Here is a 108641-nt window from a genome sequence, read left to right as displayed (position 1 = left end):
ACTAGACTCTGAATATGCAAGGTCTATTCCTGAATCCACTCCGGGTTCAATAAGATAATATTCGTCCGTGACATTATCTATCCACCTTGGCATATATCATCTAGAGTCTAATATATCTACCCAGCTGCTGATCAATCCATGAGGATGAGTTACAATATGACAAGAGTATTCTCTGCGCCTAAACCGGTGAACTGCCCATAGATACTTTTCACACAGCATGTGGTACGCACATGGGAAGCATTTGTCTGATTTTTCAATCCTATCCATATTTCAGTACTTTCTCGCTCCTCACATTTTATCAAAATGCTCTAGTGCCAATGGACAAAAACATAAATCACATCTATTTATGGAATCTCTTACTTGGTTCACTATATCCTCTAATTCATTTCCTATCTGAGTACGGGATTGTATACAAAAATGAGCATTTATGTTCACATAGATTGTCTTCACGTGCTCTTTCCCACTTCACTACAAACTCCCACCTCGGACCTTCCTGTAAGTTTTTTCAAGTAGCAACTAACTGGAGAGTTTTATCTTACTGCTTTTAATAAGAAGGCTATTTATATACTGAGCACACATCATTTAGTCTCCATACATCATATCATGAGCGCTGCTCTGTACCCCACAACATAGATTCAGCAATATATCAGAAACACAGTATAATCAGAACAGTTCAGCACAGAACTATCAGTACTACTTATCAATTATCAACTGACAAGGCACCAATAAACTCAACTAATATAATTAACTACCGTATATACTCGAGTATAAGCCGAGATTTTCAGCCCAAATTTTTGGGCTGAAAGTGCCCCCCTCGGCTTATACTCGAGTCACGGTAGCGGTGGGGTCGGCAGGTGAGGGGGTGAGGGCGCTGAGGTATACTTACCTAGTCCCAGCGATCCTCGCGCTGTCCCTGCAGTCCCACGGGCTTCGGCGCTGCAGTTTCTTCCTCTCTTCAGCGGTCACGTGGGACCGCTCATTACAGAAATGAATAAGCGGCTCCACCTCCCATAGGGGCGGAGCCGCTTATTCATTTCTCTAATCAGCGGTGCCGGTGACCGCTGATAGAGAAAGAAGCTGCGGCACCGAAGACAGGAGGGGACAGCGCGAGGATCGCCAGGACTAGGTGAGTATGTTATATTCACCTGTCCTCGTTCCAGCCGCCGGGCGCCGATCCATCTTCCCGGCCGGCGCCTCCATCTTCCCGGCGTCTCTGCTCTCTGACTGATCAGGCAGAGGGCGCGATGACGCATACAGTGTGCGCGGCGCCCTCTGCCTGATCAGTCAGAGCAGAGACGCCGGGAAGATGGAGGCGCCGGAACGAGACGCCGGGAGCTGCAATCAAGGGAGGTGAGTATGTGTTTTTTTTTCTTTATTGCGGCAGTAGCAGCGGCAGCACAAATTTATGTGGAACATCTATGGGGCACAGTGAACGGTGCAGAGCACCGTATATGGCACAGCACAGCTATGGGGCACAGTGAACGGTGCAGAGCACCGTATATGGCACAGCACAGCTATGGGGCACAGTGAACGGTGCAGAGCACCGTATATGGCACAGCACAGCTATGGGGCACAGTGAACGGTGCAGAGCACCGTATATGGCACAGCACAGCTATGGGGCACAGTGAACGGTGCAGAGCACCGTATATGGCACAGCACAGCTATGGGGCACAGTGAACGGTGCAGAGCACCGTATATGGCACAGCACAGCTATGGGGCACAGTGAACGGTGCAGAGCACCGTATATGGCACAGCACAGCTATGGGGCACAGTGAACGGTGCAGAGCACCGTATATGGCACAGCACAGCTATGGGGCACAGTGAACGGTGCAGAGCACCGTATATGGCACAGCACAGCTATGGGGCACAGTGAACGGTGCAGAGCACCGTATATGGCACAGCTATGGGGCACAGTGAACGGTGCAGAGCACTGTATATGGCACAGCACAGCTATGGGGCACAGTGAACGGTGCAGAGCACCGTATATGGCACAGCACAGCTATGGGGCACAGTGAACGGTGCAGAGCACCGTATATGGCACAGCTATGGGGCACAGTGAACGGTGCAGAGCACTGTATATGGCACAGCACAGCTATGGGGCACAGTGAACGGTGCAGAGCACCGTATATGGCACAGCTATGGGGCACAGTGAACGGTGCAGAGCACCGTATATGGCACATCTATGGGGCACAATGAACGGTGCAGAGCACCGTATATGGCACAGCTAGGGGGCACAATGAACGGTGCAGAGCACTATATGGTTCACACCTATGGGGAAATATGAACGGTGCAGAGCACTATATGGCACAGCTATGGGGAAATAATGATCTATTTTTATTTTTGAAATTCACCGGTAAATGCTGCATTTCCACCCTAGGCTTATACTCGAGTCAATAAGTTTTCCCAGTTTTTTGTGGCAAAATTAGGGGGGTCGGCTTATACTCGGGTCGGCTTATACTCGAGTATATACGGTAACCAAAAGCAGAATAAGAGTAATAAAGAAGGAAAGAAACAATAGAAAAACATAGTACAAATATAGCATAGCAGAGCAGGATCAAGACACTTCACTTACAATCTTTACAGTATTAACAAACATTGACATCGTTACAAACAGACAGACAGGAACCATTATTATAGGTACAGACAAAACAAATGATGGAAAATCATCGTACTTCATAATGAAACAAAAACAATTGTTAACAGCACTTAAACAAACAACATACAAAACAGACAAACACAAGTTAGAGACAAAAAAAATAAATAACAGATACTTTCTTTTACCTGAGGGCTTTCCCGTTAGAAATCCCCAAAGACTGACTCTAGAAAGCCTCCTTTCCCGGAGAGAAAACTGTGTGAGTAATAAATCTACTCACTTACCCGGGATTTGGTTTTCTGTTCAGGACAGAGGCAGTCAATTGTTCAGTCTAAGATGAATGTTGAAGGAGAAATTATATTATCTCGCTGGGGTCTCCAAGTTGTTAGAGAAGGGATTTCCAACCTACTCAGGTGTTCTGTCTTTAGGTACATACGCAATGAAGCTTGTTGTCTGTCCAAATAGTCTCTGCTCCTTATTTTTAGGGCTGGGCTTTTAAAGGCCCAAGATCAAAAGGAAATGTAGAGTTACATAATAAATTGGCACATACACATCCTGGGATACAAGATAGATTAGGTGAAAGAATGCGGGGAGCCGTTGCACATGTCTGCGGTTTTATGGGATGCTGGCTGGAACTAAGCATTTTTGGGTGTTTTAAGACAAATACAGATGTCCTTGACATTTTCTGGGAATTATTGACCACTGTTATGTAAGATATCCGGGAAATCGTACTAAATCAGACTCAGATGATAACATTGTGCAAGACTTGTTTTTCAGCTATTTTTCAGATATTAAAAAGATGAAGATTAACCATTTCTTTAATAAATGGAACTGCTATAATTTCTTTAACAGCAGAGACTCTGGTTAGTGAGTGACTGAGTTATTCTGAGGATTTTGGCTAATACATCTGTTCTCTGTCAGAACTATAGGGCTTTGGTCAGAACTTTCAATATGTGGCTATTTGGAGACAGTGAATGGTTCCCAAAGGTCATAGGCCATAGGCTTAAGTATTTCAAAATGATGTAATGTACAAATAACTAATAAGCATATTCCATAAGTTACTAGTGTTTTTCTAATATGGTAGAGAATACAAATATAGTGGCAGATCACCATATGTGGTTTTGAGACAGGAAAAATAGAAACCAATGTAAGTCTATGGGTCAAAATACAGACCCAGACCACGTCAACCTCAAGACCATATGTGAGAACCAAACAATGCTTGTTTTCTCTTCCATAATGTAATACATATTTTTGTGAACTCACTTTTCTTCATTTTTCTAATCAACTTCTTGAATGAACTTTAAACAAGATTTGTTTTATCCACACAATTGAATATTGCTTTCATTTCTATGCTCACTGTGTTCTTACTTAAAAAAGTAAAAAAGTGTTATTTTTTTCTAACAGGTGCCTATCAATGGTGCTGCTATTATGGCGAAACTCGGAATGAATAGCAGATAGTGCCCCACAATTCCAAGAAACGCCCTCACTTGCTTCTTGGGAAGTGGTTGCAGCCACTCTTGAATCGCCTCGATCTTGTTTATTTGTAGCTTAATTTCACCCCTCCCAATGACATAGCCTAGGTACTTGGCATATTTTTTTGGAATTATGGTGAACCCCGCATTTCTTAAAGCATCCAGAACCATCTGTACTTTTGGCAGATGACTAGCCCAGTAAGGGCTAAAGACAACAATGTCATCGACGTACGCTGCGGCATACTTCTTATGCAGAGTCAGGATCCGATCCATCGCCCTCTGGAAGATTACCGGGGCTCTCTGCAGACCGAAGGGCATTCTGGTGTATTGAAAACACCCATCAGGCATTGAGAAGGCCATCTTCTTCTTGACACTATGGGACATGGGATTTACCAATAGCCCTTCGTCAGGTCTAGGGTTGTAATGTACCTCGCTGGACCAAGTCTCTCAATGAGCTCGTCCACATAAGAAATCGGGTGTTAGGTGTCGACTTCCCGCCGCTGCACAGGGGGAATCTCAAACCATGTCTGCTGCGGTCTCCCATTCTCCTCCTGCCGCAGTGGAGCCTGCTCAGTGGAGCATCTGGCTCAGCCTGATACTGTGCGGATGGTTACTGCTGCCTTTCCAGGCTCTGCTTCTGTAACCAGCACAGGTCAGCGGCGCGCAGGCTTTTCTGGGACTAAGTCCTGCTTTTCATACACTGAGCATGCCCATGGGAGGACCTCTCATTGGAGGTCGGGGATCACATGCTCAGGTCCTGTAGCAGCACCTATTGGTCCACCAGGAAGGTCCGGAAGAGCTGCAACTATAAAAGGATTGCATGGCCACACGGGCATGCGCTAGTATCAAATATGTTTGGCTAATGCCAGTGAATACTCTACTCTACCACTCAGTCATATGTGGTGTGAGTCTGTTTAGTTCTGGGGCTGTACACTCAGGCAGGCAGCTAGCATCAGTGGGGGCAATTAACCATTGGCTTTGCATCTGGTCTTAGAGCAAGCACAACCCTAGTTAGGGTAATAGTTTGTGTACAGTGCGTCTCTGTGAGGTAACAGAGATCGCTTCCAGTTCACACGGGGTGAAGCTTAACCCAAGTGTGAGCTTATAGTCTATCCGCCATTACTTTGCAGCAGGTGTCCCTGCATGGTGGACCCCGGGCTACGAACGCACCTACCTATACTGTATATACTCGGTGCGTTCCACTAGCCCTAACACTATACTAGCACCAGAGTCTGGTTAGGTAATGGCGGACGAACAGCGACTGCAGCAGTACATCCAACAGCTGGAGGGCAGGATGGCGGCTCTCGAGCGTGCAACCTCAGCTGTAAATGTTACCGCAATAGCTGTTCAGGCTGCTAGAGTGGCTGCAGCAGCTTTACCCACTGCCACCTCTGCTGTTCTGACCTTATCCCACCTCCCGCTGCCAGAGAGATACTCTGGTGACAGTACATCCTGTAGGGGTTTCGTGAGCCAGTGCGGTATACACCTCGAGTTGCTGGCTACATGTTTTCCCACAGAGCGGGCAAAGGTGGGATTCATAATTTCTCTTATGTGGTGCAGAGTACTCCTCAGTTTTTGAGCACTCTGAAACAGGTCTTTTTGGGACCTTGAGTCACCCATGATACGGCGCTCCAACTGCTGGCATTGACTTAGGGTTCGTCCATGGTCAGCCATTTTGCCATCCATTTCCGGACTTTAGCCTCTGAGCTGGAGTGGCCGGATAAAGCCCTCATCCCGGTATTTTGGAGGGGGCTGGCTGACCATGTGAAGGACGCTTTGGCCACTAGGGAGATTCCCGCCACACTGGGGGAGCTAATAGCTGTATCAACTCGCATCGACCTTCGTTTTGCCGAGCCAAGGTTGGAGCGATCCCAGTGTAGGCAGAGGTTTCGGCTGGCTCCCACCTTCGCCAAACCTATGGAATCTCTGATCCAGGCGTCCGAGTCACATGAGGCCATGGAGGTGTCATGAGCGGGATCTAAGTCCCGGACTGCTCGTGCACTTAAGGTCTGTCATGTTTGCTGGCAGTCAGGACACCTTGCCTCCAAGTGTTCTCAGCGGTCGGGAAAACGTCAGCATCCAGTGGTAGCTGGAGGAGGTACACTAGACACGGTGACATTTTCCTCCAAATTGTCCTTCAAGGGGACAATTACCTTAGGCCCATACACTCTTATGGTAGAGCTTTGCGTGGATTCCGGGGCGGAGGGCAATTTTATGTCTTCTGCGTTTGCCCAACGGCATGCAATACTCCTAGTGATGCTCGCCAAGCCTGTGACCATTCGAGTTGTAAATGGGTCAATACTACCCTCACAGATTACACACCAAACCATTCCATTCACTCTTTCCATGTCTCCATCTCATCAGGAGATTATTTCCCTATTAGTCATTCCTGAGGGAATTGATGAGGTTCTGTTGGGGATACCTTGATTACGCCACCACTCTCCTCATATAGAGTGGTCCTCAGGGAGAATTCTGGGATGGAGTAAATCCTGTGAGGGTAGATGTCAGAGGGAGTGCATTCAGGTTGCTACAACTGAGGTACCCTCAGATCTTTCCTCTCTCCCCAAGCACTATTGGCCCTATGTGGACGTGTTCTCCAAAAGGGCTGCGGAGACCCTTCCACCTCACCATCCCTATGACTGTCCTATAGACCTCTTGCATGGTGCAGAGCCTCCCCGGGGTCGAGTCTCTCCGTTGTTTCTTCCGGAGACAGAGGCAATGTCCCAGTATATCCGAGAGAATCTGCCAAGATGATTCATTAGGAAGTCAGTGTCACCTGCAGGGGCTGGGTTCTTCTCCGTGCAGAAGAAGAGTGGAGAACTACGTCCATGCATAGACTACAGGGGTCTTAACACCATTACCGTTAAGAATAAGTACCCACTACGCCTGATATCTGAGCTCTTTGATAGGCTACAGGGAGAAAGGGTGTTTACTAAATTAGATCTGCGGGGTGCTTACAACCTGATTCGCATCCGTGAGGGGGACAAATGGAAGATGGCTTTTACCAACAGGGATGGGCACTATGAATATCTGGTGATGGCCTTCGGGCTCTGTAATGCCCCAGCCGTTTTCCAAGACTTTGTGAATGACATCTTCCGGGATATGCTCACCACCTCGGTCGTAGGCTATCTGGATGATATTCTCATCTACTCTCCAGATATTGACTCCCACCGGAGAGATGTTAGCAGAGTCTTCGACCTCTTACGGGCAAACTCCCTCTACGCCAAGTTGGAGAAGTGTGTGTTTGAGCGGAGTCCTTGCCTTTCCTTGGTTATATCATCTCTGCCCAGGGATTGGCTATGGATCCTGCCAAACTGGAAAAACAAAATCCAGCTCACCATACCGACATTCCCAGGAGCTCGGAGCACGGAACCGCTGTGTCAGGGCGTGGACGAACAGGAAAGAGAAGGAGATCCAGCTCAACGAAATAGTGAAAAATCCATATTTTATTTCACTTAAAATATAGTGAAAGGACAAAACATCAGCATACAGAAAAAATTATAAAAAGGGGAAACAGAAGGGCAAATTGATAGCTATTAGCCTCACAAAAGAGTCATTAATTATACGGGAAATATGAACTACAAATTTAGTTACTAGATGTCAGAAAAGCAGCTTCATTGTTTGTAAACCCTCAGAATACTAATAGAAGAGCATGAGATCTTTCCTTTTGTTTAAACCATGTGGAATTCTTGTTCCGAGTTTAAAGATCCACCATGATTCCCTGTTTCTCAGGGTCACCTCGATGTCTCCTCCTCTAAATGGTTTATGAATTTTTTCAATCGCATAAATTTTGAGTGACTCAATGTTAGATTGATGATAATTAATAAAATGTTGTGAAGCTTGTGAAGTATTCCTATTAGCACTAATATTTTCAACATCGTAAATATGTTCACGAATACGTGTTTTTAAAGACCGTATGGTACTCCCCACGTATTTAAGATGGCATGCCATGCATTCCATAATGTATACCACATTTTTGGTGTTACAGTTCATGAAAGTCTTGATGGGATAAACATTTTGATTACTGGCATCAGTGAAATTGTAGCATTTGCTCGAAAATTTGCAAGTTTTACAAGCCATCGCACCACATTTGAAAAAGCCTTTTGTGCTGAGCCAATGAGAAGGTTGTGCAGAGTGGGCATGAAGAGAACTCGGAGATAAACTAGAGCCTAAAGAGGGGGCTCTTCTAGACACAATTCTGTAGCCATTACTCAAAATTTGAGCTATGTCAGCATCTTCCTTAAGAATAGTCAAATTATTAGTCAATATTTTTCTAATTGCATTAAATTGATTACTGTACTGGAAGACCACAGTGATTGGATTTTGAGGAGATAAACTTTGGTTTTGTTTACTATGAAAATGAGGTCGTCGAGCGACAATTTTTTCTGCTCTTTTTAAATGCCAGTCACTGTAGCCTCTCTGCACAAGTCTGTCCTTTATACCCTCAATCTCTTGGGAATAATCTTCCAATGTGCTACAATTACGTTTAGCTCTTACCATCTCCCCTATAGGGATACTTTTGATAGTATGTTTAGGATGGTGACTATTTGCACGCAAAATTGTATTCCCTGCTGTGGTTTTCCGGAAAGTGGAGGTAACAATCGGGGTATTAGGTATCCCCTTTAATTTTAAATCTAGAAACTCTATACACGTGTGGTCTTGGCGTGAAATAAATTTGAGATTGAATGGATTATAATTTAAATAGTTTGTTAAATCCTGTACGGTAGATACATCAGAACTCCAGATAAATATCAGGTCATCAATGTATCTACCGTACCATCGTATACAGTCTTTAAATGGATTCTCATCATTATATATGTAAGATTCTTCCCACCAACTCATAACCAGATTAGCAATGGAAGGTGAATATTTGGCACCCATTGAGACACCACTGGTTTGCATGAAATATACTTGGTTAAAGCAGAAAAAATTTGTAGTCATGAGAAAAGAAGTGACCTCTATGACATAAGACTGTAAATCTACGGAAAAATCACTATACTTCTGCATGTGAAATTTAAGAGCAAATATCGCCACTTCATGTGGTATAGAGGTATATAACGAGGTGACATCTGAAGTGATCCAAGAGAAATTAGACTGCCATATAAACCCCTCCATGAAATTCAGGACATCAGTACTATCCCTAAGGTGCCCAGGTGTTCTCTGGACGAGAGGCTGGAGGAGCAGATCTAACCACTCTCCCAGCCTCTCACCCAGAGACCCAATACCCGACACGATCGGCCTCATGGGTGGTGGGTATAAGTTTTTGTGGGTCTTAGGTAAGGCATACAGAATTGGAGTTACTGGATTAGCTACCCTGAGATAGTCACTTTCTTTTTTGTTAAAAAAAACCAAACTGAACCCTTCATCTATAAGATTGAAAATTCTGTTCTGTATTAGTGCAGTGGGGTTAGTAGACAGGCGCTTGTACACAGTCAGATCTGTAAGCATATCATTGACCCAGGTGATGTAATTAGCCTTATCCATTACAACAACTGACCCACCCTTGTCAGAGTTTTTAATGACAAGGTCATCATTATTTTGTAGTTCCTGTAGTGCCTTCTGTAACCTAGGTTTAAGATTACTACTGTGCAAGCGTTTATTCCGCACACTTTCAGAAAGGCTCCTCAACTGAGACTATATCACATTTTGGAATCTGTCCATGGCAGGTTTACGTGCCTGAACAGGATAATAGTTAGGATTAGGCACTTTAATTATATTTTTGGGAATGAATGAATCTACATTAGCCTCTAAACTTTCTTCCTGTAAATCTGATAGACACATGAGTGACAGTTGGTCTGAAAAATCGAGAGACCTAAAATCATTACATTGGGGGTTGATGTTACATTTTTTCTCTGTTGAATCATCCTTGAAATGCAATTTGAGAGCAATATTTCTAATGAATCTGTTCACATCACAAATTGTAGAAAAAAGATCAAAATTGCAACTTGGTACAAAGTTAAGACCATGTGATAAGAGTTCTAGTTGGTCATCTGTAAGGCAAAAGGAAGACATGTTAACAACAACATTAAAATGTCCTAACGTTGGCGTCTGAGATAATATCTCGAAGGATTTCTGTTTACTTCGGTGTTTCCTTCCTTTTCTTCGATAGACCTTCTTCTGTTGATAAATGGAGGTTTGCTTTTCTTGAAATAGGAGTTCTTTGCACTCTGTGCAGGTTCAGAATCTGAGTCTTCTGTGACTCCAGTTGAAGTGTCCAGATCAGACGAACTAAAGGTGACCTGTCTCCGCATGCGATTTCTGTAGGTGCGGTTTCTGTGGGGTTTTAAGATAGATTTATGCGGTTGATTCATTTTGTCCCACCTCCCCCACTCATAAACCTGATCATTGGCATAGTCATAAAGGTCCCGATCCAGCTTGCGTTTCTTCATATCCATGATGGTTTTTTATAATTTTTTCTGTATGCTGATGTTTTGTCCTTTCACTATATTTTAAGTGAAATAAATTATGGATTTTTCACTATTTCGTTGAGCTGGATCTCCTTCTCTATCCTGCCAAACTACAGGCTGTGATGGACTGGCAGGAACCCCATTCTCTTAAAGTAGTGCAGCGCTTTATGGGGTTCATTAATTACTATCGCCAGTTCATTCCACACTTCTCAACTTTGGTAGCTCCCTTGGTTGCTCTCACCAAGAAGGGAGCCAATCCCAAATTATAGTCGGAGGAGGTCTCCAAGGCCTTTCACTCCATTAAGTCACACTTCGCTAGCGCTCCCATCCTACATCGCCCGGATGTAGATAAGCCATTTATAAGGGAGGTGGATGCTTCATCCATTCGTGCTGGAGCAGTCGTTTTCCAAAAGGATTCTCAAGGTCGGAAGCATCCTTGCTTCTTTTCCAAGACCTTCTCACCAGCGGAGAGGAATTATTCCATTGGGGACAGGGAGTTGCTAGCCATGAAGTTGGCTTTCTCACAGTGGAGACACCTCTTGGAGGGTGCTCGCGTTCCTTTCCAAGTTTTCAAAGACCACAAGAATTTGGTATAATTACAGACAGCCCAGCGGCTAAATTCTCGCCAGGCCAGATGGTCCCTGTTCTTCTCCCAGTTCCATTTCACCCTCCATTTTCGTTCCGACGCTCTCTCCCGCTCCGTAGTGTCATCACAGGAGGAGGAGCCTTGGCTTATTGTCCTTTCTGTGAGCCTGAGAACCGTGGCTCTGGTTTCACTAGAGTCTGTGCCCCCGGGCAAGACTTTTGTACCATCAAATTTGTGACCGGAGGTTCTCTCTTGGGCTCATTCGTCCAGGGTGGGTGGTCATTTTGGGACCAAGAGGACATTAGAGCTTCTGGCGAGGTCAAACTGGTGGCCGCATATGGCTCGTGATGTTGGGGATTATATTCAGGCGTGTGTCTCCTGTGCCATGAATCGGTCTCCTCGGCAACGGCCTGCTGGGCTACTTTACCCCCTGCCTGTGGCAGATAGGCCCTGGGAGATGATCGGGATGGATTTTGTGGTGGCCTTACCTAAGTCTCGTAGCTGCACCGTTATCTGGGTAGTCACCGATCATTTTTCTAAAATGGTGCACTTGGTGCCGCTTCCACGGTTACCTTCTGCATGGGCCTTGGCGGCGTTGTTCATTAAGCATATTTTCCGTCTACATGGCATGCCTGACAAAATTGTCAGTGACCGGGGTCCCCAGTTCGCGTCTCGGTTTTGGAGAGAGCTCTGTCGTTTACTCAGCATCACTGTTCCGCATACCATCCCGAGATGAATGGGTTGGTAGAAAGGGCCAACCAGACTCTGGTGACATACCTGTGGCATTTTGTCTCTGCTAGGCATCTTTGCTACCTTGGGTGGAATTTGTTTTGAACAACGCTGTAGCCGATTCCACTGGGCAGACTCCATTTCTACTTAAATACGGCCAGCATCCGGGTGTCCCTGTGCCCATGCCCGTGTCATCCACTGATCCTAGGGTGGCAGACTGGACAGTGGGGGCATGTGACATTTGGGACCGCACACAGGATGCCATTTGGGCTTCCAAGGAGAGAATGAGGGTTTCTGCCGATGCACACCGGCGCCCCCTCCAACCTTCGCTCCTGGCGACTTAATGTGGCTCTCCGCCCGTAACATCAGGCTGCGAGTTGAGTCCACTAAGTTTGCACCTCACTACATTGGTCCTTTCAAGGTTCTGGAACAGGTTAACCCTGTGGTCTACCGTTTGGCTATTCCTCCGCGCCTTGGTATCACCGACACTTTCCACGTTTCCCTCTTAAAGCCCTTCTATATGTCCCGGTTTTCCGAGTCATCTGCCGGGACATCAGGTTCATCCACGGATGAGTATGAGGTGAACTCTATCTCGGGGTGCAAGGTTGTACGTGGCAAAAAATACTATCTAGTGGACTGGAAGGGTCACGGTCCAGAGGACAGAACCTGGGAACCTGTGGAGCACATTCGGGCTCCGCTGCTCATTGCAGGTTTTGAGCGCAGCGAGGCTCAAGGAGGGGGCCCTAGGTGGGGGTAATGTTAGGTGTCGAGTTCCCGCCACTGCACAGAGGGAATCTTGAACCATGTCTGCTGTGGTCTCCCATTCTCCTTCAGCCACAGTGGAGCCTGCTCAGCGGAGACGTCGGTCCTAGCATCTGGCTCAGCCTGATACTGTGAGGATGGTTACTGCTGCCTTTCCAGGCTCTGCATTTGTAGCCAGCACAGGTCAGTGGCGCGCAGGCTTTTCTGGGACTAAGTCCTGCTTTTCACACACTGAGCATGCCCATGGGATGACCTCTTATTGGAGGTCGGGCGTCACATGCTCAGGTCCTGTAGCAGCTCCTATTGGTCCACCAGGAAGGTCCTGAAGAGCTGCAACTATAAAAAGATCGCCTGGCTGCACAGGCATGTGCTAGTATCAAATATGTTTGGTTAATGCCAGTGGATACTCTACCACTCAATTATATGTGGTGTGAGTCTGTTTAGTTCTGAGGCTGTACACTCAGGCAGGCAGCTAGTGTCAGTGGGGGCAATTAGCCATTGGCTTTGCATCTAGTCTTAGAGCAAGCACAACCCTAGTTAGGGTAATAGATGTGTACAGTGCTTCTCTGTGAGCTAACAGAGATCGCTTCCAGTTCACACGGGGTGAAGCTTAACCCATGTGTGAGCTTATAGTCTATCCGCCATTACTTTGCAGCAGGTGTCCCTGCACGATGGACCCCGGGCTGCGAACGCACCTTGTAGCTACCTATATATACTCAGTGCGTTCCGCTAGCCCTAACATTGGGTATGCATCAAATCTTTAGACTTCATTCAGCTTACGGTAGTCGTTGCAGAACCGCCACTCACCATCAGGCTTTGGCACGAGGACGACTGGACTCGATCATCCACTTTTTGACTCCTCTATCTCCTCGAGATCTAGCATACTTTTCACCTCATTTGAAGTCACTTCCTGACATGCTTCCAGAATTCTATAGGGCTTGAGGTTCACCCTGACATGCGGTTCTGTTAACAAAACATGCTCTACCACCTGAGTATGCGCTGATAGCTCCGAGAACAGGTCATGGTTCTTCTGCAACAGCAACCGACACCCTTGCCTTTGGGGGACGTTAGAGTCTATGCAACAATGACATTGTAAACTGTGGCTTTGGGACTGGCTCCCAGGCAAGGGGCGTCCAGCAATTCTCCTTCTTGCCAAGGTTTTAGCAAGTTCACATGATAAGACTTGGTGTGGCATTCTTCGGCCCAGCTGTGTACCTTGTAATTAACTTCACCCAGTGTTTCCACCACCTCATATGGGCCTTGCCACTTAGGTAGGAACTTGCTCTCCGCCATACAGAAAAGCACTATTATTATTTTATTATTATTATACATTTTTATAGCGCCATTTATTCCATGGCGCTTTACATGTGAAAGCACTAGCACGGGGTTCCCGGGCAGGAACTGCCTCAGTCTCGCTGATTGGTAATAGACCCTTGCCTGTGCCTGGAGAAGATCCTACTTCATGATAGTCATTACTTTTGCCATTTTCTCCTGCAGCTGCGGAACACAGAATAATATTAAGAAGAAGGAAAAAGATGCAAGACGATAATACACAGATAGGAATGATAGAGGGGAAATATTGGAGAACAATGCATGTAATATTGAGATGGATCCAATCATTGTTTTATAAAAAAAATCTACTTGTAAAACAAACAAAGCTCAGCTCCATACACACACAGCACGTTGTACACACACGGCTCTGCTCAGTACATGTTGTAGACACATGGCTCCACTCGGTACAAACATGGCTCCTGTCCATACGCAAACAACTCTGCTCTGTACATATTGTACACACACGGCTCAGCACCGTACACCCTGTACACACACAGCTCCACTCAACACACCCTGTACACAGGCGGCTTCACTCCATATATGACACATGGCTCCGCTCCGTACACCTCGTACACACACGGCTCTGCTCCGTACACCTCATACACACACGGCTCCGCTCCGTACACCTCGTACACACACGGCTCTGCTCCGTACACCTCATACACACACGGCTCCGCTCCGTACACCTTGTACACACACGGCTCCTCTCCGTACACCTCGTACACACACGGCTCTGCTCCGTACACCTGGTACACACACGGCTCCGCTCCGTACACCTTGTACACACACGGCTCCTCTCCGTACACCTCGTACACACACGGCTCCGCTCCGTACACCTCGTACACACACGGCTCCGCTCCGTACACCTGGTACACACACAGCTCCGCTCCGTACACCTCGTACACACACGGCTCCGCTCCGTACACCTCGTACACACGCGGCTCCTCTCCGTACACCTGGTACACACACAGCTCCGCTCCGTACACCTCGTACACACACGGCTCCGCTCCGTACACCTCGTACACACAACTCCGCTCCGTCCACCTCGTACACACACGGCTCTGCTCCGTACACCTCGTACACACACGGCTCTGCTACATCCACACTGTAAACCCCTCCTAACAACACACATAAACTTCCCCTCATCCAGCACCATGACAACCAGCACAGTAGGGTCCTGCATACACTGAAGCCCCCAATCATGTGATCCCCTGACTCCTCCCCTCATGTGACCTCATCACAGGTCCTGTGCGCACAGAGCAGCCGTATATGTGGTGTGCGGCTCTGCAAGTGAAGGTATGTGGAGATTCCCCATTACTGGCGCATTAATATTAGAAATATATTGCTTGGTCTTCCAGACCTTATCTTGACCTCTATTGTTCCTGGTAACTGCTATTTCTTAAGTACATTTCAACCTGAGGAAAGGGCAACTTGAAAACACTTCACTATCTTCTTATATCCTCCTCCTGCTTTGTGGACCTCCACCCTGCTCGGCAGCTGCTTATTACCCATGACTGCTGTTTTTTGGCACAAGGAGGCTGGGTTTTTAGAAAGCTGGGAAATTTGCATCACCTGACCTTTCCTAACAATGATACAGTGAACAAGTCGTAACCCTAAAGGTACCTTCACACTGAGCAACTTTAGAACGAGAACGAGAACGATCCGTGACGTTGCAGCGTCCTGGATAGCGATCTCGTTGTGTTTGACACGCAGCAGCGATCAGGATCCCGCTGTGACATCGCTGGTCGGAGCTAGAAGTCCGGAACTTTATTTGGTCGTCAGGTCGGCGTGATTCGTCATGTTTGACAGCAAAAGCAACGATGCCTGCAATGTTTTTTCATGGAGCGACAACCAGCGAGAACGATAAGTACGTCACTGGATCGCTCCTGCATCGTTCTACTGTTGCCGTGTTTGACGTCTCCTAGCGACCTAAACAGCGACGCTGCAGTGATCGGCTCGTTGTCTATATCGCTGCAGCATCACTTAGTGTAACGGTACCTTAACAGGTTAACCCCTTCCCGACCTTTGACGCATACGCCTCGTCATGAAAGTCGGTGCCATTCCGACCCATGACGCAGCATATGCGTCATGGAAAGATCGCGTCCCTGCAGGCCGGGTGAAAGGGTTAACTCCCATTTCACCCGATCTGCAGGGACAGGGGGAGTGGTAGTTTAGCCCAGGGGGGGTGGCTTCACCCCCTCGTGGCTACGATCGCTCTGATTGGCTGTTGAAAGTGAAACTGCCAATCAGCGATTTGTAATATTTCACCTAAAAAACTGGTGAAATATTACAATCCAGCCATGGCCGATGCTGCAATATCATCGGCCATGGCTGGAAACACTTATGTGCACCCACCCCACCCCTCCGATCGCCCCCCCTCAGCCCCCCGATCTGTGGTCCGCTCCCCTCCGTCCTGTGCTCCGCTCCCCCGTCCTCCTGTCCGCTTCCCCCGTGCACCAATCACACCCCCCGCGCTCCAATCAAACCCCCCCGCACTCCGATCCCCCCTCGCACACAGCGACCCCCCCCCGTGCTCCGATCCACCCCCCCCGCACAGCGATCCCTCACCCCGTGCTCCAATCCTCCCCCGTGCTCCAATCCTCCCTCCCGTGTTCCGATCCACCCCCCCATGCTCCGATCCACCCCCCGTGCTCCGACGCCCCCCCGTGCCCTGATCTCCCCCCCCTTATACTTACCTGGCCGCCCGAGGTCCGTCCGTCTTCTTTCCTGGGCGCCGCCATCTTCCAAAATGGCGGGCGCATGTGCAGTGCGCCCGCCGAATCTGCCGGCCGGCAGATTCGTTCCAGAGTGAATTTTGATCACTGAGATATAACCTATCTCAGTGATCAAAATAAAAAAAATAGTAAATGACCCCCCCCTTTGTCACCCCCATAGATAGGGACAATAAAAAAATAAAGAATTTTTTTTTTTTCACTAAGGTTGGGGTAAGAACTAGGGTTAGGGGTAGGGGTAGGGGTAGGGTTAGGGGTAGGGTTAGGGGTAGGGTTAGGGGTAGGGTTAGGGTTTCGGTATGTGCACACATATTCTGGTCCTATGCGGATTTTTCCGCAGCGGATTTGAAAAATCCACAGTGCTAAACCGCTGCCGATTTATCGTGGATTTACCGCGGTTTTTCTGCGCATTTCACTGCGGTTTTACAACTGCGATTTTCTATTAGAGCAGTTGTAAAACCGCTGCGGAATCCGCAGAAAGAAGTGACATGCTTCGGAATGTAAACCGCTGCGTTTCCGTGCAGTTTTTCCGCAGCATGTGTACAGCGATTTTTGGTTCCCATAGGTTCACATTGAACTGTAAACTCATGGGAAACTGCTGCGGATCCGCAGCATTTTCTGCAGCGTGTGCACATACCTTTAGAATTAGGCTATGTGCACACGGTGCGGATTTGGCTGAGGATCCGCAGCAGTGTTCCATCAGGTTTACAGTACCATGTAAACATATGGAAAACCAAATCCGCTGTGCCCATGGTGCGGAAAATACCGCGCGGGAACGCTGCGTTGTATTTTCCGCAGCATGCCAATTCTTTGTGCGGATTCCGCGGCGTTTTACACCTGTTGCTCAATAGGAATCCGCAGGTGAAATCCGCACAAAAAACACTGGAAATCCGCGGAAAATCCGCAGGTAAAACGTAGTGCCTTTTACCCGCGGATTTTTCAAAAATGGTGCTGAAAAATCTCATACGAATCCGCAACGTTGGCACATAGCCTTAGGGTTGGGTTGGAATTAGGGTTGTGGTTAGGGGTGTGTTGTGGTTAGGGTTGTGATTAGGGTTATGGCTACAGTTGGGATTAGGGTTGTGGTTAGGGTTAGGGGTGTGTTGGGGTTAGGGTTGTGGTTAGGGGTGTGTTGCGGTTAGGGCTGTGATTAGGGTTATGGCTACAGTTGGGATTAGGGTTAGGGGTGTGTTGGGGTTAGTGTTGGAGGTAGAATTGACGGGTTTCCACTGTTTAGGCACTTCAGGGGGTCTCCAAACGCAACATGGCGCCACCATTGATTCCAGCCAATCTTGTATTCAAAAATTCAAATGGTGCTCCCTCACTTCCGAACCCCGACGTGTGCCCAAACAGTGGTTTACCCCCACATATGGGGTACCAGCATACTCAGGACAAACTGCGCAACAATTACTGGGGTCCAATTTCTCCTGTTACCCTTGAGAAAATAAAAAATTGCTTGCTAAAACATCATTTTTGAGGAAAGAAAAATGATTTTTTATTTTCACGGCTCTGAGTTGTAAACGTCTGTGAAGCACTTGGGGGTTCAAAGTGCTCACCACATATCTAGATAAGTTCCTTGGGGGGTCTAGTTTCCAAAATGGGGTCACTTGTGGGGGGTTTCTACTGTTTAGGCACACCAGGGGCTCTGCAAACGCAACGTGACGCCCGCAGACCATTCCATCAAAGTCTGCATTTCAAAAGTCACTACTTCCCTTCTGAGCCCCCACGTGTGCCCAAACAGTGGTTTACCCCCACACATGGGGTATCAGCGTACTCAGGAGAAACTGGACAACAACTTTTGTGGTCCAATTTCTCCTGTAACCCTTGGGAAAATAAAAAATTCTGGGCTAAAAAATTATTTTTGAGGAAAGAAAACGTATTTATTATTTTCACGGCTCTGCGTTATAAACTTCTGTAAAGCACTTGGGGGTTGAAAGTGCTCACCACACATCTAGATAAGTTCCTTTGGGGGTCTAGTTTCCAAAATGGGGTCACTTGTGGGGGGTTTCTACTGTTTAGGCACACCAGGGGCTCTGCAAACGCAACGTGACGCCCGCAGACCATTCCATCAAAGTCTGCATTTCAAAAGTCACTACTTCCCTTCTGAGCCCCCACGTGTGCCCAAACAGTGGTTTACCCCCACACATGGGGTATCAGCGTACTCAGGAGAAACTGGACAACAACTTTTGTGGTCCAATTTCTCCTGTAACCCTTGGGAAAATAAAAAATTCTGGGCTAAAAAATTATTTTTGAGGAATGAAAACGTATTTATTATTTTCACGGCTCTGCATTATAAACTTCTGTAAAGCACTTGGGGGTTGAAAGTGCTCACCACACATCTAGATAAGTTCCTTTGGGGGTCTAGTTTCCAAAATGGGGTCGCTTGTGGGGGGTTTCTACTGTTTAGGCACACCAGGGGCTCTGCAAACGCAACGTGACGCCCGCAGACCATTCCATCAAAGTCTGCATTTCAAAAGTCACTACTTCCCTTCTGAGCCCCCACGTGTGCCCAAACAGTGGTTTACCCCCACACATGGGGTATCAGCGTACTCAGGAGAAACTGGACAACAACTTTTGTGGTCCAATTTCTCCTGTAACCCTTGGGAAAATAAAAAATTCTGGGCTAAAAAATTATTTTTGAGGAAAGAAAACGTATTTATTATTTTCACTGCTCTGTGTTATGAACTTCTGTGAAGCACTTGGGGGTTCAAAGTGCTCACCTCACATCTAGATAAGTTCCTTTCGGGGTCTAGTTTCCAAAATGGGGACACTTGTAGGGGGTTTCTACTGTTTAGCCACATCAGGGGCTCTGCAAACGCAACGTGACGCCCACAGAGCATTCCATCAAAGTCTGCATTTCAAAACGTCACTACTTCACTTCCGAGCCCCAGCATGTGCCTAAACAGTGGTTTACCCCCACATATGGGGTATCAGCGTACTCAGGAGAAACTGGACAACAACTTTTGGGGTCAAATTTCTCCTGTTACCCTTGGGAAAATAAAAAATTGCGGGCTAAAATTCATTTTTGAGAAAATAATTTTTTTATTTTATTTTCATGGCTCTGCGTTATAAACTTCTGTGAAGCACTTGAGGGTTCAAAGTGCTCACTACACATCTAGATTAGTTCCTTTGGGGGTCTAGTTTCCAAAATGGGGTAATTTGTGGGGGATCTCCAATGTTTAGGCACACAGGGGCTCTCCAAACGCGACATGGTGTCCGCTAATGATTGGAGATAATTTTCCATTTAAAAAGCCAAATGGCGTGCCTTCCCTTCTGAGCCCTGCCGTGCGCCCAAACAGTGGTTTACCCCCACATATGGGGTATCTGCATACTCAGGACAAACTGGACAACAACATTTGTGGTCCAATTTCTCCTATTACCATTGGCAAAATAGGAAATTCCAGGCTAAAAAATCATTTTTGAGAAAAGAAAAATTATTTTTTATTTTCATGGCTCTGCATTATAAACTTCTGTGAAGCACCTGGGGGTTTAAAGTGCTCAGTATGCATCTAGGTAAGTTCCTTGGGGGGTCTAGTTTCCAAAATGGGGTCACTTGTGGGGGAGCTCCATTGCATAGGCACACAGGGGCTCTCCAAATGCGACATGGTGTCCGCTAACAATTGGAGCTAATTTTCCATTCAAAAAGTTAAAAGGCGCGCCTTCCCTTCCGAGCCCTGCCGTGTGCCCAAACAGTGGTTTACCCCCACATATGAGGTATCGGCGTACTCGGGAGAAATTGCTCAACAAATTTTAGGATCCATTTTATCCTGTTGCCCATGTGAAAATGAAAAAATTGAGGCGAAAATAAATTTTTTGTGAAAAAAAAGTACTTTTTCATTTTTACGGATCAATTTGTGAAGCACCTGAGGGTTTAAAGTGCTCACTAGGCATCTAGATAAGTTCCTTGGGGGGTCCAGTTTCCAAAATGGGGTCACTTGTGGGGGAGCTCCAATGTTTAAGCACACAGGGTCTCTCCAAACGCGACATGGTGTCCGCTAACGATGGAGATAATTTTTCATTCAAAAAGTCAAATGGCGCTCCTTCCCTTCCGAGCCTTACCATGTGCCCAAACAGTGGTTTACCCCCACATGTGAAGTATCGGTGTACTCAGGAGAAATTGCCAAACAAATTTTAGGATCCATTTTATCCTGTTGTCCATGTGAAAATGAAAAAATTGAGGCTAAAAAACTTTTTTTGTGAAAAAAAAGTACTTTTTCATTTTTACGGATCAATTTGTGAAGAATCTGGGGGTTTAAAGGGCTCACTATGCATCTAGATAAGTTCCTTGGGGCGTCTAGTTTCCAAAATGGGGTCACTTGTGGGGGAGCTCCAATTTTTAGGCACACGGGGGCTCTCCAAATGTGACATGGTGTCCGCTAAAGAGTGCAGCCAATTTTTCATTCAAAAAGTCAAATGGCGCTCCTTCCCTTCCAAGCCCTGCTGTGCGCCCAAACAGTGGTTTACCCCCACATATGAGGTATCAGCGTACGCAGGACAAATTGGACAACAACTTACGTGGTTCAGTTTCTCCTTTTACCATTGGGAAAATAAAAAAATTGTTGCTGAAAAATCATTTTTGTGACTAAAAAGTTAAATGTTCATTTTTTCCTTCCATGTTGCTTCTGCTGCTGTGAAGCACCTGAAGGGTTAATAAACTTCTTGAATGTGGTTTTGTGCACCTTGAGGGGTGCAGTTTTTAGAATGGTGTCACTTTTGGGTATTTTCAGCCATATAGACCCCTCAAACTGACTTCAAATGTGAGGTGGTCCCTAAAAAAAATGGTTTTGTAAATTTCGTTGTAAAAATGAGAAATCGCTGGTCAAATTTTAACCCTTATAACTTCCTAGCAAAAAAAAATTTTGTTTCCAAAATTGTGCTGATGTAAAGTAGACGTGTGGGAAATGTTATTTATTAACTATTTTGTGTCACATAACTCTCTGGTTTAACAGAATAAAAATTCAAAATGTGAAAATTGCGAAATTTTCAAAATTTTCGCCAAATTTCCGTTTTTATCACAAATAAACACAGAATCTATTGACCTAAATTTACCACTAACATGAAGCCCAATATGTCACGAAAAAACATTCTCAGAACCGCTAGGATCCATTGAAGCGTTCCTGAGTTATTACCTCATGAAGGGACACTGGTCAGAATTGCAAAAAACGGCAAGGTCTTTAAGGTCAAAATAGGCTGGGTCATGAAGGGGTTAATTAAAGTGTGAAACCTGGGTCAAAGTTATCTGAGCAGACAAATCTCCAAGCGTGCCCAAACTTTTCATCACCGCCTTTTCCTTATGTATGTGTATATACATATATATATATATATATATTTGCCTAAATATGTGTCCATATTTTACAATTGGAATAATTTTCAGTTTAGTACTTAGCAGCACATCTGCACTTTTATTATTTCCCTTTTTGCACAGTAATATTGCATACACTAGTCCCATATTTTCATTTTTCTTTTTAAAATATTTTTATTAGCTTTTGTATTAAAAACCAAGATTAGGGAAATGAGGGAGGGGGAAGGGAAGGGTTAACAGTAGACAGAGGAAGGGATCAATAAAATTAGAGAACCCTAATAACAGTCTCTAACAAACAAATTCTGATTTGCAATGTGAAGAATGTTGTATGTAGATGTCATACTTAAATGTATACAATTCCGAGGAAAGAGGCACAAAATGGCAATTTTAAACCTTAAATTTGCTGTTCCAGATCTTCCATTTCTTAGAATATTTGTAAACACTGCTATTGTTAGCCGCAAATCTCCATTCCAGAGCGCTATGTTGGTGAATTTTGTCCAAAATATCTGAGAATTTGGGTGTTTGCATTTTTGACAACTAGGAGGATCTGTATGATGACATATCTAACCAAGGGGTCAAATTGCTCCATGTCAAGGGAAAGAAGCGCCCTTCGAGGGGTGATCACAAACTTTTCAGAAAAAGAGGTAATATTGCGCGATACCTGGAACCAGAGATTTTTTATTATCGGACGACCCCAAAATAAGTAAAAGAGATTTCCCCGTTGTCCGCAGTCTCTCCAACATAAGGGAGAGTGTTCCTGGTTTATATGTGACAATCTGATGGCCGTCAGATGCCATCTTGTCATTATTTTAAAGTAGGACTCATGGAACGCCACTGATATGTTTGACTGGTATGTGATTTTTATAGCGCTGTCCCATTGTTCAGTTTGCAAGTCTGTACCAAGGTCGGACTCCTACCTCTTCATGAATACGTTTTTAGAGCTAACATTGTCCTTGATAAAGTAACTATATAGGTTACTTCGGCTCCAAATGTTTTTATTGTTTAGGTTGCACAGCAGTGAAGAAAGGATTTCAAGATTCAAGGCTTTACCGTCAGGAGTTTTTGTATACTGTCCTTTAGGATAGTAAAAAGGACCAGTTCAGAAGAGAGTAAGTTGTATTTAGATTTTATCTCGCTGAATGTAAGGAATTTAATCCCATTGTGGATATTCCCAATTCTCCTAATGCCAGATTTGTTCCATGATTCGGTCAGAGGGAGGTTAAATATTAAAGCTAATGTGTAGAGGAAATTTCATAACTTGTTCAATTTTATGAAAGTCTTTGTTAGGTGAGTAATCGTCTGAAAGGCTGTCTGACTCCTTTGTAGACAGGTTAGCGTTATTCTCTTGGTCACTAAGACCCTTTCTTTTATACGATTTAGAGGTGTCCATTTCCTCTGTAGGTATCACAGATGGCGTCAGTGGTTTGGTGTCTCCTTTAGGGTATGTGCACACGTTCAGGTTTTTTTGCGATAAAAATGCTATAAAAAGGCATTAAAAATGCAGACATATGCATCCTATCATTTAGAATGCATCCTGCAATTTTTGTGCACATGATGCGTTTTTTTCCCGCGAAAAAAATGCATCACGGTAAAAAAAGCAGCTTGTTCATTAATTTTGCGGATTTTTCGCGTTTTTCCCGCTATTTAATGCATTGGGAAAGAACACACAAAAAAACGCACAAAAAAACGCATGTGGATTTCTGGCAGAAATGTCCGGTTTTTGTCAGAAAATTTCTGGAAGAAATCCTGACGTGTGCACATACCCTTAGTGTCACTTTTGAAAGAAAGTGAGCTGGGATTTATTTTAGTTGTGGGGTTTTTTGGGCCAACCCCTTCTTTTATTGTCTTATTATATGTCAGGATATATGATTGTTTTGGATAGGAAGGATTTGATTCATCTTCTTTTTGTGGAGACCTAGATTTAATAGGACTTAATAGGTTTGGGAAGTCCTCATATGATTTTGAGAGCGCTCCCAGGGAGGTCAGTCTGGTTTTTTTTTTAGATTTGTTTTTGAACTTCCCTCCAGCTGGCTCCATTTTAAGTCCACTGCCCTCAACAAGCCGTCAACCAGTAATTTTCACGAGAGCTGTATATGATAGTACAGTTCAGAGTAAAAAGAAACCAACAATATAATGAAAAAATACAACACTGTACATGGAGAATTTGGCATCATATGAGTCATGTCTTTGTGTTTTTACAAAAATCTCTTATAAAAGCCTCAAACTTCTGTGTGTGAATCAGACCTGAGATCTAACGTGATAGAAGATTACAGTGCGGGGAAGACGGGAAACCTTCATATAGACGGCCGGTGGTGATGGAGTCAGTGACCGACTCTGGACAAATATGTTTTTAGAACCGTAGTAGAAGATGAAGATGTCGTCCTCACCATGAAGTAGTTATTTCTCCTGTCACGTGTAATGAATATCTCCTGCAGTATTGCTAATGCCGATTCCAGTGTCGGTAAATGAGATGAGAATTAGCGTTATGGAAGATGAGTCTATGAGGAACGTATTCAGCTGCCGACTCCGAGGGAGAAAATGCTTGTTGTCTGTAGCCTAAATATATACAGCTCTGGCAAAATTAAGGGACCATCGCAAAATGTTCAGTTTGTCTGATTTTTCTCTTTGTAGGTATATTATGGAGTAAAATGTAAATTGTTCTTTTATTCTATAAACTACTGACAACATGTCTCTGAAGTTCCAAGCAATAAATTTTGTATTTATTTTCTGAAAATAAGAAAGGGTCAAAATAACAAAAAAATTCATTGCTTGCAGACCAAATAATGCAATCATTTAGAAACAACAATACTAATGTTTTAACTCAGTAAGAGTTCAGAAATCAATATTTTGTGGAATAACCATGATTTTTAATCATAGTTTTCATGCATCTTGGCATGCTTTCCACCAGTCTTTCACACTGCTTTTGGGTGAACTTATGCCACTCCTAGTACAAAATTGTAAGCAGTTCTTCTTTGATTGATATAAAGGCACAGATGATTGGCCTCGGGGAGACCAAAACATCCAACACCGCGGAGACACCATCACGTGTTTCTCAACACAGTGATTCCAGAACACTGCCCCCATCCCTTATGGGAAATATGCAGATGCATGAAATGAAGCTGCGGAGACACCATCACGTGTTTCTCGACGCAAGCAGTGAATAGCCAGGCCTTTCCCCGGGAAGGAACAACCACGGGAAAGGCAGCATCCTATGAAGGAAAGCCACCTATGCCAAGCAGGGTATCCATCCACAGACAGCTGTTTCGGGGTTTTTTGCCCCTCATCAGTGTGGAGTAGGAATCTGGCTATTAGGAGCAGTGCCTAGTAAAAAGGCTATAAAGGCACAGATGATTGGCCTCGGGGAGACCAAAACATCCAACACCGCGGAGACACCATCACGTGTTTCTCAACACCAGTGATTCCAGAACACTGCCCCCATCCCTTATGGGAAATATGCAGATGCATGAAAAGAAGCTGTGGAGACACCATCACGTGTTTCTCGACGCAAGCAGTGAATAGCCAGGCCTTTCCCCGGGAAGGAACAACCACGGGAAGGGCAGCATCCTATGAAGGAAAGCCACCTATGCCAAGCATGGTATCCATCCACAGACAGCTGTTTCGGGGTTTTTGCCCCTCATCAGTGTGGAGTAGGAATCTGGCTATTAGGAGCAGTGCCTAGTAAAAAGGCTATAAAGGCACAGATGATTGGAATAACCATGATTTTTAATCATAGTTTTCATGCATCTTGGCATGCTTTCCACCAGTCTTTCACACTGCTTTTGGGTGAACTTATGCCACTCCTAGTACAAAAATGTAAGCAGTTCTTCTTTGATTGATGGCTTGTGACTATCCATCTCACTCTTGATTACATTCCATAGGTTTTCAATGGGGTTCAGGTTTGGAGATTGGGCTGGCCATGACAGGGATTGCTGAGGCATCCCCAGATCAACACCTGGTTGTCTAATGGTTAGACAGAGACATGGAGAGGCGTACAAGCCACAGAGTCTTGCGCCCACTGTGAAATTTGGTGGAGGATCGGTGATGATCTGGGGATGCTTCAGCAAGGCTGGAATTGGGCAGGTTGTTCTTTGCGTAGGACATATGAATCAAGCCGCATACAAGGTTATCCTGGAAAGACAGTTAATTCCTTCTGCTCAGGCAATGTTCCCCAACTCTGAGGACTGGTCTTTCCAACAGGACAATGCACCATTCCACACAGCTAGGTCAATCAAGGTGTGGATGAAGGAGCACCACATCAAATTCCTGTCATGGCCAGCCCAATCTCCAGACTTGAACCCCATTGAAAACCTCTGGAATGTAATCAAGAGGAAGATGGATAGTCACAAGCCGTCAAACAAAGAAGAACTGCTTAAATGTTTGTGCCTGGAGTGGCATAAGGTCATCCAAAAGCAGTGTGAAAGACTGGTGGAAAGCATTGGGAGTAGCTATATTCATAAGGGGTTAACTTAGGGTGGGGGCTCATAATTAAGGGTTTATAAGGGGCAGCTGTTTGGGGCTCAAGTCCTTTTTAGAAGTGCATTTGAACAGCAAGGTGGATTGCTGTGAGGGGAACTAGAGAAAAAAAAATCTATAATTCTTCAGCATAGCGAGTGTGAGCGAGCTGAGTGTGAGCTGAGCGTAAAGGTACCTTCACACTAAACAACTTCACAACGATATCGCTAGCGATCCGTGACGTTGCAGCGTCCTGGCTAGCGATATCATTGTGTTTGACAGGCAGCAGCGATCAGGATCCTGCTGTGCCATCGTTGGTCACTGCAGAAAGTCCAGAACTTTATTTCGTCGCTGGACTCCCTGCAGACATCGCTGAATCGGCGTGTGTGGCGCCGATTCAGCGATGTCTTCACTGGTAACCAGGGTAAACATCGGGTTACTAAGCGCAGGGCCGCGCTTAGTAACCCGATGTTTACCCTGGTTACCATCGTAAAAGTAAAAAAAACAAACACTACATACTTACCTTCTGCTGTCTGTCCCCGGCGCTGTGCTTCTCTGCACTCCTCCTGCATCCTGTGTCAGCGTCGGCCAGCCAGAAAGCACAGCGGTGACGTCACCGCTCTGCTTTCCGGCCGCTGTGCTCACAGTCAGTGCAGGAAAGCAGAGCGCCGGGGACAGACAGCTGAAGGTAAGTATGTAGTGTTTGTTTTTTTTACTTTTACGATGGTAACCAGGGTAAACATCGGGTTACTAAGCGCGGCCCTGCGCTTAGTAACCCGATGTTTACCCTGGTTACCGGCATCGTTGATCGCTGGAGAGCTGTCTGTGTGACAGCTCTCCAGCGACCAAACAGCGACGCTGCAGCGATCGACATCGTTGTCGGTATCGCTGCAGCGTCGCTTAGTGTGAAGGTACCTTAAGTGTGAACGGCGGTAAGTGTGACTTGTGATTCAGTGACTTTGGAGTCAGGGAGTTTCCAAGGGAGGAATTACTGAATTGCTGTCTGTATTTTATTAATACTTTGTATTTTTTTATTTTTTTTTTATTTAACTTTTCTGTCTGGTGCAATCCCCATTAGGAAATGTGCTCCACTATTGTTAATGCCATCCAGTGCACATCTTGCCACATGAATGCAATCCTTGAGCAGCCGATCGAGGGTGCATACTGCTGTGCGAGATGTGAGCACGTGCATTTGGAAACCCAGATTCTGAATCTAAATATGCAGCTGGCGACACTGAGATCCATAGACAATATGGAAAGGAGTCTTCTGCTCACTGAGCAGACGCTCAATGGGATAGATGAGGGGGGGATGGTAGGATGGAGCTGCAGGACGATGAAGTAGCAAGCTGGGTGACAGTTAGGAAGCAGGGTAGAGGGAAGAGTGCCAGGGAGGCTAGTCCTGATCTGGAACACCCCAATAAGTTTGCTAAGTTGGTGGATGAGGGGGTGCCAGTACAGGGGTAGCACTGCTGCAGCCAGGCATGTCCTCTGAAAGCCGGAGGAGTGACTGCTCCAGTAAGGAGGGAAATAGGAGAGCAGGGCAGGCCAGACAGGTGCTGGTAGTGGGCGACTCAATTATTAGGGGAACAGATAGGGCAATCTGTCACAAAGACAGGGATCGTCGAAAGGTGTGCTGCCTACCTTGTGCTCGAGTCCGACACATCGCTGATCGGGTGGACAGATTACTGGGAGGGGCTGGTGAGGACCCAGCGGTCATGGTGCACATTGGCACAAATGGCAAAGTTAGAGGTAGGTGGAAGGTCCTTAAAGATGATTTCAGGGAATTAGGCTGCAAGCTTAAAGCAAGGACCTCCAATGTGGTATTTTCCGAAATACTGCCGGTACCACGTGCCACGCCAGAGAGGCAACGGGAGATTAGGGAGGTTAATAAGTGGCTCAAGAATTGGTGTAGGAAGGAGGGGTTTGGGTTCCTGCAGAACTGGGCCGACTTCTCAGTTGGCTACAGGCTCTACGCTAGGGACGGGCTGCACCTCCATGGCAAAGGTGCAGCTGTGCTGGGGGAGAAAATGGCTAGAAGGTTGGAGGAGTGTTTAAACTAGGGATTGGGGGAGGGTATTCAATTTATAGGAGGGGAAGATAGTGCAGACAGAGACCTGGGCACAAATAAGGAAGTTGGGGGTGGTGGCGGCATGGGGGGTGGGGTTAGAACAGTTAATAATTTAAGAAAGAATAGAGGTACAGACAGGAACATCAAGTGCATGTATAGTAATGCCAGAAGCCTCGCCAACAAAATGGACTAATGTTGTTGGAGCATAATTATGACATGTGTTGTGAGTTCTGTTTTTGGGCTCCCTCTGGTGGTTACTGATGGTACTGGGTGATTTGTGTTCTGCTGTCTCTGGTGTCCACCTGTTCTATTAGGATTTGGGAGTTTCCTATTTAACCGGGCTTTCTTGTCATTTCCCTGCCGGCTATCAAGGTTATCAGAGTGTTTTGTTACCTCAGCTTCTGGCTTCAGTAATCTTCAGGACAAGCTAAGTTTTTGATTTTCTTGTTCCACGTTTTGCTTTATTTTTGTCTTGTCCAGCTTGCATATAATTGTTTCTTTGCTGCTGGTTGCTCTAGCGGGCTGTAATTGCTCCTCATGTTCCATGAGTTGGAACATGAGTTCAAGTAATTACAGGATGGTTTTTTGAAGGGTTTTTTGCTGACCGCGCAGTTTACTTTTGTATCCTCTGCTATCTAGTTTTAGCGGGCCTCATTTTGCTGAATCTGTTTTCATACTGTGTATGTGCCTTCCTCTCATTTCACCGTCGTTATATGTGGGGGGCTGCTATTTCTGTGGGGTATTTCTCTGGAGGCAAGAGAGGTCTGTGTTTCTTCTAATAGGGGAAGATAGATCTTCGGCTGGTGCGAGACGTCTAGGATCAACGTAGGCACGTTCCCCGGCTATTGTTATTTGTGTGTTCGGGTTTAGGGTCGCGGTCAGCTCAGGTTCCATCACCCTAGAGCTCGTTGGTGCTTGTCCTTTTGTGATTCCCTGCCATTGGAATCATGACAGACATGGTGGGGATATCTGAAACATGGCTGGATGAGAGCCATGACTGGGCTGTTAACTTGCAGGGCTATAGCCTGTTCAGTAATGACCGTACAGATAAGCGAGGGGTGGGGTGTCTCTATATATAAAATCGTCCTTAAAACCCATCCTGCGTGATAATATAGGTGAATTTAATGAAAATGTAGAATCCCTGTGGGTGGAGATAAGGGGAGGGGGAAAAAATAATAAATTACTGATAGGGGTTTGTTATAAATCTCCAAAAATAATGGAAGCAATGGAGAATATCCTCGTAAAGCAAATAGATGAAGCTGCGACTCAAGGAGAAGTCATTATTATGGGGGACTTCAACTACCCTGAAATAGATTGGGGAACAGAAACCTGCAGTTCCAGCAAAGGTAATCGGTTTTTGACAACTATGAGAGACAATTACCTTTCATAACTGGTTCAGGACCCAACAAGAAGGGGGGCACTGCTAGACCTAATATTAACCAACAGGCCAGACCGCATAGCAAATATAAGGGTTGGGGGTCACTTGGGGAATAGCGATCACAAAATAATAAGTTTTCATGTATCCTTTAAAAAGATGTGTAATAGAGGGGTTACAAGGACACTAAACTTCAGGAGGGCAAATTTCCAACGGATGAGAGAGGATCTTGGTGCAATTAACTGGGACAATATCCTGAGACATAAAAATACACAAAGAAAATGGGAGACATTTATTAACATCCTGGATAGGACCTGTGCACAGTATATACCGTATGGGAATAAACATACTAGAAATAGGAGGAAACCAATATGGCTAAATAGAGCTGTAAGGGGCGCAATAAGTGACAAAAAGAATGCATTTAGAGAATTAAAGGAAGTAGGTAGTGAGGAGGCATTAAATAAATACAAAAAATTAAATAAATTCTGTAAAAACAAATCAAGGCAGCAAAGATTGAGACAGAGAGACTCATTGCCAGAGAGAGTGAAAATAATCCCACAATATTCTTTAACTACATAAATAGTAAGAAACTAAAAAATGATAGTGTTGGCCTCCTTAAAAATAGTCTGGGTGAAATGGTGGATGAGGATGAGGAAAAAGCCAATATGCTAAATGACTTTTTTTCATCAGTATTTACAAAGGAAACTCCCATGGCAGACAAAATGACTAGTGATAAAAATTCCCAATTAAATGTCACATGCTTAACCCAGCAGGAAGTGCGGCGGCGTCTAAAAATCACTAAAATTGACAAATCTCCGGGCCCGGATGGGATATACCCTCGAGTACTGCAGGAGTTAAGTACAGTCATTGATAGACCATTATTTTTAATCTTTAAAGACCCCATAATAACAGGGTCTGTACCACAGGACTGGCGTATAGCAAATGTGGTGCCAATATTCAAAAAGGGGACAAAAACTGAACTCGGAAATTATAGGCCAGTAAGCTTAACCTCTACTGTGGGTAAAATCCTGGAGGGCATTCTAAGGGATGCTATACTGGAGTATCTGAAGAGGAATAACCTCATGACCCAGTATCAGCACGGGTTTACTAGGGACCGTTCATGTCAGACTAATTTGATCAGTTTCTATGAAGAGGTAAGTTCCTGACTGGACCAAGGGACCCAGTGGATGTAGTGTATATGGACTTTTCAAAAGCTTTTGATATGGTGCCACACAAAAGGTTGATACATAAAATGAGAATAATGGGGATAGGGGAAAATATGTGTAAGTGGGTTGAGAGCTGGCTCAGGGATAGGAAATAAAGGGTGGTTATTAATGGAGTACACTCGTACTGGGTAGCCGTTAGCAGTGGGTTACCACAGGGGTCAGTATTGGGCCCTCTTCTTTTTAACATATTTATTAATGACCTTGTAGGGGGCATTCAGAGTAGAATTTCAATATTTGCAGATGACACTAAACTCTGCAGGGTAATCAATACAGGGGAGGACAATTTTATATTACAGGATGATTTATGTAAACTAGAAGAATGGGCTGATAAATGGCAAATGAGCTTTAATGGGGATAAATGTAAGGTCATGCACTTGGGTAGAAGTAATAAGATGTATAATTATGTGCTTAATTATAAAACTCTGGGCAAAACCGTCAATGAAAAAGACCTGGGTGTATGGGTGCATGACAAACTCATATTCAGTGGCCAGTGTCAGGCAGCTGCTACAAAGGCAAATAAAATAATGGGATGCATTAAAAGAGGCATAGATGCTCATGAGGAGAACATAATTTTACCTCTATACAAGTCACTAGTTCGACCACACTTAGAATACTGTGCACAGTTCTGGTCTCCGGTGTATAAGAAAGACATAGCTGAACTGGAGCGGGTGCAGAGAAGAGCGACCAAGGTTATTAGAGGACTGGGGGGTCTGCAATACCAAGATAGGTTATTACACTTGGGGCTATTTAGTTTGGAAAAACGAAGACTAAGGGGTGATCTTATTTTAATGTATAAATATATGAGGGGACAGTACAAAGACCTTTCTGATGATCTTTTTAATCATAGACCTGAAACAGGGACAAGGGAGCATCCTCTACGTTTGGAGGAAAAAAGGTTTAAGCATAATAACATACGCGGATTCTTTACTGTAAGAGCAGTGAGACTATGGAACTCTCTGCCGTATGATGTTGTAATGAGTGATTCATTACTTAAATTTAAGAGGGGACTGGATAGATTTCTGGAAAAGTATAATGTTATAGGGTACATACACTAGATTCCTTGATAGGGCGTTGATCCAGGTAACTAGTCTGATTGCCGTATGTGGAGTCGGGAAGGAATTTTTTTCCCCAAGGTGGAGCTTCCTCTTGCCACATGGGTTTTTTTTGCCTTCCTCTGGATCAACATGTTAGGGCATGTTAGGTTAGGCTATGGGTTGAACTAGATGGACTTATAGTCTTCCTTCAACCTTAATAACTATGTAACTATGTAACTATGCATGCCAAGACGCATCTATGATGTTACATCAGCACATCTTCTCATTCAGGTCTCTACAATATTGGATCCACTCAGTGAAGATCTTCTACGTAAATTTTCCTGATTTAGCCATCAAAGATGGATATGGTCAGAGACAAGATGGTGGAGAAGATATTACACCTCACCCTAGAGATCCTCTTCCGGCTTACTGGAGAGGTGAGAGATTCTGATGACGTCACATTACATCATTCTTATCTATGGGAATAACAGATGGACAGAACTGGAGAGGTGAGGACTCTGGAAATGTCTGTAGTGAGATTTATTAATGTGTCTCTCCATAACCAGGATTACACAGTAGTGAAGAAGACCTCTAGTGAGCGCTGTCAAGATCCTGTGTCTGAGGGAAGTGGAAGACTCCTGAGCCCAATCACGGGGCCTACACCTCACCCTCTGATACAAGAGGACATCAATGAGCAGAAGATCCTAGAACTCATCTACATGATGGTTGAGCTGCTGAATGGAGAGGTGACACTGCTGGGAATGCTGGGACATTGTACAATAATGCTATGAAGGGATCGGGGAATGACGGTGTCATTGTATGTGACAGGTTCCTATTAGATGTCAGGATGTCGCCGTCTATTTCTCCATGGAGGAGTGGGAGTATTTAGAAGAACACAAAGATCTGTACAATAACTTCATGATGGAGGCTCCCCAGCCTCTCACATTACCAGGTAATAGGACTAAATACACACGACAATAAATTATCTGTATTTAAAGAATGAATTCAGTTCCTGTATATATTTCCTCCAGATCTATCCAGTAAGAGGACAACATCAGAGAGATATCCCCATCCTCTTCTTCCACAGGACTATAAACAAGGAGATCCCAATGTTCCTCAGGATCATCAGGTAGATGGAGAGAAGGTGTCATGAAATCTCCCCTATGATGTGTAGACAGCTGTGAAGGTCTTGTGCTCAGTCTTGTTTTATCCACTAGTATTATTTGTTTTATACTTGTGTAATGAGAATGGTGGAGATGGCAGGATTAGAGCTGATCATAGGTGTGACTTCTCCATCTGTCTGTGACTTTTATAATATTTGTTTCAGAGTGAAGATCTGACCCATATTAATACTACAGAGACATATGTGAGGGGTGGTGAGCGGTGTAAAGAGGAGATTCCTACATATGACTACCCAGGTGAGTAATAACCACTAAATGCAGAGAAGTCACAGATTCTTCTCAGTCAACGGCTCTGGCTGCTTTATCGGTGGTGTAGTCCGGCCGTATCACAACATTCGTGTGATCACTATTTGGCCTCAAGACCACAACATTCTCCTCCTCCCAAAACTGTACTAATGACTCATTGAAAGCCCTTTTCTATAGAACTTACAACCTGGAGAATCCACCTACCCCCTGGGATCAGGAGATGCAGATTGTTACCTGCCCAGATCTGTAAACTTCAATGTCAAATGACAGTGTACGTAGAATGTGCTGACAAGTTCGAAAATCACTTGAAGAAAAGTATCATGATGAGTATCACGGTTCACACCGTGCTGCCAACACTATGTCACGGATCCGGCGCAGGCGTACTTTGCTCTGCCCTGTTGAGGGCAGACAAAGTACTGCAGTGCGCAGGCGCCGGGCCTCTGACCTTTTCGGCGCCTGCGCACTGCAGTACTATCCTCTGCCCTCAAGAGGGCAGAGCAAAGTACGCCTGCGCCGGAGCCGTGGCTGAAGATCAGAAGAGGACGTCATGGAAAGAAGATAGGAGGCGCCGCAGCGGACCGGAGACGCCCATCCGACCTGACCAGCAGCGGGACCGCCCCTGGGTGAGTATAATATAACGTCTTTTTCTCCTTTTTCAGGTAACATCAGGGGCTTATCTACAGCATTACAGAATGCTGTAGATAAGCCCCTGATGCCGGTGGGATTACCTCACCCGCGATTTTCGGGGTGACAGGTTCCCTTTAATATCTCCCCCCACATACAGCATGCACATGGGTTCCAGAAAAGAATTTGCACACTTTCCTACCTTTGTGAAGGAGGAGGGGGACAGAGTCCCACGCTGGAGTTTCAAGTTACACAGTGTCTCTGCCATAGGACTTTGTGTCAATACCAGCGAATGCAGTGGGGGTGAAAGGGAAGGGGGTTGAAGCTGCAGCATGTGCCTAGGACCATGGTCACATGCGCAAAAATCCCTCACACCATGGTATTTTACATTATTGTGACAATAGCCCTCTCAGAGAAAGTGGAGGGTAATGATGCTGTTGGCTTCCTAGATCCCTGATATCTTATTGGATGAATCTACCTTCTCCCTTCTGTGCTGCTGAATGCGCACATATGGTCCCTACAAGACCAGATCCAGTCTTTCTGGCCAAACTTTGCTTTTATGATCGACAACATTAAATGTGCATTGAGGCCAAGTGTGAATTTCTGTACAATAGCAACAGAGTTTCTCTTTATCTTGACTTTTCAATTTGTATTAAAAGTGAATAATTTCAAGGAGGATTGTGATAAACTACATAAAATACATTACGCCTGTGCCATGATATATCTCTAAGCCGTGCGCAGCTGATGGCTGCAATATACATGTTTTCCTATCGCCACGACAGCACCCCTACGAGAGAGGGGATCCGCCCACCTTCCGGACAGGAACCTACAGGATTTAAAGGGGTGGTCCCCCTCACCACTCCAGTTTGGGTTCCTGTCCAGACGGCGGGAGCCTGCAGACAGCAGCTTAACCGGGCCTCCATGCCTCTGCGCGGTATCTTGTAAGAACGGCAGAATCGGGGGCTCGGAAGCAGCGTCGGGGGTGTCCTGCGTGCAGACCCCCCCTCGTCTGGCCATGAGGAGCGCGTCCCAGGAGTCGGGCAGTGCCGTCCTGGTCCGCGGTTGAGCGCGGTGTGCAGCGTCCACACCGGCGCTGGTGAACCCGGAAGTAGTTGGTACACTTCTGGGGTAAGCCGGGGGAGGAGCGCTGCAGCGCTGTAAAAGAGCGGCGCCTATGGAATGATGCGTGCAGCCATGTCCTCAGTAGGGGACGCCGAGCACCCTCATGGAGAGGGAACGGAGCAGCGCAGTAAGAGCGGTAGCGGCCGCTCAAGGAGAAGCAGCAGCAGCGTGGTACGGGGGCAGTAGCGTGCGAGCGCCCCAGCGTCACATTTGGATCCTACTCCTCCAGAACCGGTATTCACAGAATCAGCCTTATGGTGAGTGTTAAATCAGACACCTGGTGCTGATATGGTCTGTTATTTGTGCTTTGTTTGAGGGGAAAAAAAACGCTAAATCTAAACACAAGCAATGTGCCCTATGCATGACTCCAATGCCTGACAGTTATACCAAAAGGCTGTGTCAGGCTTGCATCTGTCAGACCCTAGAAGAGGAAGCTCCCCTTCGGTCATCAGACCTTAGAGCGGTCATCAGGGAGGAAATTAGCTATTCCCTTAGAGGCAGCCGCCAGGAAAGGTCGGGCAGGGACATATCGCCAGGATCTAGTCTGTCCTTGCAAGAAGGGGAATGTTCCCGCTGCTCATCTCCATCCTCCTCAGATGAAGAGGGAAGGCCTTGTTTCTCGGTGGATAACATGGACATGTTAGTTAAAGGAGTCCGAGCTACCATGGGTGTTGCAGAGAGCAAGGAACCAAGGTCCGCACAGGACATAATGTTTGCCGGCTTGTGCCAGAGGAGTCGTAAGGCATTCCCGGTTGTGGATACGGTTAAGACTCTTATAAAGAGAGAATGGGATAAACAGGATAAAGGTTTCCTCCCATCGTCAGCCAAAAGAAGGTATCCCTTTGAAGACAATGATCTGGCGGAGTGGATGAAAGTCCCGAAAGTGGATGCAGCGGTGGCTTCCACGTCTAAAGCCGGTACTTTGCCGCTGGAGGACGTGGGCCTTCTGAAAGATCCGTCAGATAGGAAGGCGGATATGTTTTTGAGAAAAGTATGGGAATCAACTGCAGGGGCGTTCAAACCTGCCATCTCTAGCACGTGTACGGCTAGATCCGTCATGGTGTGGATATCCCAGCTGGAAGAACAGCTGAAGTCCAAGGTGCCCAGAGACAAGATGCTGAACTCCCTTTCGCAAATACATGAAGGGGTGGCGTATTTAGCGGACGCATCAGTGGATTCTTTAAAATTGGCAGCAAGATCAGCAGGTCTCTCAAACGCTGCTCGCCGAGCCCTATGGCTTAAGACCTGGAAAGGGGATGCCCAGGCGAAAGCTAAACTGTGTACAATACCGTGTAGGGGTGAGTACCTGTTTGGCCCAGTATTGGATGATATCCTAGCTAAGGCTGAGGATAGGAAGAAAGGTTTTCCTAAAGCTTTCAATCCTACCTTTAGGAATACCTTCAGGAGACGCTTCCAATACAGAAGACCTTACCACAACCGAGACTGGGAACCATCAGACCCGAAAAAGAAAGGTTCGGACTTTAATGCTTCATCATCTTCCTCAAGAAGAAGAAGGAATTATCGTTAATAAAGATCTTCCAGTAGGGGGCAGGTTAAAATACTTCTATGCTCAGTGGGCCAAAATAACTTCGAGCAATTGGGTTCTGGGTATAATTAATTCAGGGTTAAAATTAGAGTTCCGGGAAAGACCTTCTGAATTTTATATCTTGCCTGCCCCTGATTCCTTAGACCAACAAAAGGCCCTTGAAAAAGAGGTCCAAATGTTAAGACGGAAGAAAGTCATAGTGGAGGTTCCAAAACATCAGCAGGGGAAAGGGTTCTATTCCCCTTTATTTTTAATCTCCAAGCCAGATGGATCTTTTCGAACCATCATAAACTTACGGAGATTGAACAAATATCTAGAGTATCATGCCTTTAAGATGGAATCTATTAAAACGGCGACTAAACTTCTTTTTCCCAGATGTTATATGACAGTCCTGGATTTAAAAGATGCGTATTACCATCTGCCCATTCACCAGGATCATCAACAATTCCTCAGAATGGCGGTGCGCTTAAACGACCAGGTCAGACACTTTCAGTTTGCTGCAATGCCCTTTGGTCTATCTATGGCACCGAGGGTGTTTACTAAAGTCATGGCAGAAGTAATGGCCTATGTCAGAGAACAAGATACGTTAATTATACCCTACTTGGATGACTTCCTGGTAGTGGGGAATTCCTTTTGCCAGTGTAGTACTCGCCTAAATCATGTAATATCTTCCTTACAGGACTTGGGTTGGATAGTCAATATGGAGAAGTCAAGACTCGAACCATCAACAACTCAGACTTTCCTAGGTATTCTGCTAGATTCAGAAGAGCAACAATGTTTCCTTCCGGAAGAGAAAAAGCAGAGGATTATGCACAAAGTCAGTACGGTAACAAGGAAGCCAAATCTGACTTTAAGAGACGCTATATCCCTTCTGGGATCCCTAACGTCTTGCATACCAGCCGTCCAGTGGGCTCAATTCCACACTCGAGTGTTGCAGGCCCAAGTCTTGGATACAGAGAGGAGTCTTCAAGGGCAATTAGGCGGAAGACTCAGGCTGTCCACCGCCACTCTACACAGTCTGAGATGGTGGTTAAACAGAAGACATTTAGGGAAAGGAGTACGCTGGAGTGTAGTACCAGACAACACGGTCACAACCGATGCCAGTCCAATAGGTTGGGGAGCTCATATAGGAGATGTCTGGACTCAAGGGCAATGGTCTCTCTTAGAGGCTCAAGAGTCCTCAAATTGGAAAGAGCTCACGGCAGTAAAGAAGGCCTTACTCAGGTTGCTTCCATCTCTGCAGGATTCACATGTAAGAGTCCAAACAGACAACACAACAGTGGTGGCGTATCTCAACCATCAAGGGGGTACAAGGTCAAGATCCCTAATGAACACCGCCACAGACATACTCAAAGTAGCCGAAGCCCACTTTCGCTCTCTATCAGCTGTTCACATTCGGGGAGAGCTCAACACAGAGGCAGATTACCTCAGCCATCATTCTCTACGTCAGGGAGAATGGGTTCTAAATCGACGGGTGTTCAGACAGATAGTAGACTGTTGTGAATTCTGTGGCAGAGTTCACTCCTGTGGTCACAAGTGGTACTTCGGCTGATTCTCTCTGGGATCTTCCGTTTGTGGAGGAAAGTGGTACTGCAGCTTCTGAGTTTCCTCCCTCAGGTGATCTGGTGAGCTCGTTAGCTTCTTCTCTACTTAACTCCACCTGATGCTTTGATCTATGCTTCCTGTCAATGTTTCAGTGTGAGACTTGTTTTTTCCCTGGATCATTCCTGTGGCCTGCTGCTCTGCAAAGCTAAGTTTTGCTTATGTTATTTTGTTGCTATTTTTCTGTCCAGCTTGCTTTATTGGTTTTTCTCGCCTGCTGGAAGCTCTGAGACGCAGAGGGACCACCTCCGTACCGTTAGTCGGTGCGGAGGGTCTTTTTGTCCCCTCTGCGTGGTTTTTTATAGGTTTTTGTGCTGACCGCAAAGTTATCTTCCCTATCCTCGTTCTGTTCAGCTAGTCGGGCCTCACTTTGCTAAATCTGTTTCATCTCTATGTTTGTGTTTTCATCTTACTCACAGTCATTATATGTGGGGGGCTGCCTTTTCCTTTGGGGAATTTCTCTGAGGCAAGGTAGGCTTATTTTTCTATCTTCAGGATTAGCTAGTTTCTCAGGCTGTGACGAGGCGCCTAGGTTCTGGTCAGGAGCGCTCCACGGCTAACTTTAGTGTGGTTTGATAGGCTTAGGGATTGCGGTCTGCAGAGTTCCCACGTCTCAGAGCTCGTTCTATTATTTTGGGTTATTGTCAGTTCACTGTATGTGCTCTGACCTCCATGTCCATTGTGATTCTGAATTGCCTTTCATAACAGTACAGGAAGCCAAAAGTGCTAATGATTCTCAATAGAGGGAAAAAAGAAGTTCTGAGACCATTTTTTTTTCTTTGCACTGTGTTTTGTCTTTTTTTTCCCCTAGACATTTGGGTGGTTCAGGACACAGGTGTAGCAATGGACATTAAAGGTCTGTCTTCATGTGTGGATCAGCTCACGGCAAGAGTTCAAAATATTCAAGATTTTGTGGTCCAGAATTCTTTGCTTGAACCGAGAATTCCTATTCCAGATTTGTTTTTTGGAGATAGAACTAAATTTCTGAGTTTCAAAAATAATTGTAAACTATTTCTGGCTTTGAAACCTCGCTCTTCTGGTGACCCAATTCAACAGGTTAGGATCGTCATTTCTTTTTTGCGCGGCGACCCTCAGGACTGGGCGTTTTCTCTTGCATCAGGAGATCCTGCATTGAGTAATATCGATGCGTTTTTCCTGGCGCTTGGGTTGCTGTACGATGAGCCTAATTCAGTGGATCAGGCAGAAAAAAATTTGCTGGCTCTTTGTCAGGCTCAGGATGAGATAGAGGTATATTGTCAGAAATTTAGAAAGTGGTCAGTGCTCACTCAATGGAATGAATCTGCGCTGGCAGCAATATTCAGAAAGGGTCTCTCTGAAGCCCTTAAGGATGTCATGGTGGGATTTCCTATGCCTGCTGGTTTGAATGAGTCTATGTCTTTGGCCATTCAGATCGGTCGACGCTTGCGTGAGCGTAAACCTGTGCACCATTTGGCGGTATTACCTGAGCTTAAACCTGAGCCTATGCAGTGTGATAGGACCTTGACCTGAGTTGAACGGCAAGAACATAGACGTCTGAATGGTCTGTGTTTCTACTGTGGTGATTCCACTCATGCTATCTCTGATTGTCCTAAGCGCACTAAGCGGTTCGCTAGGTCTGCCACCATTGGTACTGTACAGTCAAAATTTCTTCTGTCCGTTACCTTGATCTGCTCTTTGTCATCATATTCTGTCATGGCATTTGTGGATTCAGGCGCTGCCCTGAATTTGATGGACTTGGAATATGCTAAGCGTTGTGGGTTTTTCTTGGAGCCCTTGCAGTGTCCTATTCCATTGAGAGGAATTGATGCTACGCCTTTGGCCAAGAATAAGCCTCAATACTGGACCCAGCTGACCATGTGCATGGCTCCTGCACATCAGGAGGTTATTCGCTTTCTGGTGTTGCATAATCTGCATGATGTGGTCGTGTTGGGGTTGCCATGGCTACAAGCCCATAATCCAGTATTAGATTGGAAATCCATGTCGGTGTCCAGCTGGGGTTGTCAGGGGGTACATGGTGATGTTCCACTTCTGTCAATTTCGTCATCCACTCCTTCTGAGGTCCCAGAGTTCTTGTCTGATTACCGGGATGTATTTGATGAGCCCAAGTCCAATACCCTACCTCCGCATAGGGATTGTGATTGTGCTATCAATTTGATTCCTGGTAGTAAATTCCCAAAGGGTCGATTGTTTAATTTGTCCGTGCCTGAGCACACCGCTATGCGCAGTTATGGGAAGGAATCCCTGGAGAAGGGGCATATTCGCCCGTCATCGTCGCCATTAGGAGCAGGGTTCTTTTTTGTAGCCAAGAAGGATGGTTCGCTGAGACCTTGTATAGATTACCGCCTTCTTAATAAGATCACGGTTAAATTTCAGTACCCCTTGCCATTGTTATCTGATCTGTTTGCTCGGATTAAGGGGGCTAGTTGGTTCACAAAGATAGATCTTCGTGGTGCGTATAATCTGGTGCGAATTAAGCAAGGTGATGAATGGAAAACTGCATTTAATACGCCCGAGGGTCATTTTGAGTATCTCGTGATGCCGTTCGGACTTGCCAATGCTCCATCAGTGTTTCAGTCCTTTATGCATGACATCTTCCGAGAGTACCTGGATAAATTCCTGACTGTGTACTTGGATGACATTTTGATCTTCTCGGATGATTGGGAGTCTCATGTGAAGCAGGTCAGAACAGTTTTTCAGGTCCTGCGTGCTAATTCTTTGTTTGTGAAGGGATCAAAGTGTCTCTTTGGTGTGCAGAAGGTTTCATTTTTGGGGTTCATCTTTTCCCCTTCTACTATCGAGATGGATCCTGTTAAGGTCCAAGCCATCCATGATTGGACTCAGCCGACATCTCTGAAAAGTCTGCAAAAGTTCCTGGGCTTTGCTAATTTTTATCGTCGCTTCATCTGCAATTTTTCTAGTATTGCTAAACCATTGACCGATTTGACCAAGAAGGGTGCTGATGTGGTCAATTGGTCTTCTGCTGCTGTGGAAGCTTTTCAAGAGTTGAAGCGTCGTTTTTCTTCTGCCCCTGTGTTGTGTCAACCAGATGTTTCTCTTCCGTTCCAGGTCGAGGTTGATGCTTCTGAGATTGGAGCAGGGGCTGTTTTGTCGCAGAGAGGTTCTGGTTGCTCAGTGATGAAACCATGCGCTTTCTTTTCCAGGAAGTTTTCGCCTGCTGAGCGTAATTATGATGTGGGCAACCGAGAGTTGCTGGCCATGAAGTGGGCATTCGAGGAGTGGCGTCATTGGCTTGAAGGAGCTAAGCATCGCGTGGTGGTATTGACTGATCATAAGAACCTGACTTATCTCGAGTCTGCCAAGCGCTTGAATCCTAGACAAGCTCGTTAGTCGTTGTTTTTTGCCCGTTTTGACTTTGTGATTTCGTACCTTCCGGGCTCTAAAAATGTGAAGGCGGATGCTCTGTCTAGGAGTTTTGTACCCGACTCTCCGGGTTTATCTGAGCCGGCGGGTATCCTCAAGGAAGGAGTAATTGTGTCTGCCATCTCCCCTGATTTGCGGCGGGTGCTGCAAAAATTTCAGGCTAATAAACCTGATCGTTGCCCAGCGGAGAAACTGTTTGTCCCTGATAGGTGGACGAATAGAGTTATCTCTGAACTTCATTGTTCGGTGTTGGCTGGTCATCCTGGAATCTTTGGTACCAGAGAGTTAGTGGCTAGATCCTTTTGGTGGCCCTCTCTGTCGCGGGATGTGCGTGCTTTTGTGCAGTCCTGTGGGATTTGTGCTCGGGCTAAGCCCTGCTGTTCTCGTGCCAGTGGGTTGCTTTTGCCCTTGCCGGTCCCGAAGAGGCCTTGGACACATATCTCTATGGATTTTATTTCTGACCTTCCCGTTTCTCAAAAGATGTCAGTCATTTGGGTGGTCTGTGATCGCTTTTCTAAGATGGTCCATCTGGTACCCTTGTCTAAATTGCCTTCCTCCTCTGATTTGGTGCCTTTGTTCTTCCAGCATGTGGTTCGTTTGCATGGCATTCCAGAGAATATTGTTTCTGACAGAGGTTCCCAGTTTGTTTCGAGGTTTTGGCGAGCCTTTTGTGGTAGGATGGGCATTGACTTGTCTTTTTCCTCGGCTTTCCATCCTCAGACTAATGGCCAGACCGAGCGAACCAATCAGACCTTGGAAACATATCTGAGGTGCTTTGTTTCTGCTGATGAGGATGACTGGGTGTTCTTTTTGCCTTTGGCTGAGTTCGCCCTTAATAATCGGGCCAGCTCGGCTACCTTGGTTTCACCGTTTTTCTGCAATTCTGGGTTCCATCCTCGTTTCTCTTCTGGACAGGTTGAGTCTTCGGACTGTCCTGGTGTGGATACTGTGGTGGACAGGTTGCAGCAGATTTGGACTCAGGTAGTGGACAATTTGACCTTGTCCCAGGAGAAGGCTCAACTTTTCGCTAATCGCAGACGCCGTGTGGGTCCCCGACTTCGTGTTGGGGATCTGGTTTGGTTATCTTCTCGTCATATTCCTATGAAGGTTTCCTCTCCTAAGTTTAAACCTCGTTTTATTGGTCCGTATAGGATTTCTGAGGTTCTTAATCCTGTGTCTTTTCGTCTGACCCTTCCAGATTCTTTTTCCATACATAACGTATTCCATAGGTCATTGTTGCGGAGATACGTGGCACCTATGGTTCCATCTGTTGAGCCTCCTGCCCCGGTTTTGGTGGAGGGGGAATTGGAGTATATTGTGGAGAAGATTTTGGATTCTCGTGTTTCTAGACGGAAACTCCAGTATCTGGTTAAATGGAAGGGTTATGCTCAGGAGGATAATTCCTGGGTTTTTGCCTCTGATGTCCATGCTCCCGATCTTGTTCGTGCCTTTCATGTGGCTCATCCTGGTCGGCCTGGGGGCTCTGGTGAGGGTTCGGTGACCCCTCCTCAAGGGGGGGGTACTGTTGTGAATTCTGTGGCAGAGTTCACTCCTGTGGTCACAAGTGGTACTTCGGCTGATTCTCTCTGGGATCTTCCGTTTGTGGAGGAAAGTGGTACTGCAGCTTCTGAGTTTCCTCCCTCAGGTGATCTGGTGAGCTCGTTAGCTTCTTCTCTACTTAACTCCACCTGATGCTTTGATCTATGCTTCCTGTCAATGTTTCAGTGTGAGACTTGTTTTTTCCCTGGATCATTCCTGTGGCCTGCTGCTCTGCAAAGCTAAGTTTTGCTTATGTTATTTTGTTGCTATTTTTCTGTCCAGCTTGCTTTATTGGTTTTTCTCGCCTGCTGGAAGCTCTGAGACGCAGAGGGACCACCTCCGTACCGTTAGTCGGTGCGGAGGGTCTTTTTGTCCCCTCTGCGTGGTTTTTTATAGGTTTTTGTGCTGACCGCAAAGTTATCTTCCCTATCCTCGTTCTGTTCAGCTAGTCGGGCCTCACTTTGCTAAATCTGTTTCATCTCTATGTTTGTGTTTTCATCTTACTCACAGTCATTATATGTGGGGGGCTGCCTTTTCCTTTGGGGAATTTCTCTGAGGCAAGGTAGGCTTATTTTTCTATCTTCAGGATTAGCTAGTTTCTCAGGCTGTGACGAGGCGCCTAGGTTCTGGTCAGGAGCGCTCCACGGCTACCTTTAGTGTGGTTTGATAGGCTTAGGGATTGCGGTCTGCAGAGTTCCCACATCTCAGAGCTCGTTCTATTATTTTGGGTTATTGTCAGTTCACTGTATGTGCTCTGACCTCCATGTCCATTGTGATTCTGAATTGCCTTTCATAACAGTAGACCTGTGGGGATTGCCCGTTATCGATCTATTCGCAATGAGAGAGAACAGGCAGACCAGGAAGTTCGCTTCTCTTCGGGTGGCGGACAAGCCCTGTATAATAGACTCCCTTCAAATACACTGGGATTTCCCTCTGGCTTATGCGTTTCCCCCAATGTGTCTGATCCCTATAGTCCTCAGGAAGATCAGGGAGGAGAGGGCGAGAGTGATCCTGATTGCCCCGTTTTGGCCCAGGAGGGCATGGTTCTCGTTACTCAGGGCAATGTCTGTGTCCGACCCCTGGGTACTGCCGACCAGCCCGGAGCTTCTTTCTCAGGGTCCATTCAGTTACCCCAATGTGGAATCCCTGCATCTGACGGCGGCGAATTTGAGAGGGAGTTATTAACCCCTTCCCGATCTTTGACGCCACGTAGGCGTCATGAAAGTCGGTGCCAATCCGACCCATGACGCCTATGTGGCGTCATGGAAAGATCGCGTCCCTGCAGATCGGGTGAAAGGGTTAACTCCCATTTCACCCGATCTGCAGGGACAGGGGGAGTGGTAGTTTAGCCCAGGGGGGGTGGCTTCACCCCCTCGTGGCTACGATCGCTCTGATTGGCTGTTGAAAGTGAAACTGACAATCAGAGCGATTTGTAATATTTCACCTATTATAACTGGTGAAATATTACAATCCAGCCATGGCTGATGCTGCAATATCATCGGCCATGGCTGTAAATACTAATGTGCCCCCACCCCACCCCACCGATCGCCCCCCCAGCCCCCCGATCTGTCCGGTACACTGCTCCGGCTCCCCTCTGTCCTGTGCTCCGCTCCCCCCCGTGCTCTTGTCCGCTCCCCCCGTGCTTCAATCACCCCCCCCGTGCTCCAATCACCCCCCCCTGCACTCCGATCCACCCCCCTCCGTGCTCCGTTCCACCCCCCCGTGCTCCGTTCCACCCCCCCGTGCTCCGTTCTACCCCCCCGTGCTCCGTTCCACCCCTCCCGCGCTCCGATTCACCCCCCCATGCTCCGATCCCCCCCCCCCGTGCTCCCCCATCCACCCCATCATACTTACCGATCCTGCCGGGGTCCGTCTGTCTTCTCCCCGGGCGCCGCCATCTTCCAAAATGGCGGGCGCATGCGTAGTGCGCCCGCCGAATCTGCCGGCTGGCAGATTCGTTCCAAAGTGCATTTTGATCACTGAGATATAATCTATCACAGTGATCAAAATAAAAAAAATAATAAATGACTCCCCCCCCCCTTTGTCACCCCCATAGGTAGGGACAATAAAAAAATAAAGAATTTTTTTTTTCCACTAATGTTAGAATAAGGTTAGGGGTAGGGTTAGGGTTAGGGCTAGGGGTAGGGTTAGGGGTAGGGTTTTGGTATGTGCACACGTATTCTGGTCCTCTGCGGATTTTTCCGCTGCGGATTTGATAAATCCGCAGTGCTAAACCGCTGCGGATTTATGGCGGATTTACCGCGTTTTTTCTGCGCATTTCACTGCAGTTTTACAACTGCGATTTTCTATTGGAGCAGTTGTAAAACCGCTGTGGAATCCGCACAAAGAAGTGACATGCTGCGGAATGTAAACCGCTACGTTTCCGTGCAGTTTTTCTGCAGCATGTGTACAGCGATTTTTGTTTCCCATATGTTTACATTGAACTGTAAACTCATGGGAAACTGCTGCGGATCCGCAGCGTTTTCCGCAGCGTGTGCACATACTTTTAGAATTAGGCCATGTGCACATGGTGCGGATTTGGCTGCGGATCCGCAGTGGATTGGCCGCTGCGGATTCGCAGCAGTGTTCCATCAGGTGTACAGTACCATGTAAACATATGGAAACCAAATCCGCTGTGCCCATGGTGCGGAAAATACCGCGCGGAAACGCTGCGTTGTATTTTCCGCAGCATGTCAATTCTTTGAAAATGATGCTGAAAAATCTCACACGAATCCGCAACGTGGGCACATAGCCTTAGGGTTAGGGTTGGAATTAGGGTTGTGGTTAGGGTTAGGGGTGTGTTGGGGTTAGGGTTGTGGTTAGGGGTGTGTTGTTGTTAGGGTTGTGATTAGGGTTATGGCTACACTTGGGATTAGGGTTAGGGGTGTGGGGGGGTTAGTGTTGGAGTTAGAATTGAGGGGTTACCACTGTTTAGGCACATCAGGGGTCTCCAAACGCAACATGGCGCCACCATTGATTCCAGCCAATCTCGTATTCAAAAGGTCAAATGGTGCTCCCTCAATTCTGAGCCCCGACGTGTGCCCAAACAGTGGTTTGCCCCCACATATGGGGTACCAGCATACTCAGGATAAACTGCGCAACAATTACTGGGGTCCAATTTCTCCTGTTACCCTTGTGAAAATAAAAAAATGCTTGCTAAAACATCATTTTTGAGGAAAGAAAAATGATTTATTATTTTCAAGGCTCTACGTTGTAAACGTCTGTAAAGCACTTGGGGGTTCAAAGTGCTCACCACACATCTAGATAAGTTCCTTTCGGGGTCTAGTTTCCAAAATGGGGTCACTTGTGGGGGGTTTCTACTGTTAAGCCACATCAGGGGCTCTGCAAACGCAACGTGACGCCCGCAGAGCATTCCATCAAAGTCTGCATTTCAAAACGTCACTACTTCACTTCCGAGCCCCGGCATGTGCCCAAACAGTGGTTTACCCCCACATATGGGGTATCAGCGTACTCAGGAGAAACTGGACAACAACTTTTGGGGTCAAATTTCTCCTGATACCCTTGGGAAAATCAAAAATTGCAGGCTAAAAGATCATTTTTGAGAAAATAATTTATTTTTTTTATTTTCATGGCTCTGCGTTATAAACTTCTGTGAAGCACTTGGGGGTTCAAAGTCCTCACCACACATCTAGATTAGTTCCTTTGGTGGACTAGTTTCCAAAATGGGGTCATTTCTGGGGGATCTCCAATGTTTAGGCACACAGGGGCTCTCCAAACGTGACATGGTGTCCGCTAATGATTGGAGCTAATTTTCCATTTAAAAAGCCAAATGGCGTGCCTTCCCTTCCGAGCCCTGCCGTGCGCCCAAACAGTGGTTTACCCCCACATATGGGGTATCAGCGTACTCAGGACAAACTGGACAACAACATTTGGGGTCCAATTTCTCCTATTACCCTTGGCAAAATAGGAAATTCCAGGCTAAAAAATCATTTTTGAGGAAAGAAAAATTATTTTTTATTTTCATGGCTTTGCGTTATAAACTTCTGTGAAGCACCTGGGGGTTTAAAGTGCTCACTAGGCATCTAAATAAGTTCCTTGGGGGGTCTAGTTTCCAAAATGGGGTCACTTGTGGGGGAGCTCCAATTTTTAGGCACACGGGGGCTCTCCAAACGTGACATGGTGTCCGCTAAAAAGTGGAGCCAATTTTTGATTCAAAAAGTCAAATGGCGCTCCTTCCCTTCCAAGCCCTGCCGTGCGCCCAAACAGTGGTTTACCCCCACATATGAGGTATCAGCGTACTCAGGACAAATTGGACAACAACTTACATGGTTCAGTTTCTCCTTTTACCATTGGGAAAATAAAAAAATTGTTGCTAAAAGATCATTTTTGTGACTAAAAAGTTAAATGTTCATTTTTTCCTTCCATGTTGCTTCTGCTGCTGTGAAGCACCTGAAGGGTTAATAAACTTCTTGATTGTGGTTTTGAGTACCTTGAGGGGTGCAGTTTTTAGAATGGTGTCACTATTGGGTATTTTCAGCCATATAGACCCCTCAAACTGACTTCAAATGTGAGGTGGTCCCTAAAAAAATGGTTTCGTAAATTTAGTTGTAAAAATGAGAAATCGCTGGTCAAATTTTAACCCTTATAACTTCCTAGGAAAAAAAAATTTGTTTCCAAAATTGTGCTGATGTAAAGTAAACATGTGGGAAATGTTATTTATTAACTATTTTGTGTCACATAACTCTCTGGTTTAACAGAATAAAAATTCAAAATGTGAAAATTGCGAAATTTTCAAAATTTTCGCCAAATTTCCGTTTTTATCACAAATAAACACAGAATTTATTGACCTAAATTTACCACTAACATGAAGCCCAATATGTCACGAAAAAACAATCTCAGAACCGCTAGGATCCGTTGAAGCGTTCCTAAGTTATTACCTCATAAAGGGACACTGGTCAGAATTGCAAAAAACGGCAAGGTCTTTAAGGTCAAAATAGGCTGGGTCATGAAGGGGTTAAGGAGAAGAGGGTTTTCAGAGGCTCTCATATCTACCCTTTTAAATAGCCGGAAAGAAGTCACCACTAAAATCTATGCTAAAACTTGGAAAAAGTTCCTTGCCTTCTACCAAAATCCCTTTTCTGGCAGGGTCCCAATTCCGGCTATTCTGGAGTTTTTACAGGAAGGCCGAGAATTGGGCTTGGCGGTAAATACCCTTAGAGTCCAAGTATCAGCTTTGGGAGCGTTATATAACAGCGATGTGGCGGGAAATAGATGGGTTTCCCGATTTATCAGGGCCACTGAACGTAGTAACCCAGTGTATATTCCTAGATTACCACCATGGGATTTAAATTTGGTTTTAGACGCCTTAACAGAACCCCCCTTTGAGCCATTAGATTCTGTCTCCATAAAAAATTTAACTTTAAAAACAGCCTTCCTAGTAGCCCTGACCTCTGCTAGGAGAGTGAGTGACTTACAAGCTTTGTCGATAGATCCTGCTTATTTAATGGTCTTTCAGGACAGGGTAGTGTTAAAACCGGATCCAGCATACCTACCAAAAGTAGCTTCCAAATTTCATAAAATTATTTCCTGACTTCTACCATCTTTCTGTGACAATCCGAATTCAGCTGACGAGCAGAAATATCACATGTTAGATGTCAGAAGAGCTCTATTAGAGTACCTACACAAAACAGAACCATGGAGGCAGAGTAGGGCTCTGTTTGTTTCCTTTCAGAATCCAAGGAAAGGGGCGAGTGTAACTAAAGCGTCTATCGCCAGATGGATAAGAGATGCCATATATCTTGCTTATACTGCTAAAGGCCAGACACCACCAGATGGCATCAGGGCCCACTCCACTCGAGCCATGGCCTCATCCTGGGCGGAAAGAGCGGACGTCTCCATAGACGTAATATGTAAGGCGGCAACGTGGTCATCTCCTTCCACCTTTTATAAACATTATCGCCTTGATTTATCTTCAGAGGCCAATTTAGTTTTTGGCCGTACAGTACTTAGTGCTGTAGTCCCTCCCAGGTGATTGATCTTTGAAAATCTCTCGTAGGGGTGCTGTCGTGGCGATAGGAAAACCGTTTTTTACGTACCGGTAATAGGATTTTACGGAGCCACGACAGCACCAGAACATTCCCCCCCGTAGTTATTCACTGGTTTCTGCACCCTTTGGGGAAAGTGTGCTTGTTAAAAAATCACTCTTTAGAAGATGATGGTATTTAGTAATGTTTAAGTATATATGTTTATGTACTAACTCAATGGCGGTGTCCCTTATACTCTGAAACACAAACTGGAGTGGTGAGGGGGACCGCCCCTTTAAATCCTGTAGGTTCCTGTCCGGAAGGTGGGCGGATCCCCTCTCTCGTAGGGGTGCTGTCGTGGCTCTGTAAAATCCTATTACCTGTACGTAAAAACCGGTATTCACACCTGCAGGAAATGTGTTGGCATGGCTCGAGCCCTGGTTTCATGAATTTCCTCCACGTCATAAATTACATTATGATTTCGATCCTAAGGAATTCAGATTACTGCACAATCTCTCCTGAAATGGGAGACCTAATACTTTTTCTATATACATATAGTAGCTTCAATGTTCCACCATAAATGAATGCAACTCCGGTTTACTATTGGAGTTCTCTCCTTGTACCATTTTGCTGCCCCAAAAATCTGTAGCTGTTCTAAAAATATTTACTTACAGTTCTTAGATCACTGTGAGTTGTGCACCACACGCGTCGCATATAATTGTGCCAAATATCTCAAAATTTTAGTACTCCTTTTCTTTATTTTTTGTGTCATAGCCAACTTGTTGACACAATTTTGTCGGGTTCAAAAAAATCAAGGCCACATTTAGATCAGTCTGTTATATCTGTGTTGGAAAAATCGTAGCTTCACAGGCATAAGTTGCAAAGTTCTGTCTGCTAGCCTTGTTCTACTCATTTTTTTTATTCATAAATTTACAACCCACCCCCCACCCCCGAAAATGTATACTGTCTGTTATCTCAGGCTGAGTCCTGGTGTATCTGTGGTGGAAAAATCGTAGCTTCGAAAGGCACACGTAGCATAGTTCTGTCTACTAGCTTTGTTCTAATCATTTTTTATTTTTTGCCAAATTAAAAAAAAAAATTATGCAGTCTGTTATCTGAGGCTGAGGCCTGGTGTATCTGTGGTGGAAAAATCTTCGCTTTGCAGGCATACCGATCACATATAATTTTTCACCAAAGAAATACATTTGTCTTGAGCTTTTGAAATAGTCCAGTAGTCCATTTAAAATGGGCAAGGCAAGGGATGAGGAAGTGGACGTGATGCTGATGGTGCATGCAGAGGACGAAGCTGAAAGTGGGCCACAAAAAAGACTCACATCTTTTCGCTCGAGCTTCCTGTCCCAGTTTCTAGGGTACCGCAGAACACCACTTTTGAAGCCAGAGCAGTGTGAAACGGTTGTTGGTTGGATAGCGGTTAATGCTTCCAGTCACTTAGCCACTACCATGTCTTCCACACGGTCAAGTCTCAGTAGCCGTGAGTTTGGACTGGATATTCCTCACCCTGATCTTCCTTCCTCTCACCATACTCAGTGCCCTGAGACAACTGACCCACACTTGGACATTCCGAAGAGCTGCTCAGTTTTCCCTTTAAAGATTCCGGACTCTCGGCCAGTCAACTTGGAGTGGGGCCAGATGAGATTGCATGTAGCAATGCCCAAATCATTGAACAGCCACGGTCAGACGAAGGCGATGGTGGGAAAATGTCAGAAGAGGTGGATGATGATGAGACACAATTGCCAGAAAGTTGGGAGGAGGAGCAGGGTGCGGATGTGGAAGACGAGGTAGTGGATGACATAGTGACTGACCCAACCTGGCAGGAGGACATGCAGAGCAAGGACAGCAACACACATGAGGAAGGAGGAATATCACCCCAACAGGCAAGAAGAAGCAGTGTGGTGGCCACAGACAGAAGCCGTACATCCGTTCTCCATAACACCAACATAAGGGAAGTGACCATTCCAACTGTTAGATCTTTTCAAGTCTGGTTGTTTTTTAAAAACTCTGCCGATAACCCCAAACAGGCCATTTGCAGCACATTTATGTCTCCATCAGCAGGGGTAGCAAAACTACCAGCCTGACCACCACCAGCGTGATCAGGCACATGGCAGCAAAGCACCTGACTTTGTGGGCTGAACGCCAAGTTCCAGGAACACTGTCTGCAAGTGACACCACTGCTTCTTCCACTGTTTTTCGTAGAAGCCAATTCCCAGTCCACCGTACATGTGATGCCTCTGGCCCTGCACCTGTTGTTGCCCACAGTCATCCAGCACCATCCTCAAACCTGTCCATGTCCTCGTCCTAGCACAGCCTTCAGTTGTCTATACCCCAGTCATTGGAACGCAAGCGTAAAAACCCAGCCAATGCCCCATAGGCCACAGTGCTAAATTCTAACATTTCTCATCTGCTTGTGCTTGAGATGTTGCCTTTTAGCCTCGTTGACATGGAAGTTTTACGCAACCTGATGGCGGCGGCCGTCCCAAGGTAATCTGTCTTCAGTTACCACTATTTCTCCCAGTGTGCCATACCGACATTACACCAGCATGTATCTCACAACATTACCCATGCCCTCAACAGTGCTGTTACTGGGAAAGTCTACCTAACCATGGACATGTGGACAAGTGCTTGTGGGCAGGGACGGTACATCTCACTGACAACACACTGGGTTAACATAGTGGAAGCTGGGACCCAGTCAGACCTTGGGATGGAACACATCCTCCCCACACCGAGGATTGCGGGCCCTACATCAATCAGGGTTACCCCCACAGTCTACAGCTAATGCACCTACTCCTCTTCAGCCTCCATCTCTGAAATGAACACATCAGTCAGAAGCTGGAAGCACTGCAGCACTGCCTCAGCCAAGCGGCAACAAGCTGTGCTGAAGCTAATCTGCTTAGATGACAAATTGCACAATGCAGAAGAGTTGTGGACAGCGCTGAAAGAGCAGTCAGATATTTGGATGACACCGCTGAACCTACAGCCAGGCATATTCATATGTGACAATGGTCGGAACCTGGTGGCGTCTCTGAGGCAAGGTGAGCTCACACACGCACCTTCCTGGCACATGTGATTAACCTTGTGGTTCAAAATTTTCTGAAAATTTACAAGCTACCTGATTTGCTAGTGAAAGTACGCCATCTGTCTGCCCATTTTAAAAAGTCAGCTACAGCTTCAGCCGCCCTTGCAGTGCTTCAGCAGCATTTGCAGCTTCCGGCTCACAGACTGGTGTGTGATGTTCCCACGCTTTGGAACTCTACACTGCATATGTTGGAAAATATTTGTGAGCAGCAGAGGGCAGTTGTTGACTACCAGCATCAACAAGGCCTTCGATATTCAGTTCAGACTCCACACATAAGACCTCAGGAGTGGACATGGATGTCAGACATATGTACCATCCTCCCAAATTTTGAGGACTGCACCAAGATGGTGAGCGGTGATGACGCCATAATTGACATCACCATCCCGCTTCTCTGCATTCTGAAAACCTCTCTGCTCACAATTAAAGAGGATGCATTGGAGGCAGAGCAAGAGGACATGGAGCAAGGACCCATACAAGGGGATTACACTCAGCCCAGCCTCATGTCTTCCCAACGTGGATTGGTAGACAATGAGGAGGAAGAACAGGAGCTACTTTCATGTGCTATAGATGGTGTTACAGAACCCCCAGCACCAAGAATATGTTATACTATATATATATTATGTATAATAGGTTCCATGTGAAATGCATCAGTCCACAGGCTGCATCCCTGGGCATAGAGAGGACAAGATATCCCCCTTCTGTCCTCCCCCACCTTTGTAATTCTCCCAGTAAATACCAGCAGGCTCCGGCCCCCTGCGGCTATTGTAATGTATGTCTGGCCTGTTTTTTCTATTGGCCTGCCCTGTGTATCTGTGTTATATATTCTGTGTGCTGTAAATAAAGTGGGTTCTTTTAGACTGGAAATACCTGGAGTAGCAGTCAGCTTTTATATGCTCCCATGTAATCAAGAAATCCTAGCCAGCGTCCTTCATTCAGAATCCAGCAAAAGCAGAATGGACCTCCTGAAACATGGGGGGTGCTGAAAGAGGTACTACAGCACAGTAGACCCCGTTACACTGGTGGCAGACAGCGGGATGTGATACCCCTTCTACAGGAGGAAAGGCATGAATGATAGACAACTACCAGAAGTTAAAGAGGACTACACTAAAAGATCTGGTGGAAGCCCAAGGGTTAATCGCCAGCAACAAAACAAAAGCGGATTTGATAGCAGCCATCATGGAACATGACAGTGCAGCGCCCCCCAATGTGAACGTGGAGGAGACTGAATTCCAGAGGGAGGTAAAGAACAGACTGGCGTTCTATGGCCCAAACCCTGCAGTAGAGGTCATACAAAAGGTGATGGCTGATGTGCGTACTGATCTGCTGAAGGAAGAGATGGCCGAGCGGACCAGGATAGAGCTAGCCAAGATGGAGATGGCAGAGCGGACCAAAGTGGAGCTGGCCAAGATGGAGATGGCAGAGCGAAGAGAGTCAGCGAGCAAGGGTAGCTCTGGCCTCCGACCAGGTACCTTCAACAGTAAGCCACAAAAAGATCCAGTATAATGCCTTCCGACAGTTGGGGGAGGCAGAGGAAGACATTGATGGCTTTCTGCAGGACTTTGAGCGGCAGTGTGCCCTTCATCAAGTGAAGCCGGAGGAACGGGTTCAAATTCTGGCAAGCAAGCTGACAGGCCGGGCAGCGGACACCTATCGTACGGTACCTGATGAGGACTGTATGGACTATGAGCGGATCAAAGAAGTGATCTTGGCCTGGTATGCGCTGACACCAGAGGCATACCGCCAAAAGTTCCGCGGACTTATAAAACGAGTAACCGATACCCACGCTGAATGGGCCTGTAAATTACGGTGGTCACTGCTACAGTGGGTACAAGGGAGCCAAGCAACCACTAAGGAGGACGTCCTCCATCTCTTCTTGTTAGAACGATTCTTTAATGGACTAAACCCCGAGACACAGGAATGGCTTCGGGACAGGCGGCCAATGACTCTTGAGGAAGCCGCTCGTCTGGCCGATGAACATCATGACGCCAGGAGGCCTCAGTTGTCAGGATCAAAGATGGTCACTAGGGGTCCGCCCATGGACCTGGAGGGCCCCAAACCACCAAAGATTGTAGGGGGACCAGCTAGAACCCGGCCTACCACAGTTCCCCTGGGGCGCGATGCCACACCTGCCGTCAGCTGGGCCACCTGCAAAGACAATGTCCCAACCGGACTCAGCATACCCAGTGGCCAAAGGCGGGAACAGCTACCTTCCACCGGGCCGCTGTACACTGCTACCAAGGCGAAGCTGACCCGGCATTGGGGGCTACAGCTAACCAAGGGGTGGAAGACAAGGAGGAAGTGCTGCATGAAGTAGACCCCGTGCAGGCAGCCCGGGCAGATAATCGACAACAGCATCGACAGGTCGTGTGGGTTAATGGGAAACGCATGCAGGGACTAAGAGATTCCGGAGCAACTTTGACCCTTGTGAAGCCTCATCTCGTCCGGGACCAAGAGAAGACGGACCGGACAGTGGCAGTCCGTGTAGCAGGGGGAGCCATACATCGACTGCCCACTGCCAGGATTCACCTGAACTGGGGAGTTGGGGATCGCCTTGTTGAGGTTGGCTTGATGGAGGATTTGCCTGCAGACGTTTTGCTGGGAAATGACTTGGGGCCCATGTTATCTGCCTTCTCGGTTGCCCCTCTGGCTGAGACATATCCTGTGACCACCCGGAGACAAGCTCGAGCTGCGGAGGCGGAATCACACTCAGAGGAGGCCCAGGTAAGACATCCAAGCCCTACACATATTCCCATAGCCAGACACATTTCTTGGGCCACCCCAGATGAATGTAAGAGGGAGTTACTTGAGGATCCTTCATTGGAGGGATATCGTGGGAAGGCACAGGAGGGGAGAGGGGTACTGGAAGGGGAACAGTTTATAAGGAAGCAGGGACTCCTACCGGATCAAAGAGCAGCACCACACAGGGACGAGCCCCACTATAAAACGACAGCTGGTAGTTCCCAAGAAGTATAGGCAGGAGTTACTGCGAATCTCTCATGACATACTCTTGGCCGGGCACTTCGGCGTCAGTCGCACTAGGCATCGTCTGACACAAAACTTCTTTTGGCCGGGGGTAACCTATGATGTCCGTCAATACTGCCAGACCTGTGACAGTTGCCAGCGCATTGGCAAGAGGGGAGATCGATGCAATGCCAAATTACGCCCCCTCCCCATTGTGGAGGAACCATTTAGCCAAGTAGCGGTCGATCTGATAGGGCCGTTAGCCAAACCCAGTCCGTCAGGGAAAAGGTATATATTGACAGTGGTAGATTATGCCACACGGTATCCAGAGGCGGTTGCGTTACCTAACATACTGGCAGAGACGGTGGCGGCTGCCCTGCTCCAGGTTTTCTCACGGGTTGGATTTTCCCGGGAGATTATCTCAGACCAGGGTACCCAGTTTACAGCAGAGGTGACCAACCAACTGTGGAAGCTGTGCGGCGTAAAGTCCATTAGAAGCGCCCCGTACCACCCGCAAACCAATGGGTTGTGTGAACGCTTTAACGGGATGTTAAAACAACTCATTGGGACTTTTACCAGGACCTACAGGGACTGGGAGAATTTCTTGCCTCACCTCCTGTGTGCCTATCGAGAGGTGCCCCAAGAATCCATGGGGTTCTCCGCATTCGAACTGGTATACGAGAGACGGGTAAGGGGACCCCTAGACTTAGTGCTAGAACACTGGGAAGGGGAGGGCATCATAGAAGGGGTTCCTATTGTGCCCTATGTGCTGGAATTCCGGGACCGCCTACAGGAGCTGACCCAGGCTGTACGTGGGAACATGCAGGTGGCCCAGCGGCGCCAGCGCGTATGGTACGATCGGAGGGCCAGAGAGCGCACCTTGGAAATAGGGCAGAAGGTCCTGGTGTTAGTTCCAAGCTGCTTGGCAGGGGCCCTACCAGGTAGTGGGGAAAATAGCCGAAACCACCTATAATGTCGCCGATTGTGACGACCCCAGGGTTATCCGCATGTTCCACGTGAATATGCTGCAGCCCTATCGGGAGCGCCCTTAAGAGGTAGTGGCCATCTGTGGACCTGAAACAGAGGATTTAGCCGGACTTCCCTTGCCTGATGTCTTAGGGGAGAGGACTCAGCCTAAAACATGGGACCAGGTACACTGGGGTGAAGACTTAGGTCCCCGGGAGAGACAGCAGGCGGAGGAGTTGTTGAGGCAGCGACAGGATGTCACCTGGCACAACACAAGGTTGAGACCTAGGATCAGACCCCCCTGCGACAACCCCCCTTCCGCGTCCCTGAGTCTGTACGAGAAGGGATGCGACAAGAGATTCAAGAGATGTTGCGTTTAGGGGTCATTGAAGAGTCAGATAGTCCCTGGGTATCCCCCGTAGTGTTAGTGCCCAAGAAGGATGGGACTACACGGTTTTGTGTAGACTATCGTAAGCTCAATGAGAAAACAGTGACGGATGCGTATCCCATGCCGCGTGTGGATGACTTGTTAGACCGGCTGGCGGGGGCAAAGTATTTGACCACCATCGATCTATGCAAAGGCTACTGGCAGATTCCCCTTAGTCCTGATGCTATTCCCAAGTCGGCATTTGTCACCCCGTTTGGCTTATTCCAATTTCGAGTTATGCCATTCGGGATGAAGACTGCCCCGGCGACCTTCCAGAGGCTGGCTGACCGGCTTCTGGATGGTCTCCAGGACTATGCGTGTGCCTACCTGGATGACATCGCCATCTACAGCGCGACATGGGAAGAGCATCTAAATCACCTAGAGACAGTATTAAACAGGATCCACAAGGCCGGAATCACCCTGAACCCAAACAAGTGTCACGTGGGCAAAGCAGAGGTTCAGTATTTAGGGCATTGGGTGGGAAGTGGGAAACAGAGACCAGAACCAGCCAAGATTGAGGCCATAGCCAAATAGCCCACCCCACGCACTGAAACCCAGGTCATGGTGTTTCTAGGGACAGCGGGGTATTACAGGAAATTCGTTCCCAATTACAGCAGCGTAGCCAAGTCCCTCACTGATCTGACCCGTAAGAACCAACCCCGCCAGGTAACCTGGACCCCAGAGTGTGAGGAAGCCTTCCGCCAGCTAAAGGACGTCCTCACCAATACCCCTGTATTGGCCGCACCCGATCTAACTAAACGTTTCCTGGTTCACACAGACGCTTCTATGTTTGGATTGGGGGCAGTACTAAGCCAAGTCGGGCCGGACAGCCAAGAACACCCGGTAGCTTACCTGAGTCGGAAACTACTGCCCCGTGAAGTGAGCTATGCGGCCATCAAGAAGGAGTGCCTGGCAATAGTATGGGCACTCAAAAAGTTACAACCATATTTGTATGGACGACAGTTTTCCCTCCTAACGGACCATAATCCCCTAGTTTGGCTTAATCGGGTCTCCGGAGACAACGCCAGATTACTGCGGTGGAGTTTAGCCCTACAACCTCTGGACTTCACCATCCACTACAGACCCGGCAAACAAAACGGTAATGCCGATGGACTATGTTGACAAACGGAACTTGTACCAACCCCATAAACTTCGGTCATCCCCAAACCGATCCGTTAAGGATCAGACTGTGTATGTCGATCGCGTCGCTGAAAAGGGGAGCCGTGTTACAGAACCCCCAGCACCAAGAATATGTTATGCTATATATATATATATTATGTATAATAGGTTCCATGTGAAATGCATCAGTCCACAGGCTGCATCCCTGGGCAGAGAGGACAAGATATCCCCCTTCTGTCCTCCCCCACCTTTGTAATTCCCCCAGTAAATGCCAGCAGGCTCCGGCCCCCTGCAGCTATTGTAATGTATGTCTGGCCTGTTTTTTCTATTGGCCTGCCCTGTGTATCTGTGTTATATATTCTGTGTGCTGTAAATAAAGTGGGTTCTTTTATACTGGAAATACCTGGAGTAGCAGTCAGCTTTTATATGCTCCCATGTAATCAAGAAATCCTAGCCAGCGTCCTTCATTCAGAATCCAGCAAAAGCAGAATGGACCTCCTGAAACACGGGGGGTGCTGAAAGAGGTACTACAGCACAGTAGACCCCGTTACAGATGGTACTACAAGGAGAGCTGTCATACCGTGTGTCCAGCGGGGATGGTCTGAGGACAGGGAGGAGGAGGACAACTTGGTCAGTTGTCCTGTTGTTGAAGACACGGAAGTCTTGCCTGTTAGCAGTCTGGCACGCATGGCTGACTATATGTTGCTCTGGGTTTCACGTGACCCTTCCATTATTAAAATTTTTGGTGACACACATTACTAGTTGGTGACACTTCTAGACCAACGCTACAAGGAGAACAGGTGTACTAAAATGTTGCAGTACCAGAGAGCCCTTGTAGCGGAGTTGCTTAAAAAATTCCTATGTGAGAACGCTGTCAGCAGACGTCAGAGTTTTTTGTACAACCAAGGAATTCAGGTGAGAGAGACAGAAGTATAATCCAGCTCAGGCAGGGGAACAATGGCAAAGTTCTGGGACAGTTTTCTCAGACCCTCCCATCGTGCTGGCACAGAAGCAAGGGGTGATGTCAGGGCCGCCATCAGGGCATTACTGCCCTGACAGTCGTATGGGGCCCGGTGGGCAGAGGAGACCCGCATCGGGCCCCGTCTCATCTGTCCATCGGGCCCCAGCGGCAGGCTTCTGACAGTACTCTGAACCTGCGTCTGAGACTGGCAGCTGACGTCAGTGCGCACGTCGCCGGCGTATGACATCATCGTCATTCGCCTTCGAGTCCGCTCTGAAATGCCCGGGATGGATGTTGGCGCTGGACAGCGGCCAGGTAAGGTGTTTTTTTTTTTTTTTTATTGAATGCGGCAAACCCGGGGCATGATAAAGACAGGAGGGCAGGATGGGGGACACAGGGGCAGGAAAGAAAAGAAGACAGGGGGCAGGAATAAAATCAGGGGGGCAGGAATGAAAAACACAGGGGGCAGGAATTAAAACACTGGGGGCAGGAATGGAAACACTGGGGGCAGGAATGAAATCAGGGGGCGGGAATGAAAACACTGGGGGTAGGAATGAAAACACTGGGGGCAGGAATGGAAACACTGGGCGCAGGAATGAAAACACCACAGGGGGCAGGAATGGAAACACCACAGGGGGGCAGGAATGGAAACACCACAGGGGGGCAGGAATGAAAACACTGGGGGCAGGAATGGAAACACCACAGGGGGGCAGGAATGAAAACACTGGGGGCAGGAATGGAAACACTGGGGGCAGGAATGAAAACACGGGCTGGAATGAAATCAAGGGGGCAGGAATGGAAACACTGGGGACAGGAATGGAAACACCACAGGGGGCAGGAATGGAAACACTGGGGCAGGAATGGAAACACTGGGGGCAGGATTTAAATCAGGGGGGCAGGAATGAAAACACTGGGGGCAGGAATGGAACCACTGGGGGCAGGAATGAAATCAAGGGGGCAGGAATGGAAACACTTGGGGCAGGAATGGAAACACCACAGGGGACAGGAATGAAAACACCACAGGGGGCAGGAATGAAAACACCACAGGGGGCAGGAATGAAAACAACAGGGGACAGGAATGAAAACAAAACAGGGGGGCAAGAATGGAAACACGGGGCAGGAATGAAAACACGGGCAGGAATGAAATCAAGGGGGCAGGAATGGAAACACTGGGGACAGGAATGGAAACACCACAGGGGGCAGGAATGGAAACACTGGGGACAGGAATGGAAACACCACAGGGGGCAGGAATGGAAACACTGGGGGCAGGAATGAAATCAGGGGGGCAGAAATGAAAACACTGGGGGCAGGAATCGAACCACAGGGGACAGGAATGAAAACACTGGGGGCAGGAATGAAAACACCACAGGGGGCAGGAATGAAAACAACACAGGGGGGCAGAATGTGTGACAGGTGGCAGGATGTGAGACACGGGCAGAATTTGTGACAGGGGGCAGCATGCTGTGAGACACGGGGCAGAATTTGTGACGGGCAGGATGTGAGACACGGGGCAGAATTTGTGACATGGGGCAGATTGTGAGACGGGGCAGAATGTGAGACATGGGGCAGAATTTGTGACATGGGGCAGAATGTGAGACATGTAGCAGAATGTGAGACGGGGGCAGGATGTGAGACAGGGGCAGGATGTGAGACAGGGGGGCAGGATGTGATACAGGGAGCAGGATGTGAGAAGGGGGCAGGATGTGAGACGGGGGCAGAAGGTGAGACACGGGGGCAGAAGGTGAGACATGGGGCAGAATGTGAGACACGGGGCAGAATATGAGACATAGGGCAGAATGTGAGACACGGGGGCAGGATGTGAGACAGAATGGAGACAGATGGGGCAGGATGGAGACAGACGGGGCAGGATCATGGTGCAGGATCACGGGGCAGGATGGATACGATGGAGACAGATGGGGCAGCAGGATAATGGGACAGATGGGTCAGGATCATGGGACAGATGGGGCAGGATGGGGAGATCATATGGGGCAGAATGGATACTCATGAGGGCAGGATGGGAGAACATATGGCTGGAGCCAGGAATGAGATACACGGGGCCAGGATGCGGATATTATTACCATAGGGGCTAATTAAGGGATATTATTACTGCAATGATGTATTTATTTTATTTTTTGAGGATACTGTTTTAAATGGGGGGACGGTCCTGTTACTGTGCAGAGCGACACTAGGTCGCCTTTTTTTCTTCATCTGGTGTAGTATAGAAGTCGAGAAAAAATTAAGCAATGTGTTCTGCAAGCGGAGCTCTAGATAACTATGTTATTTCATGCAAAGACGAGCCCTGGCTGGAAGAAGTGATGGCGGTCTGTGCTGGATGAAGATGGAAAGAGAGGCTGAAGGACTTCACCAAGAGATGTCACTGGTGAGTTAGTGTGTTACCTGTACACAGAAATTGAGAGTTCTCAGTGGTTGATACCTTTTAATGGCTAACTGAAAAGATGGTAACAAATTGCAAGCTTTCGAGACTGGCTAACACGGTACCAAGATATATTTGTTACCTGTACACAGACACTGCATACTAAGTACAGATCTCCTGTGTATAATGGCACTTATGGTGATAGTATTGTGTTGTTTTTTTTATTAATGATCAGTATTGCAATATTCAGTCACTATGCGGTGGTAATATGTTGTCCAGCCAAGGTGTGGCGGTATTTGTCCCTTGTATGTGCTATTATTTGGTCACTGTGGTGGTAATATGTGGTCTGGTCATGGTGTGGTGGTAGTTGTCCCTTGTATGTGGTATTATTGGTCACCATGTGGTGGTAATATGTGATCTGGACATGGTGTGGCGGTATTTGTTTCTTGTATGTGGTATTATAGGTCACTATGTGGTAGTAATATGGTGTCTGATCATGGTGTGGTGGTATTTTTCCTTGTTTGTGATATTATTGGTCATTTAAAAATTGAAAAATAAATAAAATATACCTAAATTGTATTGGACATTTTAACAAATGTTTAGTAAGTTACAGTAGAATAGAGTCCAGCCAGAAGAGTCTACCTTGTCTTGGGGGTGGATTAAAATTTTTTTTGGCCAAAACAAAAGCTGCTGGCCATGTATGTGGTGATGGGAACTGTAAATGTGTGATTGGTGAGGATGTGGGGCAGAAGTGGCGTTTTTGCAAGAGTGGGCAGTGGGACTGTGGATGGTACGAGGGGTGGAGGTGGGGCTGGGGTGGAGCCTGGGCGGAGTCTCAAGGGGGGCCCCGAAAATTTTGCCAGTATGGGGCCCCGAAATTCCTAGTGGCAGCCCTGGGTGATGTCACAAGAAGTGCAATGTTTGGGAAGATGCTGTCTCCCTGGTAAAGCGCAGATAACTGGTAGCTGGAACACTGAGGTTGTAAGGGACTCTAAGGCTTAGATCAGAGACCGGCAGGATAGCTGAACTGCAAGTTACTTGTCTGCCACACACACCTGAAGACACAGTAACACAGAGACCGTGGCTTGAGAGTCCCTGTAAAAAGGCTCGAGTTACCTGTCATACAGGTATTGTCCTATCCTATATGGTGGACAGAGAGAAGAATTGTGAGGACCTTATCTGAAGCCACAGGCAGTAAGGGACTACAACATCACTGCGCTAGTGGAAGGCTTTTAACTCCACCTGGTAAAGGGGACTCTGGATTCGCTTCCAAGCCTGTCAGACTTTGCGTGCCCTGTGATCTGGTACCCTGGACTGTGGCTGCCTGAAGTCTTCAGTAAACCAGGTAAAGAGACTGCAAACCTGTGTCCTCATTCCTTACTGCACCATTCACCACCATCTTCCATCTACACACCGGGAGCCCTGGGGATATACTTTACCTGTGTGAAGTTATACCATCTAGCTGCCATATCATCACCCTAGAGGTCCCCTTAAAGCAGTGTTGGTCCCCACTGACCGAATACCTTTATTTATGTTATGTCTCCTCATTCTCCACCACCACTTTAACGTGTTCTGTGCTGCTACACCAGTTCAATTTTTGGCAAGAGTGTCTATGATGCCCATAAAATAATTTTTAAAATTTTTTACCCCAATGGGTGTTTGGCAGCCCATGCACTTCGTGTATGGGCATTACAAGTCTAGGAGTCCCGCTCCTTAATATTGTGCCTAGTTTTTAATAATGCCATCCTCCACATATCATTCGCCGCCACTAGAACACCATGATGAAAGTGTTGTGTGCTGCTACAGCCATTCAGTTTTTGGGCAAGGGTGTCTGATACCCATAAATATTTTTTTTAAACTGTAACCCTCATGGGGAAATGTTTGTCATCCCATGCACATATGTATTAATGACCTTGTTGGGGGCATTCAGAGCAGAATTTAAATATTTGCAGATGACACTAAACTCTGCAGGGTAATCAATACAGAGGAGGACAATTTTATATTACAGGATGATTTAGGTAAACTAGAAGCTTGGGCTGATAAATGGCAAATGAGCTTTAATGGGGATAAATGTAAGGTCATGCACTTGGGTAGAAGTAATAAGATGCATAACTATGCGCTTAATTCTAAAACTCTGGGCAAAACCGTCAATGAAAAAGACATGGGTGTATGGGTGAATGACAAACTCATATTCAGTGGCCAGTGTCAGGCAGCTGCTACAAAGGCAAATAAAATAATGGGATGCATTAAAAGAGGCATAGATGCTCATGAGGAGAATATAATTTTACCTCTATACAAGTCACTAGTTTGACCACATTTAGAATACTGTGCACAGGTCTGGTCTCCGGTGTATAATAAAGACATAGCTGAACTAGTGCGGGTGCAGAGAAGAGCGACCAAGGTTATTAGATGACTGGGGGGTCTGCAGTACCAAGATAGGTTATTACACTTGGGGCTATTTAGTTTGGAAAAACGAAGACTAAGGGGTGATCTTATTTTAATGTATAAATATATGAGGGGACAGTACAAAGACCTTTCTGATGATCTTTTTAATCATAGACCTGAGACAGGGAATCTTCCTCTTCGTCTGGAGGAAAGAAGGTTTAAGCATAATAACAGACGCGGGTTCTTTACTGTAAGAGCAGTGAGTCTATGGAACTCTCTGCCGTATGATGTTGTAATGAGTGATTCATTACTTAAATTTAAGAGGAGATTGAATACATTTCTTGAAAAGTATAATGTTACAGGGTATATATACTAGATTCCTTGATAGGGCGTTGATCCAGGGAACGAGTCTGATTGCCGTATGTGGAGTCGGGAAGGAATTTTTTTCCCCAAAGTGGAGCTTACTCTTTGCCACATGGGTTTTTTTTTGCCTTCCTCTGGATCAACATGTTAGGGATGTTAGGTTAGGCTATGGGTTGAACTAGATGGACTTAAAGTCTTCCTTCAACCTTAATAACTATGTTACTATGTTACTTAGTTTGTGGGTATTACAAGTCTTGGAGACATGCTCCTTTACATTGGGCCTAGTTTTGTATTGAGCCCTTCATCTTATGTCTCATCATTCTCCATCACTAGATCATGAGGTTTAACGTGTTCTGTGCTGCGACACCAGTGCAATTTTGGCAAGGGTGTCTATGATGCCCATAAAATATTTTTTAAAAATTGAACCCCAGTGGGAAAATGTTTTGCAGCCCATGCACTTCGTGTATGGGCATTACAAGTCTAGGAGACCTGCTGCTTAACATTTGGCCTACTTTTTAATAAAGCCTTCATCAATGTTTCCTCATTCTCCACTACTACATCAACAGGGTAAACAGGTTTTGTGCTGCTACAGCCAGTCCAATTTTTGGAAAGGGTGTCTGTGATGGCCATAAAATATTTTTTAAAAATGTACCCCCCATGGGGAAATATTTGGACAATTTTAGTACTCAAAATGTTTCATTTTAGTGTCATAGCCTACTTATGGACACAATTTTGGTGGGCCAAAAAAATAACACATTTTGATCACTCTTATCTCTGTCAGACACACAGTGTATCTGTGTTGTCCAAATCCTTTCTTTGCAGGCATACATTGCATTTTTGGTCTGCTAGACCAGGGGTGTCAAACTGCATTCCTCGAGGGCTGCAAACAGGTCATGTTTTCAGGATTTCCTTGTACTGCACAGGTGATAATTAAATCACCTACACAAATGAGTTGGTGATTAAATTATCACCTGTGCAGTACAAGGAAATCCTGAAAACATGACCTGTTTGCAGCCCTCGAGGAATGCAGTTTGACACCCCTGTCCCTGTGCTAGACAGCTACCCTTGGTGTATACAGTATTTGGTGGTTTCGAAAATTTTACAAAATGCATCCCACATATTGAAACAGTCTGTTATCTCAGTCACACGTCTGTCTATCAGTGGTCTTCAAATCTTGTCTTTTCAGACATACATTCCAGTTTTTTGTCTGATACCCTTGACGTATACAGTATTTTGTGATTTTAAAATTTTTAAAAATATAGGCCACATATTGAAACAGTCTGTTGTCTCCATCTAACGGCCATTCTATGTGCGGTCTAAAAATATTTTTTTGTCATGCATACATTCCAATTTTTGGTCTGTCTAATACCCTAGGTCCATTCACTATCTTGGTTAAAACAGAAGAATGTTTACAGTGTGGTAGTTCCGTGACACGTCTCATCTATCTGTGGGCTACAAAATGTGCTTTTGAGGCTTCCAGTCTCCTTTTTGTCCTGTGTTACCCTAGCTCAAAACAGTAAACACTATTTTGTCATGATTTTCTTTTTTACCCCCCATGGGGAAATGTTGGTCAACCCATACACTTAGTGTATGGGCAGTACAAATCTAGGAGACACGCTCATTGGTAATGGGACACTTTTGTTTAGGAGGCCTTTCTCTGTTTCTTCCAAGGGGGGATTGGGGTGCATGCAAATTTGGGTCAAGGCGGCCCTTGCATTCAATGCATAACGAACTTGTATGGCAGGACCAACTGAAGAATGTGCACTGGATTTTCCTGTGGCCTTCCAGTATCTGGCATCAAAGGCTTATTGGGGTGCATATGACTTGATGGCAGGGCAGGCCTTGCATTCAATTAAACATTTTTTTCAGGAGGCCCTCCTGTACCTCTCATGAAAGGGGTATTGGGGTGCGTTGTAATTCTTGGCAGCCCAGCCACTCACTTCATCTACTATATAATTGTCTATGGGTCACTTCCGTCTTTGTCTGTCTGTCTGTCCTTCTGTCACGGATATTCATTGGTCGCGACCTCTGACTGTCATGGAATCCAAGTCGCTGATTGGTCTCGCCAGCTGCCTGTCATGGCTGCTGCGACCAATCAGCGACGGCCACAGTCTGATTAGTCCCTCTCTACTCTCCTACAGTCAGTGCCCAGTGCCCGCTCCATACTCCCCGCAGTCAGTGCCCGCTCCATACTCCCCACAGTCAGTGCCGGACGCCCGCTCCATACTCCCCGCAGTCAGTGCTCGCGCCATACTCCCCGCAGTCAGTGCCCAGCACCCGCTCCATACTCCCCGAAGTCAGCGCCCGCTCCATACTCCCCTCCCCATACTCCCCTCCAGTCAGCGCTCACATAGGGTTAATGCCAGCGGGTAACTCACTCCGTTACCGCCGCTATTAACCCTGTGTGACCAAGTTTTTACTATTGATGCTGCCTATGCAGCATCAATAGTAAAAAGATCTAATGTTAAAAATAATTAAAAAAAAAAAACACCTGCTATTCTCACCTTCCGTTGTCCGACGATGCGCTCCTGCCAGCTTCCGGTCCCAGAGATGCATTGCAAAATTACCCAGAAGACTTAGCTAAATGATCTGGGTAATTTCGCAATGCATCCTGGGAACGCAAGATGGCGGCAACCGCGCGCATCGCCAGAGGTTCGCTGTCTGTACGCTGGATCCCGCCGGGTGAGTATATGACTATTTTTTATTTTAATTATTTTTTTGAACAGGGATATGGTGCCCACACTGCTAAATACTATGTGGGCTGTGTGTTATGATCTGGTGGCCTAGGAGCAACATGTGACGTACTCTGGAGAAGGTGGTACCTGTACTGACCGCAAACCCTGAACTTAGCAGCGCAACTAGAAATAGCCGTGGGATGTACCTAACACTCCCTAGACACCTTGACACCGCCTAAGGACTAACTTCCCCTAAAGATAGAAACGGGAAATCTATCTTGCCTCAGAGAAAATCCCCAAAGGATAGACAGCCCCCCACAAATATTGACTGTGAGAGGAGAGGGAAATGACAAACGCAGACTGAAATCAGGATTAGCAAAGGAGGCCTTACTAGCTAAAAAGAAAGAATAGGACAGAGAACTATGCGGTCAGTATTAAAACACTAGATAATATCCACCACAGAAAATACAAAACTCCACATCTGACTAAAGACATGGAGGGTATATCTGCATCTCCAGAGATACCGCTTGGCTGCAAAAAATCCTTACACAGACAAGCAGGACAAGACAAAACATGAAAATGCACTGAACTATAAGGCCCACAGCATGTGGACAGCAAAAACAAAGCCAGGACTTAACTTTGTTGAAAAGCACAGCAAACAGGAGAGACCAGTGTTGTGAGTTCCGTTCTGGAGCTCCCTCCTGTGGTTGCTAATGGTATGTTTGCGAGTTCTGCCCTTGGGCTCCCTTTGGTGGTTTCGAGTGGAACTGCTGCTCCGTTAGGTAGCTGTAGCAGCTGCCTTCACTAATCGCCTTGCCTGGGTTTGTTATTTAAACCTGCTCTGGGCTTTAGTCCATGCCTGCTGTCAATATTCTTGGTTGGATTTGATTCTTCCCTTGGATTTCTCATATGGCCAGTCCTTGTCTGCAAAAGATAAGTTTTGCTAGTTTGTTTGTCCATTTGTTTGGACTCTATTGCTTTGCATTTTTGTCTCTTTGTCCAGCTTGTCACTATGTCTTATTTAGGCTAGCTGGAAGCTCTGGGAAGCAGATTTGCCCCTCCACACCGTGAGTCGGTGTGGAGTTCATTTTTGTAAACTCTGCGTGGATTTTGTAGTTTTTAATACTGACCGCACAGTATCCTTTGCTCTCTGTCTATCTAGTTTAGTATTGGCCTCCCCTTTGCTGAATTCTAATTTCATTTCTGTGTTCGTCATTTCCCTCTCCTTTCACAGTCAATATTTGTGGGGGGCTGTCTTTCCTTTTGGGGGTTTCTCTGAGGCAAGATAGCTTTCTATTTCCTTCTTTAGGGGTAGTTATATCTTAGGCTGTGACGAGGTGTCTAGGGAGTGTCAGGAACATCCCACGGCTATTTCTAGTTGTGTTGTTAGGATTAGGGACTGCGGTCAGTAGAGATACCACCTTCTCAGAGCTGTTCCATGTTGCGTTTTAGCCACCAGGTCATTTCACTGTGGCCTCTTAACCACCAGGTCATAACAGACCAGTAAGGGATGTGAATCCTCCAAAAACAATGGACAACTGGCACTGACTTAAAGGATCAAGCAGGACTAAATAGCTGAGTCCAAATTGCAAAAAGTGAACACACCTGATAAATGCTGCGATCCAAAGACAGCAGCACTACCACTCATAACCACCGGAGGGAGCCCAAGAGCAGAATTCACAACAGTACCCCCCCTTGAGGAGGGGTCACGGAACCCTCACCAGAGCCCCCAGGCCGATCAGGACGAGCCAAATGAAAGGCACGAACCAAATCGTCAGCATGAACATCGGAGGCAACAACCCAAGAATTATCCTCCTGCCCATAACCCTTCCATTTGACCAGATACTGAAGCTTCCGCCTCGAAAAACGAGAATCCAAAATCTTCTCAACCACATACTCCAACTCCCCATCAATCAACACCGGGGCCGGAGGATCAACAGAGGGAACAACGGGCACCACATACTTCCGCAACAAAGATCTATGGAAAACATTATGGATGGAAAAAGAGGCTGGAAGGGCCAAACGAAAAGACACTGGATTGATAATCTCAGAAATCCTATAAGGACCAATAAACCGAGGCTTGAACTTAGGGGAAGAAACCTTCATAGGAACATGACGGGAAGACAACCAGACCAAATCCCCAACCCGAAGCCGGGAACCAACACACCGACGACGGTTATCAAAACGCTGAGCCTCCTCCTGAGACAACACCAAATTGTCCACCACATGAGCCCAAATCTGCTGCAGCCTGTCAACCACAGGATCCACACCAGGACAGTCAGAAGGCTCAACCTGCCCTGAAGAAAAACGAGGATGAAAACCAAAATTACAAAAAAAAGGCGAAACCAAGGTAGCAGAACTAGCCCGATTATTAAGGGCAAACTCGGCCAATGGCAAGAAAGCCACCCAATCATCCTGATCAGCAGACACAAAGCATCTCAAATAAGTTTCCAAAGTCTGATTAGTTCGCTCGGTTTGGCCATTTGTCTGAGGATGAAATGCGGAAGAAAAAGACAAATCAATGCCCAGCCTAGCACAAAAGGCCCGCCAAAACCTAGAAACAACCTGGGAACCTCTAATCAGACACAATATTCTCCGGAATGCCATGCAAACGAACCACATGCTGAAAAAACAACGGAACCAAATCAGAAGAGGAAGGCAATTTAGGCAAAGGTACCAAATGAACCATCTTAGAAAACCGGTCACAAACCACCCAGATAACAGACATCCTCTGGGAAACCGGAAGCTCTGAAATAAAATCCATAGAAATATGCGTCCAAGGTCTCTCAGGAACCGGCAAAGGCAGAAGCAACCCACTAGCACGGGAACAGCAAGGCTTAGCCCGTGCACAAATCCCACAGGACTGCACAAAAGAACGCACATCCCGCGACAAAGAAGGCCACCAAAAGGACCTACCAACCAAATCTCTGGTACCAAAAATCCCAGGATGGCCAGCCAACACAGAACAATGAACCTCAGAAATCACTTTACTAGTCCATCTATCAGGAACAGTTTCCCCACTGGACAGCGGTCAGGTTTATTAGCCTGAAATTCCTGAAGAACCCGTCGTAAATCAGGGGAGATGGCAGAAAGAATCACCCCTTTCTTCAGAATGCCGACCGGCTCAAGAACCCCAGGGGAATCAAGAAAAAAACTCCTAGAAAGGGCATCCGCCTTAACATTCTTAGTACCAGGAATGTACGAGACCACAAAATCAAAACGGGAGAAAAACAGGGACCATCGAGCCTGTCTAGGATTCAGCCGTTTGGCAGACTCGAGGTAAATCAGATTCTTATGATCGGTCAGGACCACAATACGGTGCTTGGCCCCCTCAAGCCAATGTCGCCACTCCTCAAATGCCCACTTCATAGCCAACAACTCCCGATTGCCGACATCATAATTGCGTTCCACAGGCGAAAACTTCTGAGAAAAGAAGGCACACGGTTTCATCAAGGAACCATCAGAATTCCTCTGAGACAAAACGGCCCCTGCCCCAATCTCAGACGCGTCAACCTCAACCTGAAATGGAAGAGAAACATCCGGCTGACACAACACAGGGGCAGAAGTAAATCGGCGTTTAAGCTCCTGAAAGGCAGAAACAGCCGCGGAGGACCAATTCGTCACATCAGCGCCTTTCTTCGTCAAATCGGTCAGAGGTTTAACCACACTGGAGAAGTTGGCAATGAAACGACGATAAAAATTAGCAAAGCCAAAGAATTTCTGAAGGCTCTTCACAGATGTGGGTTGAATCCAATCATGAATGGCCTGAACCTTAACCGGATCCATTTCTATAGATGAGGGAGAAAAAATGAAGCCCAAAAAAGAAACCTTCTGCACTCCAAAGAGGCACTTCGACCCCTTCACAAATAAAGCATTATTACGGAGGATCTGAAATACCATCCTGACCTGTTTCACATGAGACTCCCAATCATCGGAAAAAATCAAAATATCATCCAAATATACAACCATGAATTTATCAAGATAACTCCGAAAGATATCATGCATGAAGGATTAGAACACAGATGGGGCATTAGATAGTCCGAATGGCATCACAAGGTATTCAAAATGGCCTTCGGGCGTATTAAATGCAGTTTTCCATTCATCACCCTGCTTAATACGAATAAGATTATATGCCCCTCGAAGGTCAATCTTAGTAAACCAGCTAGCCCCCTTAATCCTAGCAAACAAATCAGTAAGCAAAGGCAACGGGTATTGAAATTTGACCGTGATCTTATTCAAGAGGCGATAATCAATACAGGGTCTCAAGGAGCCATCCTTCTTGGCAACAAAAAAAAACCTGCTCCCAATGGTGAAGAAGATGGCCGAATATGCCCCTTCTCCAAAGACTCCTTAATATAGCTCCGCATGGCGGCATGTTCTGGCACAGACAGGTTGAAAAGTCGGCCCTTAGGGAACTTACAACCTGGAATCAAGTCAATAGCACAATCACAGTCCCTATGCAGTGGAAGGGAACTGGATTTGGGCTCATCGAATACATCCTGGAAATCTGACAAAAACTCAGGAATTTCAGAAGAGGGGGAAGAGGAAATTGACATCAAAGGAACGTGACCATGAACCCCCTGACAACCCCAACTAGTAACAGACATAGATCTCCAATCTAACACCGGATTATGACCCTGTAACCATGGAAAACCCAGCACAATATCATCATGCAAATTATGCAACACCAGAAAACGACAATCTTCCTGATGGGCTGGCGCCATGCGCATGGTCAGCTGTGTCCAAAACTGAGGTTTATTTATAGCCAACGACGTAGCATCAATGCCCCTTAAAGGAATAGGGTTCTGCAAAGGCTGCAAGGGGAAACCACAACGTCTGGCAAATTCTAAGTCCATTAGGGTACCGTCACACTATACGATTTACCTACGATCACGACCAGCGATATGACCTGGCCGTGATCGTAGGTAAATCGTAGTGTGGTCGCTGGGGAGCTGTCACACAGACAGCTCTCCAGCGACCAACGATGCCGAGGTCCCTGGGTAACCAGGGTAAACACCGGGTTACTAAGCGCAGGACCGCGCTTAGTAACCCGATGTTTACCCTGGTTACAAGCGTAAAACTAAAAAAAAACAAACAGCACATACTTACATTCTGGTGTCCGTCAGGTCCCTTGCCGTCTGCTTCCCGCACTCACTGACTGCTGGCCGTAAAGTGAAAGTGAAAGCACAGCCGCTGTGCTCTGCTTTCACTTTACGGCCGGCAGTCACAGTGCGGGAAGCAGACGGCAAGGGACCTGACGGACACCAGAATGTAAGTACAGTGGGGCAAAAAAGTATTTAGTCAGTCAGCAATAGTGCAAGTTCCACCACTTAAAAAGATGAGAGGCGTCTGTAATTTACATCATAGGTAGACCTCAACTATGGGAGACAAACTGAGAAAAAAAAATCCAGAAAATCACATTGTCTGTTTTTTTATCATTTTATTTGCATATTATGGTGGAAAATAAGTATTTGGTCAGAAACAAAATTTCATCTCAATACTTTGTAATATATCCTTTGTTGGCAATGACAGAGGTCAAACGTTTTCTGTAAGTCTTCACAAGGTTGCCACACACTGTTGTTGGTATGTTGGCCCATTCCTCCATGCAGATCTCCTCTAGAGCAGTGATGTTTTTGGCTTTTCACTTGGCAACACGGACTTTCAACTCCCTCCAAAGGTTTTCTATAGGGTTGAGATCTGGAGACTGGCTAGGCCACTCCAGGACCTTGAAATGCTCCTTACGAAGCCACTCCTTCGTTGCCCTGGCGGTGTGCTTTGGATCATTGTCATGTTGAAAGACCCAGCCACGTTTTATCTTCAATGCCCTTGCTGATGGAAGGAGGTTTGCACTCAAAATCTCACGATACATGGCCCCATTCATTCTTTCATGTACCCGGATCAGTCGTCCTGGCCCCTTTGCAGAGAAACAGCCCCAAAGCATGATGTTTCCACCACCATGCTTTACAGTAGGTATGGTGTTTGATGGATGCAACTCAGTATTCTTTTTCCTCCAAACACGACAAGTTGTGTTTCTACCAAACAGTTCCAGTTTGGTTTCATCAGACCATAGGACATTCTCCCAAAACTCCTCTGGATCATCCAAATGCTCTCTAGCAAACTTCAGACGGGCCCGGACATGTACTGGCTTAAGCAGTGGGACACGTCTGGCACTGCAGGATCTGAGTCCATGGTGGCGTAGTGTGTTACTTATGGTAGGCCTTGTTACATTGGTCCCAGCTCTCTGCAGTTCATTCACTAGGTCCCCCCGCGTGGTTCTGGGATTTTTGCTCACCGTTCTTGTGATCATTCTGACCCCACGGGGTGGGATTTTGCGTGGAGCCCCAGATCGAGGGAGATTATCAGTGGTCTTGTATGTCTTCCATTTTCTAATTATTGCTCCCACTGTTGATTTCTTCACTCCAAGCTGGTTGGCTATTGCAGATTCAGTCTTCCCAGCCTGGTGCAGGGCTACAATTTTGTTTCTGGTGTCCTTTGACAGCTCTTTGGTCTTCACCATAGTGGAGTTTGGAGTCAGACTGTTTGAGGGTGTGCACAGGTGTCTTTTTATACTGATAACAAGTTTAAACAGGTGCCATTACTACAGGTAATGAGTGGAGGAAAGAGGAGACTCTTAAAGAAGAAGTTACAGGTCTGTGAGAGCCAGAAATCTTGATTGTTTGTTTCTGACCAAATACTTATTTTCCACCATAATATGCAAAAAAATGGTAAAAAACAGACAATGTGATTTTCTGGATTTTTTTTTCTCAGTTTGTCTCCCATAGTTGAGGTCTACCTATGATGTAAATTACAGACGCCTCTCATCTTTTTAAGTGGTGGAACTTGCACTATTGCTGACTGACTAAATACTTTTTTGCCCCACTGTATGTGCTGTTTTTTTTTAGTTTTATGCTTGTAACCAGGGTAAACATCGGGTTACTAAGCGCGGTCCTGCGCTTAGTTACCCGATGTTTACCCTGGTTACAAGCGAACGCATCGCTGGATCGCATCGCTAGATCGGTGTCACACACACCGATCTAGCGATGACAGCGGGAGATCCAGCGATGAAAGTTCTAAACGATCTGCTACGACGTACGATTCTCAGCAGGATCCCTGATCGCTGCTGCGTGTCAGACACAGCGATATCGTAACGATATCGCTGGAACGTCACGAATCGTACCGTCGTAGCGATCGAAATGGTATAGTGTGACGGTACCCTTAAGTTCAGAATCCACAAATGCCATGACAGAAAATGATGATAATGAGCAGATCAAGGTCACAGATAACAGAAATTTAGGTTGTACAGTACTGATGGTAACAGAACTAGCGATTCTCTTTGTACGCTTAGGGCAATCAGAAATAACATGAGCAGAATCGCCGCAGTAAAAACACAACCTATTCTGATGCCTGAATCTTTGACGTTCAGCTCTAGACAAAATCCTATCACACTGCATAGGCTCAGGGCTCCGCTCAGAGGACAACGCCACAGTGTGCACAACTCTGTGCTCGCGCAAGCGCCGATCAATCTGAATGGCCAGAGACATAGAATCACTTAGACCAGCAGGCGTGGGGAACCCCACCATAACATCTTTAACGGATTCAGAAAGACCCTTTCTGAAAATTGCCGCCAAGGCATCCTCATTCCATTTAGTCAGTACAGACCATATTCTAAATTTCTGGCAATACGATTTTGCCGCTTCTTGACCCTGACACAGGGCCAACAAGATCTTCTCAGCTTGATCCACAGAATTAGGCTCATCATACAATAACCCCAATGCTTGAAAGAAAGAATCAATATTAAGCAAAGCAGAATTGCCAGTTTCCAGGGAAAATGCCCAATCTTGTGGGTCACAACGCAGCAGGGATATGATGATTTTAACCTGCTGAATGGGATCACCAGAGGACCGGGGTCTCAATGCAAAAAACAGTTTACAGTTATTTTTGAAACTCAAAAATTTGGATCTGTCACCAAAGAATAAATCAGGAGTGGGAATCTTAGGTTCTAAGGCAGGAGTCTGAACAATATAATCTGAAATACCCTGTGCCCCATTTTTAAAATCTGACGTGTTACTTTATGTGGTGATAACTTTGGAATTCTTCACAAAGGATAATGGAAAACAAATGGATCTTACAAATTATTTTCCAACTTCGCACAGTACCCTATATACGGTTGTACACTACTGTCTGGGCACATGGTAGTGTTCAGAAGGGAAGGAGCGCCATTTAGCTATTTGAATGTAGATTAGCTGGAATAGTTTGCAGACCCAATGTATTGGGGGCATTGTTCATGGTCACCTGGCAGCTCATAAGATGTCCACCATGAACATGCTTGGCTCTATCTTCTCTGCTTTCCATAACTCAAGGATTGCCTTGCTCATCGCTCTTTAACACCCTTACATGGATCTGGACTTACACTGGGACCCTTAGACTTGGACAGTGGTGTTACTTGCTATTCTGTGGTGTTATATGGCAAGAAGCTGGGTCAGAACCAGAAGGACAGAATACAGAATCAGAAGATACAAGAGTATTCAGTAAATGGGCCACGGTCACAACAGGACACAAATACACAAGCCGCGAGCTGAGCACAGAGGACTGAATGAGAGGAGAATAATGCTGTATCAGGCAGATTCCAGCAATATGCATTGAGCTTTAGTAGGGTGTGGTACTTTCCAATTGGCTGAAGTAGGGAGCAGATTACTTCAGCTGGAAAGCTGGAACAGATCCCAGATGAAATGGGACACTGTTGTGAATTCTGTGGCTGAGTTCACTTCTGTGGTCACAAGTGGTATTGCAGTCTCTGGGCTTCCTCCCTCAGGTGTTTTGGTGAGCTCGTTGGCTGCCTTGCTATTTAGCTCCACCTGAGTCTGTCTTCCTTGCTCCTTGTCAATTTTCCAGTGTTGGATCTGAGCTACTGCATCTTTCCTTGGGCCTGCTGCTCTGCTAGATAAGTGCTTCTAGTTTGTTTTCTGTTTTTTTCTGTCCAGCTTGCTATTGTCTTTTGCTGGAAGCTCTGAGAAGCAGAGGGGTGCACCGCCGTGCTGTTAGTTCGGCACGGTGGGTCTTTTTGCCCCTTTGCGTGGTTTTCGTTTTAGGGTTTTTTGTAGACTGCATAGTTCTCTTTGCTATCCTCGCTCTGTCTAGAATATCGGGCCTCACTTTGCTGAATCTATTTCATTCCTACGTTTGTCTTTTCATCTTGCTAACAGTCATTATATGTGGGGGGCTGCCTATTCCTTTGGGGTTTTTCTCTGAGGTAAGTCAGGCTTGTATCTCTATCTTCAGGCTAGTCAGCTCCTCAGGCAGTGTCGAGTTGCATAGGTAGTTGTTAGGCGCAATCCACTGCTGCTTATAGTTGTGTGAGGATAGATCAGGTACTGCAGTCTACAGAGATTCCACGTCTCAGAGCTCGTCCTATTGTTTTTGGTTATTGCCAGATCTCTGTATGTGCGCTGATTACTGCACGCTGTGTTGCCTGATTGCCTGCCATAACAGTACAAGGAGCCAACCAATGATTCCCAATAGAGGGAAAAAAGAAATCCTGACATCATTTTTTTTTTTCTTAGCTCTGTCTTCAGTCTTTTTTTTCCCCTAGACATTAGAGTGCTTCAGGACACAGCTGTGGACATGGATATTCAGGCTCTGTGCTCCTCAATGGATAATCTCGTTGTAAATGTACAAAAGATTCAAGATACTATTGATCAGAAATCGATGCTAGAACCAAGAATTCCGATTCCTGATTTGTTTTTTGGTGACAGAACTAAGTTCCTGAGCTTCAGAAATAATTGTAAGCTATTTTTGGCCTTGAAACCTCATTCTTCTGGTAATCCTATTCAACAGGTTTTGATTATTATTTATTTTTTGCGCGGCGACCCACAGGACTGGGCGTTTTCTCTTGCACCAGGAGATTCTGCATTGAGTAATGTTGATGCATTTTTCCTGGCGCTCGGATTGCTTTACGATGAGCCTAATTCAGTGGATCAGGCTGAGAAAAATCTGCTGGCTTTATGCCAGGGTCAGGATGATGTAGAAGTATATTGTCAGAAATTTAGGAAATGGTCAGTACTCACTCTGTGGAATGAATCTGCACTAGCGGCTTTGTTCAGAAAGGGTCTCTCTGAAGCTCTTAAGGATGTAATGGTGGGATTTCCTATGCCTGCTGGTTTGAATGAGTCTATGTCCTTGGCCATTCAGATCGGTCGTCGCTTGCGCGAGCGTAAATCTGTGCACCATCTGGCGGTACTGCCTGAGAGTAAACCTGAGCCTATGCAGTGCGACAGGACTATGACTAAAGTAGAACGGCAAGAACACAGACGTCTGAACAGACTGTGTTTCTATTGTGGTGATTCTACTCATGCTATTTCTAATTGTCCTAAACGCACTAGGCGGTTCGATAGCTCTGCCATTATTGGTACTGTACAGTCCAAATTCCTTTTGTCCATTACCTTAATGTGCTCTTTGTCATCGTATTCTGTCATGGCGTTTGTGGATTCAGGCGCTGCCCTGAATCTGATGGATTTGGATTATGCTAAACGTTGTGGATTTTTCTTGGAGCCTTTGCGGTGTCCTATTCCGTTGAGAGGAATTGATGCTACACCTTTGGCCAAGAATAAGCCTCAGTACTGGGCCCAGCTGACCATGTGCATGGCTCCTGCACATCAGGAAGTTATTCGCTTTCTGGTACTGCATAATTTGCATGATGTGGTTGTGTTGGGGTTGCCATGGCTACAAACCCATAATCCAGTATTGGATTGGAACTCTATGTCGGTAACCAGCTGGGGTTGTCAGGGAGTACATGGTGATGTTCCATTTTTGTCTATTTCGTCATCCATTCCTTCTGACATCCCAGAGTTCTTGTCGGACTTTCAGGATGTATTTGAAGAGTCCAAGTCTGATGCCCTACCTCCGCATAGGAATTGTGATTGTGCTATCGATTTGATTCCTGGTAGTAAATTCCCTAAGGGTCGTTTATTTAATTTGTCCGTACCTGAACACACCGCTATGCGCAGTTATGTGAAGGAGTCCCTGGAGAAGGGACATATTCGCCCATCGTCGTCACCATTGGGAGCAGGGTTCTTTTTTGTAGCCAAGAAGGATGGTTCGCTAAGACCGTGTATTGATTACCGCCTTCTTAATAAGATCACTGTTAAGTTTCAGTATCCCTTGCCATTGATTTCTGACTTGTTTGCTCGGATTAAGGGGGCTAGTTGGTTTACTAAGATTGATCTTCGTGGTGCGTATAATCTGGTGAGAATCAGGCAGGGAGATGAATGGAAAACGGCATTTAATACGCCCGAGGGTCATTTTGAGTATCTGGTGATGCCGTTCGGACTTGCCAATGCTCCATCTGTTTTTCAGTCTTTTATGCATGACATTTTCCGTGAGTATCTGGATAAATTCTTGATTGTTTACTTGGATGACATTTTGATCTTCTCAGATGATTGGGAGTCTCATGTGAAGCAAGTCAGAATGGTTTTCCAGGTACTGCGTGCTAATTCCTTGTTCGTGAAGGGATCAAAGTGTCTCTTCGGTGTGCAGAAAGTTTCATTTTTGGGGTTCATCTTTTCCCCTTCTACTATCGAGATGGATCCGGTTAAGGTTCAGGCCATCCAGGATTGGACTCAGCCGACATCTCTAAAAAGTCTGCAGAAATTCCTGGGCTTTGCTAATTTTTATCGTCGCTTCATCTGTAATTTTTCTAGCATTGCCAGACCATTGACCGATTTGACCAAGAAGGGTGCTGATTTGGTTAATTGGTCTTCTGCTGCCGTGGAAGCTTTTCAGGAGTTGAAGCGTCGTTTTTGCTGTGCCCCTGTGTTGTGTCAACCTGATGTTTCTCTTCCGTTCCAGGTCGAGGTTGATGCTTCTGAGATTGGTGCAGGGGCGGTTTTGTCACAGAGAGGTTCTGGTTGCTCAGTGTTCAAACCATGTGCTTTCTTTTCCAGGAAATTTTCTGCTGCTGAGCGTAATTATGATGTGGGCAACCGAGAGTTGCTGGCCATGAAGTGGGCATTCGAGGAGTGGCGTCATTGGCTTGAGGGTGCTAAGCATCGCGTGGTGGTATTGACTGATCATAAGAACTTGACTTATCTCGAGTCTGCCAAGCGCTTGAATCCTAGACAGGCCCGTTGGTCGTTATTTTTTGCTCGTTTTGATTTTGTGATTTCATACCTTCCGGGCTCTAAAAATGTGAAGGCGGATGCTCTGTCTAGGAGTTTTGTGCCCGACTCTCCGGGGTTATCTGAGCCGGCGAGTATCCTCAAGGAAGGAGTCATTGTGTCTGCCATCTCCCCTGATTTGCGGAGAGTGTTGCAGAAATTTCAGGCTAATAAACCTGATCGTTGTCCGGCCGAGAAACTGTTCGTCCCTGATAGGTGGACTAGTAAAGTTATCTCTGAACTTCATTGTTCGGTGCTGGCCGGTCATCCAGGAATCTTTGGTACCAGGGAGTTGGTTGCTAGATCCTTCTGGTGGCCATCTCTGTCACGGGATGTGCGTGCTTTTGTGCAGTCCTGTGGAATTTGTGCTAGGGCTAAGCCCTGCTGTTCACGTGCCAGTGGGTTACTTTTGCCCTTGCCGGTCCCGAAGAGGCCTTGGACACATATTTCGATGGATTTCATTTCTGACCTTCCCGTTTCTCAAAAAATGTCGGTCATTTGGGTGGTCTGTGATCGCTTTTCTAAAATGGTCCATCTGGTGCCCTTGGTTAAATTGCCTTCCTCCTCTGATTTGGTGCCTTTGTTCTTCCAGCATGTGGTTCGTTTACATGGCATTCCTGAGAATATTGTTTCTGACAGAGGTTCCCAGTTTGTCTCGAGGTTCTGGCGAGCCTTTTGTGGTAGGATGGGCATTGACCTATCTTTCTCCTCGGCCTTCCATCCTCAGACTAATGGCCAGACCGAACGAACCAATCAGACCTTGGAAACATATCTGAGATGTTTTGTTTCCGCTGACCAGGATGATTGGGTGTCATTTTTGCCGTTGGCTGAGTTCGCCCTTAATAATCGGGCCAGCTCGGCTACCTTGGTCTCTCCATTTTTCTGCAATTCTGGGTTCCATCCTCGTTTCTCTTCAGGACAGGTTGAGTCTTCGGACTGTCCTGGTGTGGATTCTGTGGTGGACAGGTTGCAGCAGATCTGGACTCAGGTAGTGGACAATTTGACCTTGTCCCAGGAGAAGGCTCAGCTTTTCGCTAATCGCAGACGCCGTGTGGGACCCCGACTTCGTGTTGGGGATTTGGTTTGGTTATCTTCTCGTCATATTCCTATGAAGGTTTCCTCTCCTAAATTTAAACCTCGTTTTATTGGTCCGTATAGGATTTCTGAGATTCTCAATCCGGTGTCTTTTCGTCTGACCCTCCCAGACTCCTTTTCCATACATAATGTATTCCATAGGTCGTTGTTGAGGAGATACGTGGCACCTATGGTTCCATCTGTGGAGCCTCCTGCCCCTGTTTTGGTGGAGGGGGAATTGGAGTATATTGTGGAGAAGATTTTGGATTCTCGTGTCTCTAGACGGAAACTCCAGTATCTGGTCAAATGGAAGGGTTATGCTCAGGAAGATAATTCCTGGGTTTTTGCCTCTGATGTCCATGCCCCAGATCTTGTTCGTGCCTTTCATGTGGCTCATCCTGGTCGGCCTGGGGGTTCTGGTGAGGGTTCGGTGACCCCTCCTCAAGGGGGGGGTACTGTTGTGAATTCTGTGGCTGAGTTCACTTCTGTGGTCACAAGTGGTATTGCAGTCTCTGGGCTTCCTCCCTCAGGTGTTTTGGTGAGCTCGTTGGCTGCCTTGCTATTTAGCTCCACCTGAGTCTGTCTTCCTTGCTCCTTGTCAATGTTCCAGTGTTGGATCTGAGCTACTGCATCTTTCCTTGGGCCTGCTGCTCTGCTAGATAAGTGCTTCTAGTTTGTTTTCTGTTTTTTTCTGTCCAGCTTGCTATTGTCTTTTGCTGGAAGCTCTGAGAAGCAGAGGGGTGCACCGCCGTGCTGTTAGTTCGGCACGGTGGGTCTTTTTGCCCCTTTGCGTGGTTTTCGTTTTAGGGTTTTTTGTAGACTGCATAGTTCTCTTTGCTATCCTCGCTCTGTCTAGAATATCGGGCCTCATTTTGCTGAATCTATTTCATTCCTACGTTTGTCTTTTCATCTTGCTAACAGTCATTATATGTGGGGGGCTGCCTATTCCTTTGGGGTTTTTCTCTGAGGTAAGTCAGGCTTGTATTTCTATCTTCAGGCTAGTCAGCTCCTCAGGCAGTGTCGAGTTGCATAGGTAGTTGTTAGGCGCAATCCACTGCTGCTTATAGTTGTGTGAGGATAGATCAGGTACTGCAGTCTACAGAGATTCCACGTCTCAGAGCTCGTCCTATTGTTTTTGGTTATTGCCAGATCTCTGTATGTGCGCTGATTACTGCACGCTGTGTTGCCTGATTGCCTGCCATAACAGGACACACCATATGCAGAAGCCCTAATATAACTAAATGACAGGAAACCAGAATAGTCAAAATCCCCATAAAGTGATTCAATTTTATAAATTAATGCACTGATGGTTATAATCTATAGGCGGAGTGAATATTTTGACTCCACAGCCACTTTCCGTGAAATTAACATGCAGTGGATATAATCCCCACCTGATATGCTCATCCACCCAGCTCTCCTGCTTTGTCTGTCTATATGAAGTGCTTATAATCCCCACCTGGTACGTCACTCCACTTTACACACAGACTCTTACCTCTGCTCCTAGTATTCACAAGGTATGTCTTTCAACTAAACCCAGCTTTACCTCAGTGTCATTTATGACCTTGTTTACTTTGGCTTGATTATATGCATCTGGTCCACTCTTAATTCTCAGACCAGAATGAACAGAGACCACTTCTCTCTACTTCACAACTGAATGCACTTTGTAGCACATATATTGCATAGCTCAAGTCTGCGAAGATCTGTGAAGATCAGAATTAAAACCAGAACTGGACGCAGTCACTGTAAACAATGTTTCTGTTTGTTTTCACTCTCACCCTTATAATCCTTTACTTTCTGCTAAATCCCCTAATCCCTACTCTTAGTAAGGAACTGTTCATCTCTTCTTCAATCCTCCCTATCCATCTCACCTCCTCCTCAGAACTGTTCATCAACATACAATCCTCTGTCTCCAAACACAGACAGCCACCTCATGCTCTCTCCTGCTCCCACCTGCTAACACTTTCTCTGCTCCTTCTCACTGCTGGTGATATCTCCAAATCATGGTCCTCCTCACCACATCCCCACAGTCATTTCTACCTCCCATCTACGCTCTATCACAAATTTCCGTAACCTCTCTAACCTTATACCCATTCGCCCAGCCCCCGCTTCCCCAAGTCCCACTAACAGGAGCTCTGTGGAACGCTCACTCTGTCTGCAACAAGCTTTCCTACATCCATGATCGTTTTGCTACTACCAAACTTTCCTTCCTCGATATCACTGAGACCTGGCTCACCCCTTCTTACACAACCTCTCCTGCTGCACTTTCGTATGGTGGATTCTACCTTTCTCACACACCCCGCCCCAGCAGCAAGCATGGTGGAGGAGTTGGTTTTCTCCTGTCAGATAGCTGCTCCTTCACCCCAATCCAATTACCACCCTCTGTTACCCTCCCTTCCTTTGCGGTGCACTCTGTGTGCATCTACTCCCCCTCCAACCTCCAAAATGGCTGTCATTTACCGCCCCCCTGGGCCAGCGACCACCTTCTTTTACCACTTCACCACCTGGTTACTTCATTTCCTCTCCGCTGAAATCCCCACTATCATCTTGGGTGACTTCAACATCCCCATTGACACTTCCCTCTCAGCTGCCACTAAGCTTCTATCTCTCACTTTCTCCTTCGGCCTCACTCAATGGTCTTCTACAGCCACTTACAAAGATGGCCACAGACTGGACCTCATCTTCAACCGCCTCTGCTCCCTATCTAACCTCTCTACCTCTCCTCTTTCTGACCACAACCTACTCACATTCTCTTCCCTCTCCACTCCTTGTCTACAACCCCAACCCACAAACTTGCACACCCTCCCAGAAATCTTAAAAACCTCGATCTACACTCACTCTCTGAATCCCTTCTCCCTCATACAGAAATAAGTTCCCTACACAAAGCGGATGCTGCTGCCACTCTATATAACACCACAATAGCTGTGAGTCCCTCACTACTTTCAAGGCCACACTCGCCACAGCTAAACAAACCTAATTCTCATCTCTCATATCCTCCCTGTCTCACAACCCTAAACAGTTAGTCAATACCTTCGATTCTCTCCTCCGTCCCCCAGCACCTCCTCCCTCCCCACTCATCTCAGCGGAAGACTTTGCCTCATTTTTCAAGCAGAAGATTGATAACCTCAAAGACAGTTTTGGTCGACAACCCCCAGAGCCCTTCCTCCCAACTGCCCAGCCCTCCATCTCCAAAACCTACTTCTCCACCATTACAGAAGATCAACTCTCCACTCTACTCTCAAGATCGCATCTCATCACCTGTGCACTTGACCCGATCTTTCCCCACTTCATCCCAAACCTCACCACAGTCTTCATCCCAACCCTAACCCATCTTTTCAACCTATCACTATCAACTGGTGTTTTCCCCTCAAGCTTTAAACATGCCTCAATCACACCTATCCTCAAAAAGCCCTCTCTTGACCCATCCTCTGTATCTACCTATCACCCTAAATTGCTTCTCCCCTATGCCTCAAAACTGCTGGAACAACACATCCATCTAGAACTGTCCTCCCATCTCTCTTCCTGCTCCCTCTTTGACCGCTTACAAACTGGCTTCCGGTCACACCACTCTACTTAAACTGCCCTAACTAAGGTCACCAATGACCTATTAACCGTCAAGAGCAAGCAACACTACTCTGTCCTCCTCCTCCTGGACCTGTCTTCTGCCTTTGACACAGTGGACCATTCTCTATTATTACAGACCCTCTCATCCCTTGGCATCACAGACTTGGCCCTATCCTGGATCTCGTCATACCTAACAGGCCGGACATTCAGCGACTCCAACTCACATACCACCTACTCACCTCGCCCCCTATCTGTCGGAGTCCCGCAAGGTTCAGTCCTAGGGTCACTGCTCTTCTCCATTTACAACTTTGGCCTGGGACAGCTCATAGAATCTCACAGCTTTCAGTATCACTTCTTTGCTGATGACACACAGATCTACATCTCTGGACCAGATATCACCACCCTACTAACCATAATCCCTCAATGTTTGTCCGCTATTTCATCCTTCTCTGCTAGATTTCTAAAACTTAACGTGGACAAAACAGACTTCATCATCTTTCCCCCATCTCATGCGACCCCCTAATGAACCTATCCATTAGAGTAAATGGCTACCCACTCTCCCCAGTCCCACAAGCTCACTGCCTCGGGGTAATCCTTGACACTGATCTCTCCTTCAAACCACATATCCAAGCCCATTCCACTTCCTGCCGCCTTCAACTCAAAAATATTTCACGGATCCGTACATTCCTAAATCAAAAATCTACAAAAACCCTAGTCCATGCCCTCACCATCTCCCGACTTGACTACTGCAACCTCCTGCTCTGTGGCCTCCCCTCGAGCACTCTTGAACCCCTCCAATCTATTCTAAACTCTGTTGCCTGACTAATCCACCTGCCCCCCCATTGCCCAGAGACTCCAGTACAAAACCCTAACCATGACATACAAAGCCATCCACAACCTGTCTCCTCCATACATCTGTGACCTTGTCTCCTGGTACTTACATGCACGCAACCTCCGATCCTCACAAGATCTCCTTCTCTACTCCCTTCTTATCTCCTCTTCCCATAATCACCCCTACTCTGGAACTCTCTACCACAACATATCAGACTCTCACCTACCATCGAAACCTTCAAAAAGAACGTGAAGACCCACCTCTTCCGACAAGCCTACAACCTGCAGTAACCACCAATCAACCAAACCGCTGCACAACCAGCTCTACCCTCACCTATTGTATCCACACCCATCACCTTGTAGATTGTGAGCCCTAGCGGGCAGGGTACTCTCTCCTACTGTACCAGTCATGACTTGTATTGTTTAAGATTATGGTACTTTTTTTTTAATTATGTATACCCCTCCTCACATTTAAAGCGTCATGGAATAAATGGCGCTATAATAATGAATAATAATAATGTTGGAGAGTGAAAACATTTGCACATTTGACATTTTATTGCCCAACACATAGTGCCCAGATTGTGCTCCAGGAGACACACACTGTAAATTGAGTGGATTGTTATCAATTGATGTATCTGAGTGTTTTTTGTGAGATGAGAGTTGGTATTATTTTCGCCTTCATAAGATTGATTGGTTTCTTTTTATTCGATATTTGGGAGGCAGAATGAACAAACAGTTGAACACTACGCTCTACTGGTTCATCCAATAAGGTTTTCTATTAGATTGTGAACTGCGATTGTCTTGGTAAATGATTAAAGTTTTTTACATATCTTGCCATTTTTATGGACAGTTTAATCAGAAATGTTCAAAAATATAAAACTCAAGGATATTTTATTAAAAAATAATAATTGTTTTTTTATCTTAGCAGATGACTGTACCAGGAGATCAAAGGGACAGCTGACATCTTCAGTTTTTAAATCTGATGATCTTCAGATCCTACAAGATACAACTGAAGTGATTGCTATTACTCCAGATATACAATCATCCATTCACAGCAAAGATCTGTCATCTGATCCAATGAAACAGGTCCCATCCTCTGATTCATTACCGACTACTAAGGAAAATCAAAGTCCCAAAAGAGGCATTCAAAAACAAACTGATCTTAAAGCAAAAAAGTTATTTTCATGTTCAGAATGTGGGAAATATTTTACACTGAAATCACATTTTCTTAACCACCAGAGAACTCACACAGTGGAGAAGCCTTTTACCTGTTCAGAATGTGGGAAATGTTTTAACTGGAAATCGGTTCTTGATATCCACCAGAGAACTCACACAGGGGAGAAACCTTTTTCCTGTTCAGAATGCGGGAAATGTTTTGCACGTAAATCATGTTTTGTTAACCACCTGAGCACTCACACAGGGGAGAAACCTTTTTCATGTTCAGAATGTGGGAAATGTTTTGCACGTAAATCATATTTTGTTAGCCACAAGAGAGCTCATACAGGGGAGAAACCTTTTTCATGTTCAGAATGTGGGAAATGTTTTGCACGTAAATCACATTTTGTTGAGCACCAGAGAGCTCACACAGGGAAGAAGCCTTTTTCTTGTTCAGAATGTGGGAAATGTTTTAACAGGAAATCTGTTCTTAATAGCCACCACAGAACTCACACAGGAGAGAAACCTTTTTCATGTTCAAAATGTGGAGAATGTTTTGCACAAAAATCAAATTTGGTTAGCCACCACAGAACTCACACAGGCGAGAGGCCTTTTTCCTGTTCAAAATGTGGGAAATGTTTTAGCCGGAAATGGGTTCTTGATAGCCACCAGAGAACTCACACAGGGGAGAAACCTTTTTCCTGTTCAGAATGTGGGAAATGTTTTAACCAGAAATCAGATTTTGCTATACACCAGAGAACCCACACAGGAGAGAAGCCTTTTTCCTGCTCATATTGGCCTGCCATCTAGATTTAGCAGAGCTGAACCTGTGATGGGACTAATGGATTAAAAGCATCTCTGCGGAAAGGTGAGGACTTTTTCTGAGTATCTGTGTTTTATTATAATGTGACTATGGGGTTAGTAATGGGGGTGTCTTATTGATGCCTCTCCATTACTAACCTTGGGGCTTGATGTCACCAGACAATACAAAGGTGACATCAACCCCCCAACTATTACCCCACTTGCCATCGCTACAGGGCAAGTGGGAAGAGCGAGGCAAAGTGCCAAAATTGGCGAATGTTAGAAAAGCGCCACTTCTGGAGTGGCTGAGAGCTGATATTTTTAGCCTGGGGGGAGTATCCATAGCCTCTTCCTAGGCTAATAATATCAGCCCGCAGCTGTTTGCATAGCCTTTGCTGGTTATTAAGTCTCCCATTTTAATAGCCAGTAAAGGTAAGTATACAGTTGCGAGCTGATATTAACAGCCTGGGACGCTTCAGGCGTATTACTCCCCAGGCTATAAACCTCTGCCGCCAGTTTTCCCTTTCCTGGTTACAAAAATTGTGTCGGAGCCCACACCATTTTTTTCCCAAAAATATTATTTCATTAAATGCATGTACAGTAATTTGCACACACTCTACTAATTGTATTTGCAGCTGACATCTATATATCTGCCTATTTACTGTATGTAATCCATCTCTTCTATCCAGTCGGCTCCGGCAGTGATTTTACAGTACCCGGCAGATGGATTACCGCCTTTACTTCTATCTATCTATGCAATATAAATGCATATATATATATATATATATATATATATATATATGTAGCACTGACATCTATATATCTATGTTATCTATATGTATATCTATCTATTCTAACCTGTCACTCTGTGATTATACTGTGAGCGGCAGATTAATTGCCGGCTTCTATCTATCTATCTATCTATCTATCTATCTATCTATCTATCTATCTATCTATCTATCTATCTATCTATCTATCTGTGTTTTGAAGAATATTTCCTTTGAAAGCGATGTGTAAATTACAGAGAATTGCTCTATGTAAAAGCTCATGTTAAAATCAAATTGCAATCGGATAGCAATCACACTGCATTCGGATGTCAATCGGATGCTAGGTGTGAGAAATCAGAATGCACTCGCAAGACACTCGCATTACTCTCCTGCGACTATCGGCAGGGAGACTCAGACTGATTTTTCACACATTTAAGTGTGACTCCAGCCTAACAAGGAACTCCTCAATGTCTGAAATCACATTGATCACATAAATATAGATTACGGTATATTGATCATATAAATATATACAGTGGGTACGGAAAGTATTCAGACCCCTTTAATTTTTTCACTTTGTTTTATTGCAGCCATTTGGTAAATTCAAAAAAGAGTTTTTTTCACATTAATGTACACTCTGCTACTGATCTTGATTGAAAAAAACAGAAATGTAGAAATTTTTGCCAATTTATTAAAAAAGATAAACTGAAATATCGCATGGTTCTAAGTATTCAGACTCTGTGCTCAGACTCTTATATTTAAGTCACCTGCTGTCAATTTCCTTCTGATCCTCCTTGAGATGGTTCTACTCCTTCATTGGAGTCCACCTGTGTTTAATTAGGACTTGATTTGTAAAGGCACACACCTGTCTATATAAGACCTCACAGTGCATATCATACCAAATTAGAATCATGAGGTCAAAGGAACTGGCCTAGGAGCTCACAGACAGAATTGTGGCAATGCACAGATCTGGCCATGGTTACAAATGAATTTCTGCAGTACTCAAGGTTCCTAAGAGCACAGTGGCCTCCATAATGCTTAAATGGAAGAAGTTTGGGACCAACAGAAGTCTTCTTAGACCTGGCCGTCCAGCTAAATTGAATAATCATGAGAGAAGGGCCTTGGTGAGAGAGGTAAGGCGATGTGCCCACGTTGCGGATTGGTGTGCGGATTTTTCCGCACCGTTTTTGAAAAATCCGCAAAGTAAAATACACTGCGTTTTACCTGCGGATTTTCCGCGGAATTCCTGCGATTTTTGTGCGGATTTCATCTGCAGTTTTACACTTGCGGACTCCTATTGAGCAGGTATAAACCGCTGCGGAATCTGCACAAAGAATTGACATGCTGTGGAAAATACAACGCAGCGTTTCCGCGCGGTATTTTCTGCACCATGGGCAGAGCAGATTTGGTTTTCCATAGGTTTACATGGTACTGTAAACCGCATGCAAAACAGCAGCGAATCTGCAGCGGCCAATCTGCTGCGGATCCGCAGCCAAATCCAAAACGTGTGCACATAGCCTAAAGAAGAATCCCAAGATCACTGTGGCTGAGCTCCAGAGATGCAGTGTTATGCTATTGGGGAAAAAACCCGAAAGTGGACTCTCTGGGACGCGGCTACAGAGCCCCTGAGGACGAGTGGACCAGATGGATCCACCCCCTATACAGGGAGTGTTAGAAGCAGGCCCAAGGGGGATGTAACCACAACTGCCGGAGCCAAAGGGACGACTAAGGGCAAAAGGACGAGACGGAAGCAGGAAGACTAACAATGGCTTGGAGCTGTAAGAGAGGGAAAAAAGGAAATAGTTAACAGGGAACTGTTATGTGACCAGGCTAGAAGAATAAAAAGAACCACGAAAGGCAGGAACAAAGGATTGCTGAAGGCACCGAGCTGACAGGCAGACCGGGCAGAGACTGAGCAGACAAGAGCGATAAGACACAGGACAAACTGAGAGAACAGAGGACCCAAATAGGCTGAGACACGGAAGGAGTGAACTGGACAGAGCCAGAGAGAGCAGCAGGGACTCGGGACCTGGGGACCAGGAAGGACACCAGCAGTAATGCAGGTGCCGCAACGACGATACACAGGCTTCTTACCTCAGTAGACACCAAGCTGAAATACCCGGTGGGTGCCACCATGATGGAGCTAAGCCACCGGGTCACGACCTCCCAGGGGACCAAGCGGCGGAAGAAGCGTGACCACGCATGTGCAACCACCGAAGCGCCGTGAGCCCGAGAAGTCGGGCAGAGATCAACGAGGGACCATGTCGGAGGTGTTCCGGAAGAAGAGAGATGGGTAAGGACCCGAAGACTGACCCGAGAGTGTAACAGTACCCCCTCTCTTACTCCCCCTCTTTTTAATGCTGGAGAGGAACCTCCTCATGATATGAGGAGCATTGATGTTACCTCGCGGTTCCCACAATCTCTCCTCAGGACCAAATACGTTCCAATCAATTAAGAAAAAGGTCCACTCCCTAACTGTCTTTTTGGCTAGGATATTCTGAACTTCAAAGATACCATCAGAAGTGCTTGGTTGAGGGGAATGAGACGGAAAAGAGTGGAAGTGATTAAAGACCGTGGGTTTGAGGAATGACACATGGAAAGCATTTGGGATTTCCAGCGAAGCAGGCAATTTGAACATGTAGGCTACATTATTAATATGACTTAAAATTTCAAAGGGACCAATGTAGCATGGACCCAGTTTTTGAGAGGGAATTTTAAGTCTGATGTAGCATGAAGAGAGACAGACTTTATCACCTGGCGTACTTCTTCACTCTGCTACAAGCTCCCTCAAGAGCCTCTTTAGTCTCCTACCAAACAAGGTACACACAAGCGGCTGATATATACATGTATATTCATACTAACATGATAGAATAGTAAAAACAGCCTCTATATGGAAAATGTGTAGGACACACTCATGCTAACAAGCAAAACCACAGAACAAATAGTGTACAAGTCCAGAATATCATAGCAAATATATATCTTTATTAGAAAAAACGATAAGACAGTGGACAAAGACAGCAAGGTAGGGGACGTAACCAAAACCTCATGCAACCTAGGAGGTGGATACTGGTCCCCAGATGGCAATACCACACACACCCCAAAAGAAAAACCTATGGGATGTTTGTGGCAGGCACACATAAATATCGTTTAACACTGTCACAGGGTATAAAGAAAAGATCATACAGTTCTATATCATCACAATCAATGATACCCATAGGCAGATACAAATAAAGATAGTAAAAGTGCACATACCACAAGAGTACAGGGGACCGCATCAGCTCCAACCCACCCCAACACGCGTTTCGGTAAAAGTCCTTCCTCAGGGGGCGTGCCAGGTACTGAGGCCGGTGGATTATATAGAGGCCGACCCCCAATGCCACACCAATGAGCGGACGCATCATCAAAACCGGCCGCACCTGTCTGTGCCTCTCACACATGGGCCCATGTGTGTCAGCACAGAATCGCGGACCGGAAATAGAATGACGCGTACCGCGCATGACCGGAAGTACACCGGCGGCCATTTTAATTGAGGGCAGATAATGACAACACAGCCATGTACAAAGGGAACACAGGGAGATAATACGAACTGCGCCTACACTGCATAGGAACCAATGGCGCCCCATATATAATACCAAAGAATAGCAAAATAGCAAAAATCACGGCGAATTGTGCATTCCCTGCAGGAAACCATATAACGTCACAGTCTCAGTATAAACGGCGACATGAAGTAACAATAATAACAACTAGAATCATATAATACAAGGGACATAAATACATGGGGTTCTGCGAGAAAGAGATAAGCCATGAAGAATAAACAGTACATATGCAGGAGGCTCACATCAATCCTTTATGACATATAATGGAAACACTGTTCACGATATAGATATTAGTATAGAAACCAGGACACAGATGCATATACATAAAAAATTGTTAAAACAAAACAATATCATAATACAAAACAAGAATGCATAATAATCCTGTTAACAATGTAAAGTCCACAATATGAAGGAAACGAACATACACCCATATAGCCCCGACGCCACAAACTTCAAGCGTCCCCATGCACTGCAATGTTGCATAGCAATATCGGCCACTATAACCATCAAATAACAAAACAAATCAAAAAACATATGATACAAATAACATACAGACATAAAACATTAACAATTTTATTAATTAAAATACATGACAAAAAGTCATGTAATAGGCAGTAATAAACGGAAGCAGCCAGATGAAAATCCCAAGTCCATCCAGCAGCACGAAAATCCACCGCAGCCAAAATCCTGACTAACGAAAATCACTAAAAATAAAAATAAAGAATTAAAATCAAATAAAAGGAACAAGAGGTAAAAAGAAAAACCAGTGTACTCAGCAGCCGGAATGACAGAGGAAAGGGACAAACGAAATACACTCATTTAAACCTATAGGGTGGACCGTATTCAGCTGCCAAATCCACTTCGTCTCGAGTCTACCAAGTCTCCTGGACAGATCACCACCCCTGATATTAATATTCAAGGCATCGATCCCCCGCACCCTAAAAAGGGTTCCATCACAATTATGGAATTCCTTGAAGTGACGGGGTATAGTTTTGAGGGTGGATGCCTCCACATGGGTGGCCGCCGCCTGAATACCCAAAACATGCTCTCTGATGCGGACCTTGAGCTGACGCGTGGTGAGTCCCACGTAAATCAACCCACAGGGGCATGTGGCATAATACACCACGTACCTGGTGGTACACGTAATAGAAGATCGAATCTTGTAGCTCTTGGTTGCATCAGAGTTGGTGAAGGTATCACATCGATCCACATTGGGGCAGGCAACGCACCCCCCACATGGAGAGCAACCCACCCGCCTTGGGAATCTGTCCAGGAAAGTAGGTTTAGAATGATGAACATAATGACTCGAGACGAGGTGGTCCCTCAGATTTCTGGCGCGTCGAAACGCCAGAGAGGGACGTGTCGGAATGAATCTAGACATAACAGGATCCACCCTTAAAATAGGCCAGGCATTATCTAGAATGGAACGCACCCTGTCGGACTGAGAGCTAAAATTCGTTACAAACCGCAATACCTGCTTGTCACCATGTCCATCCCTAGTCCGAGTGCCGTATAATAGGTCATTGCGGGAAGCATGTTTTGCCCTCAAGTAGGCCCGCTTAATTGACCTACGGCTATAACCACGGGATCTGAACCGTTCCCTCAGCTCCTCCGCACGTTGCTCAAACACAGTATCTGATGAACAGATCCTCCTAATGCGGAGGAACTGACCGATCGGGACAGATCTGATCATATGCCGTGGATGGCCGGATGATGCATGCAGTAGGGCGTTCGTAGCTGTCTCCTTCCTAAAAATATCCGTCTGTAACAACCCAGACGGATCTCTCCTGATGGAAACATCAAGGAAATCTAGGGATATAGCATCAGATGTAAAGGTAAGATGGATGTTATAGTCGTTGCTATTCAGAGTCTCGACCAATTGCGCAAGGTCAGATGGAGTGCCCTGCCAGATGAAGAAGATATCGTCTATGTAGCGTGTCCATAATGGGACACTCTCCATAGACCCCAATTCATCTGACAGGAAGAGGTCCCTCTCCCACAGCCCCAGGAAAAGACCAGCATAAGCCGGCGCAAAGGCCGCCCCCATGGCGGTCCCCTGGAGCTGCAGGTAGAAGGATCCCTTGAACACAAAAAAATTGTGAGTGAGGGTGAACTCCAACAACTCCAGCAGAAGGTCCCGTATACCAATCGGAAGTGTGGAATTACTGAGGAAAAATCGGACAGCTGCCAAGCCATCAGTATGCCTAATATTGGTATACAGGGATTCAACATCCGCTGAAACCATCAGAGAATCACCCTCCAAATGCAGTCCATCGACGCAATAGGTCCCCCGTGTCCTTGAGGAAGGAAGGGAGGCCCGAAACCAGAGGTTGCAAATGGTAGTCGATCCATTTATTAATATGTTCCAGAAAGTTGCCCCTGCCCGAGATGATTGGTCTGCCAGGTGGAGAGGCGGAATTTTTGTGTACTTTTGGGAGCATATAAAATGTCGGGATAGTAGACTCAGGAACCACCAGAGCCAGAGACAAATCCTTGGAGATAATGCCGTCCCCCAGAGCACGCTTGATAATAGTATGTAATTGCGCTGAATATGCAGAGAGAGGGTTATAGGACAACTTCCTATAACACACGGTATTATTCAATTGCCGAAAGGCCTCTCTCTCATACATATTGGTAGGCCAGAGGACGACATTACCCCCCTTGTCAGCTGGTTTGATAAGTATGTCCGGCAGTTCATGAAGGTACATCAACCGACATCTCTCCTCTTTTGTTAAATTATCATTTACCACAAATTTAGGGATCTTATACAATTCCGCCATCACCACCTGGACAAACGTCTCAACATAAGAGCACGATGGCAGAGGGGGAAACTTGGTGGACCGTGGTCGGATCGAAGCAGGAATCTCACCCCCATCGTTGGAATGTTCCACTGCAAGTTCCTCAAGGATTCTTAGGGCCTCCTGTTCCTCCTCTGTGGGGAAAAGAGAATGGAGATTGTTATTATTAAAGTACCTTCTGAATAGCAACGACCTAGCAAAAATGTGTAAATCCTTGATGGTAGAGAACAGATCGAACGCCGCTACTGGTGAGAAGGATAAACCCCTCTCAAGTAAAGACACATCAGCACCAGAAAGGACATAGCGACTCAGGTTAATCACCTTGTTATCCCTATTGACTTTGGAAGGAGCCACATTTCTTTTGTACGGATGAAAGGCATGGTCACGCAGTCTTGTACTCTCCATAGACCCGGTAGTTGATGTTGATGCCACCGATACGTCAGAACGGTCACTCAGTGATGAAACAGAAACATTAGACGTACTCCTATGTAGATTGGATTTAAAATCCTTTCTCCACAGATATACCCGTTTGGTCTGGTAATCCTTCATATCTCTCCTATATTTAACCAGCTGGGTATCCTGGATTTTCTTGACCATAGCATCCATGGATTTATCAAGGTCCATTTCAAATTTTTGAACCTTCTCAGGTGGACAGATGGAACGTATTTCTACCTGAGCAGCATCAATCTGACCGTCAAGTTCGTTAATTTTAGTGGTATTCAGGTCAATTAGGAATTGAATAAGAGACTGTGAACAGATATTACATGCCTCCTCCCACTTCTCTATAAAGGATGTATCTTCAATAGGGAACGATGGTATCACCCTAACTCTCAGCCCTCTAGGGATCATCCCATTAGTCTTGTATCTATCCAAGAATAGTCGGTTCCACCACAGCCTAGACGTTAGTCAGGATTTTGGCTGCGGTGGATTTTCGTGCTGCTGGATGGACTTGGGATTTTCATCTGGCTGCTTCCGTTTATTACTGCCTATTATATGACTTTTTGTCATGTATTTTAATTAATAAAATTGTTAATGTTTTATGTCTGTATGTTATTTGTATCATATGTTTTTTGATTTATGTTTTGTTATTTGATGGTTATAGTGGCCGATATTGCTATGCAACATTGCAGTGCATGGGGACGCTTGAAGTTTGTGGCGTCGGGGCTATATGGGTGTATGTTCGTTTCCTTCATATTGTGGACTTTACATTGTTAACAGGATTATTATGCATTCTTGTTTTGTATTATGATATTGTTTTGTTTTAACAATTTTTTATGTATATGCATCTGTGTCCTGGTTTCTATACTAATATCTATATCGTGTACAGTGTTTCCATTATATGTCATGAAGGATTGATGTGCGCCTATGTGAGCCTCCTGCATATGTACTGTTTATTCTTCATGGCTTATCTCTTTCTCGCAGAACCCCATGTATTTATGTCCCTTGTATTATATGATTCTAGTTGTTATTATTGTTACTTCATGTCGCCGTTTATACTAAGACTGTGACGTTATGTGGTTTCCTGCAGGGAATGCACAATTCGCCGTGATTTTTGCTATTTTGCTATTCCTTGGTATTATATATGGGGCGCCATTGGTTCCTATGCAGTGTAGGCGCAGTTCGTATTATCTCCCTGTGTTCCCTTTGGAACACATGGCTGTGTTGTCATTATCTGCCCTCAATTAAAATGGCCGCCAGTGTACTTCCGGTCATGCGCGGTACGCGTCATTCTATTTCCGGTCCGCGATTCTGTGCTGACACACATGGGCCCATGTGTGAGAGGCACAGACAGGTGCGGCCGGTTTTGATGATGCGTCCGCTCATTGGTGCGGCATTGGGGGTCGGCCTCTATATAATCCACCGGCCTCAGTACCTGGCACGGCCCCTGAGGAAGGACTTTTACCGAAACGCGCGTTGGGGTGGGTTGGAGCTGGTGCGGTCCCCTGTACTCTTGTGGTATGTGCACTTTTACTATCTTTATTTGTATCTGCCTATGGGTATCATTGATTGTGATGATATAGAACTGTATGATTTTTTCTTTATACCCTGTGACAGTGTTAAACAATATTTATGTGTGCCTGCCACAAACATCCCATAGGTTTTTCTTTTGGGGTGTGTGTGGTATTGCCATCTGGGGACCAGTATCCACCTCCTAGGTTGCATGAGGTTTTGGTTACGTCCCCTACCTTGCTGTCTTTGTCCACTGTCTTATCGTTTTTTCTAATAAAGATATATATTTGCTATGATATTCTGGACTTGTACACTATTTGTTCTGTGGTTTTGCTCTTTAGTCTCCTGCCAAATTTTAGAAAATGCCAAGGACAGGGAGTCCGCCGCCGGAACACCTGAGGTGGGGGAAATGGGACGAGGGATGCCGGGTTGTTGCCCAAAGACCACAAAGAAGGGAGACTTGGAAGAGAATTCACTGGGGTGATTATTGTAGGCGAACTCTGCCCATGGAAGGATAAAGACCCAATCATTTTAGTGAGCATTAGAGAAATGCCGAAGATAGGATGTGAGAGCTTGATTGACTCGTTCCACTTGACCATTGGACTGGGGATGATAGGTGGAGGAGAAATCCAGAGTTACTCTCATCAGTCCGCAAAGGGCTCTCCAGAAACGGGAAGTGAATTGGATCCCTCGGTCGGATATGCAGTGGGAAGCCGTGAAGTCGGAAGACATGGTGCAAGAAGATATTCGCCAACTTGGGGGCAGTAAAGAGTCCAGGCAAGGAAACAAAGTGGACCATTTTGGAAAATTGATCCGCAACTACCAAGATAACGGTACAATTCGAGGAGCAAGGTAAATCAGTGACAAAGTCCATAGCAATGTGGCTCCAAGGGACTGAAGGCACAGGGAGCGGCTGCAGGAGTCCAGAAGTAGCTGCCTAGGAACTTTGTTTGATGAGCAAGAAGTGGTGAAATCTACAACATCTTGACGAAGGGATGGCCACCAATAATGGTAAGAGATAAGAGAGAGAGTCTTCTTGATTCCAGCATGTCCAGCAAACTTGGTGGAATGACCCCAATGCAAGACTCTCACCTTGTCATGATCTGACACAAAGGTTTTTCCAGGTGGTGGAATGACCACGTTTAAAGGAGCCACAGTGATTATCCTAGCTGGATCAATAATATGTGCCAGACTCTCCACTATGTCCAATGATTGGAAGGACCGTGATGGGGCATCAGCTTTGATGTTTTTATTACAAGGTCGAAAGTGGAGTTCGAAGTCAAAACATCCAAAGAACAAAGACCACCGGGATTGCTGAGGGTTTATGTTGTGAATTCCGCTCTTGGGCTCCCTCAGGTGGTTGTAAGTGGCACTTTTGTGAGTTCTGCTCTTGGGCTCCCTCTTGTGGTTTCAAGTGGTATGGCTGCTCCTTGGATTTAGCTGTCAGCAGCTGCTTCTACTCATTGTCTTTTCTGCGCGGCTATTTATGCCTGGCTCTTTCCTTCAGCCAGTGCCACTTGTAAATGGTTCCTGGTTGGATTCACATCTCTTTGGATTTCCCTGTTATCCTGACCAGTTCAGCAAAGCTAAGATTTTGCTTGCTCTTTTCTGTCCACAGATTGTGGACTTATCCACACTTATCCGTTCTGTGCTTTCTATGTTTGTCCAGCTTATCAGTATGAATTATCTCTGTGTTGCTGGAAGCTCTGGGAAGCAGATTTACCCTCCACACCTTTAGTCAGGTGTGGAGATTTTTGTAATCTCTGCGTGGATTTTTGTAGTGTTTTATACTGACTGCACAGTATTCCATCCTGTCCTATCTATCTAGCTAGACTGGCCTCCTTTGCTCATCCTGGTTTCATTCTGTGTATGTCTTTTCCCTCTCCACTCACAGTCATTATTTGTGGGGGGCTAATCTATCCTTTGGGGATTTTCTCTGAGGCAAGATAGTTTTCCTGCTTCTATCTTTAGGGGTAGTTAGCTCTTAGGCTGTGACGAGGTGCCTAGGGAGAGTTAGGAGCATCCCACGGCTACTTCTAGTGTTGTGTTGAGCTTAGGGACTGCGGTCAGTACAGATACCACTTCCTTCAGAGCTCGTTCCATGTTGCTCCTAAACCACCAGATCATAACAGGTTTAGCCTTTGGGCGGATTGAACGTAGCACAAATTTTTGTGATCCGTGAAAATGATGAAAGGATGAACGGCCTTTCAAGAAGATAACGCCACTCCTCTATAGCCAGTTTAATGGCTAGTAGTTCCTTGTCCCCAATGGAATAATTGCGTGCTGCAGGAGAGAAAGCTTTAGAAAAGAAGCCACAAGTGACTAAGCGACCTGAGGTGGATTTTTGTAAAATAACTGCCCCAGCTCCAATGGAAGATGCATCAACCTCGAGGATAAATGCTCTATTGGCGTCCAGACGATGAGTACAGGGGCCATAGCGAATTCTTGTTTCAGAGTTTGGAAGGCAATCTCGACTAAGAGAGGAGAAATGAGAGATAAATGGCCTAAAGTAATTGGCAAAGCCAAGAAAACGCTGGATTGCTTTCACTCCAAGGGGACAGGGCCAGTTGAGGATGGCTGACACCTTCTCTGGATCCATCTTCAGGCCAGACTCCGAGACAATATAACCCAGGAAGGGCAAGGAGGATTGTTCAAAGATGCACTTCTCTATCTTAGCAAAAAGGTGATTCTCTCTTAGTCGTTGTAAAACTTGACGAACGTCACGTCGGTGGGAGGACAGACTAGGAGAAAAGACGAGAATGTCGTCAAGGTAGACCACGACACTGGAATAGAGGAGATCTCGGAAGACATCATTTACAAATTCATGGAATAGCGCTGCAGCATTGCAGAGGCCAAATGGCATAACTAAATACTCATAGTGACCGTCACAAGTGTTGAATGCGGTCTTCCATTCATCCCCTGCGCGGATTCAGACAAAGTTATAAGCTCCACAAAGGTCAAGTTTGGTAAATATTTGTGCTCCCGTTAGGCGGTCAAAGAGCTCAGAGATTAGTGGCAACGGTTATTTATTTTTCACCGTGATGTTATTAAGCCTCTGTAATCAATACATGGGTGAAGAGAGCCATCCTTTTTATTAATGAAAAAGAAGCCCGCACCAGCAGGAGAAGATGATTTTCTAATGAAACCTCTGGCTAGATTCTCCTATACATACTCCGACATGGCTAGAGTCTCTGCAGGAGAGAGAGGATAGATCCTTCCTCTAGGAGGAACGGTACCAGGAACGAGATCAATAGGGCAGTCGTAGGGTTGATGTAGAGGAAGATTCTCAGTCTCCTTCTTGTCGAAGACATCCGAGAAGGAACTGTAAACATAGGGCAACCCGGAATGAATAGAGGAGGGATGAGGAACACCAACAGGACGCACCGGTAGCAGACACCGAGCCCGACAGGAATCCCCCCAGCGCAAAATATTACCATTATGCCAATCCAAGGTGGGCTCATGGGTCCGCAATCGAGAAGAACTAAAAATTTATATGTGTATAATAAAACACCTAGTGTGGCAATATTTTATCACATACCGAAAATTCATAAAGATCCGGTACATCCACCGGGGAGACCTATTGTGTCAGGGATCAATTGCCTAACGGCAAACCTATCGGAGTATGTGGATATCCATTTACAGAAATGTACCACACTCCTTCCAGCATACTTGAAGGACACAGGGGATACCATTAGAGCATTAGAAACTGTACGGTGGTCGGATAGTTATATACTCGGCACCCTAGATGTCAAATCCCTGTACACAATCATTGATCACGAAAAGGGGTGTATAGCAGCAGAATATTTCCTGAAACGGTTGTCCATTTATAATGCTACTCAGATTTCTTTTATCGTGGAGAGTATTAAATTTATTTTAACTCATAATTATTTTGTTTACGGTAAGCAATTTTATTTACAAACCTGGGGAACAGCCATGGGTACAAAATTTGCCCCTAGTTATGCTAACTTGTATGTTGGACTGTGGGAGGAGTCACATGTTCATGGGGATGGCCAACTATGTAAAGGTCTAATTATGTGGCGTCGCTTTATCGACGATGTGATTTTTATTTGGGATGGGTCACAAGCTGACCTACAAGGGTTTCTAGCAGGACTAAATGACAATGCATTTGGCCTGGAGTTTACCCCTACAGTTAGTAGCACCAACATCAATTTTTTGGACTTGAACATTTTTGTGGATGACAACAGGCTTTCTATCAGGTGTTACCGCAAGGAGGTGGATTGTAATAGTTATATACATGTAGACAGTTGTCATCTACCAGTATGGCTACTCAACATCCCAAAGAGTCAGTTTACACGCGTGAGGAGAAATTGTACTAGAGACCTTGATTACGATTTAGAATCCAAATATTTGATGGAGCAGTTCACTGAAAAGGGATACCATCTGCCACTCCTTAAGGAAGCAAGTGAGAAGGCAAAAACCCTGGTAAGAACAGATTTAATTTATGGGGGAAGACAAGCGAATGAGAGCTGCGGTACGGCACAAGCAATCAGTAAGTTACCTTTCATCACCCAATTTCATGTTAATAGGAAGAAATTTACCAATATCATTCAGAAACACTGGTCCATCTTAAAAGGGGATAAAAATGTGGGTGAATTACTTCCAGAGAATCCGAGGTTTATCTATAGGAGGGTCCGGAACGTGGGAAACATTCTGGCCCCCACTATTAAAATGGGAATGAGTATTATGGGGCGCGAACCATCAGGACACCAACATTCTATGGATAAAGGATTTTTCAATTGTGGAAGTTGTATTTGCTGTGTACGTACAGAAAGTAAACGATCGGCTCAGACGCTGTTTTGGAATGCAGATAGAACTGAATCATTTTTGATTAGAGACAAAATCTCCTGTCATTCCAAAGGGGTTATTTATACGGTAAGATGCCCATGTGATAAGCTCTATGTGGGCCGCACTAAGAGGCGGCTCAAAGATAGAATAAAAGAACATTTGAACAACATTGGCAAGGGTTTTATGGGGCACCCGCTATCGCGCCATTTTGCTGATCAACATAATCGGTCATGGCACCGCACCTCCTTTTGTGGGATTCAAATTGTTAAAGAAAACCCTAGGGGCGGGGACTATTTGAAAAGTATGTCAAGAGTGGAATCGAAGTGGATTTTCACGTTGGATAGTTTGGCCCCTAAGGGATTAAATTTTGAGATTGAATTGTATGCCCTATAAGGAGAAGGATTTCTGTAAATTAGGAGTACTGTTATGTGCAGTGTTACTGTAAACAGGAGCAGGGGTCTTTTAATTAGCCCTTGTGCTGTTCACACTAGCGTCTATTTTACTTAGAGGGGAAGGGGACAGGGCATCTTTTATTCGAGGAGTCCACATTTACTGTGAACACTGGTAGTAACGATTAAACATCACAGCCCCCCTTTCTTTCTTTTTTTTTTTTTTTAAATAAGTAAGCATCTAAAGTATGTTGTTTTTTAAACAGGGTTGGGTATTTTTCCATGTAGTTATCAGTTTTAAAGATATTATTAAAGGTTGCAGTTTTTAATTTTAGTGGGGTTGGGGGTATACCTTGTTCTTAACTGGCAACACAGCATTAGCATTCTCATTCATTTATATGTTTTTTATTTGGGTATCACCATAGGGTTTAGTAGCTTTCTATATATCCGGGAGGGTCCAGCGGGCAGGCTTGGATCCTTGTATTCTTGTATATGTGGGTGGGCTCTGTTGGAGGTGGGCGTTATGCTGTGCACGACACTGGGTGTTTGTGGCTATATAAACAACTAGCACATGCAGGGCAGCCATACCTTGAGGAAGAGGGTCGTTACCCTCGAAACGCGTCGGGATTGGCCCTTGTTTGTGTCCGTCTTATGGACTGGTGACGTCACCGTTTAGCCACGCCCCCTTTTCGTTTCGCTACTGTTCGGTGGCGCCATCGGCCGAGGCGGCCAGCCGGGATCTCCAGCGGCGAGCGTATAGGGGACTATTGCACTACGGGAGGACGCTCCCTTTTCAGTTATGTACTGCTGATGCTGCAGCCCTCTCACACTTCGGAGGATACAGTTCTGTGGCAGCCACCTTCTAACCCAGGACATTTGTCAGCCTCCGTCTGTGAGGTAGGACATTGGAACTCACTCACCATACAGCTATAGCCTTTGTGCAGCGCGGCACCTCTTGTTTGTTTGTTTTACATATTTATTTTTCACCGTGATGTTATTAAGCCTCTGTAATCAATACATGGGTGAAGAGAGCCATCCTTTTTATTAATGAAAAAGAAGCCCGCACCAGCAGGAGATGATTTTCTAATGAAACCTCTGGCTAGATTCTCCTATACATACTCCGACATGGCTAGAGTCTCTGCAGGAGAGAGAGGATAGATCCTTCCTCTAGGAGGAACGGTACCAGGAACGAGATCAATAGGGCAGTCGTAGGGTTGATGTAGAGGAAGATTCTCAGCCTCCTTCTTGTCGAAGACATCCGAGAAGGAACTGTAAACATAGGGCAACCCGGAATGACTAGAGGAGGGATGAGGAACACCAACAGGACGCACCGGCAGCAGACACCGAGCCCGACAGGAATCCCCCCAGCGCAAAATATTACCATTATGCCAATCCAAGGTGGGCTCATGGGTCCGCAATCGAGAAGAACTAAAAATTTAATGACTTCCTCTAGCCTAATAAAATTCCCTGCTGCGCCCGTATCTACGTAGGCTGCTAGAGAAAAGCATTTACCATCAACATGCAACAAGATAGACAGAGTGAGAGACAGAGAGATATCACATGCACCTAGAGAGGCCTCTCTTACCTGACCTAGGCGGAGGAGTTTTTCGGACATTCCAAACAGGCTCAGAGTAGATGGGAGGCACTCCCACAGTAGAAACATAGACCTTGAGTGCGTCTCTCCTTACGTCGTTGTTCAGACATTTTAGGCTGGTTTCACATTTGCGTTTTTTGCCGCTGCGTTTGTAACGCATATAAACGCATGCGTCGTGTTTTCCTATATTTAACATTAACCCCTTTCTGCCATATGACGTACTATCCCGTCGAGGTGGGGTGGGCCCGTATGCCCACCGACGGGATAGTACGCCATACGCGATCGGCCGCGCTCACGGGGAAAGCGCGGCCGATCGCGGCCGGGTGTCAGCTGCCTATCGCAGCTGACATCCGGAACTATGTGCCAGGATCGGTCACGGACCGCCCCCGGCACATTAACCCCCGGCACACCGCGATCAAACATGATCGCGGTGTGGCGGCGGTGCAGGGAAGCATCGCGCAGGGAGGGCGCTCCCTGCGGGCTTCCCTGAGACCCCCGCAGCAACGCGATGTGATCGCGTTGCTGTGAGGGTCTCCTACCTCCCTCCCTGCAGCAGGCCCGGATCCAATATGGCCACGGCATCCGGGTCCTGCAGGGAGGGAGGTGGCTTACCAAGTGCCTGCTCAGAGCAGGCGCTTGGTAAGGCTGCAGTGCTCTGAGACAGATCGGTGATCTGACAGAGTGCTGTACAAACTGTCAGATCACCGATCTGTAATGTCCCCCCCTGGGACAAAGTAAAAAAGTAAGAAAAAAATGTCCAAATGTGTAAAAAAAAAATAAAATTCCTAAATAATGAAAAAAAAATATATTATTCCCATAAATACATTTCTTTATCTAAATTTAAAAAAACAATAAAAGTACACATATTTAGTATCGCCGCTTCTGTAACGACCTGACCTATAAAACTGGCCCACTAGTTAGCCCCGTAAGTAAAAAAAAAAAAAAGAAAGAGGCAAAAAACAACGCTTTATTATCATACCACCGAACAAAAAGTGGAATAACACGCGATCAAAAAGACCGATATAAATAACAATGGTACCGCTGAAAACGTCATCTTGTCCCGCAAAAAACAAGCTGCCATACAGCATCATCAGCAAAAAAATAAAAAAGTTATAGTCCTCAGAATAAAGCGAAGCAAAAATAATTATTTTTTCTATAAAATAGTTTTTATCGTATAAAAGCGCCAAAACATAAAAAAAAGATATAAATGAGGTATCGCTGTAATCGTACCGACCCGAAGAATAAAACTGCTTCATCAATTTTACCAAACGCGGAACGGAATAAACGCCTCCCCCAAAAGAAATTCATGAATAGCTGGTTTTTGGTCATTCTGCCTCACAAAAATCGGAATAAAAAGCGATCAAAAAAGTCACGTGCCCGAAAATGTTAACAATAAAAGCGTAAGCTCGTTCCGCAAAAAACAAGACCTCACATGACTCTGTGGACCAAAATCTGGAAAAATTATAGCTCTCAAAATGTGGTAACGCAAAAAATATTTTTTGCAATAAAAAGCGTCTTTCAGTGTGTGACGGCTGCCAATCATAAAAATCTGCTAAAAAACTCACTATAAAAGTAAATCAAACCCCACTTCATCACCCCCTTAGTTAGGGAAAAATTAAAAAGAAAAATTTGTTTCCATTTTCCCATTAGGGCTAGGGCTAGGGTTAGGGTTAGAGCTAGGGTTAGGGCTAGGGTTAGGGTTGGGGCTAGAGTTAAGGCTACAGTTAGGGTTGGGGCTAAAGTTAGGGTTAGGGTTGGGGCTAAAGTTACAGTTAGGGTTTAGATTACATTTACGGTTGGGAATAGGGTTGGGATTAGGGTTAGGGGTGTGTCAGGGTTAGAGGTGTGGTTAGGGTTACTGTTGGGATTAGGGTTAGGTGTGTGTTTGGATTAGGGTTTCAGTTATAATTGGGGGTTTCCACTGTTTAAGCACATCAGGGGCAATCCAAACGCGACATGGCGTCCGATCTCAATTCCAGCCAATTCTGCGTTGAAAAAGTAAAACAGTGCTCCTTCCCTTCCAAGCTCTCCCGTATGCCCAAACAGGGGTTTACCCCAACATATGGGGTATCAGCGTACTCAGGACAAATAGGTGAACAACTTTTGTGGTCCGATTTCTCCTGTTACCCTTGGGAAAATACAAAACTGGGGGCTAAAAAATAATTTTTGTGGGGAAAAAAAAGATTTTTTATTTTCACGGCTCTGCGTTATAAACTGTAGTGAAACACTTGAGGGCTCAAAGTTCTCACAACACATCTAGATAAGTTCCTTGGGGGGGTCTAGTTTCCAATATGGGGTCACTTGTGGGGGATTTCTACTGTTTAGGTACATTAGGGGCTCTGCAAACGCAATGTGACGCCTGCAGACCATTCCATCTAAGTCTGCATTCCAAATGGCACTCCTTCCCTTCCAATCCCTCCCATGCACCCAAACGGTGGTTCTCCCCCACATATGGGGTATTAGCTTACTCAGGACAAATTGGACAACAACTTTTTAGGTCGAATTTCTCCTGTTTCCCTCGGGAAAATACAAAACTGGGGGATAAAAAATAATTTTGGGGGGAAAGTTTTCTATTTTTATTTTCACGGCTCTGCATTATAAACTGTAGTGAAATACTTGGGGGTTTGAAGCTCTCACAACACATCTAGATGAGTTCCTTAGGGGGTCTACTTTCCAAAATGGTGTCACTTGTGGGGGGTTTCTACTGTTTAGGTACATTAGGGGCTCTGCAAACGCAATGTGACGCCTGCAGTCCATTCCATCTAAGTCTGCATTCCAAATGGCGCTCCTTCCCTTCCGTGCCCTCCCATGCGTCCAAAAGGTTGTTCCCCCCCCATATGGGGTATCAGCCCACTCAGGACAAATTGGACAACAACTTTTGGAGTCCAATTTCTCCTGTTACCCTCGGGAAAATTCAAAACTGGGGGCTAAAAATAATTTTTGTGGGAAAAAATGTTTGTTTTATTTTTACGGCTCTGCATTATAAACTTCTATGAAGCTCTTGGTGGGTTAAAGCGCTCACCACACATCTAGATAAGTTCCTTAGGGGGTCTACTTTCCAAAATGGTGTAACTTGTGGGGGTTTCTACTGTTTAGGTACATTAGGGGCTCTGCAAACACAATGTGACACCTGCAGACCATTCCATCTAAGTTTGCATTCCAAATGGCGCTCCTTCCCTTCTGAGCCCTCCCATGCGCCCAAACAGTGGTTCCCCCCACATATGGGGTATCAGCGTACTCAGGACAAATTGTACAGCAACTTTTGGGGTCCAATTTCTTCTCTTACCCTTGGGAAAATAAAAAAATTGGGGGTGAAAAGATAATTTTTGTGAAAAAATATGTTTTTTTTTATTTTTATGGTTCTGCATTATAAACTTCTGTAAAGCACTTGGTGGGTCAAAGTGCTCACCACACCTCTAGATAAGTTCCTTAGGGGGTCTACTTTCCAAAATAATGTCATTTGTGGGGGGTTTCAATGTTTAGGCACATCAGGGACTCTCCAAACGCAAGATGGTGTCCCATCTTGATTCCAGTCAATTTTGCATTGAAAAGTCAAATGGCGCTCCTTCGCTTCCGAGTTCTGTCATGTGCCCAAACAGTGGTTTACTCCCACATATGGGGTATCGGTGTACTCAGGACAAATTGTACAACAACTTTTGGGGTCCATTTTCTCCTGTTACCCTTGGTAATATAAAACAAATTGGAGCTGAAGTTAATTTTTTGTGAAAAAAAGTTAAATGTTCATTTTTATTTAAACATTCCAAAAATTCCTGTGAGGCACCAGAAGGGTTAATAAACTTCTTGAATATGGTTTTGAGCACCTTGAGGGGTGCAGTTTTTAGAATGGTGTCACATTTGGGTATTTTCTATCATATAGACCCCTCAAAATGACTTCAAATGAGATGTGGTCCCTAAATAAAAATGGTGTTGTAAAAATGAGAAATTGCTGGTCAACTTTTAACCCTTATAACTCCCTAACCCCAAAAAATTTTGGTTCCAAAATTGTGCTGATGTAAAGTAGACATGTGGGAAATGTTACTTATTAAGTATTTTGTGTGACATATCTCTGTGATTTATTTGCATAAAAATTCAAAGTTGGAAAATTGCTAAATTTTCAAAATTTTTGCCAAATTTCCTTTTTTTTTTTTCACAAAAAAACGCAGGTAATATCGAAGAAATGTTACCACTATCATGAAGTACAAAATGTCACGAAAAAAACCATATCAGAATCACTGGGATCCGTTGAAGCTTTCCAGAGTTATAACCTTATAAAGGGACAGTGGTCAGAATTGTAAAAATTGGCCCGGTCATTAACGTGCAAACCACCCTTGGGGGTAAAAAGGGTTAAAAACGCATGCGTTTTTTTTGTATGCGTTTTTCCGCATTTGACGACACATGCGTCGTTTCGATGCTTGCGTCTTGGCACGGAAATGCAACATGTAGTAATTTCTAGAGGCGTATTTTGCCGCAAAAAGACACATGCGTTCGATTGCGTCAAAAAAACGTATTGCTGTTTATGTAAACGCATGCGTTTTTTAACACATGCATTTGGTTGCATTTTTGAACGCATGCGTTTCCATAGAGAAAAACAAGTCTAGACACTGATAAGCCACCCCCCACTATCAAGGTGATAAAGGGATCCAAACCCTAGCCCTAACCCTAACCCTAAGCCACCATCAAGATGAAAAAGGATCCAAACCCTAGCCCTAACCCTAGCAATAACCCCAAAGGTATCCAAACCCTAACCCTAGCCCTAACCCCAAAGGGATCCAAACCCTAGCCCTAACCCTATCCCTAACGGGATCCAAACCCTAACCCTAACCCCAAAGGGATCCAAACCCTAACCCTAACCCCAAAGGGATCCAAACCCTAACCCTAACCCCAAAAGGATCCAAACCCTAACCCTAACCCCAAAGGGATCCTAACCCTAGCCCTAACCCTAGCCCTAACCCTAATGGGAAAATAGAAATAAAAACATTTTTTTAATTTTTCCCTAACTAAGGAGTTGATGAAGGGGGTTTGATTTCTATTTATAAGGGGTTTTCTAGTGGATTTTTATGATTGGCAGCTGTCACACACTGAAAGACGCTTTTTATTCCAAAAAATATTTTTTTTTGCGGGACGAGTTGACATTTTTATTGGTAACATTTTCGGGCACGTGACATTTTTGATTGCTTTTTATTCCGATTTTTGTGAAGCAGAATGAACAAAAACCAGCTTGTGAAATTTCTCATCATGCGTACCAAAAGCGCAAACGCTGGAAAAAACGCATGTAAACGCGTACAAACGCGGTGTTTTTTTAACCGCATGCGTCTAAAAAATGCAGCGTTTGTACGCGTTTACGTGCATTTTTTTCACCACTTGCGGATGCATTTAAAACGCTGCGGATTTAAACGCAAATGTAAAACCAGCCTTAAGCTGATCGACTTGCATCGGCTGAGCGCAGATACGGAAGTGGACATCCTGATTCGAGGGCTAGGTGGTCTACGGGTAGAAGGAGGAAGACGAGGAGGCTTTCTATCACGGGCACGCTCCTGAAAACGAAGGTCAATATGAGAGGCCAAAGCAATCAAATCTTCCAAAATAGTTGGGGTATCGCGACCTGCTAATTCATCTTTTATATGCCTGGAGAGACCTCACCACAATGCTCCCACCAAAGCTTCATTATTCCAGTCCAAATCGGAAGACAAGGTATGGAACTGAATAACGTACTGACCTACAGTTAGAGACCCTTGGTGAAGATTAACCCCTTCCCGACCTGTGACACAGCGTATGCGTCATGAAAGTCGGTGCCAATCCGACCTGACGCATATGCTGTGTCAAAGAATGATCGCGTCCCTGCAGATCCGGTGAAAGGGTTAACTCCGCTCTGATTGGCTGTTGAAAGTGAAACTGCCAATCAGAGCGATTTGTAATATTTCACCTATTATAACTGGTGAAATATTATAATCCAGCCATGGCCGATGCTGCAATATCATCGGCCATGGCTGGAAACACTGATGTGCCCCCACCCCACCCCACCGATCGCCCCCCCCCCAGCCCTCTGATCTGTCCGGTACACTGCTCCGCTCCCCTCCGTCCTCCTGTCCGCTCCCCCCTGTGCTCTTGTCCGCTCACCCCCGTGCTCCAATCCCACCCCCGTGCTCCAACCACCCCCCCTGCACTCCGATCCACCCCCCTGCAGTCCGATCCACCCCTGATGCTCCAATGCACCCCCCTGTGCTCCGATCCACCCCCCGTGCTCCGATTTACCCCCCCATGCTCCGATCCACCCCCCCGTGCTCCCCCCCACCCCATCATACTTACTGAGCCTCCCGTGGTCCGTCCGTCTTCTTTCCTGGGCGCCGCCATCTTCCAAAATGGCGGGCGCCGGCAGATTCGTTTCAAGTGCATTTTGATCACTGCGATAAAACCTATCGCAGTGATCAAAATAAAAAAAATACTGAATGACCCCCCCTCTTTGTCACCCCCATAGGTAGGGACAATAATAAAATAAAGATTTTTTTTTTTCTTCCACTAAGGTTGGGGTAAGAACTAGGGTTAGGGTTAG

General features: G+C 45.9%; 1 protein-coding gene across 1 annotated transcript; it reads left to right on the top strand.

The window, feature by feature from the left end:
• The first annotated feature begins 15111 nt into the window (after positions 1 to 15111).
• On the top strand, positions 15112 to 87673 carry LOC138663270 (oocyte zinc finger protein XlCOF8.4-like). Its single transcript, XM_069749445.1, has 7 exons — positions 15112 to 15177; positions 32362 to 32507; positions 32637 to 32816; positions 32899 to 33022; positions 33102 to 33199; positions 33398 to 33488; positions 85167 to 87673. The coding sequence occupies exons 2-7, from the start codon at positions 32430 to 32432 to the stop codon at positions 86201 to 86203; spliced, it is 1608 nt and encodes a 535-aa protein (XP_069605546.1). The 5' UTR covers positions 15112 to 15177; positions 32362 to 32429; the 3' UTR covers positions 86204 to 87673.
• Positions 87674 to 108641: the final 20968 nt, after the last annotated feature.

This window comes from Ranitomeya imitator, chromosome 2 (assembly GCF_032444005.1).
Source record: "Ranitomeya imitator isolate aRanImi1 chromosome 2, aRanImi1.pri, whole genome shotgun sequence".
In the NCBI taxonomy this organism is placed as follows: domain Eukaryota; kingdom Metazoa; phylum Chordata; class Amphibia; order Anura; family Dendrobatidae; genus Ranitomeya; species Ranitomeya imitator.
This window is presented reverse-complemented; position numbering and strand designations above follow the sequence as displayed.

Coding starts and splice junctions, on each gene's coding strand:
- LOC138663270 (XM_069749445.1), top strand. CDS start 32,430: ATGGATATGGTCAGAGACAAGATGGTGGAGAAGATATTACACCTCACC. Junction 33,023..33,101: donor CCAGCCTCTCACATTACCAG/GTAATAGGACTA, acceptor TATTTCCTCCAG/ATCTATCCAGTAAGAGGACA. Junction 33,489..85,166: donor TCCTACATATGACTACCCAG/GTGAGTAATAAC, acceptor TTATCTTAGCAG/ATGACTGTACCAGGAGATCA.